The 139,243-nt window shown below is 42.9% G+C and overlaps 3 protein-coding genes across 8 annotated transcripts; 2 read left to right on the top strand and 1 right to left on the bottom strand.

The window, feature by feature from the left end:
- The first annotated feature begins 17,820 nt into the window (after positions 1-17,820).
- LRRC72 (leucine rich repeat containing 72) lies at positions 17,821-53,277 on the top strand. Of its 3 annotated transcripts, none has more exons than XM_053258870.1 (10): positions 17,821-17,898; positions 19,519-19,629; positions 25,586-25,659; positions 27,002-27,071; positions 34,585-34,666; positions 38,892-39,005; positions 44,714-44,803; positions 49,087-49,245; positions 50,354-50,381; positions 52,839-53,277. In XM_053258870.1, exons 1-10 carry the CDS (start codon positions 17,854-17,856, stop codon positions 53,002-53,004), a joined length of 939 nt encoding a protein of 312 aa, XP_053114845.1. In that variant the 5' UTR covers positions 17,821-17,853; the 3' UTR covers positions 53,005-53,277. The 3 variants fall into 3 exon arrangements, with proteins under 3 accessions (XP_053114845.1, XP_053114843.1, XP_053114846.1); XM_053258868.1 differs by having other exon boundaries at positions 17,826-17,898; positions 19,516-19,629; XM_053258871.1 differs by lacking the exon at positions 38,892-39,005 and having other exon boundaries at positions 17,826-17,898; positions 19,516-19,629.
- A 2,672-nt stretch (positions 53,278-55,949) lies between these two features.
- Positions 55,950-82,576, bottom strand: ANKMY2 (ankyrin repeat and MYND domain containing 2). The gene is made up of 10 exons (XM_053258867.1): positions 82,293-82,576; positions 77,430-77,494; positions 71,972-72,110; positions 69,252-69,350; positions 68,095-68,255; positions 67,106-67,320; positions 64,062-64,197; positions 59,230-59,358; positions 58,052-58,193; positions 55,950-56,942 (listed from the first exon to the last, which is right to left on the bottom strand). Exons 1-10 carry the CDS (start codon positions 82,357-82,359, stop codon positions 56,743-56,745), a joined length of 1,353 nt encoding a protein of 450 aa, XP_053114842.1. The 5' UTR covers positions 82,360-82,576; the 3' UTR covers positions 55,950-56,742.
- Positions 82,577-82,818: 242 nt separating this feature from the next.
- Positions 82,819-137,633, top strand: BZW2 (basic leucine zipper and W2 domains 2). Of its 4 annotated transcripts, none has more exons than XM_053258863.1 (12): positions 82,821-82,968; positions 104,226-104,290; positions 106,269-106,445; positions 107,271-107,374; positions 107,997-108,062; positions 115,072-115,207; positions 117,603-117,712; positions 123,254-123,424; positions 125,021-125,167; positions 125,664-125,802; positions 134,174-134,296; positions 137,184-137,633. In XM_053258863.1, the coding sequence occupies exons 1-12, from the start codon at positions 82,868-82,870 to the stop codon at positions 137,219-137,221; spliced, it is 1,377 nt and encodes a 458-aa protein (XP_053114838.1). In that variant the 5' UTR covers positions 82,821-82,867; the 3' UTR covers positions 137,222-137,633. The 4 variants fall into 4 exon arrangements, with proteins under 4 accessions (XP_053114839.1, XP_053114838.1, XP_053114840.1 ...); XM_053258865.1 differs by lacking the exon at positions 82,821-82,968 and adding an exon at positions 83,029-83,163; XM_053258866.1 differs by lacking the exon at positions 82,821-82,968 and adding an exon at positions 90,797-91,054.
- Positions 137,634-139,243: the final 1,610 nt, after the last annotated feature.

Here is a 139,243-nt window from a genome sequence, read left to right as displayed (position 1 = left end):
TATCTGACACTATCCCTTTGGAATGTAGATTGCTACTCTTAGGGACTAACTTACTTACTTCCTGCTTTGCACTTCCTCCTCCTCTCTCCCTTCTCTTCCTTTCCTTCTACCTTGCAACATGCAAGCTCCTCTTCCCTGCACCATGTGTGCAGAAATGCAGAATCCATCTGAATCCAGCTAGCTAGCTAGCTAGATTAGAGATCCTAACTCCTCACTTTCCTATCTAGAATGGAGTTCTCTAATAAATACCATTTATATTGATTTGAAACTATGAACTGGCTCCAAGTTACTTTACTCTCAGCATACACACATGCCTAACTAAATTCCGCTGTGTTGTGCCTCTGTGCACTCTGCTATAATGAAAAAGTGTTTCTCCTACCAGAGAGAATTCCCAACATCTTCTCCCTTGCAACACACACGCTCCTCTCTCCCTGCACCATGTGTGCAGAGATGCAGAAACCATCCCTCTGCACCCAGCTAGCTAGACAGATTAGAGATCCTATCTCTCCACTTTCCTATCTAGAATGGAGTTCACCAATAAAGACTCCTTACTCTCAGCATACATGCATGCCTAGGCAGACTCCACTGTGTTTTGCCTCTGTGAAGGGTATCTCTTACCAGAGAGAATTCCCAACGGTTTGGGGGGATGACAGTGGCCTTGATAGCTGCCCAGCAATCCCTGGCCCAGAGCAAGGCCCAGTGAAGACAAAATCACAGGCTGTTGTCCTGCCCTATATAGAAAGGACAACTTCGCTCCAACCCCCAACTATTGCGCAAGACCACCACCAACAACAACTATTTATATACTGCTTTCCAATAAAAGTTTCCAAAGCAGTTTATATAGAGAAATAAGAGGGGGGAGGGAAGGAAGGAAGGAAGGAAGGACCCCTGTCCCCAAAGGGCTCACAATCTAAAAAGATACAGAAAGTAGACATCAGCAACAGTAATTGAAGTGGGGTACCGTGCTGGGGGTGGATAGGGCCAGCTGCTCTCCCCCTGCTAAATAAAGAGACTTACCACTTCAATGAGACCCACCAGTTAGCAGGGCAAAGAGGCTGCCCAAACCAGCAATAACCAAACTGAGAATGGACTGTACTGTGACATGCTTTAATAGCAGCTCTTCAACATCCCCGTTTTTATATCTGTTTTCTTCTTCTTCACTCACCATATTCCATTACACAGCAGCCTCCCACTAACTGAAAGATAACACTTGAAGAGATGGATACATATTTCTTTTAATCATTCTAATATTTTTTAATAATTAAAACATTATTCATTCCGGCATCCCTGGAATCTTCCGGCACTCCCGTGAGGCAAGGAAAACGGGAATGGAAATGATTTCCCACAGTTTGGCAAGCACAAGAGATATGAACAAGAGTGTATAATAAGCATAACAGTAAGATGCCAAACCCAGAAGAAAAGGTGTGTGCATAGGTGAGCACACTTCCCCCCCCACACACACACATGTCAGCAGATCCTCATAGTAACATTCTTCTGAACATTTTTGACAATTTAGTGTTGAAACATTTAAGGCAGGCAATTGGCATCATAATGGAAAAGACAGAAGAATTATCTGTGGTTTCATTAAGACACTGTATTCCTTTGGTACCTCAGGGTCTGAGCCGGCCCCACTGACGTCAATGCAGGTTTTCTATTGACTTCAAGGGTCTTGGATCACAGATTACTCTGTGAAATAAAAAATGTGAGAGAGCATGCCCTCGGTGGCGGAAACATCCTGCATTCCTTCCTTGTTGTCGCATGCACGTTGCAATATACGTTGGGGCAGGGGGTAGGAGAACCAATCTGAAGGGTAGGATGTAAGATGAAAAAGATTAAAACATACGTGAAGGAGCGGCTTGTGAGCACTGAGAGAAGAAACTATTTTTGCCAGTTGCAACAAGAAGGATGAGATGGGTTTCATTAATTTTTCAGTTCGTAATATTAGCATCAAGAACATTCTGAAATAGCCAGGCATGTTTAGGAATGTATTTATTTTTTTTACTATCAGGAGGTATATCAGGGTTATCAGGGTTCTTGAAAATGCTTTGCACGTGGATGAGCTGCTACTTATCTTTTTGTATATTGCTCCTTAATGTAGATATGCTTTTTATATTCTAAAAACTCATTTTTAGAAACTGCCTTAAAATAAGTCAGACCATGGTTCCATCTAGCTTCATATAGCTCAGTATTGTCTACATCAGGGTTCTTAACCTTGGGCCCCCAGATGTTGTTGGACTACAATTACCATCATCCCCAGACATGATGGGAGTTGTAGTCCAACAACATCTGGGGGCCCAAGGTTAAGAAACCCTGGTCTACACTGAGTGGCAGTGACTCTCCAAGGTTACAAGCAGGAATCTCTCTCAGCACTACCTGGAGATGCCAGGTAGTGAACCTGGGACCTTCTGCATGCAAGCTGATGCTCTAACACTGAGCTACGGACCCATCTCTTAAGAGGAATATCTTACAGTGCTCCCACTAGCCTCCCATCCAAATGCAAACCAAAGCAGACCCTGTTTAGCAAAGGAGACAATTCATGCTCACTGCCACAAGACCAGCTCTCCTCCAGATCTTGAACACATGCTATGTTTTATCCTTTTGCTGCCATATCAAGGGCTAATTTCTGTATGAACCTCAAGCTTCCAGCAAGCATACGTTAAACGTTTGCTCTTATCGAGAGCTATCTATCAACTCTGATGTATATAAAGATATTTGCATATGATCAATCCTATTTATTCCAAGAAGAGGGACAGTATAACTTCCTGGGGGGAGGGCTGAGATCAAGGGGTCGAAAAAGAGGGAGGCGGCCGAGAACAAGGGAAAACTAGAGGCGTATACGCTCTGCACATGGGCCAGCTAGTATCTAATAAAGGCCCACTAATACCAATCTTTTTGTTTCCTCACCTGAATACTAGTTCAAACATCTCCCAAACTGCAGGACATCTCACTCTCATGGACACTTGGCAGAAACAAGAGTATTGCTAGATATATTGCGAGTGACAGAACATTGCTTCACAAATTAATTTAGAAACAAAAAAAGGGCAAACACAACTCATCCAATTTATTATTTTGATTTATTTGCCTACTCTTTTCCTTTCCCACCCTCTTTCTTTTCCAGTCTTCTCCGGGATTCTGTCATTCTTCTGCATGGTAGTGGAGAGAATTTGTTTCGTTGCATGTGTCGTTTGGTGTTGATTTACAGCAACAAAAATATAATTTAATGCAAACCTTCTCCCTTTCTCTAAATTTCCAGTTTGGCTTGAGATAAATCAGTTTAATCCCTTCTGACTATGGATTGGAAACAAAGTTACACTCAATAAATTTCTCTAGAATTTCTTTCCAAACAGACACTATTCGCACAAGCTTTCTCATGGAGGCAGCTGTAATAATAGCATGTGGCATGGATAAAATTGCTTTGTGATATATCTCAAAGAGTTTCTCCAATATTCTTATGAAGAAAGAATACGAAAGAAGCCATTGTATTCCACACAGTATCATCTATGTTTTGTTGTTTAGAAGTTTGTCCCAGTGGGGATCCTGTAGAGAGTGTAGGGGGAGGAGTCAGAAAGGAAAAGTGAGGGAAAGGAGAAGGAGAAAATGGAGTAGTTTCTGAATAAACTCTTAGTTTATATGAGATTACTTTGTTTTTGTAAGGGACGCAGCTATAAAACAAAAGGTTTGTTGTAGCAGAACCGCTGAAGAATTCTGTTTTTTAAACTGAGCCTTGGCTTGTCTCATCAGCAGCAGGAGCTTTGTCAAAAACAGCAAAGAAAGATTGGTCTGCTACGAATGCATATGCCTACCTATTTAGCTTGGAGACCCACACTGTCAGTCAGTGTGGATGATACTGAGTTAGATGGACTAATGGTCAGTATGAGGCAGTTTCTATGTACTTTGATCCATAGCAGGGCTGGCCCGTCCACTAGGCCAGGGCGGCTCAACTTTAGCCCTCTTGCAGATGTTGGCCTACAGCTCCCATAATCTCTGGCTATTGGCCACTGTGGCTGGGAATTATGGGATTTGTAATCCAAAAAACAGCTGGGGGACCTAGGTTGAGCAGGCGTGCACTAGGCAAAGAGTCACCTCGGGCAGAGATTCTCAGTGTTGGGCCCCCAGATGTTATTGGACTTCAACTCCCATAATCCCAAGCCCCAGTGGCCTTTGGTTGGGGATTATGAGAGTTGAAGTCCAATAACACCTGGGAACCCAACATTGAGAATCCCTGACCCAGGGCACCAATTATTGGGGGGCGCCACAGCAATCTGGGCAGAATTTTGAGTGGGCTGAACCTGCTTCCTAGGTGGTCTCTGGATTGCTTTCCTCTTTCTCCTCCCTGCTCAGCACTCTCAGTCCTCGCTCCCTCCCTGCCTCCCTCTGCTCTGTAACTGTTATGGCTACTCAGGCGGGAGCCTCCATCCTGGTTTCTCAAGTGCCCAGACCCAAAAGGAAGTGACATGCATGTTGATGGACTTGGCTAAAGTCAGGCCTGGTTGATCATGGGCAGAAGCGTTCCACAGCACTGTTAAAAGCTGCCTGACAGGGAGACAGAGAGTTTGGTTGGTGCCAGGGATTGCAGGGCCTGCACTCCTGAGGGGAAGGAGGAAGCAGCAACAGAGGAAGGGTGAGTGTTGGCCAGACTGTGATCTCAGCTCTTTCCCTTCTCCCATTGTAACCCCAAACCAGTATGGTCTAGGCGTTCTTCACACAGCAGGCTTTACTGTGAACTCAACGTTGTCCCAATAAACCAATGCAAAAAGTGGATTCTTTTTACCCTGAGTATAAATTAGGCTACACTCTAACCTGAATTGTGTGTGAAGTGTTCCCTAATAGTTCGCAGGGACTTCAGGGTAAATCTGGCTAATATGAGAACGTCCACCCTCCATTCTGGAGGAGATGCGAGCAAAAGAGCTTTAAAAGCCCTGTGTGGAAAATGCCCTAGTCATTTGCTGATCATCTGTGTGGGCTGGTCATTTGACCCAGTGAATGAGCAGCTCCATTGAAAACCAGGGCTCCACACCCCTTGGCTAGGGGGCTCCCAGGTCAAACTTGGCCAAAGATCCTAGGGTCAGCCATGATCCTCAGACTGAAAGGAAAAATACTCGAGGTGAGAAGCTGTGGGAAAGCTGAGGTTGGGCTGTGTGTGAGAAAAGGAACTATACTCTTCATCTGTGCTCCTGTGTGCTAGGAAAATGGAACCTCTTCCCTCTTTTAGTGCGATTGTGGCATTTCCATGTTGAAACAGATGGAGTGATGGCTGGTAAGTCTAGTTTGGCCTCAAGCAACTGCATGAGATCCACTGCATTAAATGCCAAACAAGCCACACATGCTGAATAACTCAAAAGACGATCACATTTTGTAAACAGGAAACTCTGGCTCTGCTGCAAAACACTGTGTGGATATATCAAGTTACTGTGACATTATTTGGAAAGTTAAGATGAATTTTAAAAGGCACAGGGGGACAATGGCCAAAAAAGTAAAAACAACAAGATGGATGTTTTGGCTGAGTCACAGATGCAAAATCTTAATGGGATGGCTCGCCAGCTATTAAGAGGAAAACCCTAAATCACTGCCTGCATGGTCATGCGATATATTCCCCTCCTGGGGAAGTCTCTTAATACTTCAACGTGTCACTTTTGCTGGGTCAGGTGAAACAGCATTCCTCAGAGGTTCTTTGCCCTGTTCTTATGAGAAAACAGTCATTGCTGCTTACACGGGATTGTGCTTAATTAATGCTCCTTCCATTCTTCTATTGCCAACAGTACTGAGTCCCAGCAGACCTTGGAACCCCACCTTCCAAATCCAGAATTCCACTGAAAGACACACACCCCGCCCACCAAAGCCTTTTGGGTCCTTAAAGACAAAGTAGTTTATTGTGGCACAAACATTTACAGGAAAGAACTAACTTATTAAAAACATAGTGTCATATAAGGTTTTGGTTTTCCCCTTTCCTTTTCTCTCTCCCTTTTTTAAAAAAACACCTATTGCACTTCTCATTTTTTCCAAGCTACCGTTCTTGGTCTTAAAATTGTGACCAGAATTAATGGGAAGCTGCTTCTCCTCAAATTCTGCCACAGCTATTTTCCAGTGATCTATCTTGATGAATAAAGAACCTCTAGGGCAGGGCTGCACAATTCCAGCTCTCCTTCAGATGCTGGACTACAGCTCCCATCATCCCTGATTATTAGCCACTGTGGCTGGGGATGATGTGAGTTTTAGTCCAAAAACAGTTGGAGGGCCAAAGTTGCTCTAGGGCAGGCCTGCTCAACTTAGGCCCCCCAGCTGTTTTTGGATTACAACTCCCATAATTCTCAGCCACAGCAGCCAATAGCCAGGGATTATGGGAATTGTAGGCCAACATCTGCAGGAGGGCCAAAGTTGAGCAGGCCTGCTCTAGGGTCTCCTGAGCACACTCGCCTACTTTTAAAAATAGAACTGTAGAACTGGCATCTGTATTCCAGCAGAAACTCCAGAGCATCTGGGTTACAAGTTCCCTCTCTGGCATCTCCAAGATAGGTCTGAGAGAGATCCCTGCCTGCAACCTTGGAGAAGCCACTGCCAGTCTGTGTAGACAATACTGAGCTAGATGGACCAATGGCCTGACTCCGTATATGGCAGCTTCCTATGTTCCTCTTTAACTTGCTTATGTCATAAAGAGACTTCTCTCTACTCAAGTTCTCTAATCAATTACATGATTTGCTTTAGGTTAATATTTTTGCAACATTCCTGCCCAGTTCAACTGCCCCCCCTTCAAATCCCGCCCCCCCTTGTGCAGGATTGATGCTTAAGAAATGATGCACCCAATGTAATGGCTTCAGGGCAATAAAAACAGAGCCATTTATAGCCACCAGAGGGCAGGCTAATCTGAATAATGTGTTACAAATACTTAAGGAGTATCAACCCTTCAAACTAGTGGGGGAGGGGGGAAACACCCTCAAACTCTACCTTAAACAAAAGATGGTGCGCTTGTCTTATGTGATATGTCTGTAAGTATTGGAGAGGGACTGTAGTTCAGTTGTAGAGCTCATGTTTTGCATGCAGAAGAGCCATCCCCTGCTATAGGAACATAGGAAGCTGCTATATACTGAGTCAGACCATAGGTCCATCTAGCTCGGTACTGTCTACACAGACTGGCAGCGGCTTCTCCAAGGTTGCAGGCAGGAATCTCTCTCAGCCCTATCTTGGAGATGCCAGGGAAAGAACCTGGAGCCTAGATGCTCTTCCCAGAGTGGCTCCATCCCCTAAGAGGAATATCTTACAGTGCTCACACTTCTAGTCTCCCTTTCATATGCAACCAGGATGGACCCTGCTTAGCTTAAGGGGACAAGTCATGCTTGCTACCACAAGACCAGCTCTCTTCCCTTTTAGAGGTATCTCCAGATAAGACTTGGAGAGACCCCTGTCTGAAAACAGTTACTGCCAGTCAGTTCAGACAAAACAGACCTAGATTTACCAATGGTCTGATTTAGTATGAGGCAAATTCATATCTTCGTATAGTACTTTCTCAAATGCATTTATAAAATGTGGGTACTATGACACCTGTAAAGTAGCTCAACATAGTTATTAAATATTCACGCACACAAGTCCATAAAATGCTAATCTTATTAACCTCTCTAGTTCTGCTAAATATTGGTATCACCATATCTTGAAAAGATTTGAAACTGTTATCATCTAAAGCAGAGATTTTCAACATTGGGTCTCCAGCAGTTATTGGACTCCAACTCCCATAATCCTCAGCCCTAGTGGACTTTAGTTGAGGATTATGGGAGTTGAAGCCCAATAACAGCTGGAGCCCCAACCTTGAGAATCCATGATCTAAAGCAGTGATTCTCAAACTTGGGTCCTCGGGTGTTATTGGACTTCAACTCCCATAATCCCCAACCAAAGGCCACTGAGGCTGGGGATTATGGGAGTTGAAGTCCAATAACACCTGAGGACCCAAGTTTGAGAATCCCTGATCTAAAGTGATGCATCAATTCTTATCAATTCTAAGAAGACATGCTTGAAGGATGCCATCTAGTGGCTGCAAACAAGTGGGAACAAAAGGATTGGCCTGGAGTAGTCTCCAAAGGTCCATCGCCAGGGATCAAATCTGGAGCCTCTTGTTTGCTGAACCAGCACAATTCCACTGAGATACAGCGTCTCCACATATAGCTCCTATTTATATAACTGGGATTGCCACTTGCATGAGGATGGAAGGGGGAAAGACTATGAAGGCCTGACCTGACTCTGGCTCTGTGTGATTTAAAAATGGCTTTCCTATCAAAACGTGGTTTTTGCCAGTCACATTTCCAAAAGGTAGACTTTGCATTTTGGAAGCCATTTTCTGCCTACCTCGGATAGTAGGTTAAGTTAATGTGGCCATAGGAGTAAAGATAGCGAGGAAAGGTCTTCCTCTTTATTCCCCCTCTTGTTGTTTCTCTCTCTGCTCTGGCCATCTCTGATTGGTAGACTGATGCTCTCAGGGGGTCTCTCGCTTCCTCCTTCTTCCTCCCTGCTCTGCCTGAATTCTGCATTAGCCTTGCAGCTTCTTTCTCCCCCTCTCTGTTCTGCACTATGAGGATAGAAAGCTCAGGGACACAGACCCCAATAACTTCCCCAGTAAACCTTACTTGCTTCGAAACTTTGTGTTGTGAGCTACCTAGATAACAATTTGTTATGGGCCAGCTAACAAATAAAGTTGTTTAGATGATGATGATGATGATTTATTTTTTAATTTTATTATTATACCTTAAATGTCTGTCTCAAGATACTCTTTAAGGGGGCTTGCTCTTCTCATACACACCTACTCTGCTATAATTGGAGTGAACGAAACTTCTCGCCTCCCAACACTTTTCATCCTCAAAGAGTTGGCTGCTCATAAGGTTTCCTCCTGCAAGCTTACTTTTGTGGCTGCCGTGCCTGCTTTAAAAATGTTTGTCCCCAAAAATGTGCCAATGCAAACCTGTTGAGTTCAGCATTATTAGTCCTGCCGGTGTGGAGTGATCAGTCCTGGAACTTTAAGTGGAGCTGTGGAGCTAGAAAAAATGATGTAGGAAAGCTGCCTATGGGGGATAAGGCTGTAGCTCATTGGAAGAGCATCTCCTTTTCATACACAAGGTCCGAGGTCCAATCCCTGACATCTCTGGGTAGGGCTGAAACCTTGGAGAAGCTGCTGCCAGTCAGAATAGACAATACTGAGCTAGATGGACCAAGGGTCTGATTAGGTATAAGGCAACTCCCTATGTTCCTGTGCCATATACTGAGTCAGACCATCTAGCTCAGTTTTGTCTGCACTGTGATTGGTGACTTTTGATGGTGTTGCCAGGATCGCGCGCGTGTGTGTGTGTTCTCCTTGTGCACTTGATATATGTAGTATCAGTCACAAATGTAGAGTTCTTAATTTGTTCATGAACTCAGTTTTGAGTTTGGGAAAACAAGACACAGCAACACAGTTTAATGGTAATCAGACTGACGCACAGTTGCAACATCTAAATGAAACTTTGTCCAGGTTCAGTCAGAATAACATTCCAAATGCAAGGAATGTGTAAGACTCATTTATGCTGAGTTGTTGACAGAAGAGAGATGCTTCATGCCAGTCGGCAGGCTTCTTGAAATTGGGTGGCATTGTTTTTCTGTTGGGAGGAGGATATGAAATTATTACATAGCCTTGGGATATTAGTCATAGAAGTAATATGAAGGTGGCAATGAATCAAGAATCCAATGATACGTGCATGTTTTTCAAGCACTGTTAATTTGGAAAACAAAAGATCACGGTTTGCAACTTCATCTGCCAGCATTAAGTGTAGTTCCTGCTTTTCAAAGAACAATTCAATACTTATACTTTAATTTTTGTATGGGTTCCTTTGTATGGGTTCATGTGGAACCTTTACACAGTGTTTCCCAACATTTTTCATCCAGAAAAAGGAGTGTGTGAGATGAAACTGGGGGGCAGAGTTGTATTAGAATTACAGTTAGAAAATGTTTGTATTTATGTTTGTGGTGATGTATGAAGTTATGTTGGAGGTTATCTACTGAATGTAGAAGATGCATTAAAAGCACTATGGTGATTGGGCCGTGGGGATTCCATATGTAGATTGGGAGGAGTCTAAGACAGCCAAGGTCAGTTGGAATGAAACTGAAAGATGTGCTTGATTATAGCTCTGTGTAAAGGATAGAAGTGTCCATGGGTGTCTGCAGTGTATCAGTGTGTGTAGAACTGAGTAGGAGAGTTGGGGCAGCAGTCAGGAACAATAATACAGCAACACAGGGGGGAGATACAGATAGAGGGAACAACTACTAGGATGTGCTTGTTATTACAGCATGGAGTAGGAGCAGGAGGGACTCAGGTGGATGTTGAAGCTGACTTCTCTAATAAAAGACTTTTGTTATATACTGTTTGATCCTTTAATGAGTGCAAACCCCACTTGAAACTTGCTGATCTCTTGGCTCTCCTACAGCTTAAATCAGCAATCCTGTACTCCCACCTCCCTGGGAGTATGTCCCGTAGGGGTGTATGAGGCTCCCTCCCATGGTCCCCACCAGTGGTCCCTCTATTATTATTTTTTCCATATATGTGCGGAATGAGTTTTGTTCTGGGCGGCAGTATCAAGGCAGTGTGTGCACATCTGCGTTCAGAATGGGGCCTTCCTGATTCAACCTGAGCGGGTTCTAAATTGAACTGAGCGAACATCTAAAAACTTGTGAGCGTGCACATGTGCACACACCTTAGAGGGGACAGTGGTCCCCACCCCACTACAAATAGGTGCACGCGTTGCAGCCTGGCCATGCCCCTGCATCAACATCAGGCACACAGTATGTGACCAGTATCAGAGGAGACACTGTTCAGCCCCACTCTGGATTCTCCGCAGTCAGCATTTCATTCAAGTGTTGGCTGAGAAGCTTTTTTTCATGGCAGAGAAAGAAGCTTCCTAGCCGGTGCTTGAATGAATTGCTGACTGGGAGAATCCGGAGTGGGGCTGAGCGGTCTCACCCCTGATACTGGTCATGCTTTCTGTGACCGACGCTGTGGCCGCTACCAGGAAAAGGGGCTGCTCGGCCCTGCTCCCAATCCTCCTCAGTCAGTGCTTTGTTCAAGCTCTGTCTGTTCAAGGGCTGACTGGCTGGGGGTTTCTTTCTCTGGCTCATTGGGAACAAGGCAGGGAAAGCATCCCCCAGTCAACCAGCACTTGAACAAAGCACCAGCTAGGCAGAGGAGGGGTGTATCTCATGCTGCCAGATGGCAAACGTGTTGCTCACTGGCTGGGCGCGGGCAAGGGGGTGCCCTGGGCAAGGGGCAAAGGGTGACTTGGCAGCCCCTCTTGTGCAGTGGAGGCTGTGCCCCTGATGCCCCATGGAATTATGTGAGAACTGGCTCAATCATGCGGGGCATCTGCCCCCTCTTGCCCTCCCTTGGAAGTGTCATATTCATTTCAAACGAGAATAAATTCTTGCTGGTCGTCTATCCTGGGTGGCATCGTTTGCTGTCAGTTCCTGCATGGGTTGTTGGGCCAAGACACCACAGCTACCCTGAGTTGTTGGAGGGCTAAGGGTGAGGGCTGAAGGTTTCCTCAAGTGGCGACAGCGGCCGATTATCAAACCATAAACATCTCAAAACCTCATGGTGAGGCTTCACATAGCGGGCCTCTATTTAAAAAAGGGAAGGGCAGACTGCCCCCTACACAGATCCTTTCCTTTCCCGCATTCTATCGAAGGGTCTAGCCCAGTGTTTCACAACCACCAGTCCATGAACCAATGCCAGTCCATGAGCTGTTGAGTGCCGGTCCATGCTGGTCCATGAGGCATTAATAACCCCACAGAACAATTTCCAGCTGGTGGGGGCCTCTGTTGCTGAGAACTCTCTGGAGCTCGTTTCTAGGCAGGCAGCCCTTGCTGCTGGGATAACATTCATTTCGAAGAAGCTAAATGAGTGTTATTGAAATTGAAATTGTTTTGGGGGGTGCCTGGGGGTGGGGGCGAGGGAGGGGGTGACCCCTTTACTAACTGCTGGTCTTGGAAACTGCACACAAAGAATGTACCAGTCTATGACTCCAACAATGTTGAGAAACACTGGTCTAGCCAATTCAGTGCTCAGATTATGGGAGAAAGTTAAGAGGCCCTTGTAGATCCACAAGCCCCACCCTCGTGACTCTGTTTCCTAATTTTAGCCAAAGCATGCCTCTCCTTGTAACCTTATAACAATAGTAGGTAAGGGGATTGGGAACCCCTCTGGGCCCCCTGTAATTCCTATACTGACTCATTCTGAATACCTAACAGCAAGTGAGGCTGAACAGAAGTGAATTCACATATTTTACTGAGCGTGATGTTATGGATAAGGACTTCAAAGTTAAAGCCTAAGGCATCTACTCCCCAAAGAGTAAAAGTAGCATCTTCTACATTTAAAAGTCGGTTTAGTGATTAATCCTCCTGTTGGAAAAGGTAGAGGTGACATAATTCTAATGTAAGAAATGAGAAATGTTATTCCTATTCTGTTCTTTTGTCATTTGATCTGTCCTCATAAGAGTTACATGGTGATTGTTTTGGCACATGTGTTATTTCAAACATGGTTGGGGTTTTTTTTTGACACCTATAATAAATATATTGCTTTTATCTGTATTTTTCTTTTAGAACCATATTTTCTCCTCATTGGTTTGTGTTGCCATGTCAATTTACCTAATGGTGTTTTAGCAGTTAAAAAACAAAAATAAAATCCATTCTGTTTAATAATCCAAGAGATCTCGTTGGAGGTTCACTTGTTTAAAGTTGTATAGATAAAACAGAAGACACTGTACAACTTTTTTGTGAAAGCCAAATTAATGCTGTGCTGTTTTTAGCTTCATCCATTCATCTTTCTTTTTATAGCTATGAAAGACAAGGAAAAATATGAATGTAATTAATTCAGTCAATTTCATCTTCCTCATGTTTGCACAATCATCCTATTTTATATGTGGCAAATGCATGTAATTTCTGTTAAACTGGGCACTCTGTAACTGAAATTATAAATGTACATCTTGTTCTTCAGACAATGTATGTACTACTCGATTAAACGTTTGCTTGTATGTCTGCATGGCAATTTTTAAATCCTATTCCTCAGCTTCTCTCCCCACCCCCAACATAATAAAAATGATGGCAAAAATAGCAAAATATGACACACCTATTAAAAACCTATATTGGCTTGGATACTTTTAAAAATTTAAATGTGCATATAATATATGTTTTTTAAAAGCTTTTTAAAATTAGGAGACAAAGGTTATGTTTAATATGAAACCACCAGACTATGTAGAGGAATTGAATTAGAATTAAATTCACCAATATGTGTCATTTCTTGTAGCTGATTATTGCAAGTGGGGAAAACGCTGTTTAATATTGCAAAATTACCAGGGATTTAGGAGACAGACAAGAGTGCAAAGTAAGTATCTCAGTTTGCATGGTTCTCGCTCTTCTAAAATCACTGCCTTATTCTAATACATCCATCCACAACAGTGTTGCCTCATTTGCTGATCTCTTGGCTCTCCTACAGCTTAAATAGCTCAAGCAAAAATGCCTGTTAGCTTAGTTTATATCTTTGAATAAAACCATCCCTTTCATAAAGACGGAAATTTGCTGTTTTCCTTCCTAAAACATCCTCAGCCACTTAAAACCTTTTCCAAATCTGTCTCCAGAAAAAGCTCCCATACAGAGGCTTTTGTCAACGGCCGTGTCTGGCTTCAACTGCTTCTTTCAACCAGCACCTGAGAAAGCGTTTTGTACCACCACTGCATTGCTCCAATAAAAGTGACACTATGTGCACTGGCTATGATAAATTTCACTTTGCTATACTTCAAAAATCTGCATGTCACACCCATATTCCAAAATTCAAGACCAGCCTTTCCATTGGATAGGATGAGGCAGCCTGCCCAGGTGGCAAATTTAGGGATACCATTAAAGGGCCACAAATGGTCAATTGATTATTTTTAACACCAGTGAGGGACTCCACTTGGCTTCCCAGCCTGGGATACAACTCCTGTTTATACAACCCCTGTACATGATGTACAGTGTGTCCAGGAACAGGACTGATATAAGCTTTAAAAAAAAATAAATGTGCAAATAATATATGTTCACAAAAAAGCTTGTAAATTAGGAGACAAGGGATATGTTTAATATGAAGCCACCAGATGATGATGATGATCTCTCGATATATTTCTCCTGGGTGTGCCATGGAATGTGCATCCTGGTGGCCCAGCTGATTGACTGGCTACCTGGTGGCACACTCAGGAGACCAAAGGGGTGGCGGGCATGGCCGGGGAGGCAAGCAGCAGACGGGACCAGCCGGGGAGGCAAGTCGCAGGCAGGCCCGGCCGCAGAGGAAAGCGGCAGCGTCGGCGAGCCTGGCCTCAGAAGCGGCACTCGGCCCGGCGGCAGGCCCGGTGGCAGAGGCAGCACTCAGCCCGGCGGCGGGCCCGGCCACTGAGATGGCATTTGGCGGAGGTGGCGGAGGTGATGGAGGCGGCACTCGGCCCAGTGGCAGGCCCGGCCACGAAGATGGCGGGGCCAGCTGCAGAGGCAAGCCGTAGCGGGCCCGGCCACAGAGGCAGGCAGTGGCAGCGGGCCAGGCCGCAGAAGCAGGCAGCAGCGGCGGGCCCAGCCGCAGAGGCAGGCAGCAGTGGCAGGCCCGGCTGCATAGGCAGCACTGGGGAGGAGAGGTAACTGCTGGCCCTGAAAAACGCACAGATGCTCTGTGCAGGGTCGGCTAGTTATTATTATTATTATATTTCTATACCGCCCTTCCTAAAATGGCTCAGGGCAGTTAAGACAGAGAAATAACAAACAAATAAGATGGAACCCTGTCCCCAAAGGGCTCACAGTCTAAAAAGAAACATAAGACAGAAACCAGCAACATCACTGGAGGTACTGTGCTGGGGGTGGATAGGGCCAGTTACTCTCCCCCTGCTAAATAAAGAGAATCACCACATTAAAAGGTGCCTCTTTGCCAAGTTAGCAGGGGTCCAGGCTAACTCTACTATGTAGAGGAACTGAATTAGAATTACATTCAGCAATATTTGCCATTTCTTGTAGTTGATTATTGCAAGTGGGGGGAAATTCTGTTTTAATATTGTACAATTACCAGGGATTTAGGAGACAGAGTCCAAAGGAAATATCTGCCCTCATCTCTTGCCTATGAGCTTCTCAGAGGCATCTGGTGGATCACTGTGTGAAACAGGATGCTGGACTAGATAGGCCTTGGGCCTGATCCAGCAGGGATGTACTTATGCTGGTTAGCCCCAGCACCTAGCATTTCCTATCACAGGGAGAAACTCCCCGGGAACAGTATTTGCTATTGCATACTAATGCTGCACTCCAAACTCTGGATACAGTGTGTGCCAGCAACAGGAGAAGGGGTGCCAAGCCAAAATGCTCACATTAGCTCTGCATCGAGATATACCACACCTGAAAAGGGCTATAACCTCTGGCAAAATCCATTCTGTAGGTACCTCCACCCACAAAATTCCAGCAGAATCTATTCTGATTATCCTTGACACTTAATCCAAAACTCTCTCATCTGCAATGCCAAGTCATTCATACATTAAAACAATGCTCATAGATAATCTTTCAAGAACTTCTGTCTTGCTGTGCCCTTTCAAAACCATAACCTTGTATTTGGTTCAGGTAGCTGAGATACCCACCATCCCTTTCCAAACATGAGTAACATGGATTGGATTCTTACTCAGGCTGAACCAAGATATGTTTACTTTGAGGAATAAACCCCACTGAGTTCAGTGGAGCTGAGTCCTGGGTCAGAGTGCACAGAATTTCAGCCTTGACTTATACTCTGACTCCAAATTCATGCATACAAGTTCACACTGCCAGGTTCTGTGCAGCAGTGTGCAGAATTCTCTAGGTTCTGATCGCCAGCAAGAACTAATTCTTCAGTTATTCAGCTTTACTGCTTTTACGGTCTCAGTTTATTTTTTAATATTTTATAGATATTGAGGCTATTCACACAAGCGTGCAGAACCGGGCTGAGGAAGCCCAGCCCAGTTTTGCACGCTCATGTGAACCACTGGGATCATGCCCGATCCTGGTCGCTACACGGCGGCAACTCACCTGTGAAGCCTCCTGCTTAAATGAGGTTAAGGGAGAGGGTGCTCCTTGCTAAGCTCCTCTGCTAACTGGGCAAAGAGGCACCTTTTAAACATGTGATTCTCTTCAGCAGGGGGAGAGTAACTGACCCTATCCACCCCCAGCACACTATCTCCAGTGACTCTCGCTGGTATCAGTCTTATGTTTCTTTTTAGATTGTGATCCCTTTGGGGACAGGTAGCCATCTTATTTATTTATTATTTCTCTATGTTAACTGCTTTGGAAAACTTTTGTTGAGAAGTGATATATAAATATTTGTTGTTGTTGTTGAGCTCATTTCTTTAACCATGTGTTTGCTGTGGCTGCTTGCAGCCATGGCAGGCACACTTGCGGGGGGTCCCAGGAATGCACCGTGCGGTGCATTATCATGCTGGGGCTTCCCTGCACCCAAAGCGGCCGGGTGAGGCGCAGGTGGTGTGCAAGAGAGCTGCCACTCATCTGGACGGGCGATCCGCCTGTCCAGTGAAAAGTAAGTGATTGTTTGTGGGGAGCATCGGGCAAACCCACTCTCCCCCCTGCAGAGCTTGAAGGAGCTCTTCTTACCGATTGTGAGAAGAGCTCCATTGTCTTACAGATTTTAGCATTGCAGCAGTTTTATAGCATGCAACTTTTAACAGCATCTTATAGATTTTAGCTCTGCTGTGACTCTATGATCCTCATGCTACTGTTTTAGCAATTTTACAGTTCCTTTACTGCTTTTTACAGTCACTCATAGATTTTAGCCATACTGTAATCTTAAATTTTATGGTAACCTCACAGTCTTTATGCTAATAGGCAAAGACTCTAACATTTTAACTGTTTTTGTTTTAAATATTACCTGTTACATGCTACTTTTACTTTATGCTAGTCTAAGACCGTAATAAAGATTGAATGATTGATTGTTCACACCTTTTTACTGCTGCTGAACATAATGCATTGAGCATGATGTGTGGACAAAGATTTTGAAATTCACACAATTTAAAAAAACAGTGTTCTACCTGAGTTTGGGAGCTGTGTGTCCTCTCAATTTTTGTTTGTGTGGAAGCAAGGTAGGAGGAAAAGCTGGGTAGAAGTGATTATGTGGAAACAAGGTAGGAGGAAAATGGCCATGACTCGGAGCTAGGTTTGGACTTGAACTGAACTGGGCATACCAGTTTTGTGCACACCCCTACCAATCATTAGCGAGTGGGAAGAAAGAGAAGCAGAAAAGTAATCAGTTCTGGTCCCCAATTCTGGTCATTGATAAACTGGAATGAGTTCTGAAGAGACAACAAAGATACGAGGAGATATGTGGAGATACGTGGAGATTACTCCACTCGTAATGTGGAGTCTGGAAACCAAGTCCTATAAATAATGGTTATAGGAGCTTGGTATGTTTAGCCTGGAGAACAGAAGACTCATGGGAGATACCATAATGGTATCTTCAGGGTTGTCACATTGAAGAAGGAGCTATTTGTTTTCTCTGGCTTCTGAGAAGAGGACTAGACCAATTAGTTGAAATTTCAAGGAAGCAGATTCAGGCTAGTAATTAGGAAGAATTTCCAAGCTGTAAGAGCTGTTTGGCAGTGGAACAGTCTTTCTTGTGCAATGGTGGGCTCTCCTTGGTTGGAGGTTTTCCGACAGATGCTGGGCAGTCATCTGTCAAGGATGCTGTAGCAGTTTCCTGCACTGAGCAAAGAGTTGGGAAGTCCCTCCCTCCCAGCTCTAAAATTCTATGATTCCATTGTTCTATGATTGCTCCTTAGCGATAATGGATTGCTCAGGAGACAAGAGTCCAAAATGGCAGCTGCCGCCAAGGGCAAAATGAATCCTGAGGGTAAGCTGGTGAGTGAGAGCACAACAGGGAGGTAGCGCCTTCTTTGTTTTGATTTTTTCTTGAAGCCAGTTCCCTCAGAAAACTGGTAGAGCTGGAAGGGGGAAAGGGAGTCTGCCAACCAACTCATCACTTAACATTCTGAAAAATTATTGAAATAAGCCCGTTAGGAAAAAACCATATACTCTTTCCCTCTTTCCATCCTCTGCTGATTACTTGCTTGGGACAAAGGAATGCCTGGTTTACAGAGAAAAGAGCCCTATTCAGACATTATGTTGTACCTGTGTTCAGATGTCTGTGTACACAGGTACATGTGGTTGTTTGAATGATTGCACTTGCATCCATTTAGAAGTGAACGTGGGTACAGGTCCCTCAGATGAATGGTACAGAAAGGAAGTACCACTGTACCTGCATTCAGTATAACATTAGAATAACTGTAATCGTGACACTCACTGCCTCTCTGCGCGGCCGGTTTGCCTGCAGCCCCCACCTCAGGGGCATGTGGGACCAGGGAGCTAGCTTCCATTGGCCCCAGCTGCTTCCGGGTTGGGGCCGGAACAGGTGAGCCGGCAGCGCGCCTGCACCGGCTCCAGTCCACCTCCCGGCAGCGAGGAGGGAGGACATGCCCGGCAAGTGCTCTTGGCCGGCCACGGAACATGTGGCCTGGCTAACCTAGTGGTGCGCCTGAGGGCTGTGGGGGCAGGTCCTGGGCTCTTAAGCCCATGTGCCTTTTACGCGCCCGGTACAGCGCAGCCCATCAACAGGGCCCTGCCCGGTGAGCACCGGGTTTCCAGCTACTGCCATTTTGGCCTGCGCTCCAGGTTGGCCGCGGAGTATGTGGCCTGGCCTTTGGCCACCTGGGGGGCTACAGCAGTGGTGCTCAGCCTCTTCAACCCACCCGCCTTTTCTCATCTGGCACCGTGCGGCCCACTGGGTCTCGGCGGGTGCAGGTGAGTTGTTGCCGCTGGGGATCCCTGTGGCCGGGCCTACCTGCTTGGGCCTAGTGGCCGGTCCAAGCCAGCCCGAGCCATGTGATCTGAGCCCTGGCCCAGCACCCTCACAGCCAGATGCTCAGCAGGACAACAGAGCAGCAGGCCGAGTTTTAACTCGGCCTAGGTTTGGAGGCTTGACCCCCGGGGGGGCTGGGGTAGGCCGCAGTAAGGCCATCAATCAGGTGCCAGGCCATTGGCCCAGCCCCTAGGAGGCACTCAGCGCTCTGCGTGTGCACGAGGGGGACTTGGGGGCGTGGGATTACTGCAACTCCCCCTTTTTTGCGGTACAGTTGGGGGAACCTACCCTCGGCCATGGGCCCCAAGAAGGCACCAACCGCGAAGGGCAATAAGCTGGCTCGGACCCTAAGAGACCCACAATCCCACCAGACTCTTCTTCCGAGGATGAGCACAATATGGATTTAGTGGCCATCAGGGCGCTCATTGTCCACCTCGAAGCTTTGGAGAAGGAACGCGTGGCACCAAGGGGGGATGGTGGAGGAGGTTGCCCATCTGGGGTTCCAGCTCCGAGGGGGGATGGTGCAGGCAGTGGCCCATCTGGAGTCCTGGCACACCCACACAGGCTATCCAGGGCGGCAAAGTGGGCTAAACTAATGCAGGGTTTTACTGATCGGTTAGCAGCGCTCGAGGCAGCCGCAACACCAGTGCCCAATCCAGGAGGCAGTGGGACACCGCCGGAACCCACACCAGGTGGCGTCATCAAAGAAACTGAAGGACAAGGGTCTGCATCAGGTGAGTCTCCCCAGGGAGTATGGCTGTGGGGTTTGCCGTATAGCCCCCCATTGGGCCTTGCAGGTGGTACCCAGGCCCAATGAATTGGGCATCACCTCATGCCACCTGTAATCAGGTCTGGCAAGGGGGGGCAATCAGGGTGGGGCAGGTGCCGTGCCTGTGCAGGCTGCCCTGGCAAGTTCAAGCAGCAACACTGACAACAGGCCAGTCCCCTTGGGGGACCACCTCTTGCCTCATGTCAAGGAGCGCATTTGGAAAGGTGAGTACATGGATGTCTTTCAAATGCTTTTCAAGGAGCCGGAGCCTGTGGGCAAGGAGGGGGAGCAGGAAAAGGACAAGGAACAGGAGGAAGCCCACAGATCGTAATTGGAACAACTGGGTTTCCGGGTTTACTATATACACGGGAGTGGTCACCCAAAAGTACCCCGAAAAGGGCCCCGCGCTCATTAAGTATTTCAGCACCATTCATAGGGCATTCATGGACTTTGCAGGTAATGTGTGGGGGTGCTATGATAAGGCCTTTAGGGAACGGGCAGCTAACAACCCAGGGTTGTCATGGGAGAAGCAGCATCTGGAGCTGTGGCTCCGGATTATGACACTGGCCAGGCCCTTGACAGGGGAGCATGCAGAAAGCAGCCACTTAATTTCCAAGACCCCAGTAGTGTCAGCGGTCTCACCCGCAAGCACCCAGGGGGTTCAAACTCCCCTGGTTTGCTGGGAATTCAACAGGAGCGGAAAATTTTCCTGCTCCCAGTGCAAGTACAGGCACGAATGTGGCTTCTGCGGAGGCTGGCATGCCGGCATCAACTGCCCCTGTACGAGTTTAAAGTGGGAAGTGGGAACTACCATGCAGGAGGGGCAAGGGGCCTACAGCCACTCATGGAGGCAGTGCGAGAAAAGGGCCCCACCCCAATTAAGTTTCCGGTGCTTCAGCAGCTGCTGCACAACTACCCGGACAGGGAGCACGCACGGTACTTGGAGGCTGGTTTCACCGAGGGCTTTAGGATTCTATGCCAGTTTCCACGTAGGCTTAGTTTCGCACACAATTTGAAATCAGTGCAGGGGGTGGAGCAGGTAGTAGCTAGGAAAATCGACAAGGAGGTGGCTTTAGGCCAGGTGCTCGGTCCTTTTGCCAAGCTTCCCTTATTGACATTGAGGGTATCCCCTCTGGGCGTGGTACCCAAGAAGGCACCTGGGGAATATAGGCTAATATACCATCTGTCTTACCGTAAAGGCACCTCCGTCAATGATGGCATACCGACTGAGTTTTGTTCGGTCCGCTACAGTTCCTTCAATGAGGTGACAGTGATGGTTCGGGCCTGTGGGCCTGGGGCATTGCTGGCCAAATGCGGGTGATGCCTATGGGTTGCTCCGTCTGTTGCATGGCCTTTGAGGCATTCAGCACAATGCTGGAATGGGTGCTGTGCCAAAAGGTGCAGCTCAGCTCCTCAGCCCATTTTCTAGATGACTACCTTTTCGGAGGAAGGGTGGGCTCTAATCAATGCGCCAAACTGCTGCAAACATTCATTGCCCTTTGCCAGGAGCTGGGGGTGCCCCTGGCAAAGGACAAGTCTGCGGGGCCGTCTATAAGGTTGACCTTCCTGGGTATAGAACTAGATACAGAGGGTCAGTTGTCATGCCCGCAGACAAGCTTGAGGCCCTGAGGGACCTCCGGAAGGCCTGTGAACGGGCCAAAAAGGGCACCCTGCATCAACTACAGTCCCTGCTCGGCCATCTCAGCGTTGTGTGCCAGGCGGTGGCCCCAGGGCGGCCCCTTTGTGAGGTGTCTCTGTGATGCCACGGTGGGGTGCAGGCTGCCGCACTTTAGAATTAGGGTAACTACTGCCATGAGGGAGGACATGAGGCTCTGGCTGAGCTTCCTGTATTCCTTCAATGGGTTTCTTTTCTGGCGTTCCCTGCAGCTGCTGGAAGCAGACTTTCAGGTGCAGTCGGATGCGGCAGGGGTCCTTGGCTTCGGTTTGTACCTACGGGGGCAGTGGTGTGCTGAGCGATGGCCACACGACTGGACCGTGAGGGGCATCATGAGGGACCTCACATTCCTCGAAGTATTCCCCACAGTGGTGGCCATGCAAATCTGGGCAGTCCGTTTCAGCAACTCAGTCTTGCGTTTTTGGTGCGATAACCTGGCAATGGTACAGGTTGTCAACAACCAGACGTCCAAATCCCCCAGAGTGATGGGCCTGGTGCGCACTCTGGGGCTAACCTCTCTGCGCAATAACATACTGTTCATGGTGCAGCACGTGCCTGGAGTCTAGAATGATGTGGTGGATGCCCTGTCTCATTTTCAGATGCAGCGTTTCTGGCAGCTGGCCCCCGAAGCAGCCCCCCTGCCCAAACAGATGTCTGAGTGGCTGTGGAGCCTTGGAGTGTAGAGGCTCTCAGAGCGATCAAGGCTTCAATAGCGCCTAGAACCCGGGTACCTTATGACAGGAGAGTTAGGGCCTTCCAACACTTTAGGTTGCAGGTAGGGATAGCACATGAGTGTCCAGCCCCGCCAGAGCACCTAATGCGGTATCTGGTGCACCTCCAGGCAGGCAGGATGGCGGTAAGCACCATGGCTGGCCATTTGGTGGCACTGGCCTTCTACGGGAAGGCCAGGGGGCTGCTGGACCACTTGGAGGACTTTAGAGTCTGGCACATGCTGGAGGGATGGGCCAGGGAGACCCGTGCTCGGCCAGACCAGTGCCAGCCTATTACACCCGAGGCGCTGCAGCATGCTGTACGGCGCCTAGGGGAGGTCTGTTCTTCCCCCTACAAGGAGGCATTATTTCACGCGGTAGCACTGGTGGCCTTCTATGGGGCATTCAGAATCAGGGAGTTGTTTCCCAGAGGAGCGCACAGTTTGGCAGGCAGGGTCCTGCAGAGATGCGCCCTCGCTCTGGGATCTGCCTCCATGACGCTGAAGCTTCATTTTTCCAAGATGGACCAAGGGACAATCAGTCACCCTCCACAGGGCGGACGATCAGCACATGTACCTGGTCCGGGCAATATGGGGGTAAGAGGGGAAGCAGAAGGATGCCTCTTCATCTATGCCAATGGTGGCCACTTGTCCCAGTACCAGTTCTAGGTGGTGATGAAGAAGACTTTCATGCCAGCCGGCATATCCACATGCTATTTGTCATCGCACTCTTTTCAGAATTTGTGCAGCGTCAGTGGCAGCAGGTATGGGCTATGCGGGCAGCGCGATACAGTGCCTGGGCCGATGGTGGTCTACCGCAAATACATACATTGGGGGGCCACACCTCCCCGCCTCTCCTTCCCCTCCCTCACCTCTCCACTGTTCTCAGTCTTGCACAGGGGCGAAGCTTCCGGCGAAGCGGGCCAGAGTCCTCGTCTTGGGCTACTCCTTTATATTTTGGGCCCTCAAGTGGGCGCAAGGCACGGAACCGGGAATGCAGATGGGCCTGGGGTGATAGGCCTCAGTCGAGTGGCCCGGGGCATGCAAAGGGCCTAACTGCTGCCGATGCTGCGGGAGTTTCTGGAGGAGAATCCGGCACCGGATATCCTGCTCGTGCACTTTGCGGGGGAAAGAATTAATTAGTCAGTCAGGTATCTCACTGTCACAGCAGACCGCACAGGATCTGGAGGTGGTTCTAGCCTGGTGTCTAGACTTGGTCCTGCTTTGGTCCAATATCACTCAGCACAGAGTGTGGAAGGGGGCGCTCAAGCAAAACAAGGTAGACAGGGCCAGGCGGGGGGTCAACACGGCAAGAATGAAACATATTGCCACTGATTCTACAGAATTTGAAAGGGAAGCAAACATTATGTTAGCTCAATTTAGGGGTAAAGGTTACCCCCATACAGTTCTATCTAAGGCCATTTCTAGAGCTAGATCTATGGATAGATCTGCTCTACTTAAATCTTTTAGAAAACCCATTACACAGAGGCTGACATGGTCCCTAGAGTTCTCTACTTTAGGCCATCAAATCAAAAAATTGGTGAGACGACATTGGCATTTAATTGATGGCATCCCAGGTTGCGAAAGGTTACCTATTGTGGCCTTTTGTAATGCTAGAAATTTAGGCAATATTTTGGTTAGAGCAGATGTTGACAGAACATCTTGTCACAAAGATGATGTAAGGGGTACGTTTCCATGTGGCCACTGTAAGACTTGTGAGGTGATTTTGACTGATAAATCAGTCTATATTCCAACTATCAACAGAACTGTGCTCCTGGACTGTTTTGGGAATTGTAGTACAAAAAAATATAGTCTATATGATTACCTGTACTTGTCCCATGATATACATTGGAATGAGCACACGCTCTCTTCGAACGGGAATCCCTGAACATATTTCGAGACTTAGACATTGTAATATGGAGGCTCCCTTAACCCCTCATTTCATTGACAAGCAACATTCTGAAAATGACTTTAATGTTTGTATTTTATTTAAATGCAAACCATACATTGGCAGGAGAGAGAATATCCTTATGTATAAAGAAGCTGAACTTATTTATAGATGATCTGCAGACGATCTGGTTCTTTCCTTTTATTTGTCGTCGAAGCTTTCTGTTTGTACCTTGCCATGTTTAAGAGTAAGCTTGGAGCTGCCTCACCTACTCTCACTCACCCATTTATCCTCAGGACTCTTGTTACCCTTGGCAACAGCCACAATTTGGGTCTCCAACTTTCTGAGCAATCTATTATCACTAACCAACTGTTACAGGACCTTAGTACATGCCTGCCCATGTTCCCTTATTTTCCCATTCCCCTGAATAGGAAAATAGGGACATGTTGGCAGGTATGATAGTATAATCACATTTTAGAGTTAGGAGGGCCCTTGGAAGTCTTCTAGTCCAATGCCCTGCTCAGGGCAGGAAATTATCCCTGACAAATACCTGTCCGACCTCATGTTTTTTGGTTCCTTTGCATGTCCAAAGAAAAAAATCAGTAGTGTACCTGCCTGTGCCAAATTGCTGGCATTCTTATGTTAAAACTTGAAGGAACTGTTGCTGTGTGGTCAGGGGCACACGACTGGGTGTCTGTGAGAAGTTACGACTGGGTGTCTGTGAGAAGTTCACGACTTAAACATGACTGGGTGTATGTGAGAAGTGTGTGTGTACAGTGTTCTTCCTAATTATTTTCATCTTTGTGTGGAATGAATTTTATTCTGGGTGGCAATATCAATGCCGTGTGTGCCCACATGCATTCAGAGTGGGGCATTCCTAATTCAACCTGGATGGGATCTAAACTTAACTGAGCGGACATTAAAAAACTTGTGAGAGCGCACATGTGTGCACGCCTTAGAGGGAACACTGTATGTGTGTGCTGCATAAGTCAAGCCAAAAGCAAAAGTGGTAAAGGTTGCAATACATCTCTTCCAGCCCACCCCATTTCAGTTTTCTTAGTCACCAAGCTGCCAGTTCTGCATGCAATTCCTTATCAGAGCCAAGTTGTGAGGGATAATATAGAGAAACTGATTCAGATCAGATTGGATCGCCCCTGTTTGCTTGTTGAAATCTTGGAAATGTAAAGTCGTGTTCAGACAACGGCAGCTGTTTTATTAACAATGGCGTTTTGGTCCGAAGCCATATGATTATAGACAAATCATTTGAATATGTGACTTGTAGGAGTGAAGCTTTTTAAGTCTTACTGCTTTAGGCTGGCCAATCACAGAAAGCAAAACACTAATAGCTGAGAGCTGTATAGAAATTCTCACATCTGTATTTCTCACCCTATCTTCTAGGAGCCCATCCTGCCTTAGGGAATTCAGTGCTGCCTCTTCCACAAATGTGCTGTAATTCATGTACTGAAGCTAAATGAAGTGATGATAAAAACTAGAATGTAATCGCTGTAGGCCTTTTAGAAAACCTTTGCAAAGAAACAGATCCTGTAATTTCACCTTTCACTTTCATGCAAAAGCATATATTTTGTTTAATTATAGATATAATTGCTGACATTCAATCTATTTGTATGAAAATAACAATCTATTTTCAGGTTTTAGAAAATCAGTTGAAGGTCTGTGGCTATAAAAATGTTACCGATGTCACTGATTTGTACCTTGGTGAAAAGTAAGTGCAGTTCATTTAGGCAAAAGATGTTTATGTTTGACAACTCTACATAGCTCTATTGAAACATTAGGGCAGTTCACACTATCAAGAATAGGGTGCGAGAAGACACCTACCCTAGTTTGAAAGCTGTGTGTAATCCTGATATTTGATTGTCAGTTAAAAACAAGGTTGGAGATGCCGACCATGATCGTGTGCTAAGCAGCAGCTGGATTGGAGAGTTCCTGGCTTCTACCCAAAAGCTGTGCCCAGCTGCTGAATGTGGTAGGACAAAAACCCTTCCAACCCAGCTGCCTCTTAGCACACAAGCACTCCAACCTTGTTTTTAACTGACGATCAAATATCAGGAATGCGCACAGCTTTCAAACTAGGGTCGTAGACTTCTCCTACTCTATTCTTGATCATGTGACCTGCCCTATTATATTGTATGTGTGTAAAGATGTCTATACATATGAACATGTTTGTGTGTGAATGACTACATGCATTCGTTTTAATAGTAAACCTGGGTATAGGCTTCTCAAATGAAGGGTAGGAAGTACACCTCTTAAAACTATTGTCCAAGACCTCACCTGTATCTTTTCTATGGTTTGAATAACTACAACTTCAACATCTGCTAATTTGAAACCCTGTACTCAACTCTTTGTCAACTTATTTTTAAAATCTTCTATTCCAAGGAAACTTCATAAACATACTAATTATGGGCAAAATATCTTCAAAAACCGAAACAAATAGAGTAAAAACTCATATCAACCCCCTATCTAAAGATAACTTTTTAACCATGTTGGACACCTTTCTTAAACTATTTAGATAAGTCTAGAATAAAACACAGAATGTTTGAAACCCATCCTCATTTATTAGAAAGCAAGCGAAATAACTCTTAAATGTACATAGATACCACACATCACTTGATGTAATGAATGATGACTGTTTTTGTTCAATGACTTTGTTCTTTTGAATTATGAAAATACTAAAATAAAAAGTAAAAAAACCAAACAAGCAACAAATACCCATTGCAGGGGAGCATTGGTAAGGGGGGGTCTCCTGCTTGTAGGCTTCCCAAAGGCATCAGGTGGGGCACAGTGGGAAATGGGTAACTGAACTAGGTAGGCTGTTGGCCTGATTCATTAGGGCTCTTCTTAGTTTTAACAATAAGAAGCATAAATGCTTTATTTATGTAGCCACCCCATAACAATTGTTTTCTGGGCAGCTCTGTGCTTATCAGCACCTTAGGTCATAAAAGCACTTTTAACGTACTGCTTCGTTATTAAACCACTGCAGTGCTTATATATGAGGTCTAACATTTAAGTGAATATTAAGTACTGAAGTTGCATAACTTTTCTTGCAGAGGATTAAAAGAAGTCCCTGATTTATCACGATTCCGGAAGTTAAATTATTTGTGGCTAAACAATAATAAGGTAATAACCTATGTTAATGTAATGTGTGTATGCAGAGGTTGATACTCCTTGGCTGTATTTTTGGCATGTATTAATGACTATCATTGATAGTATTATTTTGGCAATTAATGCTTTTTTTTAAAAAAACTTAGACTTTGCTAAGTTTATATTCCTGGTTAGGGGTGTGCAAAACTGGTTCACCTTGAACCGGGGCCAGTTCGCAGGTTCATTCAAACCAGGGACAGGGACAGTTTGTCCCATGATTGAACTGAATCAGGCCCAGTTTGGGCAAACTGGTTCTGCATAGTAAGTGGGGGGAAGCTGCTTACCTGGCAGAGCACGGCTGCCTGCAAGGCCCCAAGCGCCCCCCTCTCCATTATTATTATTATTATTATTATTATTATTATTATTATCATCATCATCATCATCATTATCATTATTATTATTATTATTATTATTAAATTTATATCCCGCTCTTCCTCCAAGGAGCCCAGAGCGGTGTACTACATACTTGAGTTTCTCTTTCACAACAACCCTGTGAAGTAGGTTAGGCTGAGAGAGAAGTGACTGGCCCAGAGTCACCCAGCTAGTTTCATGGCTGAATGGGGATTTGAACTTGGGTCTCTCCAGTCCCAGTCCAGCACTCTAACCACTGCACCATGCTGGCTCTTACCAAGCCACTGGAAGTGTGGCTAAAGTATGGGGGAGTGTGCTTGGGGCCACACACATCAGGAGGGCAAGCAGTGGTCCTCGCAGCCATGCCAGGTAAGCAACTTTCCCCCTCTCTCACCACCCCACCACCCTCCCCTTACAGTCCCCCACCCCTGAACTTGTAAAGGGGAATCCTTGCCAGATTCCCTTTTACAAGTACATTCCCCTAACCAGTTCAGCCCTGTTCAGTGGTCAAACTGGACCGGACCTGGTTCAGCCAGACCCAGGTCAGACCTGACTGGGCCGAGTTGTTTTGAATTCGAACTGAACCAGGCATACCGGTTCCATGCACACCCCTACTCCTGGTACAATCCAGACAAAATTAAGTACTTTTAAATTCAGTTAATGCTGAAGGGAAGAATTTAAGTTTCATGATCACATTGGAATCAATTGCTCACATACTGCACAGAAATGTTGATGGGCAGCAGAGGTGGCTCTCCAAAGCATGTCACCACGGCTGCACAGGTGGGTGGCCACATGCCTATTAAATACTGCTGAATTGCAGTTGCAATGCTTCTCCACTTGGAATAATTAAAGCAGCAGTAGAAGTAGTAGAAACTTCATTATGGGCATTGACCCAGCAACACAAAAGAAAGACAGTACAAATCACAGTAAAGATAATACAAATAATTCAGAATATAATGTTGTAGTCTTCATAATATCGATAACTCAAACCAGCTCAGACCTAATTTTAGGAACATAGGAAGCTGCCAAATACTGAGTCAGACCATAGGTCTATCTAGCTCAGTATTGTCTTCACAGACTGGTAGTGGCTTCTCCAAGGTTGCAAGCAGGAATCTCTCTCAGCCCTCCCTTGGAGATGCCAGGGAGGGAAATTAAAACCTTCTGCTCTTCCCAGAGTGGCTCCATCCCCTAAGGGGAATATCTTACAGTGCTCAGACATGTAGTCTCCCATTCAAATGCAACCAGGGCAGACCCTGCTTAGCTAAGGGGGAAAGTCCTGCTTGCTACCACAAAACCATCTCTCCTCATCTTATATGCAGCTGAATAGAATTTGGCCACACACAGCATTATGGGTACACAATGATCAGCTAGTAAAAAGGATGCATATCCGTCATCCGTTCTAACAGATGGAAGGAGATAAGAGGGGGTGAGATAAGATAAGAGGGGGGAGATAATAAGAGGCGGGAGATAAGAGAGATACAATTATCCCTATAAAATGAACAATATAAAAGGACATGTGTCACAATCTCAACACCCTGGCCACAAGGACAGATCTGGTTAGTGATAGGGATTTTGTGATACTTACCAATACAGCAGATGGAAGTGCATTAAAGCATGCAAGGAAGAAGGCCCTTGTCTGGGACAGAGCAGTTAAACTCATTAAGTAATGGGCTGGTTTAAGTAATGGGCTGGTTTAGGGTAGCAAAAAACTACCAAGAAGTTTCTTGCAAAGATTTGTGCCAAGTCGCTCTGCTTTTCATTGTGTCTGCTATACTTTGTTTTGTAAGCCCTTTGGCAGCATCAGGACACAGAGGCATTAAAAATTGAGGAGAAAATCCATGCTTGCCCAGCATATCACAGAGTCATTTACACCAACTAGACTGGAAGCAGTCTTCCAAAATGAAGGGGGCTAGTCCTTTGAGGGAGAAAGTGATTTTGATACAGAAGTTAAATACAGATATCCAAACCTTGGCCTCCACTCTTGTTAGACCAGCCTCCAGCTGTAGAATGACACTGGGCACACATCTAGGAGCTGAGAATAAAGCACACAAAAAATTTGATTGGACCATCTCCATTTGCTTAAAAGTATGCGGGACACAAATAGTGGCCCCATATAGCAATTGTGAAAGCACTTTGGCCTCATAAATCTTAATTGCAGCTAGTATGCAATGGCCACCTCTATGGAAGAAAAACTTTAAAATAGCAGAAGCACTTTTCTGAGCATTAATTACAGCATGCTCATAATGGGCCCTCCAGGAGCCATTTTCACTAAAGACCAATCCCAGGTATTTATTACATTATTATTCTTTATTCACACAGTCAAACAGATGTTATTGACTGGTTTGTTTTATCCAGACATCGAGTCCTTCCCAAGGACCTGGGATGCCTGAATTTTATTGTCAGTATTGTTATTGTTGTTGTTATAAATATCGTCACAAAATGTAAGCTGTTCCCAGTAAAGTTGCTTTTTGTAATTGACTGATGATGGTGGTGGTGGTGGTGCTGATGATTTGAAATATTTATACCCCGCCCCTCCAGGGGTAGCTCGGGGTATATATACTGCTTATACTGCTCGGGGTAGCTCACAACAATAAGATAGACACAAGATACAATAAAAGTAATAAAATTAACTAAAACAAGAAAAGAAAAGAACAAGAAGAAAGTTGTCAGATTAAAAACCACAATCATTATTAGGTTCAAATTAAAACTGAAAATTATAAAAAGCTAAAGGTCCTTATAGGTCCTTACTTGTTCAACTACCTCTCCATTAACCCTCCAGACATGTCTCTTAGGGTTTTTTGGGTTTTTTAAAAGAAAAAACCATGATCTTAGATTTTTGGGCATTCATGGATAAACACTCCTCTTTGCAATATTGAGCTAGCCTACAAATAGCTCTTCTCATTAGGGGTGTGCACAAATAGATTTTTTTGTTTCGATTTGTACCTGAATTGAAACACCCTGATTTGTTTTGGGTCCAAATTGGGTCCCACTCAAATCATCCCGATTCGATTTGGAACCAAATTTTCTGAATCTGACTCTATTCAGATTTTTAAAAAAAGGGTCCAGGGGCAAAAATAGTGGGTGGTGGTGGTGATAGTGCCCAATGGATGGAAGCTACCGTCCAAATTTCAAAGAAATTGGGCAAAGGGCTGGTTTTTACAGAATTTTTGAAGTTTATGTGTCTTTAAGATTTTTCCCATAGGGAATAATGGGGATTCCAGCAGCCTTAGTTAGAATTCCCCGGGGGCGGGGGGTGGCACCAGGGTGGCCCAGGGCGGGTTGTGGTGGGTGGTAGTGCCCAATGGGTGCAGTTTTCAATGAAATTGGGCAAGAGCTGATTTTTAAAGATTTTTTGAAGTTGGCATGTCTTTTGGGCAGATTTGTGGCAGAAAGAGTAGGTCAGGTGGTAGTGCCCCAATGGGTGCCTGCTACCATCCAGATTTGAAAGGAATTGGGCAAAGGGCTGGTTCTTAAAGAATTTGTGAAGTTTGCACATCTTTAAGCTTCCCCCCCATGGGGAATAATGGGGGTTTCAGCAACTGCATAACTCCACTTGGGGGGCACTGGGGTGGCCCAGAGCAAGTGGTAGCATAGTGCACATAGGGTGCCAACCACCCCCATACTCACAAGCCCATGGGGTACTGGGTACTTAGTTTTGTTGTTTCTGAAGTGTTCTGAGTGTAGGTTCTCTGGTAGCAGATGAGAGTGGATTCATTTTCAATGAAAAACAAGGCTGTGGGCAGTAGGGGACAGGCAGATACAATAGGCTAGGGACTATTGTAACTAGGGGAACAGATACAATGTCAATAGCTGGGGACCAGATAGATACCAATTAACAGATATACAGTGTAACTAGGGATTGGGAACAGAATGATACAGTAGGGAACTAGGGAACAAGATACAATGAATATAGGCTGCTGCTGGAATTGTGAAGGGCTTGTTCTTTCATAAAGGCTCAGGCTGCAGTTGGGGGTGGGTGGTGCGGGGAGGAGGGCGGCTAGGCTAGAGTGTGTGCCCACTCAGAGAATGGGCAGTGAATATTAATTCAATAATACGATATAAAATATTATGGGCATTGGAGGACAGGCTGCTTTTTAAAAAAAAATGAAAAAAAATAATAATTCTTGGAATGGGGAAAAAGAGAATTATTTTAAAAAAAACAAAAACCCACAAGGCTATGCTACCCAAGTTCTAACCACCTACTAGCTAGCTAATGGGAATCCCTATTTGAACTTTAAACAGAACCCCTATTTAAACAACTTCTAAATAGCACACAACTTTTTAAATTCAGTTGCAACACAAAACCTCCCTCCAAACAGGAAAAAACCCCAAGAATACAATTCAAGAGTCGTGTGTGTGTGTGTGTGTGTGTGTGTGTGTGTGTGGTTTGTGTGTTAAAATAAATTGGGTTCTACTCACACAGTCTAGGTCTTCGCCCATGTTGGGACTAGTATTCCACTTTTGTGGTCTGGTCTCTGAGAGTCTTTCTTCTTCAGTCTTCTGATGGGGTGAAAGCCTCGAAAATCTGGGCATGGAAGGAGGTGGCTGCTGGCTGGCCCAGTGGTGAGTGGCCACAAGCACTCTGGGACTGGTGGTCCCTGCTTCTGGGCACAGGCAGGCAGTGATTCTCTCAGCAGCAGGAAGAAAGGTGAAAAAAAAAACAGGGGGAAAAATCTCTTTTCTTCCAATATCAGTCTCTCTCTCTCTCTCTCTCTCTCTCTCTCTCTCTCTCTCTCTCTCTCTCTCTCTCTCTCTCTCTCAAAAGAAAAAAGCAGGCGGGGGGGAAGAGAAATTAATGCAGGAGAGAATCCACCACAAGATGGCACAGGGCAGGCAGACTGGGTGGCACAAGGCACACTGCCAGCAAGGCAGAACAATGGCGGCAAGGCAGAACACAATAAGCAGCAATGCAGCAAAGCAAAAAGCAAAGCTCTCTATCTTCTCCCATGAGGCAGAAAGAAAGAAAGGCTGCCAGCTGCCCCTTTAAATACCCTTGAAAAACCCTCCATGAACTGGCCCCCACCATTGCTCCTTCTTTGACCTTCCCCTGGCCAATGTGGGGTCATTTTGCACTTTGAAGATCCAAAAGAGCCAATTGGGAATGAGGAGACAATTCTCAGCAGATCAGCCCATGCCTTGCTACACCAATCTGAAGGCTGCGAGGGCAGGAAATTCAAATCCCTGTAAAACACAAAATGGAGACTGACCCAGAGATCACCACAAAATGGAGGTCCAAAACTACAAAACTTTCAAAGCTGAAACAGGGACAATTTGTTTTGTAGCCAAAATTTTCAGAAGGTGCAAACAGGCTATTTGTTTTGTTTACAAATCGCCCGAAACGGTCTGATTCGGGTACAAATCATTTTGTACTCAAATTGTTTAGCACATCCCTACTTCTCATGCCAACAGATGTTCTCGATAAAATGACCGCGTCATCAGCATAAAGCAAAACCACTATGAATTTACTGGCTAGTTTAGGAGGATGGAAATCCAAGTTTTCCATACACTCAACAAGGGAGTTCATATACAAATTAAAAAGGAGTGGGGCCAGAATACACTCTGTTTTACTCCCCTCACTGTGGGAAAAGACTGGGTCAAATGTCCTTGGGTGCTGCATCTCACCCTCAGTGAGGTATTCTCATGCAGCATTTGAATAAGAAGCAGCAGCCGATGATCAATGGAGGAATTAGCAAGTTTACTCCACAAATGCTCCCTAGAGATGGAGTCAAACACCACCTTAAAGTCAATAAAGGCTGCATACAACTGTGAGTACTTTTCAACCAGATGATGTAGTACTAGGGCCTGATCAAGAGTCGACCGGCCAGGTAATTAAAGCAGTGCTGCAGCTTCAATTGTGCAGTAGTAGTTACAGAGCAGTCCACCACTACAACAGTGCTGATTTGCTTTGGAGAGTCTTGCAGCAGCACAGGTGCCTCCCTTGCCCATTGATGTTTCGTTGCATGGTATGTGGGTGAATTTGCTGGTTGCCTTCTATGCTTTGTATTTCAATGAGTATCAACTTATGGCTAGGGAAGAAGCAACTGGGTGTTTTCTAAGATCTGGATACCATTAAATTTTACCCCCAGTATTTTTCACACTATCAAGCCATTAACATCTCCAGGATTGCTTTCAACAGTCACTTGAAAATTGATACTGATTTCTGGAGACTCCAGGCCAATCCTGGAGATTCCATACCTCCTCCTATGATGATGACAAATATTCATATACCACTCTTCAGCCAAAGTTTTCAAAGCGGTTTATATGGAAAAAATAAATACATAAACAAGATGGTCCCCTCTCCCCAAAGGATTCACAATCTAAACAGAAACTAGGGGTTTGCAATTTGATTTAAGGTCAAATTGATTTGGGTTGAATCGGGGGCTATTTTCAAATTCAACCTCAGATTGAATCAGCCTCAAAATAAAGGGCCCAATTTGGGTTCAGACCGATTTGACCTGAATCTATTTGGGTGATTCAGATGCCATTTTGAGGCCTGTGTTGCTCAAAAAACAGGCCTCAACATGGTGCCTTTTTTCTAGGGAGAGCAGGTCTCCCAATTAGGGTTGGTGGGTAGATGAGCTCTCTGCTCTAGACTTGGCATGTCTATCCACCTTGGAGGACTGGCCTACCTAGGTAGACCAGTCCTCCGAGTTGGCAGACATGCTAAGTCTAGAGCAGAGGGCTGGTCTACCCACTGACTGCAATTGGTAGACTTTTACTCTCTGGAAAAAAGCGCCATTTTGAGGCCCATTTTTCCCAGCAAAACAAGTCTCAAAATGGCATCCGAATCACCCAAATAGATTCAGGTGATTTGAGGGTGATTTGTTGAGACAGCCAGCCAAGCTGGCTGTTCTTGATGAATCAGTTTGATGGTTCTGTGATTCAATTCAACCTCAAATAGAAGCACAGAATTTGATTGTAACACATGGCAAATGTGTTGTAACATATGGCAATCCTGTGAGGTCCAAAATACGTGTCGTATGTAGTTGCTTAATATGTGAAACCTGAATGTTTCTATACTGTACATTGTACAATATACTGCACATATCATATAGATATGGATCCACGAAGTTAGCATATAAGTTACAGCTCTTCATCAATAAAATGGCATAAACCTATTCTGATTCTCACAATTTAGATCCAGAAACTAACTTTCTTGAAGCACAACTGCTGCCTGAGAGAACTGTACCTCAACAACAATGAAATCAGAGATATTGCAGGTATCACATGCATTGGGAGTCACTTTTGCCACTTCAGTTTCATTGGATACACTTGGGAAAATGACCGTAGGAGTGTTCTGAAATAAAAAAATATATGTAGTGTTTTGTGAAAGTATGTAGGTGTGAGAATCCATAGTCATCCTAATGAGAAGAAATCTAGCTAGAAGACTATTGTGGCTTGAGTACTGGTTAGCAGGGCATGATGGCTTGTTATGAAAGGGACAGTCTCCTTCACTTTCAGTATTATAATGTAAGATGTAAATAAGATATATTGTCATAAAGGCAGCTCTGTCTGAATGTAAAGAAGAGAGATATGCTCATTGCAAGGTGTGGACATGATTTGTCAGGCATAGGAATCAGACAGGTAACATGGTGGCTTAGATGAGTTGGAAATTAGAATGGGGAGAGTCAATGGGTATCTTGCTGGCAAGGCAAGGCAAGGCAAGGCAAGGCTGCAGAACCTTGGACAGCTCCAATGTACCCAGACAAAGGCCAGGGCTGGAGTGAGGTTTAAATCCATCCATGCTCAGACTTCTCCTCCCAGGTTCTGCCTCCGTGCCTAGAGAACAAAGAGATTCAAAGGCAGTGTTCCCTCTAATAGGGATTACCAGATGTTGTTGACTACAACTCCCATAATCCCCAAGCAAAAGTTATTGCAGCTGGGGATTCTGGGAGTTGTAGTCAACAACTTCTGGGAATCCCTGTTAGAGGGAACACTTTTCAAAGGGACAGTCCTTTGAGTAGAGTCCAGCATTCTTCCATGCCATCAAGTCCCTCCTGGCCTGTTGCCACTGCTGATGTGAAAGCTTGTAGGAGAAGGCATGATATACTTGGTACGGAAGAGGGTGGTTCATTAGAGGGCTTGGGCTCAAGCTCAATGTGCTCCCATTCCTAGGTCTCTGGTTCCAGGGTTTCTGGCTCTGGGGTCTACCAGCTTGCAGACTCAAAATCCAATCAGGTGTCATGGCTTGGGGCTGGGAATGGTCTGACCCAACTGGGAAATTCTTAGGTTCTTATTATCCCAGGTACTGGATTTATATGAACTGGATTCTGTTTACTATGGCCAAACACCAACAGAAAATGCAAATAATGATCAAGTTAAGCAACAGCAAATCAGTATCTCTCCACTCTTATACTCACTGCATTTGAGATAAAATTGGCAAATGCCTTGATTACATATCTGTCTTGAGCAAAATGAAACATAGTAGCTGACATATTTCACAATGGTACCGCCTGATTTATTATTTTTTTTCTATGTAAACCACTTTGAGAACTTCCATTGAAAATGGTATATCAGTATTTGTAATAGTAGAAAACACTAATCATTCGGGGTAATAACCTTGGTTGCATCTGAATGGGAGACTTGATGTGTGAGCACTGCAAGATATTCCCCTCAGGGGATGAAGCTGCTCTGGGAAGAGCAGAAGGTTCCAAGTTCCCTCCCTGGTGTCTCCAAGATAGGGCTGAGAGAGATTCCTGTCTGCAGTCTTGGAGAAGCTGCTGCCAGTCTGTGAAGACATTACTGAGCTAGATAGACCAATGGTCTGACTCAGTATATGGCAGTTCCTCTTGTTCCTATGAAACAATGTAAACCACTTTGAAAACTTTTGTTGAAAAGCAGCATATAAATATTTATAACTAGCTGGCCCTGCGCAGAACATCTGCACCCTAGTCCTCTGTCTCTCACACCTCCCGGGACAATCTGGCTCCCTGCTCAGCCTTTTCCCCTCCCCCCTCCTTAAGCCACCCCCTGCCATCTGGGATGGCAGCGGAGGTGGCAAAGCTTTCCCCACTCTCCCCCCCATAACTCTCTCTCACACACGCACGCTCTCTCCACCCACAGCTCTCTCACTCTACCCCGCACAACTCTCCCCCCACAACTCTCTCTCTCTTGCTCTCCCCCACAACTCTCTCTTTGTTACTCCCCCCCAACTCTCTCTCTCTTGCTTCCCCCCACAACTCTCCCTCAGTCTCCCCCGTTCCCTTCTGAGGGAGAGTGACATTGCGGCAGCCTAGGTCTGCTCTTATCGCCCGCCTCTGTCACATCACCCTGCCGAGTCGCCTCGCGAGGAGGATGGCCAATTTGGGTGTCTGGGTGCACCAAGGGCTGACCTCCATCGCCCTTTTGAGTCTCCTTGTAAGGAGAACAGCTGAGCCGGGGCTTCCCATCCGGCCTGCATGGATGGCCCTTGGTGCACGCTTCCACCCCGGCCGTCCTCGTGAGGAGACTCGGCAGGGCGATGGATGCTGCTGCTCTTTGCCTTTCTTCCCCTGTTGCCACAGCACTACCTCCTCCTTGGCCCTCCCTCCCCTCCCCTCCCCACCCCTCCTCCTCCTTCTCAGCAGCTTCCCCTCTGTCCGCCCCTCAGCCCTACCCCGTGCCTTCTCTCTTCTCTGGACAACTCGCGTGAGATGTGCCACGTACCACGGGATGTGCGATATACGTCCTAAGACTTTTAAATGTATAGATAGTAGTAGACTGTAATCCTTTGGGGACAATAAACCCATCTCATTCCCATCATTACCAAAGGGCAAACTGAATGCGCATGTTTTACTCACAGATTTCACCTATTGACGGGTTTATTTTATTTTTTTTGTAAATTGCTTTGATATCTTATAACTTATTCTATAAACACTTCATCCGAATAGCAGTGTACGAGTCACTAGATAGCTGGTTGAGATGCAGAAACATCAGCACGGTCACTCATATACTGTGCAGCAAAACAAAGGTGGTTGTGTACCTACCCACACTGCTGTGCGTGTGTATAAACCCCACTGGTGGTGGTGTGGAACAGGGATGCTCTGCTCCATCTTAAAGTTGTGGAAACAAAGTTGCACAACATGATGTCCATTGTTTCCAATCGGTATTGCATTGTGCAATTGTGTGTGCACAACTTTAAGATGGAGTGGGACCACCCTGTTCTGCAATACACTCAGCAGCACAGGTGAGTGGTCAACCGCCTGTATTTTGTTGCACAGTATATGAGCCACTACAATTGGATCCAGACATTCACTACCCAAAGCCTGGCCTTTGATTCAGTAAAGATTTATGCACAGAAGATCCATCCTAGCTGGGGACAGTCAGTGTATCCACATTAGCATTTTAACTGAACCCTTATTTTGACCCAGTGATCTGGTTCTGCCATTGATCAGGTTTCAGATACTTTAAAAGATTGACTCAGATTTTGTTGTTCCCTGCCGCCACGCTAGTGGGATGAAGCGGGGGGCAGGGTTCTGCCCTCAGCACGAGGAACAAGGCATGGATGCCACTATCTTGCCCAGCTGAGCGCGTGGGGCTGCTGGGCTCACCAACTCAGAGCTGTGCAGCTTGAGTCAGTAGCCTTCCCCTTGGCGTGGGAACGCCACATGATGAGAGGATGTCAGGACCTAGTGTCTGACAAAATTAACACCCGGCCGTTCGCCCTGGTGTAAGACTGTTGTGGGTTGTTAATTTTACCCCCAGTAGGTAAACAGCAGAGCACTAAGAAAAAGAGCACACCCTCCAGTTACAGAGTAGGTAGCAGAGGATGGTTTAATTGTTGCAGCTATCTAGAGACAGCACATGGAGATTCTTGTAGAGCTAAATACTAAGTATTTATTGGTTATTTTGGTTAAGTACACTTGGATAGGAAAGTTCTAATCCAAATCTAAAGGACTACATAATGAATAGGTAAGGAGAGAGAGAGAGAGAGGTTTCCATCTGCTCTCTAAGAGGAAAGGAAGGATTGCGACTCAGCACAGGAAGTGCTGCAGAGTCAGTTCAGGTGTCATAGAGTAGGGACAGATAGGGAGACCCTTACTCACTGTCTCTACTCCCAGTGCCCCTAGTGGTCATTAGGATAGTTGGTGCAAAAGGTCCAGATGCGCTGGAACTCCATCTCCAACACAGATAGCCCTCCTTAGGAGGTTGTTTCACATGGGAGGAGCACCCGCACTCTGGTTAGTTAAGTACCTCATCGCAAGTTTATTTGAGTATGTGTGTACATTAACAAAGTGGCCCTGGTTTTACTCCATTTAAACATGTCTTATCTTCTTTGGGGTTTGGGGGTGGAATGTTCCTCTTTGCAGAATATTGAGACCATTCAGGTTACATTTGACTCACTGGTCGCAATGCTTTATTGTTAGGGATCGTGTGATAATTTGCATGTTTCATTTCACAAGACCAAGCTTGTAATACAAGACCAAGGGTATCCACAAATTCATTATCATTGGTCATTTTTTCCAGGTGCTCTAAGACACGTACATGCATTGCAGATCCTGATGCTTCACAACAACCAGTTGAAAAACCTGGACGCAACTGTGAATGAGCTCAAAGCAATGCTAAGTCTACAGACCTTAAGTAATGCAGCAGTTCTTCTTTTCCTATGCAGAACACTGTTCATGCCACATTTCATAGAAACAGACATTTGAGGCAGAAGAAAGAAGTCATATAATTCAAACTTTTTTGAAGGGTCTTTTGCTGAGCAAATAGATTCGCTAATTAAACATACCAGTATAAGTTTTAACTAGCGTTTGCATTTTTTTAATATACCGAGCAAAGCAAGGGGTAAATGAAAATGCCTGAGACTCTAAAATTTCATATTAAGATAAACACGACGGTGCTGGCGCCACTCAGTTGTGCTCTACGAAATTGCCTCCAGGGAAGTAGGATTAGAAGCTCTTAACCTATTGAAAGTGAAAGTGTAAGCAATCTTGCTCCATTTTCCCCCCTACAGGAATGTGCTCATAGATCATACCAGGCTTTCAGAACTTTAAAAAGCAGGAACTCATTTAATGCCTCGGTAAAGTAATTAATGGAGATGTTTGTTATCATCTAAACTTTACATACATTCAGCAGGATGAATGTTTGATGACAAGAAGTATAAAGGTGACTGGAGTCTGAAGCAGAGCCAAGCTGAAAACAAGAGACTCTTGTCATAAGGATACTATGCCAGTCAGATTTTTTTAAAAAAAAACTTGGTTCATTATGGGCAGGATAAATCTATACAAATGAATTTGAAATGTGCAGCTTGAAATTATTATACATGTGATGGGAGGTCTTCTGTTTCTTAGTCATGCAGTCTGTCAGTTGGTCAGATACATGTTATGGATTGGGCTGGACAGAAAATGGATTGTGATGGATCCTGGTGAAGAATTCTGAACCTTGCTCTGATCTACCAAGGTTGGCGTGAGCATAGAAAGCTACCTTATACTCCATCCAGCTCACTGTTGAACAGGGATGGACAGATTTATGGTTTCCGGGAACAAGTATTTGCCCCTGTAGGCTGCCTGTAGGCTGTAGGCTTCCAGCCTGTAGGCTTCCAGTGGCATCTGTTGGGCCACTGTGTGAAACAGGATGCTGGACTTGATGGACCTTGGGCCTGATCCAGCAGGGCTGTTCTTATATTCTTATGAGCTACCCACTACCAAAACATGGCTTAGGGAAACAGAACCAGTCACAAAATGGCAGTGTGTACAAAAACTTATATCAACAGAACTTGAAATTTTAACATCAACATCCCAACATTTCAAGATAATTTTGCTGCAGGATGGAAGAGAAGCAAGAGAATCTTTATCAGGGAAGAAACTGGGGTCAAAGTCAAAGTATCTCTGAGCACCTGAAGAAGAAATTAAAAATAGTGTGAACATGCCCCCATTCAGCCAGCCAATCAAATTTGTAGTGTTGGCTGGAAGTGAAGGGAGGGAGAAGGAAGCCCAAACCCCTAGGGAGATACTTCAGAGACGCCTAGGAATCACCTGTAGACTCCAAGCTATCTGTCCCTGGACTTTCCCAGAGGTCTTTCCCCAGTCCTATCTGGAGAAACCAGGAATTGAACCAGAGTGCTTCTGCATACAAAATCTGTTCTCTACTACCAAGCAGTGCCATCCTTAGAGGTAGCAGATCGGGGCCATAGCCCTGTGTCCTCCCTGGACCTGTGCCAGAGGTGGCATGTAGAGATTCCTGTCTGGGAACTCCCTTTCCCCACCACAGCCAGCCTGGAGTGCAGCTCCCAATCACCATAGCAGCTGCCCTCCGACTTAGCTTGCTGGGACCCATGGAGTGCTCTGCTCAGCTGCACACAATGGTGGCTCCAACTGGGATGCAGGCCTCTCTGGGCAAATCAGAGAGGAGCGCAGCCCAGCCAAAGCCAGAACCACCATGATGCAAAACCATGATGGAGTTGTTTGCTCCAGCACATGCTGCAAGATCCAACTGAGTCAGAGGGCAGCTGCTGTAGAGGGCAGGAACCCTGCTCCTGGCCAGCAACGATAGTAAAAAGGAGATTCCAGGCCCAGAATCTCCATGCTGCCAGGGCCCCACATCTCCTTGCCATGGTTTCTCGCCTGGCTGTGCACCCCTCTCCCATTGCCCTTTGCCCTACAGCCCCCTGGGGATGGCCCTGCCCCCAAGCTATGACTCCATCCCCAGGATAACTTAACAAAGGGTGGATATGCCTTAGCTATTAAGAGAGCCGTAATATGCACTTTTGCTTAAAAAGCTTAAAATACATCACGCATCTTCAAGGATTCGACTGAAGGGGAAGTCAGAAGTCAGCCTACCTCTGCTTATAGATGCCTCGAACTGGCACATCACAGAGTGAATAACTAGTACAGATATATCCAAAGGGAAAAGCGAGTACCCCCTCTGTTAACTGAGAAATAGTTCAGCAAAACTGGGATTTGTTGCGCATAAAATATGCCTCTTGTTGAATAGTTTATAGTATTTATGAGTCATGTCTCTGTCTGAAGGCACCTCATGTGGCTTCAGACAGAGAAATCCAAAACAAGTCATTAAAATGACTAAAATCCAAATAAAAACCTAAAAAACTTAATTTTAAAAATCTTTCTATCAGAGAAGCCCCCCAAAAGTCATTAAAATGACTAAAACCCCTGCTAACTGGCAAAGAGGCACCTTTTACTGTGGTGATTCTCTTTATTTAGCAGGGGGAGAGTAACTGGCCCTATCCACCCCCAGCACAGTACTTCCAGTGACTGTTGCTGGTGTCTATCTTGTGTTTCTTTTTAGAATGTGAGCCCTTTGGGGACAGGGATCCATCTTATTTATTTATTTATTATTTCTCTGTGTAAACCACCCTGAGCCATTTTTGGAAGGGCAGTATAGAAATCAAATTAATAATAATAATAATAATAATAATAATAATAATAATATCCAAATAAAAACCTAAAAAAACCCTAATTTTAAAAATCCTTCTATTTAAACATAAATGGGCAGGAAAGTAAAGCGGGTAAAGCAGTGGAAGTCTAGCGTGGGAAAAGCTAATTTCCCTTATAAAATTTTACGAACTATTTTACAAACAACCCGTAATATACGTTTTCTTTTCTTGCATGCAGTTATGAGCTGTGTACACTTTTCAAAGTTAACAGTAGTTCTTGAAAAGATAAGAAATATCTGTACTTTTTAGCAGTAAAAGGGATGTTCTTTCTGCTGCTGCCATCTTGTGGCTCCCTGAATGCAATTAATTGTAATAATTTCTCCTTTTTTGTGAAAAGAAAGAGTTCACAGAAGTAAATGCTTTGTAAAAGACTGATAATAATGCAGATGTGTCACACTGATAATTAATGTCCAGGGTCATCAGAAAGAAAACAGATTATAGTTTATGTACAGATACTGCCCTTATTAAACCCACTATTAATTAAAACATTGGCCTACATCCTGACTAATGAAGCATGGGTGCTACATGAGAAAACAAGTGCTGCTGATGGATTCAACTAACACAGCACTGGCACAGGGGGGATTTCGATGACTTCCGTTTCCTATTTTCAGGTGGCATGAAGGCTTTTCAGGGAGGGGCAAGTCATTGAAACCCCTCCCCACCCCCCATGTAAACACTGGCGCTGCATTAATCTGGAACTCAGTGTAGAATCCAGAGGAAAGAGCTGTGGCATGCAAGGACAAGGCAGTGGAGTACAATCAGAATAGTAATGGTTTAATGAAATAGATATTATTTACAGAGAGGCAAGTGCAGACTGCTTTCAATGCTCTTGCTGCTGGTTGTTTGTTAGGCCTGCCTCTATTCCAGGACTGGAATAAAAGTAAATAAAGTACCATTCAAAAGCTGGCATGGATCAAAGAATGGCTTAACCAAAAACCACATCCAGCAGCAACAACACTGCTTCTTATATAGTACTTGCACTTCAATAGTCAATATGTCAGCCTTTGAATACATTGAAAACGCCTTCCCAAGAAAAAGGCGAGATGTGCCAATGCACATGCAAAGATGCTTGCACACCTAAAAGGGCCCTTTGTGTGTCAGACCCTGAAATCCTATATATACTTATTGAGGAGTAAGCTCCATTGAACTCGGTGGGACTTGTTACCGAATAAACATTCATAGGATTTGACTATACAGCTTTTACTCATTGATTCATTCCATCATCTTTTACTGAATTGTAAGACTGATTGATTGGTTGGTTGGTTGATTATAGTCATTGACCAGAAAAAAATACATAATATACAGAATGGTAGTGTATTACTTCAGTGTTCTGTCTCTTCCCATCACTCTGTCTCTTCAATGGTTAATTTATGTTCAGATAACCAAAAACTGGGTAGGGCAAGTGTCCTACCCAGTTTTGGAAGCTGTGTGTACTCCCAATTTTAGATTGTGTTGGTGCAAACGACTAGGTTGGAGGGGAGATAAGTGATTGTGTGGGAGACAAGATCTGGGTAGGAGAGCTTATCCTCTACCTTGGACAGCATCATCCTACCCAGCTTTCATGTCCAGCATTTGACCAAGGAAGGAGGAAAAGCTCTCCTACCCAGATCCTGTCTCCTGCACAGTCACTTCTCCCTCCTCCTCCTACCTGGTTGTTTGCTCCTGTCCAACCAAAAATTGCAAGTATGCAGCACTCCCAGTTTTTGGTTGTGTGAACAGCCTCACTGTGTGTTTAAAGGGACAGAATTTTTTTTATTTCCAAATAAAATTATAACTACAAGTGTACTTAATCCATGGTGTTTTGCTGGTATTACACCAGGCCAGCAGGGGTCTACATTGAAGAAAGCATTTGTATAATGTGTTATAGTTGCATAACACAGAACTGAGCAAAGATTGGACTGTGGATGCTCTGTTGACATTGAATCCAGAGAGAGAGAGAGCCTTTGCAGTGATACCTTAGCAAAGAAAGTGGCCCTCACATAAAACTGAATTGTAATGTTGTGTATTTAGAGCAAATGTTTTAAACCCCTTTTGGTTTTGCCAGTATCTGATTAGTGCTCTTTTATTGCATTATTAAGAAAATGAGATGCCCATGCATAGTTCCATGTAGAGAATTATTCCAAATCCACTGTTTGTGTCTTGTATAGTTCACAATAGTTGTGCCGGAACAGCAGAATGGATTCCCAGTGTATAAGAAAAATGAAGTTCTTTGCTGATTGGGGCCCAGTCCAGAAATTGGTTATACTGTATGATGTTGACCATCCTTCCCCTCACCCCTGACCTTAGCACAAAGTCTTACCTAAGATCAGAGACTACACAGTCCGGCTCCCAGACCTGTGTAGTCTCTGATCTTAAGTATGACTCAGTGCTAAGGTCAGGGGGCACGGAGGAGCACTTTTCACAGCTTCCACAAAGAGATTCAGGCATAAGCTACAGTTCCCAGCTCCCTAGAAGAAGGATATTGTGACTGGTCTGAATAGTTGCAGAATATTCAAGCCAGGAGTAAGTGATCATTTGGTGTTGTTTATATAGCTGTAGAATCTAGTAGCAATCAGCTATGCCCTTGAAATTTGCTGGGTCTCAGCTCTTGCAGTAGCATTGCTGAGGAACGCATCTGTGTCACACAATGGGAATGCTGAGGTTCATATCCTTGATCAGATTTTTTTTTAATCACAACAAATAAACAAGAACTTCAAAGAATCAGCATACAAAGTATCACCTGCAGTTATTTCAGAATGTCTTCTTACTATGGGCCAATAGTGTTTGGGAAGTAGATATTTTATGAATAGAAACATTTTGTTTATACAATACCTATTGAAATATCAGTTTTTGCTCAGTAATTTTTGCTCAGTAATTTTTGCCATTGTGTTTTTATTTGTTTTGTCTCCCACAGACCTATTTAACAACCCTCTGTCACAAGACTGCAGATACCATCTATATGTAATATATCACCTTCCTTCGGTAACATTGCTTGACAGAAAAGGTAGAAGTTCCATGTCTTTTACCTAATCAAAACAGAGGACAGTTTGTTAGCTGCTTGTGATTATTAAGAGCAAAAATTCTTCTTGTGCCCATTCTCATTCAGCAAAGCAAAATATCTTATGTAAATCAGTTTTGTCAGGTTTAGTATTCAGGGAATTCTGCACCTGTATGATTCCCACCCCCACTTCTTTTAGGCCCTTCAAATGTGCATGTGTCCATTGCAAGTTTTCATTTCTTATTTGCAATTATTTTGATCTACCTTAAGAAATTTAATTGGAGAGGATGCACAGTTGTAATAGATAATTTCACTTTCTCTCATTCAATGAGTATGAGTTACTTATTACTTATTATTATTAATTACATTTATAGACTGCCCCATCCAAAAGCTCTGCATGGTGCACAACAAATTTTAAAGGACATAAAAACAAACACAATTTAAAACACACTGTTTAAAAATATATATAAAAACAATTCAAAAACAATTCAAAACCATTTAAAGCCAATTAAAATGCTTAAAAACAATTTTTAAAAACCTTGGAAGGCCAGGCCAAACAAGTACGTCTTTAGGGCTCTTTTAAAGGCCAACAGTGAGCCTAAACTGTGGATATCTGCCAGGAGTGCATTCCATAGGCCAGGAGCAGCTACAGAGAAGGCCCGGTTCTGAGACACCACCAGATGTACTGGTGGAAACTGGAGATGGACCTATCCAGATGACCTCAATGCGCGATGGAAATCCTACAGAAAAAGGTGCTCTCTAAGGTAGCCATTCAGGACTTTAAAGGTAATAACCAGCACTTTGTATTTTTCCCGTAAACATATCGGCAGCCAGTGCAAATGTTTAAAACAGGCATAATATGGTCTCTCCGAGTTACCCCATGTAGAACGCATTGCAATAGTCAAGCCGGGAGGTTACCAGCTGATGCACCACTGTTTTGAGATCGTTCTCTCCAAGGAATGGATGCAGCTGCTGAATCAGCCAAAGTTGATGGAAAGTGATCCTGGCCATAGCCTCCACCTGAGATACCAGGGTGAGGCTGGAGTCCACTCCCAAGTTGCTTACATGTTCCTTCTGGGGGAGTGTAACCCCATCCAGCACAGGAAGATCAAACTCATCCTTCACAATGAGCACCTCCGCCTTGCTTGGATTCAGCTTTAATTTGTTATCCCTCATCCTGCCCATTACTGCCCTTAGGCAGGCATTTAGAGAGTGAATGCCATTTCCTGATGATTTATTGTTAAGTTTTCATTAAGACCTGCACAGCTGTGCAGAGTTTAAAGTAAATACTTTTCTTGTATGTGTTTTGCAGACTCATCTATTTTTTAAATTTGGAAACTAATTTAAAAAGACGTTAAAAAACAAAAGTACCCAACCTTAGTCTATAATACAGATACTTTCTGGCTGTTGCCCATTTAATTTCCCTGTCTTGCCAAAACCTGCAAAACAGTGAGTGTTTTCATGCAACCGATTGCTGCTTAACGAAATGCCAGATAATATTGAAAGCTTAACTAACTCTTTTATTGCAGGTATTATCAAATATATTTTGATTGTATGTGTTATATCACAAATGAACTATGGATGTTCTCATAAATGATCAAATCCCCTCATCGACATTTTTTTTGGGGGGGGGGGTAGGGAGCCTCTTCCAGATAGGAGTATAGAGTGGTGGGCTAGTAGCTCAAGCACAACCCCTTAATATGATTGGCCTGTAATTGCAGATCTCATTTTCTGCATATTTTCCCTCTGTTTTTCCTTTGTTGGTGTTTCCCTTTGTCTTACTCCCCCCCCCCAGTTGCTCACCCCTACTCTAGGTCCGAGCGAAGAAAAAGATAATCTACTTGTTCAACTGTTCCTAATCCATAACCCAATATGTCAAAGATCTCTCTCATAATCTCTTCCCAGGAGAAGCCAGGTTAATTAGTAACTTAACTCAATGCTATTATGCTTTTATTGCTGGGGAAAATCAACATTATTCAGATATCCAGAGTCAAGGTAGAAACAATGAAAGTTAGGCATGTTTAAGTCCCATTAACTTGAATGAAAATGCATAAACTCCCCATAGAAATCAAAACACCAAACAGGTTGGATTGTGTTTGTCTTTTAGAATGAGATAAACAGTGTTTAGATCACTGAACGTCATTGGTGTTTATAGAATAGACTATCGTCTATCTCACCATCTTTTCAGAGTGGATTTTGGAACCTGTTAAACAAAAAGGTCATTCAGACAACCATAACAGGGGTGGGGAGGGCAGGGTTGAACCAACCTGCCCTCCCCCCCAGACAAGCAAGCAGCTCCTTTTCGGTACGCCGCTGTGCACCCACACGATCCACCCACATCGTCCAGGCAGTGTGGATTGCTGGAGGCTGGGGCAAATGAATCCAGGCCTCCAGGAATCCCATAATGCACAGCGCGATGGGTGCAGTGCATTGGTGGATTCCCCCGTGTCCCACTCTGTGTGCAATCCCAAACCTGGGTGGAGGATGCGTGCATGCCCTCCAACCCTGGTTAAGGGTCAGGGTTAAAAGTTGGGCTAGGGGGGCAGAGCTTCTGGGAGTGGGAGCAATCCCAGCACCCCACATGAGCAGACCAACCCATGCTGGACTGCGCCAGCCTGGGTTGGGCTGCTTGTGTCTTTCACACAATAGTTCCAGGAAAGCTCCTTACTTCTCCATAACCAAATCAGCAGAATCACAATTATAGGCAACTTAGGGGAGAGTCAAAATTAATTTGAAATGCAGCAAGTGTAGGCTCCCACTCACGGAAAGATGCAAGAACTCCCACTGGAGCATATAAAGCCACTGGGTAGATCTAAAAGAGCTTTCTGGATTGTGGTCACAAGCTTATTAAAGAATTGCTAGTTCATTGATCATATGAGCAATTGATTTCATCTGTATAAATTTGCAAACAAAAAAAATTATTCTAAGGAACAAGTTGAGAGAGAGAGAGAGAGAGAGAGAATAATATAATAACACACTGTGTTTCCATGCATATACCCCATGGGTCATAAACATTTTTGTTACATGTGAGAGCTGGTGTGGGGCATACTTTCAGTTAATCAATTAGTCTAACAATGTGAAAAAAATACCATCCTTAAATTTAACTAGGGACTGCCTTTGAATGCTCATATAAGTTTAGACTGGATTAATAATTGCGCAGCAGGGACATCACTTGCCTAGGGAGCAAGAGGTTGCTGGTTCGAATCCTCACTGGTATGTTCCCAGACTATGGGAAATACCTATTTCAGGCAGCAGCGATATAGGAAGATGCTGAAAGGCATCATCTAACACTGCACGGGAGTTGGCAATGGTAAACCCCTCCTGTATTCTACCAAAAAACCCCACATGGCTCTGTGGTCACCAGGAGTCGACACTGACTCGACGGCACAACTTTACCTTTTAATAGATGCCTAAGCACGAGTGGAAAAGCAGTTCCACTTGTGCAAGGTGGCTTCCTGATTCCCACTAATTCCTTTCACCCATTGCAGCCCTGATGCCCTATTCCATGTCTTTCTGGAGAGTTCCAGTCATCAGGTGTTCCGGTGTTCCGGTCCTTTTCAGATGTGCACAGGGTCTGCAATGGGAATAAGCAGGCAGGAAAGCCCCTTTGCATGAGCAGAACTCCACTTGTGCTTTCCTAGATTCAACTTCTTGTCTTTTAAAATTCTAAAGTCTTATCTGTATCGTCTGCAGCATGGCCAAAATATATTCTTATGTGCACTTAAGATACTTGCCCACACATTTTTTATCTCTAGGCATGATGTTTGCGACTGCATTCTAATTGGTTCCCTAGACACTGTCATTAAAAAGATTACACTGCATTTAAAATAATGACCAGAGCTGCTTGTTCTAAACCTGCAGCTCACATTTATCCCAGCACTGTAGTGTTGAGATTACTATGCATGCTATCATCTTAATATGAAAAGCCTTAAATTGATTTACAATCTGTTTCTCTGTTTAAAAAATGCAGACTACATACTGAGACTATATTTCTCAGTAAATATCTGAAACCACACTGACCTCCTATAGGTCTGTCTATAATTGATAGTACTGTACTGTTATAATCTGTTCCACTAGTTATGGAATATTTCAAAATTGAAGTTTTTATTCATGCCCAGTGTCTATCATTTTCAGTCTTCTGTAAAAACCCACTTGGTCCATGCCAGATCATATTTCAATTGATTAAGATGAATGACCTCAGCTTTGTGTCAAGCTATGCTTTTTCTCCCATAAATGATCAGGAAGTTAAACTCAGGCTTCAGATAACTCCATCTATTTATATTTTACAGAAATAACCACAAAAGAGAGGGAATCAGCTCTGCATATTTACAACCACAAAAAGACCCTTGTTCTCCAGTCTATAGGATTTGGAAAGAGAATAGACACACCACTATTGCTGAAGCCATTATTTAGCCTGTCACCCACTAAAGTGTTACGTTTGCCTGCAGGTATTTGCTGTAATTCGGGGAAATAACACAGCTGAATAATAGTCACTCCTCCTAGTTGTGCTAAATGGCTTTAATAATTTATAGCCAGCATGGTGTAGTGGTTAGAGTGTTGGACTAGGACCAGGAAGACCTGAGTTCAAATCCCCATTTAGCCATGAAACTCACTGGGTGACTCTGGACCAGTCATGTATCTCTCAGCCTAACCTACCTCACAGGGTTGTTGTGAGGATAAACATAACCATGTACACTGCTCTGGGCTCCTTGGAGGAAGAGCGGGATAGAAATGTAATAATAATATGAAAAAAAAACTTTTTAAAAAACCAGCCTGCTTTCATTCACAAATAGTCACTGCCAGCCGATTTCCCGGTTTATTTTGTGGTTCTCTAGTGTTACATCATTTCCTCTTAGATTCTCTAGTGTTACCACACTTCCTCTGGTGTGATATAACTTTTCTACTGTGATTACAGTGAGTATCTGCGGTTACTTTATTTTTATTTTTTAAAGCTTTATCCTATTCCAACCCCAACTCTGACTTTTGAAAGGGTCCAGTGGATCCCGAACTGACATGGGCAGGGTCAGAGCAGATCAGGTCAGACCTGATCGAAATTTCTGTTGGTCACAGACCTAATAATGAATAATTAGTAGACATTAGAAAGGAAGTAATCAATGTAGTCCAGGAGAGGAGAGCTGGTCTTGTGGTAGCAAGCATGACTTGTCCCCATAGCTAAGCAGGGTCTGCCCTGGTTGCATCTGAATGGGAGACTTGACATGTGAGCACTGCAAGATGTTCCCCTCAGGGGATGAAGCTGCTCTGGGAAGAGCAGAAGGTTTCAAGTTCCTTCCCTGGCTTCTCCAAGATAGAGCTGAGAGAGATTCCTGCCTGCAACCTTGGAGAAGCCACTGCCAGTCTATGAAGGCAATACTGAACTAGATAGACCAATGGTTTGACTCAGTATATGGCAGTTTCCTATTTCCTATGCTAATTTTCAACATTTGTCATTTCAGACTAATAGCATTTAGAATTTACTGTACTTGTTTAATGCTATGAATCAGTTGATTAATGTTGTATACAGTACATACTTTAATATCTTGTTCTAAACATTTCTAGGTTGTGAGTTTGGAAATCATCTTGTTAAGTAAGTAGTTTGATCAGTTTATCCTTCATTCCCATGTATTAATATTTAAATAGAAGACCTATATGTATTTTAAAATATTGAGTAGGAAGCATTTTTACAAGTAAAAGCAACAATGAATCTTGTGGAACTTTAAAAACCAACAGATTTATTGTGGCAAAAGCTTTTGAGCCTAAATATTAGAATAAATATTGGATAAAAGCAATAGGCAGCATCCAGATTAGTTAGTCATGACTAAGCAACGTTGGCTAACATACCACGTAGCCAGTGGCCCATCCAAGAGGGAAGCAGGCTCATTGGCTCTGCAGCACTCACCATGGATGCGCCTACTGATAGGAGAAGCTCTACAAATTCTAAGTGCTGCTGAGACCTACTCCCATAATTCCCAGTGGAAGGAGGCCACAGTTGTTCTGACACAGCTCTTAGGATGCATGGAGCTTCCCCCATCATCAGTAGGAATGTCCACCTGATGGTGAGTCCTGTTGAGCCAGTGAGCCTGCATCCCTCTTAGATGAGCCACTAGCTGCATGGTCGGTGAGCCACTGAAATGAGTAATTTCAATGGTACTTAGTCTGGAAGCTGCACAATGGAGGGTTCTTCTCCCATTTCAGGTGTAAGGAGAGAAGAGAAGCCACATGATCAGTTATTACTACTGTTGCAAATAGTCGCTGCGAATAGCCTCTGTTCTTACCTTGTATATACAAAGGCTTTTGAATAAATAAGCCTATGAATGAATGGAAAAATCAATCAATCAATCATTGAATAAAATAAATAAATAATCAATAAGCCCTATTGAGATGTTAGTTAAAGAAGATTGTGCAACCCAGACTCCGGATCACATAAATGCTGGCCATCATGGTTACAGTGCTCACGTCTTCAAATGAGCATGGCTGGAACCCTGAACAACACTTGTGAAGGAGTGATACACTTGATAGGACTTCCAGCATGCTTCTAGATGGCTGTACAGGAAGACGACAATATTCACGGGGGTTCGATCCCCGGCTGCAACCGTGGACATGGAAACCGTGAATATTGAATCAGTGGGGCTATGGGATTGTAGGGGTTAGGTTCCCGGTTGTCAGGAAAATGATAAACATTGATAGAAACGTGGTCAAAATTGGGCGGGGGGAGAGATGCAGGAGGAAGCTCCCTACTATGTTTTGCTGGTCCTGAGTTGTGCTGTGCCCCCCAAATCTTGGAAAATCTTCCCCAAATCGGTCAAAAATCAGGGCGAAATCACCCCTCCATGTTAAAAAAAACCCCACAGCCATTTTGAGGCCCTATAATACAAAAATGGCAGCCAGAAATGACCTCCACGGTCATTTCCGGCCACCCAGACCCACGGAAATACAAGGTTGGAGTGTATTCCCCCCTTCCCCCCCACGTATGCTGAGGACAGGTGTCTTTTACCCAACTGTGGATACACAAATCCACGTATATTGAATGCATGGATATCAAGGTCCTCCTGTACTCACGTTCCACCTTAACTAACATCTGAATAGATCTATAGAGTTATCACCAACTGGCCATTCTGGCAAGTCCCCCACAACACACGATACCCAAGTGCATGTGGGTGTGCATATTTGCCAAATGAGGAAAAAGCATCATATACCTCATGAAATGGAGTTTAGTCTACAAAAGGTTATGCCACTATAAAATTGTTAGCCTTGAATGTGTTGGAAGACTTTGTTGCTGTATTCTGCAACAGATTGATGACCACTCCTCCAGAAGTTGTTACTTTTGCAGATGGCAACTGTTCAGCTCTGTACATAAGCTAAAGATTGATTACGGCTTTCAACCAGTTACACCTGTGATACATGGTTGGGTTTCAGATTTTGTGTTCATTAAAGCAGATCAGCCCTGCTTGGGCACAGCACTGTGGTAATTTCTGGCTGCCATTTTTTGTTTCAGAGCCCCAAAATAGCTACCTTTGGGGGGGGGATGGGGAAAAAGCAATTTTGGGCTGATTTGAAGGTAATTTTATGTGATTTGGGGGGCACAGCACAACTCAGAGGATCATCAAATTATTATTACAATCAGAGTGTGTTGGCAAAAATAGTAGTTTGTATCCAACAACTAGTTTTCTACAAAACTGAATGGGTTCAGAGAAAAATGTCAACACATCCAGTAATTTTTCACCATGCAAAAGTTCATCAGTTAAGTACTTTAAAGTCACACAGATTTCTATGGAAGAAATAAAGTCATACTCAGATAGCCAAACCTAGAAGTATCAGTCCATAGGCAGACAGAATCCTTGGAGTTATGTACCATCCTTCCTCTGCTTTTACTGACTGCTTTGTTTCATCATGGTATTATCGTATAACTTCTCAAAATATTTACAATGCACTGGGTACTACCTATGAATCAGTGTCAGTAATCTGCTACTTTTAAGTGTAAGTTTGTTCATTCACTGCACAATATGGCAGTTGTCATTTACAATTAATTTTGTTTCTTATGAAGAATTCCATTTGAAAATCCAGAAGATGCTGTCTTTGTGAGGGCAATGAAGCGTTCTCTAGTGGAGTTCTCAATTGTTGATTGGAAGAAAATGCCCACCTCTGAAGAGAGACGCCTTGGCATCAAGCCAGAAAATAAGCCAGAGAGACTGACAATCAGAATCAGATAGCCCCACATTTTCTTTGGGGCTGTTAAGAAGATCTCTTTTCCTGTTAATTCATGTTAACATGTTTCTGTTGTAACTCTCAATTAAGAATCATTTCAAGCAGAAAATCTCTTGTGTTATTTTAGTACTTGCTATAATAGGTAGGCAAGGAGTACATTTCAAGCTATAAAACCACCATCTGAAAGGTTTAATACCTTCCTCATTGTTCAGTTCACAGAATTGTTGTATTTATTATTTTTCCAAGTAAATACAATTCAAACAGTGCCAAAAGTGAAATGTTTCCCCTCCCTTCCTATCAATTTTTTTTCAAGATTTTAAGAGACAAGGCAAAAACTAGTGACAATTATTGCAGATCAGAATTAAGCCAGCATTTTCACTACTGTTGCAAAGCAGGCCATGCCATATGTGTTCATGATACAGGCTGTCAAGCTGGGGCCAGTATACCGGTCCTCGGACTGGTAGGGTGAATTTTCTCTTGCCTCCCTTTATTATAGTTGCTTTTATCTTTTTCTAGCAAATTTGAGGGCATGTTATTTTAGTACGCCATTATTTTAAAACAGGGCTGCACAACTACAGCCCTCAGGCTGCTGCTGGACTACAGCTCCTATCATCCCCAAATATTGACTGCTGAGACTTGGGTAGATAGGAGTTGTAGTTCAATAGCTGGAGGGCCAAAGCTGTGAAACCTTGTTCTAAAATATGAGGGTCAATCAGAATGCAGCCCAGATGCAACACCAAGGGTGTGTGCTCACTTGATTGTATGGGGAGGAGAGCTGGCCTTGTGGTAGCAAGCATGACTTGACCCCTTAACCCTGGAAGTGTGAGCACTGTAAGATATTCCCTTTAGGGGATGGAGCCATTCAGGGAAGAGCAGAAGGTTTCAAGTTCCCTCCCTGGCATCTCCAAGATAGAGTCGAGAGAGATTCCTGCCTGCAACCTTGGAGAAGCCACTACCAGTCTGTGAAGACAATACTGAGCTAGATAGACCAATGGTCTGACTCAGTTTTTGGCAGCTGCCTATGTTGTCCATAAAAACAAACAAACCCACACATAGCAAACTAGCATGACCAGAAAGACAAGACTAAAATCCTTCCTAAAATCTAGTGTACCATTTGTAAGGTATTTTTTAATATGGAACAGCACAATGAGGTTTTTCTCCAAATGCACACTGAAGTCATGTAAGTCCAGACATGTTTACCACCGGACTGATAACTAGGCCTATCTCTCATTTAGATCAGAGCCACTGGAGTGAATAGGTAAAACCCCACAGAGTTCAGATTAACCATCCGGGGACAGAATCCATGAATTAACAAAAATATGGATCTTCTACCTTCACAAACCTTATCCTATACAAACTCATATGTGCTGTGTTGGTCCATTAGAAGCAAGTCTACAATCCAAAGTATGTAATACTTCTTGGCTGGTCCTTAAAAAAGTAACACAGCATCAAAGCAGCAATCTTTCAAGTCCTACAGAATTCTTCAGCAGCTACATGGTAAGCAAAAGGATGTGAGGGAGGAGGAACATGTTAGAGGTTTCCCAGCAGTCCACAGTTTGTAAAATGGGAATTTAGAGCTGGAAGGGATATATATAAGGCTCTGAAAGGTGCAAGACAGTTTAGATGTGTGTGCGCGCATGTTCACATGCACACACGGCAAGCTGTTGGGATAAAGCATGAATGTACCCCCATATTTTTGAAAGTTGGAAGTTTACTTAGTTCAGGATCCTGAACGGATTAAAAGCTGCATATTGCCATTAAGCACCACCTTTCCATTTCACACTCGCTTCTTCCCACCTCCATTCTTTTCTATTACTATCTATCCTGGTAAGTGTTGTGTAGCACTTGAAAACTTGCTGTTTGATGCTGTTACTCTTTGATTAGTCCTAATAAAAGCATCACCTACCTTGAATAGATCATCCTGCTTATAGTTCTATTTCTATTGCTATTGAAAAATGAAATGTATCTGTCCCATTGCCCTGCTTTAAAAATAATATTTGTTGCAACACTTCCAGGTGATAGAGATTTTTGTTACTCTCCCAAAGCTCAATACTGCAAATATTTGGTTGATAGAGGCTCCAGCTCTCACCCATCATGACCTGTGTGCTGCTGTGGCAGCTGTTGCAATCATGCTAGGAAGTAACACAAACTAGTCATAATTGGGTGTAAGAGCAACTTGCCAATGATGTACTGAAGTGCAGGCACTGTAGCTGGCAGTGAATTCTGGGTCAGTGGTTCCTTTTTTGGGTCATTTTTGGATTATCTTTGAAAAGTGTGTTGTGTGTGGGAAGGGACAGATTCCCTCTTATTGTGAACTTCTGCAGTGTTTTTCAAGGCAGGGTTGCAAAATTGTGCACACTGCTTGTTCTGCTATAGGGAACAATGGGAACTCAAAACACTCCATTGTTCCCCATGGGTAGCTCCTAGGGACACCAAAGTAGTTTGGGTTCTACAGCATGATGGGTGCTACCTACCACCCAAAGCACAAAAGAAATGGGCAAGTGGGCAAAACATTTTTTAACCTTTCCCCATAGGATCCTATCTTTTTTTTTGGGGGGGGGACTTTTTAAAAGAAAAAACTTTAATCGCCTGCTTGCCCATTTCTTTTGTGGGTTGTGCAGTAGGTAGCACCCATCATGCCCAACCCACTTTGGTGTCCGTAGGAGCTACCCATGGAGAACAATGGGGTGTTAGAAGTTTGCTATTGTTCCCTATGGCAGAAACACTTGAAGCATTTCAAGTCTGTTTTGTCGAAACAGCCGGCTTGATTGTTTTGATGAAATGTTTCAAGTATTCTGTGTTTCATTTTGAGCTCAATACAGAATGCAAAAGCCATTCTGTGCACACTCCTACTGGGTACAGCTTTAAAAAATAATAAGCCAGCATCAAACTGATTTCACTCAAGAACTGACCTCTTTGCTTCCTCCATTTAGCACAAAATATATACGTATTGTTTTAAGGACCAGTTTATTAATAATGATCCACGGAACAGAATCACTGTTGAGTCCTAAGCTATAGCAAAATTACACTGTGCTGCAAACAGGTTTTCCTACAAAACATGATTCCTAAGTATTTTTAAAGTGTGATGGTCTGTTTACTGACAGATAGTTTAATCACATTAAGCCAAGATGGTTTAGTAGGATTTGTTTAATGAAAACAAACATAAGAAAAAATAGCAAAGCTTGTCTTCACATTCTAGCTGAATATCCAGAAAAGCTTAACGTTTGCCTTTAATATGTCCATCTCATAAAATTTAACAGAATTAAATTATGGTAGTCTCTGTATTGCACTTAAACCTACGTTTAAGGGAATTTAGGATTTAGATAAAGGTGACTTCAATTTAATAAGGCTTTTTCATTTTGCTGCCAAGTGGTTCTATTTTCCCACAGATATTTGTAAGTTTACAATGTTGACTGTAGGTAGAGACAGATGGTTATGCTATCATGATTTTGACCAGATGGTTAAGCTCTTGTCCTCACAATCTAGGGTAGTGGTTCTTAATGTGGGGCCTGCCAGATGTTGCTGAGCTACAACTCCCAATCACAACTGTAGTTCAGTAACATCTGGCAGACCCCACATTAAGAACCACTGATCTAGGTGATGCGACGCAGTCACACAGGGCATATACTAGATCACAAAATAGGTCAGAGAGGATTGTAACCACCACCACTGGACTTCATATTTTGTGACAATGATCTAAAGGGCATCTTTCAAACAGATTTGGCTCCCCAAGTAGGCCTTGCTTACTCTTCAGATTTCTGAGCTTTTTCAATAGCAATGTCATCTAAATTAGTCTGAGGAAATGAAACAGGCATCTCCTTGTTAGAAATGGCATCCTCCGTTCTGTCATCTGCACTTTTCAGTTCAATTCCTTTAATATCTTCAGATTCAGAGACTAACTGTTCTTGACTTGTTGAATTAGATTCCGCTGCTTGTGCCTCCTCTAGAACAAGAAGGGGGAAAAAACACAGAGCTTCATAGATTACAATGCATAACCAATTAAAACAGTATCTTGGCACCAATATCTTAAAAGCCAACACTACTAATGGAAAATATTTTCTAGTATTTGTAATAAGCTCATGTAATAACTGCAAGTTAAAAAAAAATAGCAAGCTGGCTCAACTATGGCCTCATAGGCAACTTAAGAAAGTGGTTGTGTGTTAATACAAGTTTTTAAAGGGGCACAGGTGAGACTTGTCTCTACCCTCAGCAGCATTAGGAACTTAGGAATTAATAGTTGCTATAAGAAGAAAACAGAGTGGGAGCACAGGTGATGTGTGTGGACAGATAATGGAACTGAATCCAGCCCAGTGAACAGATGATAGCTGCCTTTGCTTATTTACTGATTGGGGCTGTGTGCTCACCGCTGGGTGAGGCTTTAGAAGTGGAACTTCACACTTGTTTAACCCTTAACACCTGTTTGCAAAGGTATGGATACATATGCAAAATACAAGAAAGTATGCCTGTTGAATGTGTGCAGGGAGGAGGAGGAACAAGGAGGAACTAATGGATTTTAGACAATCCGCCAACACTAGGGATGCACACTGAGATTTTTAATTGTTCCTCTTGAACAAACCCACATATCACAGACTGGTTTTTAAAATTCCCTTGGTTTCAAAAAGGAATTTGCCATGTGGCGAACATCGGAACAGCCCTGCAGGATCAGTCCAGCACCCTGTTTCACACAGTGGCCCACCAGATGCCTCTGGGAAGCCCACAGGCAAGAGATGAAGCCAGCAAGACTAGTAGCCAGATAGACTTGTCCTGCATGACTTTGTCTAAGCCCCTTTTAAAGCCGTCCGAACTGGTGGCTATCACACATCCTGTGGCAGAGAATTCCATAGATTAATTGTGTGCTGTGGAAAAAAGTACATCCTTTTGTTGGTCCTAAATTTCCTGGCAATCAGTTTCATGGGATGATCCTTCCCTGGTATGTGTGGGGTAGGGCTGCAGTTTGAGAAATTATTGTTTTCAAGGTTTATCTCCACCCCATGCCCCCCATGAAAGGCATGGCCATGGATGTAGTTTTAATCAAAGCAAATTAATTTTGACCTCTCTTTTGCTCTTGGTCCTGTTGCTTTTTCTCTTTCGCAGCTTCCAATTCCTGCTTCTCATGGGCCTCCTTTAGTGTCTTGCATGTTTTCTTGTGTGTAAACCAATGCATTTTCTGGCAGCTCTGATCACAGTAGATCACCTGAAAAAACATATTTTATATCTCACAATAACAGCATTATGCATATATTTGAGTCTTCCAGGATATGATGCATTCTTTTACTTCAGTTTAAGAAAAGGTTAAATCTTGTAATTGGTTTTAAAAAGCAACTACTTTATTTCCCCACATTAAGTGGCGCAGCAGGGAAATGCTTGACTAACAACGAGAAGGTTGCTGGTTTGAATCCCTGCTTGTACTATATCGGGCAGCAGTGATATAGGAAGATGTTGAAAGGCATCATCTCATACTTCGTGGGAGGTGGCAATGGTAAATATCTCCTGTATTCTACCAATGAAAACCACAGGGCTCTGTGAGCGCCAGGAGTCGAAATCGATTTGATGGCACACTTTACCTTACTTTATTTCCCATTTGTTTTGCAAAATCAATAGCTAATAACTTTTTGCTTATTCTGATTTGACTTTGTGGAATACACATGGTCTCTCAGATTAAAAGGAAGGACACAGCATCAGTAACACATTTTGGGAAGATTCCAAATTATCACCATCATAAATATACCATACAGTGGTTAGAGTGCTGGACTAGGACCGGGGAGACCAGAGTTCAAATCCCCATTCAGCCATGATACCTGCTGGATGATTCTGGGCCATTCACTTCTCTCTCAGCCTAACCTACTTCACAGGGTTGTTGTGAGAAAAAACCTAAGTATGTAGTACACCACTCTGGGCTCCTTGGAGGAAGAGCAGGATATAAAATGTAGATAATAAAAAGTTTTCAAAGCAGTTTATGCTGAAAAAGGAACAGTAAGAGAGTTCTTTGTCCCCAAAAGGGTGCACAGTCTCTCTTGGGCACGCACACATGTGGTAGACACCAGCAACAACCACAGGAGGTATACTGTTGTGGGGCTGAATAGGGAAGGTTGCTCTTCCTGATAAACATAAGAGAATCACCATTTTGAAAGGTGCCTCTGACTAGTTAGTGGAGTATATAGTAAACAAGGGTTGCCTAAAAGTAACATCACTGCCTGGACTATCAGTGGTATTTACCTGCAGATTCTTACCATTTTGCATACTGAACATCTTTTGGCTGCACCCTTTTCCCCACATGTTGTACAAAATTCAGCCTCCACAAAGCCCACTTGACCAGTGATGGCTTGTGTAAGTACAGAAAAAGCTGTAGGATCAGAGCCCTAGAGGGAAAATAAAGGTGGAATAAGTCACTATAAAAGCACACCCCAAAAAACCATGTCAGAAGCATACCTACAGTACTCATATCACATACAGAAACAATTCATCACATTGTCAATACATATTTTAAAACACAATTAGCACTTTCTGCTGCACTTATATCTAACATTCAATTTCTTTGCCTACATAACTAAGAGAGGAAGCAGGGAAATTATTTTCCCACTTTCTCAGATTAGCTTCGCTGTGCGATGGTATTACTGTATTGTTAGAATTTCCAATAGCTTGCTTATATCCACACAATTTACAATGAAGATTTAAGCAATTTCTGTTTTGAGTAGGAGCAGCAGGAGGAGGAAGGTGGATGCTTCCTATCTTTAAACAAAATAGGATTTCCTATATAGCAACAGCAGCACAAACATAATTATACAAATGCCATGCAAGAATGTCATGTGCTGCTAATGTTTATTACAGGTAAGCAAAAATAGCAAGAGTTATTTTTAACAGCCTGTCTAAATGTTTATATTTTGAATAAAAGATATCAAAATAGTTTTGTTTCAGCTTGATCTCGAATCACAATATTGCTTGTGGTTAACAGTAGTAGTAGTAGTAGTAGTAGTAGTAGTAGCAGCAGCAGCAAGGAGGATTTCAAAAACAAAGTTGGGGGGGGGGGAGACCTCAGTGACAGCCTACACCACTGCTCGGCAACCAGGATCTCCATAGTCTTCACTAACTGCAGGAACTTCAGAAAGCAATGTTACAACCAGATTTTCCATATCAGCCAACACTCTTGATCGGTTTCTGTAAACACAGTCAGGCAGCACAGCTCACCTTGAGTTGCCTGCCCAATTCTACTTGCATGGTCCACATCCCAGACATGCAATTCATCCTAGCCCGCTAGGGGGAAAAGACTTACCTAGGAGGCAGCAGTTCCTGCAGACTGTTTAATGCTGGCCAGGTTGGCTGAGACCGAGAGGTCCCTTCAGGCTCTGCCAGTATTAAGACACAGGTGCTCCCTAGTACTAAGTAAGCTTTCCTCCTCTTGGGACGAGGATGGAGTGCAAGCCCCTTTGGGTATTCTTTTGAATCCTGCAATCTCTTCTTGCGGGGTTTCCGGGGACTGAGCAGAGGCGTATCTAGGGAAAATAGCACCTAGGGCGAACACTGAAATTGCGGCCCCTGTCCAAGCATCTGACACCCATCTTTCAGATAACTTTACCATAATATCAGCTGAAAAATACAAGTCAAGCTCGTTAATCTTTTAATATTTCAAAAACTATTTAGCAGTGGACTTAGCCAGACCAAAAAATGCTGGAAAACTACAAATTTCAGTATGTGGGGGCTCATGAAATACCCAAATACTATGTGGAGATGTACTTGGAAAACTAAACAGAAGTGCCTGTCTAATTCTCTACTATGCATTGTAGCATCACCATTATATAAGTTTTAAAAATCAATGGAGAATTTGACTTTTCCCAGATACTCTGTAAATAATTAAAGGATATGCAGAGTAAACTGTGTCACTGCTTGGAATATATTCTAGTATTTCAGAAAGACAGTTAAAATGAGAGAAAGAGAGCAAGAAACTCCCAGTGGGCCTTAATATTAAGGGTTTCACACTGATTCAAAGACAAACTCACCATTAATAGCCATATTAGCAAGACATCACATTTAACTCACTTATCACAAGAAGCAAAGTAAGAGCAAATGAATACAATCCTAGCTCTTAAGCGTCAGCTCAGTATTCACAAGCCCTGATTCTCTGTACATAGTGCCAATCTGAATATGTGTACAGTGTCTTATATTATATTATTATTATTATTATTTTTACCCATAGCCCCTTTGGGGGGCTTCCTAAAGGCTGGGTTGTTGGTTTTTTTGCAAAGATTCCCCCTCACCCCTCTGGCCTCTAGGGCCTCGCAGGGACCATTTGAGCATGTGCAGTGGCTGTTTTTTAAAATAATCTTTTTTTTTTTTTTAAAAAGGCCAATGAAAACAAAATGGCCACCGCGCATGCTCAAATGGCCTCTGCAAAGCCTGGCATGACCTAGAGCCTCACAGAGGGCATTTGAGCATGCACGGTGGCCATTTTGTTTTTGGCAGCCATTTTTTTAAAAATTAATTTTATGAAATGGCGCCCCCCTTAAAGTGGCGCCCGGGGCACGTGCCCTGCCTGCCCTACCCCTAGATACGCCCCTGGGACTGAGTTAAGCAGTCCTGCTAATTAAGCAGCCGGACACCCATCATTTTCTGAAGAATGTTTTCATTTTGTATATTTTTCACAAAAGCACATCTTGTCGTGGGAAAATGAGTAAAGAACAAATATGGACGTCAGAAAATCCAAAGACTAAGGGAGGGAGATGGGGCGGGGGGAAATAGAAAAAGAAAAACAAGCCCCGGGGAAAGGAATCAAAACAATATTGGTCTTGGAGGGTGTGGAGGATTATAGCCCTACAATCCTCTTCAGCTAACACTTGCCATATCTGGAGAATCCTTATTTTATTACTTTGATCATCCTTCCAAGGTGGTTAAAGGCTTTGGGCTTGGTAGAATCACAATGCAGGGACTTAATGATATAAAGAATAATAATTACTATCAAAATATAGGATGTTATGATTACAGGAGACTCCTGTTTTTCATGGGTTCTCCCATCGTGGTTTCAGCTATTCGCAGTTGGGCAATATACACCCAGTTTCTGTTATCAAAGGGGTAAATTTTGCCTATTCGCCGTACCTGTGTGTTGATTTCAGACTTCTGTTGGCATTTGTGGCAGCAGCACGGAGACATGTTGGGGCTTTTTTCTGATTTTTTGGTGGGTTTGAGGGGGCAGAATTCAGAGGATTTGGAGATTTTGGGGGGCATTACTAGAGGAGATGGAGGGTCCAAAGTACTGTACTGTACTACTCTTATTTCTTTTGGTGACTTTTAGCACTTTTCTTTGCACTGAGGAACCTAACCCCAAGATTCCCATAGGCACAAGGTTTCTCTTACTGCAGTTTCCACTTACACAACAGTAGCTAGGAATGTTACCCCCATGAAAAATAAGCCACCATGAACGTATGAAATTAATAAAAGATTTTAAACACAAATAAGACTACTATAGAATAGTATTACTTATTAAGTAAGTGGTGTGGATTAGCTGAGTTAGTTCAAGTCCCTAACCCAACCTAAGGCCAGATTACCCCCTAGCTCCTCCCCAGTGGAGTTTGCACCTGCCATTGTAAAAGGTGTCCTGTCCTTTAAATGCCCTAGTCCTCTCTGCTTCTCTAAGCCCAGCCTGGTACTTGGGACTGAACCATCCTGTCTTAAAAGGTTCTACACAGCTATAGTTATACCAACTGAAAGTCTCCAGATCTCCAGTCTTCCTTCTGATCCTTTTCCAGGCTTTGGGCTCCAGTCACACCACCACTTATTATTTCAGGTGAATCTTCTTGGAAGTTCAGGTCCTTTGCTCCAAGGAGAGTCTCTGAGTTCTGCCAATCCACAACTACCATCTCCTAAATGACCAGCACTCTTGCCTGCCCTGCCTCCTCCAGCTCTGTATGTTATTCAGCTCTGTTCTTCAAGCCACTGTTCCCTTGCTGTGTGCTTTCACCTGATCCACTCTGCAGTCTTCTTGCAGCCTTTAATATAGTCCTCCCTTGATAACTTTTGGGGCCTTACCCAATCCCTGGGTGGGCTGTGTCCAGTCACTTTAGATGGCAATGTCCAGTGCACAACTGACCAATCTCCCCTATACCCTATCAATTTCAATGGGCTTCTGCTTGAAACAAAACCTATCCTCCATTCCCTTAGCAACCAAGATGGCCACCTAGCAACCTTAGTACAGTAAATATTTACATTTCCAGGAGGTCTCTTTAGAAGTTCCCAGGCCTATGCATAAACATTTCATCCACAAGGCCTATTGCCAGGCAACCTTAGTTACTATGTAAACATACACAATAGAAATTTTAAGACAAAGGTGGTCAGTTCTTCACAGAGAAAGAGGAATAGACTGTGGAGTCTTCCCAAAAGTGGGTTTTTTGCCCAATTCTGGAGGGACTTAAAGCTAACAAGCCTGAGGAAAGCCACAAAAGTTGATAAAAATTAGTGAGTTTCTCTCATTAGTAAGTACATTTAGGACCACAGTATAAGCTGGTGGTATGGGGGCAGGAATGAACAGAGGTCCACAAGTTTTGGCTTGGTTGACTATCCAGTCATAATTTGCTATTTTTACCAACTCCTTCTCCCCTTAAGTGCCAGAGAACTCCGAGATGATATCTTGTTCTAGTCTTTGGAACACAAGCATTTCTATTGTGCTATTTCTGCCTCTTCCAACACTACAATGTAAGACTGTTCATCTCTGGAAAGAGGAGGAGGGGTAGCCTATCATATTTCTGCCTGCAAGCTCAATGGGATATGACCTCTCCTCAAGGGGGAGATGGGGTCTCCTGTGAGGGAGAGAAAGGTTCCTTGTTCTGGTGAGCAGACTCATGGACTGTCCATTCAGGACACATCAGAATACAACTCCAACCCCAATTTTAAAAATAAAATAAAATGCACTACCCACTTTTTCTATCCTCTGTACAAACACTAAACCATGTTAAAAGCTCATGAGAAAATTTCAAAGTGTTTTTTCAAGTAAATCAATTCAGGTACATCTTGTGATCTCAAATGTTTGCAAAACATAGAGAGACAGACAGGTGCTGGTTCAAACAGACACACTCACAATTTCAACTGGAGCAATGCTTCTCACAAGCTGCTGGAGCAAGGTAGCTTCACAGTAAGGAAATTTTCGAATGCACTCTCGGATAAGCTTCTCTTGATAAACTGGAAAACCATCTGTATCTCTCCCTTTTAGAAGGCTGAAATTATTAAGAAATGCATAAACATTGATATGCCAATTATATTATACATATTTATTCTATTCTGTAATCTCCATGTCTTCCTTCTCCTACTTTAAAACAGCTCAGCTTGTACCAAAGTCAATTGGTCCAACATTCCATTTCCCACAATAGCTAACCATATTCCTCCATGAAGACAAGAAGAAGGACATGAACCCAATAGTCTTTCCCCCTTGTATTCAGAGGTATTTGGTCTCTGGCCATGCAAGTTCCACATAGCCGTCATTGACTAAGAGGCTGTAAGAGAGATTTCCTTCATTAGTTTTTCTAGTAGTTTTGGAGTCACTAGGCTACAACCTTCACCAAATCTACTGCCTCACATTCCGTAAATCAATTATTCATTGTGCAAGTATGAATTGTCCTTCGCCTCTTTTGAATTTCTTGCCAGTTTAATTGGTTGGCCGCAAATTCTAGTATTAAGATATGTTAGGATATAGTATGTAGATAAAAGCTTGACAAACCCACTAAACATCTATTGAAGAGAAGAGAGCTGCATAGATGCAATTTTTTAACCAGTAATATTTATAATGTTTAAAAGCGCTTTTCAGTTTTGTGCTGGAGTAGTGAATGAAATATACGTTAACTAAATATATTTGTTCCTTCCTCACTATAAAAGCCATATGCAACTGTAACATAGTGGTAGACAAGGAACCCCAACATTCTGAGGAAAGGAAGTAGTAGTTCCAGGGTAAAGAAAAAGTATTCTGATCTCAGTATTGGTAGAGTTTCGGTGTGAATTGCAAGAAACAAGTTAGCCGACCCCCCCCACCCACACACACACCTATCACCAAAGAGAATTATTTCCAGCAATGCAACAAGCTCCACCACTGCCTTAGTAAACAAAGGGATGAGAAAGTCAAGCATGCAGAATTATCATGGGAAACAAACAGGGCAGCTCTGAGCTGAATGTTTTCCCAAAAACAGTCTTTACCGAGTATAAAAATTCTCTTTCGATAAAGAAATATTTTCAGAACATGATGGTTTAACCCGACATCATCACAGAAGAAAGTGACTCCTGGCCAGGACTCTCTTGAAAGAGTTCAAATAAGACAGGAAGGAGGTTGACTGTTGGTAAAACGTGGGCTTGATGAGGTTATTGTTAAGTGGATTCGCAGCTGGATGAACCACTGTACCCACTGAGTACTCATTAATGGCTCCACATCATCTTGGAGGAAGGTATCCAGTAGAGTGCCACAGGACTCTGTCTTGGGCCCAGCAGCATTCAGCATGGTCATGAATGACTCAAGAGCGGATCACATTTGCAGATGACACAAAGCTTGGGGGACAGAAGCCAGAATCAAGATTCAACCCAGTCTGGAGAAGTTCAGATATTGGGCCTAAACCAACAAGATGTAGTCCAGCAGAACCAAATGTAACTTTCTGCATTTGGGTAATAAAACTCAAAATCTACAAGCAGAGGATGGAGGAGACCTGGCTTGGCAGCAGGGCATGTGAAAGGTCTCTAGGGGTCTTAGTGGACAATTAGTTGAATATGAGCCATCCAAGTGATCCAGCTGCTTAAAAGCCCACAAAAGTCTGCAGCATTTACCTTGCCTTTTAACTGGCCAGGATGACACTTGGGCAGCTCTCCGGTGACCAAGGGGAAACTGTAGCTCTGGATCCATAAGGAATTCAAAGAGACAGTGATTATTTGGGGCTAGTGATAAGGATGCTCAAGTGCTTCTCTCGGGGTTTCATCCAATCTCAGGTGCTGCCTTTAAAGTCCCTTCTCATCGTGAGGAACATTGAGAGTTTGTGTAGCTCTCCCATGTCTATTACAATATATTCATACCTTCTAGGTAGGGTGTTTCCAACACTACTATTGTGTTAGAAAGGAACCGTCTAATTCAAGGTGCTGGTTTTGACCTTTAAAGCCCTTAACGGTTTGGGCCCGGGATACCTGAGGGACTGCCTGCTCCCAAGGGTTGCTGCCCGCTTGACGAGATCATCTGAGGGGGCTCTGCTCCGAGTGCTGACAATGAGGGAGGCTCGGTTGTCGTGCATGCGAGACAGGGCCTTCTCTGTTGCTGCCCCCGGACTTTGGAATGCTCTCCCGGTGGCCATTCGCTCCTCGGACTCCATCACAGTTTTTAGAAAGCTTGTTAAATCTTGGCTTTTTTCCAGGCCTTTACATGATTGTTTTATTGTTGCTTCTGTGTGTATTTATCAGTGTACAGTTTTTGTGTCTGTATATTATATATTTTAAATCACATTTGTTTTTATGTTTATAGCTTAATACTTTTAACTGTCATTTTTATTATGTTTTTTAACTTTTGTAAACTGCTTTGGGATTGTTTTTAATGAAAGGCGGTATATAAATTTAACAATAAAATAAAATAAAAAACTGAGCAGAAAGATTCTTCCCTCACCCCCACCCCTTTCCATGGGAGTGAGAAATACGAGTGGCAGCTTCCTGACTAGACCTCCAGAATATTCTAGAACTAATTCTGCACAGGGCCTGATCATTACATCAGATGCAGACTGTAGGGATGACCACCTGAACAGGAGTTATAGGTAAGGAACACATCTTGCCTTTACTTGTGTAGATCCTCCTCCCTTTGAATGGCTTCAGGCTGCAATCCTATATATGTATGTGTGTGTGTGTGTGTGTGTGTGTGTGTGTGTGTGTGTGTGTATATATATATATATATATATATATATATACACACACACACACACATATACATACACACACACACACACACACATACATATATATATATACACATACACATATACACACACACACACACACACACACACACACACACACACACTTTCAGCAAGTCCCAGTCAACTCAACAGGATTTGCTTCTCAGTAGACACGCATACGATGGTAATGTCAATGATATTTTAAACTTAAAAATACCTTTTTATTAATCCATCCAGTTTATCCTCTCGCTCTTTAAGGAAGAGGATACATTTTTGGAAAATACAACTGATGTAGTGCATTTTCACTGCCAGGACTTCATTCATATCTCTCTGCTTCATGCACTTCTCACAGATCAGATCCAACACTCTGTAGCATTTCTGCAGTGCTTCAGTTTCTGCCAGCAGAGGATTCTCTTTCACTAGCAACACAATCTGTAGAAAAGATTAACAAGAAATTTATCTAATAAGTAGGTCTCTTTTTACCATTCGATATATGATGAATTCATTTTGTGCAATCCTCATTTTCCCATTCAGTGTGCATATACTGTGATGGGCAGCTATATTCACAATAGGGGTGTGAATATAGTCAGACCAAACCAGCAACCGGTTAGAATGCCTGTAAGAGGGAATCCAGTGAGGATTCCCTTTGCTTCCAAAGATAATAAAAGGCAGTGGAGGAGCAGCGCCTTTAAAACTGAAAGAGGTGATGCTTACCAACAGGCCTGCATGGTGCTCCCTCCACCCTTCAGCAGTGGCACCCAAATGGCCTCCGTGCATGCTGAGAATCCTCACTGGATTCCCCTTTACAGGCGGCTGAACCAGCAGACCAGTCCACATATGAACCAGGTTTGGTCTGGTTCGATCACGGACCCAACCCCTTTTGCCAGGGCCAGTATGGTCTGTGACTGAACCGGCCCGGTTCACAGTGATCCACAAGGAAGTTTATTTAGGCAAAAGAACAATCTTTATTAGCAGTCCATGAAGGGCAAAACTTCAGAAATCCTATTTACTATGAGACATTAACAGTTACCTATCACTTCTGCGTTATTTTAATCATGGCTCAGCTGTAGCCCAAGTTTTGCTGTCAAGCCCCAAGCTGTCTTTTAGGAAAGGTTAAGCACTTTCTTAAAAGACAAATCTCATTCAGCAAGGTTCAAGTTACGTGGCACTGGGCTGAAAAGAAAAAATCAAGTATGAATACTATACCTTAACAGGATGCAAATTGGTAGTGGTAATGATTTTATGCAGAGGTCCAGCTAATTTAACTGGCAGTTTTGGTTCTTTGTCTAGTCCTTGCGTTTTTGTATAGTAGTCTAGCCTCTCTCGAGGAAAAAAGTTGTTGATAACAGTCACACAGTCATGTTGACCTAAAAGAGAATACCATATCTTGAGGAAGGTGCTGAATGGAAACCAATAAATGATTAACATGTGAAACAATCAAACATTAAGTCATAGAAGTTGTTTTACTGGAGATGAGAAAATATAGTTCTCAAAACTACTGAGAAACAAACAACACCCCCCCCCCGCTTCAATCAGTTTTCCCATCCACAGTAGCTTAAGTTCAAGGATAGTTTTGCAAGCAATGCTAAACAGCAATGGCCAAATGCCTCTTGACTCATCTCAAAGCATATCTAGTTTCTTTCTCCCAAGCTTTTCTGAAGAATGCCCAAATAATCCTCGAGGGTTTTTCCCTGCCTGAGAACCCCTGCCCCACAATTAATGGTAAAGCATGCTCCCCTTCCCAGATAATCACCTCCTCCGCTTGCCAGCTCCAGTCACCAACAAGTCTTTTGCCACTGCTAGTTACCTCCTCCCTCTCTCACTATAATTAACCCCTTTGAGACAGGGCTCCCTCTTTTTTAATTTCTCTGTTATGCAAACTGTGATGTGAATTTATTGTTTAAACTGATTTTTTTTTAAACTTTGGAAGAGATGGCAATGATAAACCCCTCCTGTATTCTACCAAAGACAACCACAGGGCTCTGTGGTCGCCAGGAGTAGACACCAACTCGACGGCACTGGCACACATTACTTTAGGGGAACTGGAAGGGAGGGCTAGGTGGCAGTCAAACGCTATTTAAATGGACCCAGGTCTGAATGAACTGGGGCCCACAACTCAAAATAAGATGAGACTTTTCAAATTGGGAGAGTTCATAGTTCAATCCCATCACTAAATGTTAAAGTAATATCAAAGCAAGCTAGCAGCCACTATGTGGCTGCTTTATGACCCAATCAGGCACCACCCACCACATCACTGAAGTAGAACTTCAGTTTCTTCCTGCAAAAAAAAAAAAAAAAAAGGAAATCCACCAAGCTCCATAAACTCATAGCTTTAATAAGGTCAGGACAGTCTTTCCATTTACCCACAAAGGCAGCCATCTGAGCTGCTGTCCTTCCCACCGAGTTGACAACATCTGTATCTGCTCCAGCCTCTAGCATCAGCCAGGTAATTTCTTTGTTACCTACATACAGAAGAGAACAGGAGTTTTTTAAGTATCTGAAGAAAATCTTCAGCCCAAGTAAAGGCTGTTCAAGAGGTTCCACACCCACCCTGTCATAAAACTGTATTAAAACTTTACAGCCCTTCATAAACCTAGTGTTGTGCATCATCAATATCCAGCAGTAAAACATATTCATAACTATGCTAGTTTTCCCCTAGGGCAGCATTTAAATGTGCAATGACACACTAGTGTGCCTCAGGATCAGTGTCCCCTCTAATTTATTTATTTTTAAATCAGTGAGCAGAATGAGTTTTGTTCTGGGTGGCAGTATCAAGGCAGTGTGCACACATGTGCATTACAATATGCCACTAGATATCGTACACGCACACCCCCTCACACACACACACACACACACACACACACACAGACAGAAGGAAAAAGAAGTGTATTTTATAATTCTACTCTATTTTATTACATAAAGTATAGTAAAAACAAGGCAGTACTTCAACAAACAGTTATTGGAAGTGATAATACTTCAATATTTAAATAAGTATGGTAGAAATAGTACTATCATACTGCAGTCTGTACCATGCATGCCTGTAGCCCTGGGCTTACCCAAGAATCAGTTCAACAAAGTGTTTTTGTTCCAGACAGGTTGTTAAGAGAGGCTGCTTGTCAAAGCCTTTTCCTTGGACCACAGGCTGCTTCCTGGCAGCAAAATCAGAGGGACAACACTGTGGGCTGCAAATGGCCACATCTCAGGATCTGCTAACTTTCCCCAAGGCAACAAGCAGATGTGTTTGACTGTTCAGGCATTGCTACTTTTCAAAACCTTTTGCATGGTCCAGTCTCTGCTTCCAATTCTAGGGGAAGCCACATCTAATGAGCAGCAGTTGTGGATAAGCTGTCTGAATGAAATTGTTACCTGTCAGGAACTGCTCCCTGCATTTAATGGGTGGTGCTGTTAATGGCTGCCAGGTCCCATCAAAACATCCAGCATGCCCCAATATCCTGCCCACATCAGCTCTACAGGCTGCTGCAGAGAATTCTGGTATTGAACCAGCTTTCCCAACAGTAAACACATTGTCACACACAGGTGCATGTGTAGCTTTATTATTTATGTATAGATTTGTTCTGTCCCTTACAATAAAAAATTGTTTATGGAGGTTCAATACAAAAGCAATAAAAGTACAAGACCAGATCCAGAAAACATCAGCAATTAAGATCAATAAAGCACCCTGATCACAGACACAGGAAGCTGCACAAATAGCTCCCATGTATGTAGGAAACAAGTTTTTAAGCTAGCAGCGGGGTGAAATTTGTTGTCAACACCTGAATTGTTTCAGGAAATTCATTGCTGGCTGAACTCCTAGCAAAATTTCTCAGGATTTCCCACATCTGTGATAAATAAAACCATGGAGGTTAGAAATATGCTGTAGAAAAATGGGAAGAATTTTCAGAATGACAGATGCTGCTCTGGGTGCCAAATGCCACACTTGCTTGGCAGTTTTGTGGGCCTGAGTCACATCCACACACCTGCAGAGCCATGCCCATGTAAGAGCTGCTTATATGGCAACTCTGCTGATGCTCCCTGCCAGTGCTCGCTCCTTTATGTGAAGCAAAGAACAATCCAGAGAGCCAGTGTGCATATTAAGGTGATTTTATTTCACTGTGCACTGATGAGAAAGCCAGTCCATATTCACAAATCGGCATTCTTGTTAATAATGCTTTGATTTCTGAAACCAAAGGAAATAGTGTGGATCCCAAATGAATTGTTTCCACTTAATTCATACCAGTTTTGACTGGGACCAGTGGTCAAGTGAGAGATACGAGAAGTTAAAAAGCCACACTTTCGACTACTGGAAATGGCTGGGATGCAAGTGCTCCTGATTCTTCTGAGGGTGAGAAAGACTTAAGAAAGGAAATGAGAAGGTTCACCACTGGGAGTGACTCAGAGTTGGAGCTGCGCAAGAGCTCAAGCAGTGGGCAGGGAGTGGCGGGGGCATCAATTTTGCCCTGGCAAAAGCCCATGTGGTGGTGGCAGCAAACAGGACTTTTGGTGGAAGTCAAGAGACAGACGATTCCCCACACAAGAGCTCAAACGGTGGAAAGTTTATTAAGACTTTTTTTAAAGTTTATTTTAATGCAAATACTTAAATTATTTGCAAAAAACAACATCTACATCCGCTGACTGAAAAAAAGGCTGGGGTCTTTCATATCTAGTAATGAATTTGCAGCTAATTAGCAATTCGGTCGCTGAGATAGCTGACCGTAGAGTTATCCTGTAATCCATGGTTATTATGTCATGTGGAAGGAGTATTGCATGGGGTTGTGGTTTATGAGGTTATGTAAGATATTTTTATGGAATTGTGTTGCTGTGTATGTTATTGCTTATAAGCTGCCCTGAGTCCTATGGGAGTAGGGCGACATATAATTCTAACTAACAAACTAACTAACTAACCGCCAAATCACACTGAGCATGAACAATTTTGCCTATGAAGACAAGTTCTTCACAACAGCCAGAACTTACCTATAGCACAGTCACCTTAGAAAGAAATAAACCCTGCCTATACACAGAAAAAAACAGTAGGTTCTTCTCTCTGCATTTGAAGGCAGTTGTTAAAAAGCGGGGAAGTGCATACCCGAGAGCCCAGCAAACATCAGGGCAGTATAGCCGTGTTCATGTTCATTGCAGTTTACATCAGCCCCATGTCGCAGAAGCAGTCTGCACACATCAATTTTCCCTTTGTATGCTGCGTGCATCAGAGGGGTCATGCCATGCTAATGAGAAAAGAAATAAATGCAAGAATATTACATCTGTTCTACTTCAGTACCAATGCATACTACATGGGCAGATGTGCACAAAAAAAGCAAACTATAAAGAGTCTGAAATGAGAAGGTGGTACACCCAACATCGTAATTTCTTATGAACGTGCACAAACTGAGGTTCATGCACAGGTTCGGCTGTGCCAGGGGGAGGCAGCGGTGAGCAGGATCCTTAAAAAGGAGGAGAGCAGACCCATATCTGCTCTCCACTGCCCGATGCAGTTTCCTTCTGCTGCTGCAGTGCCACTCCCAATAACTCGCATGTGGTGCCAGCATGCACATGGCGTCCTCACATGTGTGTGGTCAGCATGGTGTTGCTGCCCATGCAAATGGCACCTGTGCATGCATGGCTGTCATGTGCATGCTGGTGCCATGCATGGGTTCTTGGGAGGACCGCCACAGCAGCAGGAAGCTGCATGGGGCAGTGGCGAGCAGGTAAGGACTTCCTCTCATCCTTTTTAAGGATCCAGCTCACCGCTTCCTTGCCCCCAGTGGTGCCAAACCTGTGCATGAACTTTGGTTTGTGCACATCCCTAGCACATATCACTCACCCTGTTAGCTATCCCACATGTGGGCCTGATGGCAGCATGCCGCTATGAGACTTCAGTTCTTCAAGTCGAGAGGCAGGCTGAAGGCATTCCAATGGCTTGGGGCATAGAAGGGGAAGGGGGAGTTGTGCCTGAGTGTGCACCTCTTCAAAGCTCAACTGCTTTCCTCCTCAGGATCCTTTGAGCTGAGAGAAGGAATACTCCCTTGCAGGGCAGTATTCCAGGACAGGGCAGTAAGTCAGATGCAGACACAGGCTATACACAGAGCTTTGCTTTCAATAGAATGCACATTCTGTGCTTTCTGGGTTGTGTTTGTTTTGGGAAGGAGCCATGTTGGAGATGAACATTTTGCCTTACAAGTGCATCACTTCAGCACTATGGCATTTTTGAATTTGTCTCTTCATCATACAAAAGCCACTGAAAATCCTACGTGGTAAGTCACTTTAAAAAATCCAAACTGGAGGGGGCGGGGACTGCTGGGGTGTTCAAGGAGGACATATTGTCCTGAAGAGCAGTCTTCAGAGGCTTTTCTACCCTTGCACAATACTTGGACTGTATGAGAGAAGTCTCCCAAATAATTTTGCATAATTCCAAAAAGATACACGATAAACATCTGTCAAATGTGCATTTCCAAAAATTCATAGTGACATTAAATATAAAGAAAAAATAAAAGCTAGAAAGACGGGAGGGATGTCCAATTTTAATCAGGACATTCACTTTTAAGATTATGCTGAATTTAAACGTACTATGCCAGGATTCAACAAATCCCAGGGGGCCAGAGAAGCATTGGTGCATAGAAATTAAACCATGGCACCTAGACTAGGATATTCTGAGGTAATGTTAATTAAAAAAAAAAAAAATCACTTGCTAGTTGTAAAGGGCATAAAGAGAAGTCCATTTGCCCTCTCCCTTCAATGTCCACCACTAAGTCAGATAATACTGTCAAGTGTCTATTGTCTGGCTCCTAAATCCAAAGAACAACACTATGCTATCATTATGGTTTGTGCTTTATAGTTGTGCAGGACTCTGTTTTTTGCTACAACACACACTACTATCCCTCTTAAAGACAGATCTAAATACTACTAAATAACTGGAGGAGTATGTCACAATCCATCTTTAGACCTCCAGAGTTTTTACACAATTGATTGATACTATGTTTATTGGTTCATAGTTTTGATTAAAAGCTTCCAAGAGTTAATGTATCCATTCTTTTCCAGTCTTAACTGGCTTTCCCAATTCTTTGCCAAATGTGTCATAGTGTAGGACATAATTTGTTCATTCTGAGTTGAGTGTTACTTTGAAACAATTAAGCAAGCATAATTCAAGTTTTAGAGCTGGTTGGTTACGAAAACAATTTACTGATGCTATCTTCCAACAATCAAGTGCCCTGTTATATTGCCAAACCCTTCTGGTAGCTTTTTGTGCCGACAGTTTCAGCAGATTCCATATGCATACAAGTTCTCCCTGCAATAAATTGCAGATTGCTGGAAGAGAAGTATTTGGCCCCAGATGTATGGAATGACTAGGGATAGACAGGTGTACAACAAAACTTTGTCCTGTCAGCTCTCTCTATGTAGTTAGGGTCTGTTTAAAATATGGACTTGTCATATTGAAGTTAGCAGTGTCCAATATCAGTAACTAATTTTTATCACTGATTCTGACCCTTATCTTTAGGAGACATACAGTAGACTAGGAATAGGCAACTTTTGACATTCCAGCTGCTATTTAACTACCAGCCTCCCACCAGCCTCCTCAGCCACAATAAACTGTGTCTGGGGATGATACGAGCTGTAGTTCAACAACAGCTGGAGTGCCCAAGGTTGCCTACCCCTGCTGTAGACACTATAACAAATATACAATGCTTAAAATAGGGTGGACAGGTTGTGGGGGGGGGGGAGAAGATCCCCCAAAGGCCAAGAACATAAGAACAGCCCTGCTGGAACAGGCACAAGGCCAATCTAGTCCAACATCCTGTTTCACACAGTGGCCCACCAGATGCCTCTGGGGAGCTCACAGGGAAGAAGTATGTGCATGCCCTCTCTCCAAGAAGAGAAGATCCCCCAAAGGCCTCTTTATATTTATTTCATTTAAATATCACACATCTAAAAATAGCTCAGAGTGGTTCACAATAAAAAAAATAAAACTCTTTAAAATATTATGATAAAACTCATTTTTTAAAAACCACTTAAATATTATTAGGAGCCAAGCTGAAGACGTGGGTCTTTATGGCTCTCCTGAAGGCCTCCAAGGATGATAAACCTCTTATTCTCATAGGCTGTGCTCCACAAACCATTTGACATTTCAGTATGGCAATTTATATAACCGACACATTTTACAACCAGGGAAGCTACGTATTTAGGGGAAGATGGAGCATTGTGATGGTTTTCTTGCTTTTTTCTCTCAACTGTGGCCTTTGGTGAAGACCTGACCTTTTGAACAGCAGTTCACATATACAGTACTGTATATTATGAGTCATGCAATTATTAAGCCAGCAGCAGGTCTCTGCAAGGCACCATTGTATGCAGAACCTCCACTTCAATTGTTCCTCATTCCCAACAGCTTTCTTTGTACAGTGTTCTTTCTAAAGCATTTTAGAACCATAAAATTAAAGAAAATTCATTCAATATGTGCACTTATTGTTTCTCCTGCTGAAAATATAACTCAAGCTTTGAAATGGCAGGAGGGAATTTTCCAGGACGTCCATTAGAGAATAGCTCATAGATCCAAAGAATATTTGCCAAAGCCTGGTCTAATCTCTAATAATTAATCAAACAAAGCTGCTTCCCTGACTGAAAAGTATCATTTTTTAGTATTCACTTGAACAGCTTTGAATAGATTACAAAAGTTCATGTTAGTGATAACTTCTTGTTCACGGCTCCTCAACACTTTGTATTAATGGGGAAAATGACTATATTAAAAATGGTTTTTCCTTTGCAATTCCTTTCCTTCCTTCTCACTCCTGCTTGGTTTCAAGGAAAGAGGTGTTGAGTTTAGGCAGGGTTTGTTCCAGAACATGGTCACTCACACATACATTCCCAAAGCTATAGGGACCAGAGGCATCCAATTATCCTAATCCTTGAATCCAAGCTACATAGTCCACAATTGTCCTTCTAATCTACCATGGTCAGGCATGTGAGATGATAGCAATATTGTCCATTACATATCTAAAAAGCACAGCACCTTTGCTGCATGCTTCCTTCTATACTGCAGATGGATTCACTAAATGCCCTGTTAAGCCACAAAGATGAAGAATTTTTAGATACTGCAGTACTGTTGTACATCACAATTCCAAATGCCTGGAAGTCACACAAATATGAGAAGGGTTTCTTGATAGAAACATGGGAAGCAATTTACCAGGGAAGTTTCTTTAAAGCTGAACAATTATTATGGCTGAACAAGCCACGACAATTTCATTTTGTTTAAGACTAAAAGGACAACACAACATCATTATCACCACCACCACGGGCATGCCTAAGTCCATTGATTCTGAATTGTGGCCAGTGTTTGCAAGATGTTAGTTTAAAGGCACAAAAAGTGCATAACATGTGTTTCCATGAGTTTATCCATAAATATGCTACAGTTTTCTCCCACAGTAATCCACTTGGCAGACCCAAGAAGAGGTCAAACAGCCAATTATAACTACTTTTAAAATATCCTGTTACATAATATGCAGCTTTCCATATTCAATCTATCTAAAGATTCATGGAAACTTGAGATTTTAAGAAGTGTGATCTCCAAAGATGATCAAAAAATATTAACAAAAGCTCAGGTCACTTTGAATTTTTTAAAAAAAGATTTCCATATAGCACTAGCTTACTGTAAAAATCAAAATGTCGTTAATCAATCTCCAACAAAACTTGATTATACTTCTTTTCAGGTAATCTCACATATATAACATTATTTTATCTCCGAAAGGATAACCAATTTGAAGTTATTGACTTGAATATTAGCTTAACTATGATCCTCCTCAGAAGTACTCAGGATAAAGTACGGCTCAAAACTTTCGTTCTGGTGTACTGAACAACTGTTCAGATTTCCTTGTTAAGTATTATTTTACTTAAAGAAACACATCAACTTTTGAATGTGAATATATTATTTGATCTTGCCAGATCCAGAATTATTATAATATATATATATAGCGCTATTCGACAGGGATTCTTAAAGCAATTTACACCAGCCCTCGACAATTTTTCTTTGGAACCAGACCAAAAATTTAGGAGCCAGGCCACAGGCACTTGACAAAATTACCAAACTTAGTGATATGCACTGTGGAGGGGAATGTTAAATGGGCATCTGTGTATCCCAGAAGTGGCCAGTGAGGGCAACATGCTGACCATGCAAGTGCCTGTCACACATGTACAGAGGTCAGATAAGTGCCCTAGGCAGGGCAGCCTTCACACGGGATGTCGGGCAGAGGATGCTGCTTGTGGGGGCTGCCAGGTGCAATCGGTATTGCAGATAATGACTTCTGAAAGTACCTCCCACCTCCCCTTGCTGTCCACCCTGGTGTTGCCCTCACCAACCGCATCTGCTGTATCCCCTTTACAGGTAACATACTTAGAACAGAAACAAGGAGGGGGGGGGGGCAGGCAAGATTTTATTAAATAACTCTGGCTCTGAATATCCTAGTTTAGGTGCCATGGCTCCCTGGCATCTGGGATTTCCCAACCCCTGATTTACACAGCCAAAAAGGAAGAAGAAGCATATTTTTAGTCAAGCCCTTTACCTCATCCAAACAATTCACATGGACATTTTTGCTGCCTAGTAATCTTGTAGCTTCTTCTGTGTTTCCTAAAAAAATAAAATAAAATAAAAATAAGAAGCAGACACATCTATGTCTATGGAGTCTTTAAAGAAGAATCAAAACAATGAAAATGCTGTTCATTTGAAACTTCAACAGAAGATTAAGAGCACATTAGAGCAAATCAAGGTCATTTGTTTCTCAGAAACAATGCACAGAAGATAAAGTCATTCAGAATTCTGCTGCAAATTCTAAGAACTGGAAAGTCTCATAGGACCACTGTGTTTGTATTGACTCCAATTGCTTAACTATGATCACGAAACTAAAGTCAGCAGCTGATATTCCGTACAATGTAATGTGGTTAGTCCTGAACCTTGGGCTGGAGTTTGCCTATCCTGTTTGAGTAAAATTGGAGCTTCAAATGGTGGCAGGAGCCCCCCACACACACCTGACAACTGTGGCTGGGAGGAGAGCACCTTCTGCCCTCTATATCTCCCTGCCAGCCTTCCCATACATTTATCTCTGCCTTTTAAAAACTTTTTAGCCCATTTTTAAACTCACATTTTGAAAATAAAGTGCGTGATTTCCGGGGTTCCCTTATGATTCTCTGGTGTTACATCACTTCCCCTGTGATTCTCGGATGTTAGGTCACGTTCCCTGTGATTCTCTGGTGTTAGGCAAATTTTCTTCCAGGTTTCACAGTGAGTAACCCATTACTTTTTAAAGTGACTTTAAAGCTTAGCGGGAAACTACTTGATCCCAATCCTGACCTTCTGAAGGGTCCACAGGATCCCAAACCAACATTTGCAGGATCTGGTCGGAGCTGATCCCGACATTTACAAACATGCACACCCCTAACTTAAACCCATGCAATTATACTTCTGCAATGCTGTGGCCATTATTGCCAATGGCTGTAGCACCGCAGAAGTGCGATGGCATGATTTTATGTAGCAGCACAACAGCTCTGTTCCACAACACTGTGAGCTTTGTTTTGGACACCTGCAGCAGGGTAGGCAGTTCTGAGCCACCCACATCACACTGCACAGAATGTCAGACAGTACATCTAGCTGTCAGCATATTTGTACCCTCAGAACAAGTTGCCCCTCCGTCACGGTTAGAGACCATGCTGGCAACAGGTTCTTTGCAGGCTCCTTAGCAGTGGCATGAGGCAGCTATGCCTGTGGCCACAGTCTTGCTTACCTGTAATGCAATGCTCCTGTTATTGCAGAGCTCCACAACTTGGACCTTCCAGGTGTTGTTGGATCACAGCTCCCATCATCCCTAGCCACAGTGGCCAACAGTGAGAGATGATCAGAGTCAACAGTAAGAGATGACAGTCCAACAAAAGCTGGTGGGCAGAAGTTGTGCAGCCCTTGACTATTGCCTCGCTGGATGCAACAGTGGAGGCATATGTTATAGGAAAATGCTGCCACTTTAGAAAGATGGGAGCTTCCAGCATGGTTGCTGAAGAGCACTCTGAGCCTCCCAAATACTTGTGTATGCTAGGTTAATACTTAACTTCAGTGGTGGCAGGCCTAGAATGCTCTTCAGCAGCTTCACTGGAAGCCACTTTCTTTTTTTCCTCCAGAGCCTCAAATAATGGGCCCTTGGTTAGTATCCAAATCGGCTGCCCCCTGGTTAAAGCATAGATCAGTACCAATCTTAGGTAACAGAAACCAGGTTTCCTAGTAATCAGAACCAGCTCACCCAGGAGAAGTGGGGAAACTGGCTACTGTTAAAGTGTACTCTCATCATTTTTATACATATATCTCATACACACACACACACACACACACACACACACACACACACACACGTTACAGGTATGAGACAGGCTACTCCACTTACTAGCTTACATCTAGACTGTTACTCATGAGTACTCCTATTGAAATACCACAAATTTATTTGCTTTCAATAAGACTGCTTATGAGTAACTCAGTTTGGATGTAAGCCAATGACTGGAGTAGCCTGTCTCATAATTGGTGTGTGTGTAGGGGGGTGCGCGTGTGTGCAAAGAGGCAACTTTTAAATATGGTGATTCTCTTTATTTAGCAGGGAGAGAGTAACTGACCCTATCCACCCCCAGTACAGTACCTCCAGTGGCTGGTGTCTATCTTATGTTTCTTTTTAGATTGTGAGCCCTTTGGGGACAGGCATCCAACTTGTTTATTTATTTGTTATTTCTCTATGTAAATCACTTTGGAAAATTTTGTTGAAAAGTGGTATATAAATATTTGTTCTTGTTGTTGTTGCTGTGTGTGCACACACTTATTTACATAAAAATATGATTTTTTACAAATTTACATAAAAATACAATACACTGTTCCTGAGTGTATTTGACGTGAGAGAACTAGCACTGAATTAACCCCTATTCAGACATTATGTTGTACGAGTGTGTAGATGTCTGTACACTCATACATGTGTTTGTGTGAATGACTGTACCCGCATTCATTTTAAAAATGAATCTGCATATAGGCCCCTCAGATGCATGTGCCCAACGTGTCATGTGTGTACCTGTGTTCAGATCTGTACCTAGCCTCATTCAGGTATTCTAAAAAGGGTGCCGGAAAATGCAACACAAGTCCCACCTGGTGTGTAAATCACTCACCCCTTCCAGCTGTGTCAGTCACGCTCACAGCCTTTATCTGAAGTGGCAAAGGCAGTAAGCATGATGGCAGGTGCTTCCATGACTGAAAGACAAGGGGGCATGCAAGTTGTCAGTCAGGGAAGTGCCTGCCATCCCAGCATTTTCCTGAAGCAAGGAAGGCTGTAAGCATGACTGACACACCTGGAAGGGATGAGTATCTGACACACCAGGTGGGACTTCTGCTGTATTTCTGGAGGCTGTGCACAAGTATACCCTCCTTTTCAGAACATCTATGTGTGGGCTCATGCATATACTGTATACTTGTACAAGTGTTCAACACAATGTGCAAATAGGGCTCTCGTGACATCTTTTTCTTCACATGTCTGAGACTCAGGGTCCATTTTTTACTACTATAAGCAGAGGCAGTCACTGTTATCCTTATTCCCGACCCCTGGGACCTCAATACATGACATCAGGGGCCGATTCCATGTTCACAAGGATGGTAACTGCTGCCCATCCCCAAACAGCAAATTGCTGGCCCTGTCAAAGGAGAAAACTGCATCGGCAACAGTGCATGCAGAATTGCATGCACTGAGTTTAGCATATAGTACTGGTTTATTAAAAAAGGTTTGTGCAGTTTTCTGCACACTACTGTCAGTCCTATCATTCATAATGCCATGGCTATTATACTGAAGCTGGTTATGAAAACATTGTTAGGCCCTAGAGTCATGTTTTATTCTTATCCTGGTGTGTTTCCTGCCAGCAACACACCAGGATTGAAAAATGCAAGATCAAATGCACAGGTATAATTAACACACTAAGAATACCCTTGTGTATCAGAAGCATGTGTACCAGTAAAACAACGGGGAGATAGAGCCCTTCCTACATGCTGCAACATTTAAAAGTGTAGCCTGCTGACAAGGCCTTTTGCACCTCTGCATAACAATGAGTAAACCATCACCCTTCACAGAGATCATGATTCTCAGATCACATCTCTTCTCTGACTTACAATGAGCCTTTCCATAAAAGAGACAGGTGAGAACCCACATTGTTCAGTGTCTAGAATAGGGGTGGGCAAACATCGCCCTCCAGCTGTTGTTGAACTACAACTTCCATCATCCACTGCCACAACAAACAGGGGTTGGGAATGATGGGCACTGTAGTTCAACAACTTGGAGGACCAAGTTTGCCCACCCTTTGTCTAGAGCAGGTATTCTCAACATTGGGTCCCCAGGTGCTATTGGACTTCAACTCTCAAAATCCCCAACCCCAGTGGCCTTTGGTTGGGGATTATGGGAGTTGACATCCAATAACATCTGGGGACCCAACATTGAGAATCTCTGGTCTAGACTTAGATTGGGGAGACCCAAGTTCAAATCTCTAATCAACAATGAAGCTCATTAGGTTACCCTGGGCCAGTCACTCCGCTTCAACTTACCTACCTCACACAGTTGTTGTGAAAATAATAATATGGGGCTGAGAACCTTGTACACTCCCCTGAGCTCCTTGGAGAATGAGTAGGCCAGAAACAGATATTTCCTTGGGCCCTTTACTGTTTGTTTGGAGATTTCTATACAAGTATACAATGCATGGCTAATAAGAAGATCAGCAGCAGATACTACTCCACACTGGATTGTGCCCAGCCATTGCAGAAACTCTTTGGATTTTATTTATTTATTTATTTATTTATTTATTTTTACATTTTATATCCCGCTCTTCCTCCAAGGAGCCCAGAGCGGTGTACTATAGACTTAGGTTTCTCCTCACAACAACAATCCTGTGAAGTAGGTTAGGCTGAGAGAGAAGTGACTGGCCCAGAGTCACCCAACTAGTATCATGGCTGAATGGGGATTTGAACTCAGGTCTCCCAGGTCCTAGTCCGGCACTCTAGCCACTACACCACGCTGGCTCTGGAAGTGTAGGAAAGGCCTGCACTTTCTGCACCCCAGTCCCAAATACACACACCCCACACCAATAATATGCCCTTGTTTTGCAAGCTCAAGGGTTGCTTCCCACCATAATATGGCAATACGGAACTAAATCCCAGGAGCCTCTCCGTTACACAACCGCGTTGCACATATAGTGGGCCCAAGGCCCGTTCTGGTTACAGAGACATGCAAGAGATGCGATACTTTCTTTCCCACACCCCAGTTGACCTCCCAGCTAAGCAGCAACAGAGCTTGGCCTAGACTTGAGCAATTCTCCTTCCGCTTGCCCAACAACTGACCGGATTCCAGAAGACAAGGCTGCCAATGCCTTACCTTTCCCAATCACCTCCAGCAACTCCTTTTCCTCCTCGCTTAAGTCCCCCTTCCTTGGGGGAGCCATCGCCTTTTGCTTCTTAAATCCGCTCCTTCCTGCAGCCCTGTATTCACAGGATCAATAATGGAGATTTCCTCTCGCTCAGGAAGAGACCACCACCACCACGCGCAGCTGGAGTAGAGCAACCATAACAGACTCCCCCCCGCGCTCGCGACCGTATCTACATCTCTTGCAACTCCGCAACTGACTGGCTTCACTGTAGTAGCTTCCTCCAGCTAATCGCCGCCTCGAAAAGACAGAAGTGAGGTTTCAACCATTTGTTCTGAAAAAAGGGAGATGGGCAGGGGGAAAAAAGAACAAAGAGGTGTTGGCTTCCTGCCCCCACGGCCTCACGATCACGAACTGCTCCACTTACCTTGTTTTTAAAAGCAAAATGTATACAATGGACGAACGCTGCGGGAATATGGACCGTTTCTTTTTATTTTGTGGGATTTCTCTCCCCCCCCCCTTTTCGTGGGATACAGTGGTACGGCCGGGTGGCGAAGGAGGCGGGGTCCGAGCCTCCGCTGTGTGTATGTCAATGTATTTATCCTTCACCACTTCTCTATTGTCTTGTAGTACTGCTGCCGTTGTCCTGCTTCTTCTCCGTAGGCAAGAGCAACTACCCCGAGAGAGGTAAACGTTTGCCGGGCATGGAGTGGTGGTTAGGGTGAAAGGAAGTGAGGTTGGGAACAATACCTGGGTAGGGGCTGCAAAGCCACCACAGAGGCAGCAGCAGCAGCATGATGTATGCACACAGTCCTGTCTTTAAAGGGCGTAAAGAGCGCGGGAGAGACTCTGCTTCAGCTTGTGGGCTGCCGTCCTAAGCAGGTAACTTAGCAAAGCTTCGTATGCGCGGAAGCTCCATTTTTCCGTCGCTGGACCCCGGGAGTGCGGGTGGCTTCTTGGCTTGGTTAAATGTGAGGTGACAGCGCGGGGAGCGAATTTTCCTGTAGCAAGGTGACAGGAGAGAATTGGGAGCAGGTTAGGGTGGGGAGCTTATGAAGTGCCTGTTTCTTTTCGGGATGAGGGCTGGAAGTGAGAAGCCTGGGTTTGCGCCTCTCTGGTGGTGCCTGGAAGGCAAAAACCCGTCGGTTCTGGGGAGAAGACTTTCTGCAGCTTGGCACTGATTCGGACGGTCCTCCACGGTGTTCAGCAGAGTTGCGCTTAGAGGGACGCGTTCTGCAGCGGGGGCGCCAATGAGACCGATTCAGACGTTCCATCTCTCGCTCCCCCCGCCCGCCCCATTTTGGCCTCGACACAGTAGGCACGCTCCTGCAATTCTTTTAGAGCTCATTTTGGAAGGGCGGGCTGGGGCTGCGGGGTGGCCTTCTTCTCTCCAGCTTGCTTGCCTCTTGGTTGCCGTAGTTAGGATAAGACTCCCTTCTGGAGCGGCTCAACAAATCTGTGTGAGGAGGGGGCGGCGGCTGCTGCTGCTGTTGTGTACGCAGCTTTATTACAGAGGCGCCATTGAAGTTCAGAAGACCTCCTCAACCTTTGCCCTGAATGCGGGGGGTATTGTAGGCTAAGAATGTCGAAACGTTTCTCTCTGTTTATACAATTATTTTTTTAAAAAGGTAGTAGTAGCGTGTTTAGAATCTGGAAAGCAATGTGGCTTAAAACATGTGTTTTTTAAAGTTGGTAGTGACTAATGATTTAGCTTGCGTAGGGGTTACAGGTGTAAGCCTCTTGGTTTTTTTAAAAAAAGAACTTTTTAAACAAAAGAACATTTTAAAAAGTATTTAATGTCATCCAGCTTCTGTGCAAGTTCATTTTTACTCTGTTCAATCAATCATCTTTATTATGGTACAAGGCCAGCATACTTTTTACTCTGTTGTCCCTTGCTAACTGAGCAAAGAGGCACCTTTTAAAAGTGGTGACTCTCTTTATTTAGGAGGGGGATAACAACTGGTCCTATCCAGCCCCAGCAGAGCATCCCTCTAGTGGCTGTTGCTGGTGTCTGTCTTTGATTGATTAAGTGCCGTCAAGTCAGTGTCGACTCTTAGCAACCACATAGATAGATTCTCACCAGGGCATTTTCCAGATTGCGAACCTCACACTGCTAAAGGTGGTGTAAATGGCAACGTTTTGTGGCACTGAGGGGAAAATATAGCTTTCTTATTTCTTTTTTTGCAATGGACTTGTAACATTGTAGCATTATAATGCAAAGATAAAATCCAAAAGAAAGCATCAGAAATATGAATGGTACCTTCCTTGCAGAGTAGGGGGCTGCGATGTCAAAACACAGGCAATACAGAAGCACACTTAAGGGATCTGTTGCAACACTGATCGCATGCAATCTGGAAAGTGTCCAGGATGATGTGCCTTCAACTTGGCCTTTGCAGTCTTTCTTTTTTTAGATTGTGAGCCCTTTGGAGACAGGGAGCCATCTTCTTTATATCTATGTAAACCACTCTGGGGACCTCTGTTGAAAAGTGGTATATAAATATTTGTTGTATTTGTTGTAACTGGAGATTTGAGTTCTTTAAGGGAAGAGAGCTGGTCTTGTGGTAGCAAGCATGACTTGTCCCCTTAGCTAAGCAGCGTCCGCCCTGGTTGCATATGAAAGGGAGATTAGAAGTGTGAGCACTGTAAGATGTTCCCATGAGGGGATGGAGCTGCTCTGGGAAGAGCATCTAGGCTCCAGGTTCTTTCCTTGGCATCTCCAAGATAAGAAAAGATTTTTTTTAATAGGACAAGATTTTTTTATTGAACCAACAAACTACCAAAGCATACAGTACGTTGCCAAAGCACAATTATATACAAAGTGGCTGTTTGTACATGATATATCTACAAAGATTTACACACAAGGATTTGGAAACACACAAGTTATGAAGTATATGCAGGTAGTACTGTAACTCGGGGCTGGGGGATTACAAGGCACATCATGTCCCATTGCTGTTTAGAAGAGATACTCTTGTCTTTTTGCACATAACCATACAAACTTTTCCAGAAGAGATTTACTGTCTCATCTGCATGAACCTCTTGGTCACGTCTTCCCTCCCTATTCCTATGCAGGAGCATTGCATAAATGACATACAAGTTTACTAACCTGATTACGAGAAGGGGAACGTTCCAGTTCCCTAGTATGGGGGCACCCGTTCTGTCCCGTTTCCTTGAAGGTTTCTTTCTGGGACCTCGAAAGGAGGTTCTATTGCTCAAACCCGAGGTTAGTTCTTCCCAAGTCTGTTTTTCCAAATCAGGCCACTCTAACAGCTTGCTTACTCCCTGCCACACTCTTTTGGCTACCACACACTCTTTTAAGAAATGTGAGTGGGTTTCCCTGAATGTTTTGCCTAGCTCACTAGCTTTCTGTTTGCCGGTGATTTTAGGGCACTCTTGCTGGTCCTCTGGGAGCCATGGCTTAGCCACATTAAGTGGTAGTACTTGATGGTATAAGCACCACCTTGTTTCCCATAAATGGAAAGGGACTTTTTTCTCTTTAAAGAGAGTGATAGGGTGATCGGGTTGCAACAAGTACTGTGAAGTGCGGTGTTTGTAGCGTTTACGTTCTAAATCAGGTTTTAAGAAACCCACTTCTAGAATCTCTCCATAAATTGTTTTCCTTAGCTGCTTAATTGAGGAGGATCCTTTAAATAGATCCGGTTCAACCTTCCATTTTTTAAGTGTGAATAACAAATCTCTCAAGTAGTCTGGGTGTTCTCTTTTTAATACTTGTGTGATATTGCCATTGAAAGATCCTTTCCCCCACCATGCTATGCCCCATGCTGACTTGCGCCAACGCAGAGTGAAAAGCGAGACCCAGGTTTTTTGCAGGAGGTTGGACATATCATGGACATTCACGAAAATCCAGTTTCCAAAATTGTAGGACATGAATTCAGTTACAAAATAGGGTTGCAGGGCAGGTAGGGCTAGGCCTCCCCGCTCAACCTCCTTAAATGCTACCGCACGGGCCAAAGGGAAGAACGCTGTGTGCCATACTAGACGGAAGATCTGGCTTTCAACTCTCTGAAGGAGATTGAGTGGGGGAGGATAGACTACCACCAGGTTATGCACTGGGGGTATCAGGTAAGTCCGGATGTAAACCGCTTTCTGGTACATGGCAAGGCTCCATTTTTTCCACATGGTGATTTTAAGCATTACCTTTTCTTCCCAATCTGTCCAATTCCCCCCCCCCCGGCTTTTTCCTTAATCCCATATTCAATCCCCAAAATGTTTACTGTATCTACCCACTTCAGTTTGGACTCTGGGGCCCCTTCGCTTTTACATTCAGAGATGGGTAGGCACAAGAGTTGCTGGCGTCCGGGGTCCATTTTAACATATATGCTTTTGTCAGGCTGAGAGAGATTCCTGCCTGCAGCCTTGGAGAAGCTGCTGCCAGTCTGTGTAGACAATACTGAGGAAGATGGACCTATGGTCTGACTCAGTATATGGCAGCTCCCTGTGTTCCTATGTATATCAAGTTAGTTCTCCATCACAATAACAACAAACTCTGGAGAGAAATCAGCTGCTTAACAAAAGCAAAGATTATTTTTAAAGCAATCCTGCCCAGTCGCATGGGTTTAAAAAACAAACAAACAACCTGGTAGAAGATCTGGCCACAGTCAACCAGCAAAATAGTCCAATAGATTTCAATATGGTGTCATTTTTTCTTTTGTGTTTTGTGGGTGGCTTGCAGGCTTCAGCCTGAATGAATTTCAGTTGACCTATAAAACAAGTTGAGAGCCACTTGCTGCTCTTATTTCAGCTGAGGATTAATGAAATTTCCACTTGGCATTTGAGGGTTGTAAAGCAGTATGCTTTCTGAATGCTACTTTCTGTAGCTGGACTACCTAAAATGATTTGAATTACATTCTGCTCTTAAATGGTAGAAAGTTTCCTATTAAATGCAGCTCAGTCCTAACCACATTTAGAAGTAAAGTAAGACTATGGGAAACATGTATATTGGGCAGCAGCGATATAGGAAGATGCTGAAAGGCATCATCTCATACTGTGTGGGAGATGGCAATGGTAAACCCTCCTGTATTCTACCAAAGACAATCACAGGGCTTCGTGGTCTCCAGGAGTTGACACCCACTCGATGGCACAACTTTACCATCTCTACAAGAAATGGGTGCCTATTCTTGGTTGTGAGTGATGTCTGCTGTGGTTTAAGACAGCTTAATCCATATATATATTACTGCACATATAAGCCACTTTATATCAAAGTAAAGGTAAAGTGTGCCGTCAAGTCAATTTTGACTCTACCATGGCACTTTTCACAGTTTTGTCATTCATAAAAAAGCAATTACAGGTGTATTGAGGGAGATGGTTTACTTCTTTAGGCTATGTGTTTCATTTAGAGCAAATGGAGAAGCTATGGTTTTAACAATAGCTTTTCACTGTTATAGTATGCTAAGATTTTCCCTTTTCCCATATATGTTATAAAATGAACACAATGTACTCCCCAGTGCAGACACTTGCAGTTTCTGCTCTTGTCACAGCCTTTAGCTGTAGTGTATACAACAATATTGGGTGTACAAAATGGTGCCAGTATTTCTTCTTTTCCTTCTGGGCTCTGTGATCTTTTCTGGAAAAGCACATAAACATGGGAGTATTGCTGAATACTGAAAAATAAAAATTGTACAGAGTATTCTGGGTTTCTGTTTACTGTAAGCAATATTTTAGTTGGCAAACATAAGCTTGACCAGCTGAGGGAATTAATTCTGTCTACAAGAAGACAAATAGACATTATTCTTGTTCTGCCAATTTAAATGTGTGTAGATTAAGTGCCTGTCTAATTTTTCTTCTGTGATAGACTTGTAAAGAGAAATAGAAAACATTCGTAACTTTAAAAAAAAAACTGTTTGCAGTGCTTGAAAGAATAAAAAGTGTACTTATGGATGGTCACAGAAAGTTCACTGGCCACTGAAGAAATATGCTGGTCAGAACTCAGTTAGGAACATAGGAAGCTGCCATATACTGAGTCAGACCATTGGTGTATCCAGCTCAGTATTGTCTTCACAGCTTGGCAGTGGCTTTTCCAAGGTTGCAGGCAAGAATCTCTCACAGACAAGCGTATCTCTTCTAAACAGCAATGGGACAAATTATGGAAATGGACGTTGGGACATAACCCCCCTCCCCCATTACCTGATGTGCCTTGAAATCCCCCACCCCCGAGTTACAGTACTACCTGCATATACTTCATAACCTTGTGGGTTTCCAAATCCTTGTGTGTAAATCTTTGTAGATATATCATGTACAAACAACCATTTTGTATATAATTGTGCTTTGGCAACGTACTATATGCTTTGGTAGTTTGTTGGTTCAATAAAAAAATCTTGTCCTATAAAAAAAATCTTGTCCTATCTTGGAGAAGTCAGGGAAGGAACTTGAAACCTTCTGCTCTTCCCAGAGCTGCTCCATCCCCTGAGGGAATATCTTACAGTGCTCACACTTCTAGTCTTCCATTCATATGCAATCAGGGCAGATCCTGTTTAGCTAAGGGGACAGGTCATGCTTGCTACCACAAGACCTCTCCTCTTCCAAATGACATTCTTCAGAGCAAAAGCGCTAAAAAGTGAGGTGTGTTACTATAAGTCCTCTTCATTGTTTTCTAATACGCTCCCAAAAATGCTTCAAGGGAATATCCAGACCAAGGTCACTGAAATCTTATTTCTAATAGCAGCTACTGTGGGAAAAAATAGCCCACAAAGCTCTGGAGTGCACACAAGCCTAATTTTAAACAGTGTATTTCAATGTTGTGCACAAGCTCACATTTTAACACGCAGTTATAAAATCTTTATTTCCCCATTTCATAATTAGAAAATATCATTTGCCATGTTGAATAATCCCATGCTGACAATTGAAGATCTTGAAATACTTTCAAAAGATTTTTTTAAAAAGTTGACTTAGGTGACCCACAAGGGCTCAAGATTAATGTCCAGCCTTAAGTTCTGCTGAATGATTTAGGCTCGGGTGCTAAGGCCATGTTCTAGATTCACTAGAGGCATAAACTCTATTTGGACATGATATTGTCTGAGTGTACAGATCTCTGTACACATGTACCTGTCTGTGTATGTACCTTGATTTTAAAAATGAACTTGAGCTTGGGCCATTCAAATGTATGGTGCAGATAAGAAATGTCCTGCTGTATCTGTGTTCAACATAACGTGTGAATAACTGTATTTGTGTATAGATCTGTACATCGTAAACTCATACACATATTGGAGCATGTGAATAAGGCCATAGTGTCACTGTGGTATGTTAGCATCTCCAAGTGTGTGCCAGCATATTCATGCAGAAAGGAGGTCAAACAGTGTAGATAACTGAAGAAGTGGAGGAGAAGAAAGGAAGGAAAGATTGGCACCAAACTCTGGTGGTTGTAGCAAAGTCTGTGCTTGAGCCAAAGTAGTTAAAGTAAGAAGATGCACTTGGGTTGAAAGGGTTTTATCCTGCATGATCAGACTTTGCACAAAGCATATTTAGAACCATTTTTGGTGAAGTAAACCAGTAGGCGAGAACAATCAAATTAACCTAACCTAACCTTTTACAATAAAGTACCTTAAGGATTGCCTGCTCCACCTAATGGCACAGCAGGGAAAGGACTTGATGAGCAAGTCAGAAGTTGCCGGTTCAGATCCCTGCTGGTATGTTTCCGAGACTATGGGAAACACCTATATCGGGCAGCAGTGATATAGGAAGATGCTGAAAGGCATCATCTCATACTGCATGGGAGGAGGCAATGGTAAACCCTTCCTGTATTCTAACAAAGAAAACCACAGGGCTCTGTGGGCGCCAGGAGTTGACACTGACTCAACGGCACACTTTACCTTTACAGGTTTCCACTCATCTTTTAAGAGCCTTGGGGATCAGATCAACATCTTGTAGCTCTGCATGCCGTCACCTATGGAAACTCATGTTTCTGGCACAAGGGACTTGGGTCATCTTAGAGGTGATACCAGGCAATAGACTTCCAGGCACAGACTTGCCCAGGAAGTCTGTGCAGTGCCCTGAAGTGCCTGTTGGAAACTTGCCTGTTCGGCCAGTCCTTAAGGAATATGAACAATTGAATGGGCCAGTCTTTGTAGAAAATGGTTTCAGACAATCTCTGGGTCTTATGGTTGAACTTTATTGTTAGCTGCTTTAGTTACAAGGCAGGATAGAAATTAATAAAATATAGCATTGGTAGGAGTGTTGTTAAGAATGTAATGGTAAATAATTGTAGTGCTGCATAGTTACTATTAAGGGGCTTACCTATAGCCTGATCCAGAATGCATTACTTGGGGAGGGAAAAACCCTTTAATTTCAGGGTAATGTACATTCTGGTAGTAATGCTGTGGCGAGTATGTTTATCACTGCCTGTGGCATTTATGTGTGAATTTGGGAGCAAGCCGGAAAAGCTCTTCCACCAATGTGGTGTTTACGTGAGATTCCGGTCAGGATTTTTGGTGCCAATTCAAGGGGGGAAATGGCACCTACACAGCATAAGAGCTACTCTGCTTGTTTCAAGCTGACAGTTGTGCTAAGAGCAGAACAGATTGGAAATAGAGCTGCAGACTGTGAATTTGAAGTGGGTGAATGCTGCAATTTTTGGTGGAAATGGGAAGAAGATGACCTGGCAAGTATACCAAAATCAAAACGTGCAAGGAGAAGTGGTGTTGCAGCCTGGCCTGATCTGGAGAATAACCCCGAGGAGTGGATTAGAGAGCAGAGAGAAAAAGAACTGCCAGTTTCTACTGTGAAAAACCGTCTACAAGCAAAATTAATGGCACAACAAATGGTAATAACTTACTTTAAAGGTGGCCTGTGTTGGTGCTATAAATTTATGAGGTAAAATAACTTATCTGTGTGCACTAAAACAACAATGGGACAGCAGCTGCTGACGGACTGGCGGGAGAAAAATTGGTGTGTTTAAAGTTTGTTGCAGATGCTATTGAGCAGGGGAAATATGTGCAATCACAAATAATAGTTTTGGACAAAGTTCCACTGGTGTTTGACTTTCCCCCGAATAGGACTGTGAATGAAAAAGGAGAAAAAAGTTTCCATAGTGACAACCGGAAATGGGAAGACATCTTTCACATGCATATTAGCCTGTGCTGCAAATGGAAACAAACTAAAATCAATTTTTAAACGGGAAAACTATCCCAAAAGGCAATTTTCCTTCAGATGTTGTTCATGAGAATCATCCATCCTAATGAGAAAGGATGGATGTGCGAAGCCATAATGTTTGAATGGCTTAATGAAATCTGGTGGAAAAGAAAAGGAGCTTTTTTCCAACTACTGGGTATTTTAATAACAATGCATGTGCATTTACTGGATTCAGTTAAAAATGAATGCAAAAAGGTATTGGCTACGCTAGCTGTGATTCCTGGTGGTTTGACCCAAATCTTGCAGCCCTTAGACTTATCTGTGATTAAGGCATTTAAATGTGAAATAACAAAGCATTGGGGAAAACCGGATGAGGAAAGGCCTGTGTACATTCACAAAAATGGCGGGAAAATGCTCTAGGCAACCTATGGTGAGGTCACAAAACTGGTTTTGGAAGCACGGAAAGTTGTTAAAACTACTTCAGTGATTTATACAATCTGAAAATGTTGAAAGCGATGAAACTAACATTTCACAGGGGGATGAAAATGATGAGGATGCAGATGATCCTGAAAAACTAGATGAGACCTTGTTAAACCTTTTTATTTCAGAGAGCGATAATTTGGACTTTGAAGGTTTCCTTTGAGTACAATTTAAAGTTTATAATTTTCTCAATGTGATATGCTAAATAAATAAAAGGTTTCCTATGAAGTAAAATGGGAAGTTACTTCTGCAATGTGATGTGTTAAAATTTAAAAAATTCAGTATTTATGTCTTAATTTTCTTTCTTTGCATTCATTTACTTTCATTGCATTAAGACTGACAAGGATATGGGTGTCCAGTGATTTATGCTGCAATGGATGGCTGTGATACAACTTTCAGCTTAACTGTAGTAAAATTTTAAGTGTTCCTCAGCACAACCAAAAAAAATAATGCATGATGATAATCCCCGCTCACTGAAGTGTTTACACCGATGCGGTGTTTCTACCAGAAAATACGTTACTTCCAAATTTGGGTGGTGGTTAGATTATTTATTTGTAGTGAATTTTTATCTTGCGTTTGCCCCCGAATATTGCCATTGTGTATATTTGTATTGTATTGGAGACAAGTATCTGAAAAGGCAGATTTTTGGTCATTGCAGAAATAACTCCTCTTCCCCCATTTTTCCAAGGGTGGAAAAATGCATAGAGGCTATGCACAGTACAGAAATAAAGCTCCAATTGCCAGGGAATATCAGAACTCAGGAAGACAGATTGTAAACATAGATGACTATTGATATCTGTCCGATGAAGGTAAAATAATCTGTCTGCCAAGGTGGATGAAGGTTATTTTAGATTTAAAAAGAAATTACAATTTTAATGTATTTATCTTTATTTTTCTTTAAAAAAGAAAAAAGAAAAACCTGATCTGAATCCATCAGGCTATATATAAAATGAGCCACTGAATATATTTTCTCTATAAATACCAAATTATTTACAGGATGCTTAGTAAAGAGAGTTCTAGGGTACTTTAAAGGCTAACATCTTTATTTGTAATTCTGATGCATTTGAGAATGACTAGAAACTTCCTAGAACAAAAATTTCCAAAGCAAGCAGCTGATTTAACTTGTGGAGAGAGAGGTGGAGCTATATGACGACAACGACGACAGAATATAGGAAGCTGCCTTAAACTGAGTCAGACCATTGGTCCATCTAGCTCAGTATTGTTTACACAGACTCACAGCAACTTCTCCAAGGTTGCAGACAGGAGTCTTTCTCAGCCCTTAGAGATGCCAGGGAGGGAATTTGGAACTTTGGCATGCAAGCATGTAGATACTCTTCCTAGAGCAGCCCCATTCCCTAAGGGGAATATCGTACAGTGTTCACACATGTAGTCTCCCATTCAACTGCCCTGAGCCATTTTTGGAAGGGCAGTATAGAAATCAAAAATAAATAAATAAAAACAAAATAAATATTAAATAAATGAGAACCAGGGTGGACCCTGCTTAGCAAATGAGACAGTTTATGCCTGCTACCTACCACAAGAGCAGCTCTCCATACTATTTTCCAACCAAGGTTCTCAAAGTGGTTTACACAGTGAGGGGGGGGGGAAGATAGTTCCCTGTCCCTTAAGGACTCACAATTTAAAAGGAAATATAAGATAGACACCAGCAACAGCCACTGGAAGAATGCTGTTCTGGGATTGGATGGGACAGTTGCCCTGCCTCTGCTTAATATAAGAGAACCACCACTTGAAAAGGTGGCTCTTAGCTTCCCAGGTATATGTAATATTAAATGGTGACTCGCTTATTCTTAGTGGTCGGAGGGCACTACATTGTCCCAGTTGGACCCCAGCATCCTTTCCTTGTGCTTCTTTTTTAAATGTGAGTCTCTTCAGGATAGAGAAACATAATCTTATTCCCAAGACTTTTAGAGTACGGTATGAATTTCCAGAAAGACAGAATACTGCGGTTGCCAAGACCACTACATCTCTACAGATTCTGTGGTTGATAAAGCGCACACAGAGAAGCATCTGACCACAGCAGCTTACTACACCATCATTTCTGTCACTTTTTCACTAGATAGTTTTAGGAGAGAATTGGAGAAGTCCTGTTTCAGTTCTCTCTTCATTCCAACTTGTGGGCCCAGGCACAGAGCATCCGCACCCCTAGTTGGGCCCAGCTGTTTTCTCCTGCTTGCCCGCAAGCAAAAACTCAAGGCTATTCCCTCACTTTGTTGCTTTGGGCATTCTGCACCACCGCCTCCCCAGAATAGGTCTCTTTTGCCCTTTTATGTCTAATTTTGGGCGGCGGTGATACAGTATGCCCAAAGCAACAAGGTGAGGGAATTGCCTTGATTAGCAGGCAATTCCTGCCAGTAGCAGAGTGGGGAAGGAAGCTGCAGCAGCCAGAGGAGGAAGCAGGAAGTTCCTTGCCCCCGCACCCTCAGCAGATTGGTTGCCTCTTTTTCTCCCCTGACTGGCTGGACACTGTAGGTTACCTTTTTACCAGCCATGGGCTGTTTTCTTTTCATTTTGGGAAGTGGTGCTGGCTGCTGCTATATTTGAGTGGCTGTATGGTTGCCATATTCTGGCTTTTCAAATCAAAAATTTGCATATTATGTAAATTGGTTTGAAAATATTTTTGAGCAGAATAGTGACTGCATGTTTTGCTCCATAACTCAGCTTCTACAAAGGCTAGAGTTTAGCTTAAAAAAAATAAAATTAAATGAAAGCTGAAATCCAGGTGAATCTGGCTGGCCTAAGCAATCTGGGCAAGATGCTTAAAATCTGAGTGAAACCCTGAATTTCGGGGGGCATGGCAACTCTAAGTGGCTCAAATCACTTGGTGTCTGTTACCTGTGAGAAGACTCATTGGCAATGACATCAACGGCATGGTTTTTGCAACTAGCATCCTTGCCCTGCCACCCCCACCCCTACCCCCCACCCCCAGCTCAGATGGTGGCAGTAGCAGCAGCTGCCACTGGCTAAGAGCAAGATGGGTTCAAGGAAGCCTAGGCCTGGGACATGACGCTGGAAAGCAAAACCTGAGAAGCCTGTTGCATCAGCTGCAGCTGAGTTTAAGTAGGATCCAGGAAGGCCTTCACCCTCCTCCTGTTCCTGTACAGCCTTATCCTCCCCAGCTGTGCATGTTTGTGTGTCCTCCTCCCAGATCTAAGCTCATTACTATTTATATACACCATGCTGGTTGTCAAATGTATGCACAGATAATGTTTTCTTTAAAATGTAAAATACATTTGCACACAACTAATATTTGCTTATCTGACTGTAAATATCAGGTTGTCAAATTCTTGAGTAAACTGAATTCCTCACTCATCCCGCCTCCCCCTTTCCCCCTGCCTAATGAGTTGCCATATAATTTGATAGGAAATGTTAGTCTGCTTACATTTTGAAAGTAGCTTATCAGTCAGTTCCCTGAGGTCATAAAATGTGTTCATGTATTTCCTGGAAAAGTAAACCTCACTTTGTCAGTAGGACTCATAGAGGCTATTCTCACAAGCAGCAGAAACTGAGCTAAGGGAGCCCAACCTGGTTCCTGCTGCTCCCAGTAGCAAACCACCTTAAATCCCCACCCACTTGTGAAACGAGGTTAGCAGAGTGCGTGCTGCGCTAACCTCATTTTCCTGATCATTTGTCCGTGTTGTGGCGACTCACCAGTAGTTGCTTGACTGGGAGGCTACAACAAGCCTCCCCCATCGGGGGGCTCCCCAGCACTTGCATGGGGCATGCTGGGACATTCGAGGGCTGAGAGACCCCCAATTCCCACCTCCCCAACCGGTTCTGTGATGGAGCCGATACTCGTGTGGGTGGCCAATCCAACCTCGCAAGGCGAGCTGCCCGCTTTTGTGCAGGGAGAGCAGGTTAAGCTCGTTCTTCCAGCAAACACCCTGTAGGCTCTCCACACTGCTTGTGTGGAGAACCTGACAGAATAGCTTGTTTATTAGGAAAGAGTATTGAGTTAGGATTGCATCAATAACTGCCTAGGGAACAGTAGGCTGACATCTCTGTAAAAATGGTTTCTCCAGGCCTTTAATTATCCTCTTTCTCTTCCTCCACTATGTATTTTAGGGAAAACCAACCATGTTGATGAAATTACTGGATCCTCTGAACACACATCACTTAACAGATACATTTCATTCATGGCATGTCAAGCTTTTCTAGCAAATCATGAAAAAAAGAAGAGAGATAGCTCTGTGGAGCAAGACATTTCAGTAATGAGCGAGAGCTTGTTGATGCACCCCAGGCACAACCTACTATGAGCCTCTCTTGAACAACCCCCCCTAATATAAGTTGACATAAATAAGTTGTACTTGCAAAGAAATTGTGATGGTAGTGCAAATGAGATCCAAATCTAAGAAACTGTGATGAGCTTTATATATGATGTGGTCAAACAGAGGAAAGCAATGGCATGAAATGGCAATGGCATGAAACTAGGGGAGATTAAGTGCTGCTCTAACACGCAGGAAAAAATATGATGCACAGACCACTATTGCAGGATAGGGGTTCGGAATTGTATTATCGTCAACAGGGCTGGTTTCAGGTTTGAAGGAGTCCTTGGCAAAGTGTCTTCTGTGGACTGTCTCCTGTCTGGGTGGTTCTCTCCCTGAAAGGTTTATGTCACAGGAGACTCTTGCAGAAGGTGTCCATTGTATGGGAGAGAGGGTGATGACAGCTCAACTATTTTGGTTGAGAAAGTCATAAAGGCCATGGGAAGAGGTGCTCTGGGATTAGCAGTGGCTTCTCCTAAGAGTCAGGAGCCCTTGGCAGCTGCCCCAGGATGCCAACCCTTGATGGTTGGAGAAGTACCTTGTCACTACCTGGCATGCTAGTTTTCCATAGGTATATAATCATAAAATCGTCCTACATTATAGGAGGATTTGGGGTACATTTTAGGTGCAGTCATGGAGGACTAGCAATATTTTATGTACTGTTTCTTGATAACTGTTTACAAAAGTGATGTACATACCAAAAGTAATGAGAAAAGTTCCTGTTCCTGTTCCCAAAGGGGCTCGCAGTCTAAAAAGAAACACAAGGGAGCAACAGCCACTGGAGAGACACTATGCTGGAATGAACAGGGACAGTTGCTCCCCCCCATCTGCTAAATATGAGAGATTCATCGCTCCAAAAAGGTGCCCCTTCGCCCAGTTAGGAGGGTAGCACATAGCTTTTCTAAAGGTATAGTTTGACTCTAAGTGCTTGTGTCAGCCATGAGTGTAAGTGCTTGTGCATGGCCCTGTGATACATCCTCCCATATGTTGTCACACAGTAACTTCCTTGATCTTAAATATTTGTGCTGCATAATTTTAATAATAAATTTCAGGTTTCAAATGAGCAAGTCATAAAACTTAAATTAATAATCCTAATAGCAAGGATTATAATAATAATCCAAATAACTCTTTGCCAGGTTAGCAGTTAACCCCTGCTAACTTGGCAAAGAGGCACCTTTTAACGTGCTGTTCTCTTTTATTGAGCAGGGGAAGAGTAACTGGCCCTATCCACTCCCAGCACAGTACCTCCAGTAACTGTTGTTGGTGTCTGTCTTATGTTTCTGTTTAGATTGTAAGCCTTTTGGGGCAGGGATCCATCTTATTTATTTATTATTTCTCTATGTAAATCGCCCTAAGCCATTTTTGGAAGCGCTGTATAGAAATCAATCAAATAAAAATAAATAAATAATATGTGATGTGTGTCGGTGATCAGAAGTGAGATTCAGAATAGGTTGTTGAGGAATCATTTTCTTTCCCCTGCTTTACTTTTAGGGGTGCTAACTGGTAGTTGTTTGAAAGTATGTAATAAAATTAAATTTCAGACAAGTGGTCAAGTTTGGAAAGTTCTTTTCAGGCAAATGTATAAGTCAAGAAGGTAAAGTGTGCTGGCAAGTCGATTCCAACTCCAAGCGACCACAGAGCCCTGTGGTTTCCTTTTGTAGAATACAGGAGGTGTTTACCATTGCCATCTCCCACGCGGTATGAGATGATGCCTTTCAGCATCTTCCTCTATCGCTGCTGCCCGATATAGGTGTTTCCCATAGTCTGGGAAGTGTACCAGTGGGGATTCAAACCAGCAGCCTTCTGCTCGTTAGTCAAGCATTTCCCTGCTGCACCACTTAAAGTGTACTGAATATGAAATTCTTTGAAAGCAGTAACCATGGCAGTAGTAAAGGGTAGGGATGTGCACGATATTTATCGGCGCCGGCGGGGGTAGGGCTTTAAGGGCGGGGGAGAGTGTACTCACCCCCCCCCGCCGCGTTTCCCCCGCCGGCGCTCTCCGAATTTGAAGCCCCTCGGGGCGGCAGCGTTCCTCCTTGCCGCCCCGTTTGCCCCCTCGGCCGGAAGTGGCCGGAAGTTCCAAGCGCGCGTGCGCCCGTCGTGCGCGCGCACGCGCGCTCGGAACTTCCGGCCACTTCCGGCCGAGGGGGCAAACGGGGCGGCAAGGAGGAACGCTGCCGCCCCGAGGGGCTTCAAATTCGGAGAGCGCCGGCGGGGGAAACGCGGCGGGGGGGGTGAGTACACTCTCCCCCGCCCTTAAAGCCCTACCCCCGCCGGCGCCGAATCACCGAATCTGCCCCGACACCCGAAACGTTTCGGCGGCCTTTTCAATGGCTGCCGAAACGTTTCGGGCACAAGCCTAGTAAAGGGGTGAGTGATTAAAGAAAGTTATTGGACTCTTAAAGGGCTCAGGAATGTCTGTGTTGGTTTTGTTGTCATATGGAACCTTCTTCCTGCATGCAATGAGGATGAGAGTATCCAAATATCGACTTACAGTGTCTTGATGAGAACTGGCAAGAAACTAAAGCTCCATCTTACCAGATGCATCCTTTCATCCTGTCATCACCTTATTTCTCCCAAATCTGAGTGATACATCATTCACTTGTTTTTCCACTTACAAATTTAGTTAGGGGATAATTTTGGATATTGTCTACCCTAATTTTGGGCAGAAACACCGCATCGGCATAAATGCCGCGCAAGGAGAACAGGCTGGAAAATGTCGGAAACCTCACATCAGTGTAAACGCATGCAGTTAGTGGGGGGGGGGACACATCGTGTATTATTTTTTTCGATTGTGTTGAACACTTAAAATTTCACTACAGCTTGATCCGGAATTCTAGCATAAACTGCATTGGCGTATACGCCGCAGGCAGCAATAAACAACTTTTCATAATGTACCCGCTGCGGCCTTCCTACCCAAAATTATGGTACTTTGCTGCACAACATAAGCACAATGTTATGTACCTGACTGTTCTGACTCTTTCACTTTGCAAGGAGGTGTAAACTCCCTCCTGGAGGACTGAATGCCATAATGTCTAAAAAGTATGCACAGAACTACTGGTAGACCTCTAGTAGTAGTTGTAGTAGATGAGCAGCAAGGGTTTCTAACTCCCAATAGTTTATTTGCTAAGAATAGCAAGTAAATACATCCACTATGCCCAGAACTGTGGGGAGCAAAACTTTTCCATACTTTATTTTTCCATGGAAAAATATCAATTTCTAAAATTTTACACATAAAGCTTTGAATTTGTTTCAGTATAACTTTTAAACTACATTAGTTGTTGTCATTGAACCCCCCCCCCTGCCATGAAATATTTCAGTTCAGTGACTTGGCTACTTGAAAAACTTTGACATAAGCATGGAAAATTAATATGATGGGGTTTCCCTACGAAGAATATAAGTCAAAGAACATGCAAAATCACATCAGTCTGTTGAGGGCATCTGCAAAATTTGCACATTTTTTCTGAAATAAGCAAATTTTATTGAAAAGAGGGGAAAATTGAATGGATTTTTTCCTGAAATTTCCAACAAATAATTCCAATTAAAAAATTTCCAGAAAACCCACACTTTTGTCTATGTGAAAAATCACTTCTCTCTCATTCTTGGTGTTCCTCACCTATGAATTTCAAGTATCAAATTGGTTGCTTTTTCCAGGTTTTTTGTAGTTTTTCTGACCAGTTCTAGATTTTTGTGTTATAATTCCTTTTCTGTCATAAATCACAGTAGATTCTTCCCTATATATATACACAGATAATCCCAATGGATTATGACTCATGGCATGCAGTAGATAATTGGTTTCACCTCTGTACCAATATTTGCCCTTCACTCTGTCCTTGCCAGTATCTTGCACCTCGTTTCAGTTGCTAGATTTCCAGTAAGCATAGGGGTACCATTACCATACAGGCTTACACACACACACACACACACACACACACCCCAGGCAATTTGAAATCTGCGATCTCTGTGCTTTGGTATAAGTGTTAAGGTATTAGAACCCAGTTTTTGTGATACTTTGTTGAATTCTAGAGTGAGCTAGCTATTGAAATGCAGAAGGAAACAGTTAAGACATTTGTTTGCTGTATTGCATGTAAGACCTCCCTCCTCCCCACCCCCACCCCCCAAAGAGTAAGCTTGATTGTTAGTGTCAAATCCAAGCTCTCTTGCCTTCATCTGGAAATGCTGCTCTCGGGCTTTCTGTCTCCTAATTGCTCATGCATCTGGCATCTAGCCATGAGTTCCTCAGTCAAAACCATGAAGCTATAACACCGCATGACATCTAATCAATTTGCATAGTGATCAACAAAGCACTTTTTGACATAATGCTGCACACACTGCAGCATCCAGTGTGTCGTGGCAGAATCAGAAGAATGAACATTGATCTGCCATTGTGGGCCCAGGCTGAGAGTTTCTTCACCCTGTGCACTTGTACAAATCTGTTATTTCCTGTTGCTATTTCTGCCTTCACTACTGCAGTGCTCATGGGATTTGATAGAGCAGCTCCCTTACGTGGTACCCTATACTAATTGGATGGGTGACATGAAGTCTCTGTAGTTACAAATACAGCTGACTTCAAACTTGCATAAAAATTAACATTAATGGGATACTACCAGAGGTTAACTCTGCTGTTACAATGTTTTCTTGGAGCAGTACTCTGAGGAGCTATTGTGAATATGCCAATGTCACCTGCAATATTTTAAATATTATTATTTTTTAATCTTGTTGACATGGCTGCATAGTAGCTCTTTACTGTTTTATTGGTTTGTTTTAACTGTAAACCGCCCTGAGCCATTTTGGATGGGCGGTATATGAATCGAATCAAATCAAATCAATCAATAAATTTTAATAGTACAGGATAAGGTTGTTGGTCATATATATATGTATGTGTGTATATATGTGTGTGTGTATATGTATGTATACACCCCCCCCCAAGAAATATATATTTCTAAATCTGGGGTGGGGGTGGGGTAAAAATATTTTCTGATACTAGTCTCTGCAAAGTTGTAGATTTCTGGCCTTAGTTGCTTTGCTCTTTCTCTAGGGTGCAGATTCTTGCACAGTGTTCGCTCTTCCTTGACCGGTGATTTTGCAACTACCTTATAAAGCCTGCCCAAAGCAGATTAGAATGCAATGCATTTAAAGCTAAATATAGAAGATGCCAGATCCTATTCTGGTACTAATAACCTCTGGAGTGACACTCCTACTGAAATTCCACTTGTTAAATCCTCTCCTAGTGGTGAGTTTTGTTTCTCCTCTAGGGTTTTGGGGAGTTTTTGGTAGCCCCTCCCCCCCCACTATTGCCACAGGGTGTGGGTGTGTGTGTGGGTGTGTTTAGGAAAATGTGTTTATGCATGATGAAAAAAGCTGCTTTTCCAGATGCCCTATGCCCACCTACTCCTAAAGAGCAATGTGCATAAATAGAAATGTTGAGCAGATGTCTAGGCATGTATTAAAGACTTAGTCTCCCTGTGGGAGGGCAAGCAAACTTCACTGGTGCAGTTGCCTCAATTTGACATGGACTCTTCTTGGATTCGGAGGTTACGGAAGATCACCTTCTGTATTTTTAGATCCCTGTCACTGAAGTGTCAAAGCAGCTGGTGTGTCTACATCAGGGATTTGCAAGTGTTGATGCCAGTTGCTTGTATGTTTATGTTGGGGGGGGGGAGGGTCCAGAGTTACTGCACTGAGGACTGTTCATCTCTTTATTGGCTTGCTTTGTACTATTTCAGCCCTTAGGTGGTGTTGCCTAAACAAAGTGCCAAAAGATGATATGGTTTCAATGGGCAAGCAACATTTTTTTAAAACCTTTGCTCACAATGGTGTTATGGGAATGGGTGTGTGTTTCACTTTGTTCGAACCAAACATTTCACCTTGTATAGACTGGCTCTTGCCAACTGATAACCTCAGTCATTCTCAAGGTTGAATTTTTGTTGTTGTTTATAAAATGTAGATGCCAGTATAGACGGAAGGAGAGGTTCTGTTCTTTTTAGCGTGTATCGGTCTGTTCTGTCTCCTCCCCCACCCACCCCCACTGATTCCTTGTTCTCCGGTGATGCATGTTGAACTGAAATATGTCAAGGCTAAAGCCTGTCAGATGATGCTAGTCTGACTTAGTATTCCTTCTTCTGAGTGGCTATTTTGTTTATAATTACAGAGTGGTGAGTGAAAAGTGTTTGCATGTCTTCACAACCAAATGATTCCTACTAGAATTAAACTCTACCAACTTTAGAGAGGTTCTGGAGAACTGCCCTATGACCTCTGACTCAAATTAAAGCTCTGCTACTGGACAAAAGGGAGGTCATTTGAAAATTGGAAGTGCAGACTTGAAATGCAAGGCAGTAATGCACTTAGTCTCCCCCATGTTCGTTCAGAGGCTTATATCTGCGTATAAACACTTTATACATTTTGTCCCTCTTTCAAACATTGTTGGTGTGCATCTTTCCCTTGCAACCTTTTGGTCTCTCTGACTGGCTGTCATGCCCTATGCTCATTTCCAAATTCTACCCTATCCCTTTTTGAGTGATCTTAATCAATCCCACCTACATCCTTGAGAGATTATTTGGCCCAGTGCAGATGTTGCCTAGCTCCTTCCCACTTTCCCCAGATGAGGAACAAGGCAGAATATCATATCTTAAATTGACACATCACTATTATGAAGGAGATAATAGTTTGCTTTGCTCTTGAACCACAGTTCTCAGTTCTTGATCTGGTCCTTTACTGTAACTTTCCTTAGAAAGCAGATATACAGTACATATCGGTCAGGTGCTCAGACACTCCAAAAAGCAAACAACTGTTTTTTAAACCCAACTAACTAGACTGTTTAGTAGCATAAGAATATTTATTTAAATACGGTATACTTACTGCATTTCATTCAAAGTGCTTTACATTATTTCCATAATCTTTACAATAACTTTGCAAAGTAGACCATATTATCCCCATCTTGAAGATAAGGAAACAGGAGGCTCAGGATAGTGATTAATGACTTGCTTAATGTTGGCTAGTTTCAGAAAACCTGTTCTTTAAGCACTCTCTGCTAATATGTGCTAGCATCCATAGTGGCTGCCAGTGCAAGCTATTTCCCCTGTCCTTTCTTCCTGCAGCTCCCAGGAATGCCTGAAAGCCATTCCCATTCCCTTAGCAACAGTGTGGGATGTGGCACTGGTGGCTGCAAGGGGAGGGGGAATTCCCAGAAACTGAGTGGAGATATTTTGAGTAGTTAAGAGTTCCCCATTCTCCTATAGCCAACCATGCTGTGTCTTATGCTTTTGCCAAGTGTTCTTTGACCCCCGGAAATGGCTTCTTGGGTCGCATTAGGGGCTGTAGGGAGAAGAAGGCAAGGAACACTGCTTTCACAAGCACAGTTAGTCGGGATGTTACCCCAGATCACATGTATTTGGCCATACAATGAGTATGAAAACACTTCTCAAAAAGTAGCTTGGGGAAGAAAAGCCCCATTACATTTGCTAAGGGATGTTTGGTTCATGTTTGGTTGCAAGGCTACAGATTAAGGTAGGGCTGTGATAAGCTTCAGGGTATACAAGAGAGGAGGAGACTGATCAGGGCTGCCCAACTTGGGCTCTCCAGTGGCTTCATCATCTCTAGCTACAGTGGCCAGTAAGGGATAGTGGGAGTTGCAGGCCAGCAGCTGCAGGAGGGCCAAAGTTATGCAGCTCAGTCATAGATGGAACGATTGGAAAGAGTAAATAGAAGGCAAACCCGTGTGGCAGGGGGAAGGAGGTAGGAGAAGCTTTGAATGCTAAATATACAAGTGTCACAACAGATGACATAGGACTGAAGCATTCAGGAGAGACTGGGAAGCTGGAGTTGACCTGGATTTGAGGCGGTACCACAGTGCCTGGGTTGGAAGTTGTAGAGGTGATGCAGCCATTCATAAGATGGGATAGCAACTAATACATGAGAGCTCTTTGAATACTTGTTGAAACAACTGTGACTTTCATGGATGGTTTTCCTGAATAAAGATCCAGAGATGTAATAACACTTGCTGTACACTAATGCGACATAGTTCATATTTTTGTAGGTTAATGCTTATGCTCCCTTGATTTTGATGTGTGTCACTTAAAACTTGTACTTTTTCCTCTCCAGAAATTTTATGAATAAGCATCAGAAGCCGGTGCTAACAGGCCAGCGGTTCAAAACTAGGAAGAGGGGTAAGCTTGTTAAATATATTTAATTCCCGTTTGCAAACGTTATTGTAACTTATTTAGTTACTCTGACTTTACATGGTAGTGCATGTTGACTTTTTTTGACAAAAACAAACAAATATTTGACTGAAAAGACTTGAACAGAGTTAAGGTGTTAGCGTCCATGCACTATGCCAGTCTTCTTGAGAACATAAATGTAGCATTATAGCAACCATCCTAGTTACTGGCCCAGGCACCATTCACACGATTGAGTTGTCACTCTGGTATCGCTGAGGGTCAAGCAACATATCTGCTCTCTGACCTTCTGGAGAACGGGTGAGCTCTGAAAAGTATTTGCACTCTTGCACAAGGGTGGAAGACTGCCCACACTTTGGGGAGAGTGCAGAACAGCACAGGGGCTAGTGCTGGTGGTGGATGTTACAAATGTCCACAGTAGACTGCTCTGGAGGTTAGCCAGTAATCTAGAAAGTAGCATATGATGACATCATCACCATTATTATTATTATTTCTTGTTTACACAGTCAGACAGGTGTTATTGACTGGTTTGTTTTATCCAGACATCGAGTCCTTCCCAAGGACCTGGGATGGCTGAATTTTATTGTCAATTGTTATAGATATCGTCGCAGAATATAGGCTGTTCCCAGTAAAGCTGCTTTTTGTAATTGGCTGATGGTGATTTCTGTGGCCCCTATGGTGTTGAGGTGCTCTTCAAGGTCTTTTGGAACTGCACCCAGGGTGCCAATTACCACTGGGATTATTTTGGTATTATTAATATTATTTTACACAGTCAGACAGGTGTTATTGACTGGTTTGTTTTATCCAGACATCGAGTCCTTCCCAACGACCTGGGATGCCAGAATTTTATTGTCAATGTTTATTGTCAATGTTGCTGTTGTTATAGATATCGTTGCAGAATATAGGCTGTTCCCAGTAAAGCTGCTTTTTGTAATTGGCTGATGGTGATTTCTGTGGCCCCTATGGTGTTGAGGTGCTCTTCAAGGTCTTTTGGAACTGCACCCAGGGTGCCAATTACCACTGGGATTATTTTGGTATTATTAATATTATTTTACACAGTCAGACAGGTGTTATTGACTGGTTTGTTTTATCCAGACATCGAGTCCTTCCCAACGACCTGGGATGCCAGAATTTTATTGTCAATGTTTATTGTCAATGTTGTTGTTGTTATAGATATCGTCGCAGAATATAGGCTGTTCCCAGTAAAGCTGCTTTTTGTAATTGGCTGATGGTGATTTCTGTGGCACCTATGGTGTTATTATTTATTTATTTATTTATTTATTTCGATTTCTATACCGCCCTTCCAAAAATGGCTCAGGGCGGTTTACACAGATAAATAACAAATAAATAAGATGGCTCCCTGTCCCCAAAGGGCTCACAATCTAAAAAGAAACACGAGATATACACCAGCAACAGTCACTGGAGGTACTGTGCTGGGGGTGGATAGGGCCATGTTAAATAAATGTCCTGAATAGGAAAATAACCAGCTGCGACCCTTCCATTACGTGTGGTAAAACAGTCACCTCAAGAGGTGAATTTTTGGCATGACAACATGGCAGAAAGATGCCGCCTCACTTGCTTCCCTCTATTTCCCCATGCACAGCTCTTTGCTGAGCAATGGCACAACCACCATTGTTGTGGTTGTGCCACTCCTGATCTCTCAGTTTTGCTGCCGTTGCCTCTTCCCTTGATGGCTGCTGGCCTGAGCATGAGAAGGGGCATTTTATTTATTTATTTATTTATTAAAAATTTTATACCGCCCTTCCAAAAGGCTCAGGCTTCATGCTAGTGGCCACCAGTTGTGAAAGCAGAGGAGGGAGCATATGCTTAATTGGCACTCTGCAAAAGGCAAGGGGAGGCATTTGGTGTCCTGTCTCAGGTAGAAGATGAACTTGGGCCGTCACTGAAAGCAGCTACTTAAAGGAAATCTGACTGTGATAAAGACACTAGTACTAGTTTTCTTTTCTAGATGAAAAAGAGAAATTTGAACCCACGGTCTTCAGAGATACAATTGTCCAAGGCCTCAATGAAGCTGGTGATGACCTGGAAGCTGTAGCCAAGTTTCTGGATACAACAGGCTCAAGGCTAGATTATCGTCGCTATGCTGACACTCTCTTTGACATCTTGATAGCTGGCAGCATGCTAGGTATGTATGTCACACTGAAAACGTTAACACTTTCAGAGCTAATCTTGATAAGATGATGCACATACACGTTTGATTTCGGCTAACCAGAACTAATGGTCAACAACAACCATTTTTGCTCCTTCCTTGATCTTTTTAAAAAAATCTTCACTTGTCGTAAAGTTTCTCATACCTTTTTGACAACTTGTGCTTTGATGTTCATGGCTACTACAACAGCTTAGTGTAGAAGCTAAAGTTAGTTGTAGGGAATGTTGTATATCACTGAAACAAAAATGCCAACATGCTGTGACCCCAACATATATCCATGCTGGGCCCCAGTAATCTAAAATTATTCACCTATGTGTTGCGTATTGGACAAAGTACAAAGCTGGAAATGCATTTGTGTGCCCAAGCCAAATTGGCAAGAAGACTGAGTTGGAAGTTAGCATTGCCCATTTTTAATGCAATTTTCTCTTTGGGCTTTTTAAATATAGCATTTATGTCTCCCCTTGCAACTGTTTTGTTGCTTTTTATTGGGAAGTATTCAGCTTGTGGGTTGTACTATTATCCTTTTGAGTTGTTTCACAGTGCCCTGTATCTGTGGGTGGGGCTGAAGGGGACTGGTGAAAGGATGGGCTGCTCCAGGCTTCGTGATGCTTAAGCCGTGCTGTAGTCACATGCGAGATTGAGACATATTTGTACTGATTCTTATTGTATTTGCAGGTGTCACCATGACTCATGACAAATAATATATGCATTTTAAAAATATTGAAGCTTCCAAGTTATTTCTAGCTTGGAAGATATAAGATTCACATTAGCTGTGTGATTATTTTGCTTTCTCTTACCCAGCCCCAGGAGGGACAAGAATAGATGACAATGATAAGACTAAGATGACCAAGCACTGTGTATTTTCCGCAGATGAAAATCATGATGCCCTCCGAAATTATGCTCAGGTAAGGCAGAAATAAAAATAATTGATGAATGAAACACAGTAGCTTATATATTGATCACCCCCACCTCCCACTAATACATCCATTGTTTTTCATGCTTGCTACCAAAACTAAGATAAAATGGCTGCAGGGTTAGCAACTTGCTTCTGGTCACTGGTGCATTATATATATATTTAAAAATGAGCTTCACCACAGATTAATTGGTTTTTATTAAGAGTGGCAAATTCCTGGAGGCAGTAGGACTGCACATTTGTGCAAGTATTTATCTAAAAGTATTGATTTGTGTGATGTAATCACTAAATGGATGACCTCTTACACTCCAATACAGGCAAACGCTTAATATAACACAAGGAAATATAACACAAGGAAGTCCAGGACAACGCTCCTAATTGGGTGTGATTATTTTAGGTGATTGTAAATTTTTAAACATGTCAGCAGTTTAGCTGTACATCTGACAACATGCATATTTGAAGCTGAAGGAAAAAACTTTAGCTGTTTTACTAAATGTAGGAAGTGTGTGTGAGATTATTAGAAATGCATTATGAACATTGTTTACAAGCATCTATGGAAACAGCTAAGCTCTACGTCTCCTGAACCAAATAACGGGCTACTTGTCTACATTTAGGTCTTCAACAAACTTATCAGGAGGTATAAATACTTGGAAAAGGCATTTGAAGATGAAATTAAAAAGGTAACTTCATATTCTGGAGCTTAATGTCTGCTATGCAATTGTCTGGCTTGTACTGTGCACAGAATCACTGCTTTGAGGCACTAGTTACCTTTTTCTTCATGTTTAATGTAATTTATATACGTTTGCTAGATAAAGCAAGATGGGAAGCCTGTTTTTTGTCTCGTTTTAAATCTCTAACCTCTATTGAAATAAAGGAATAATAACCTTTTGTCTGGAGCTATTTGACAGGATGGGATGATGGCTTATACAGAGCCTTGTGTCTTCCACAATTCTGTAACTGTGTGTGTGAGAGAGAGATACATACACACTACCCAAACTTTGGCCATTTTGCATGTGTTGGCCTACAACTCCCATTATCGCTGACTATTGACCACTGTGGCTGGGGATGTTGGGACCTGTAGTCCAAAAAGAGCTGGAGGGCTGAAGTTGAGTAGTCCTGTTCTAGCCATTAAGGTCAAAAATAGGCTTTAAAGCATCTGAGCCATGTATGGTAAAATCACAGAAGCCAGAGGAATGCAGTAGAACTTCCAGTAGTCAAGGAACAAGTCTTTACTGCTATATCTCTTCTTACATCTGATTAGCAAATGCAGAATGAATAAATTATACAGAAAAAGGAGATATCTGTAACCATACTCAATTTGCATAGTTTATTAAAGCTTGCAGGATTCAGTATTTTTGACTGCAGAATTCTGTTTTTTGTGTGCACACAGGCCTGAGCTTATGGGTAGCAGCCCATTCTATGTAAACACTAGTAACATTTTTATTAGCCAGGAATCATACTACTTAGGCCTAGTACTCAAACCCTAACAGTTTTTGATAGGATCCTATATCTAGAGGCAATATGATAGGCTGAAGTGTTAGGAAACATTTGGACATAGTTTAGGAATCATAGGGATTCTGTATAGAGGACAGATACAGGTATAGAATCTCTCCTGTTGCCTGCACCTGGGTGCTGCCACTTCTCAGTCTTGCTCAATCAGAGAAGGTGGGAAAGCAGAGTAAGGACACTTGGAAAGTTAATTTTTCACTGTTAATGGACTTGAGTAGCCATTGGACAGAGACTACTGCAGGCAAACTTCAAAGAACAGGAGTGCATGATGGGAATCAAACTTTGCGAGTTTATTCAGAGCCAGATGGGCAATTTAAGTACTAAAGGAAACTTAGGGTATCTCAAGCCACTGCTGCTATAACCCTCTTATAATGAACGGAATAAGTTTGCACAAGTTGTTATGAGGTGTATGCTGTGCTGCTTGGATACTGGTATAGCAATAGCAATAGCACTTACATTTATATACCGCTCTATAGCCGAAGCTCTCTAAGCGGTTTACAATGATTTAGCATATTGCCCCCAACATTCTGGGTACTCATTTTACCAACCTCAGAAGGATGGAAGGCTGAGTCAACCTTGAGCCCCTGGTTAGGATCGAACTTGTAACCTTCTGGTTACAGGGCGGCAGTTTTACCACTGCGCCACCAGGGGCTTGATTTTCATATGCCTAGGAAATGTTCCTTTCTTAACTGCTGCTGAGTGGTTGATACACTTTGTAAATCTAAATTTGCAGTTCTCCCCACTCCATAAGCTTGACTTTACTGTTAATTATAATAATCAATTGTTATGAGTAATACTGACTCATTCTGTTTTAAGTACAGAATGCACTTTATGCTTGTTCAAGCGACACTTTTTCTTTTCCACCTCCATCCTGCCAGCGGACTTTGTCTAGGGACCCTTCATTGTTAATGTTTAAAACAGTTGTGGCAAACTGTGCTCGGTATACATAAATGCAAGTTTATTGTAACACTCTGGGCTTGGAGTTTATTGAAGACTTTATAATAAAAGCACTTGAGGTACACATAATGTACTTTCTTGCATGCAAGCCTGTGTAAGACATGGTTTTTGTAATAATGGCTACTGAGAGCTACAGGAGCATTTGAGCAGGGCTGATCTTAGGAGTGGGTTTGCTATGCACCCAGGGCATCCACTGAAGCAGCTATGCTGAGCTGAGCTTGGTGCTTACTGGTTGTTGAATGTACTGTCTGCAGTGAGCTAGGGTGGGGGGAAAGAATTGTTCCCAAACTTTGATTTAAAATTCTACATGTTCTTTGGGTAAAGGTAAAGTGTGCCATCAAGTTGATTTCGACTCCTGGAGCCCACAAAGCTCTGTGGTTTTTCTTGGTAGAATACAGGAGGGGTTTACCATTGCCTCCAGTATGAGACAATCTGTGTAAGCATTGATGCTTCATACTGGCTTTTATGGTTGGAGTTAGGTGATGTTTAATTGCTTCATAAATGTGTGTGTCTTCATGAATTGCTTCATAAACATGTTTGTATCACATTTTAAAGGCCTTGGCAATTTTTTCTTTGTATCTAGGAAAAGGAAAAGTTTGCCATCGAGTCGATTTCGACTCCTGGCGCCCACAGAGCCCTGTGTTTTTCTTTTGGTAGAATACAGGAGGGGGGGGCTACCATTTCCTCTTCCTGTGCAGTATGAGATGATGCCTTTCAGCATCTTCCTATATTGCTGTAGCCTGATATAGTACCAGCGGGGATTTGAAACGGCAATATTCTGCTTGTTAGTCAAACATTTCCCTGCTGCACCACTTATGAATTTCAATAAATTACCATGGGTACTCCTTGCCCAGAAAAGAAATTTATTTTTCGGCTGGCCCTGGCTTCACCTGAAACAGTGGGTTTTTTTCACTCCCTCTTGAGCTTGGATTAAACCATTCCTAAAACCATGAGCAAAACTGCATATAATTGGGCTCATCCTTGGGAACCAAAGCCACTTCTTCTAGAGTAGAAAACTCTACTTTTCTTCACCTTGGTCTTATAAGTTGCTACCTGAATTTTATGCAACAAGGAGATGGGGCTGAGTTGTAGTGAGGCCACCTGGTTTTCTTCTCCTTAAGTTATGCTCCTTGTGAAAGTGCCCATGACACAGGCTTTTAAATCCAAAACATGTTGAGCCTATTAAAAGCTGCAGTGAGACTTCTGAATGTCTTCTCTCATTTTAGGTCTCCTTGTCTCTTTTCCCTGCTGCTAACACAAATAACCAGTAGCACTATCACTCAAATCTTAGTATATTTATTATATCAGTTTTGATTACATCTGTACAGTTTTCCATATGATTAATGCCAAATGTTCTAAAGAAAGAAAACCATTATCTATTATTTTACATTTTCATATTATTGTTTCTTAGCACAGGACTAAGCATTGCAACCCTACAAACATGGCTATTGATGTCTCCAAAAGTCCACACACTGAGTGACCTTGAAGTATCCTGTAAGAGATAGAGGCAGATTTCAGGTTTTGGCTCTTTGTTTAAGAGTCTAGCAACATCTAATGGTAGAAACAGTTAACTGCAGGAAAACTTTTAGGGCTCCAGTGCAGTGCAATCTGGTCCCTTAAGCACTAGCTGGTTGTGTGCTTACCTTACCTGACTCCATATAGTTGGTCGACTGGCTAGGTCAGTTTTTGGAGGAGGAAAACTGTGCATGCAGGGCACTTCTGGTCATAGAAACAACGAGGCAGCAAAGAAGTTTCCCCTGCCGAACGATTTGTACTCAGAGCACTGGAGGGGGAAGCACGGCCGGGGTGGTGGTGTAAAGTGCACTCTCCCACGTCCTTAAAGCCACCCCTGCCCAACCATTGGCTCGAAGGAAGCAGAATTGGTATATTTTCACTAGTATATTTCAATTCAGAACTGGTATACTTTCACTGGTATATTATATTTGTGGATGGGACTGTAGCTTGGCGCTAGTGCATCTGTGTTGCATGCAGAAGGTCCCTGGCATCTCCAAGTCTTGCTGTCCCAAGAGCAACAGCCACCCAGATGCTGGAGCCAATCTTCTTCCTGCCCCTACAAATATGCTGGAAGCTGCCAGACCCATCCCAGCTGCCTGTATGCCTTCCCAGCTCCAGCGCCTCAATCCCTGGTATCCATTCACTCTCTTGACTCCCACTCTGCTAGCCACTCTGGAGCCTGATTGGTTCCCTTCCAGGAAGGCAGGGAGGAAGGCCCTAGTACATAAGAACAGCCCTACTGGATCAGGCCCAATCTTGTCCAGCATCCTTTTGCACAGTGGCCCACCATTCATTCATTCATTCATTCATTCATTCGATTTCTAAACTGCCCTTCCAAAAATGGCTCAGGGCGGTTTACATAGATAAATAATAAATAAATAAGATGGATCCCTGTCCCCAAAGGGCTCACAATCTAAAAAGAAACAGACAGCAGCAACAGTCACTGGAGGTATGTGCTGGGGGTCGATAGGGCAAGTTACTCTCCCCCTGCTAAATAAAGAGAATCACTGCGTTAAAAGGTGCCTCTTTGCCTAGTTAGCAGGGCCACCAGATGCTGCTGGAAGCCTACAGGCAGGAGTTGAGGGCATGCCCTCCCTCCTGCTGTTACTCCCCTGCAGCTGGTACTCAGAGGCATGCTGCCTTTGAGGCTGGAGGTGGCCTATAGCACTCCCACCAGTAGCCGTTGTTAGATCTCTCCTCCATGAAGTAATCCAAACTAGTAAGATGGTAATGCCATATTTCTCCATATATACCTGTGGGTAATACACGTGTGGGCAATATGGGGTGGTGCTTGCTCTTTTTTTAAAAGGCTGATGATCAGTTGCAGGTTATATTATTTTGTTTGTTTATTTGATTTCTATATAAGATGTCTGTGTATGAAGGCAAAAATAATGAAGGCCCTAGACCCTGAAGTAGCAATTGTACTGCATGATGTATGAATTTGATGGAGATCTATCTTCCCTTAAACACACACACCACCACCACCACACCACCACCACCACCTTCTGGAGGACTTGCTACCACCATCTGCTAGGATAGAAAAACCTAATATTGAATGTAAGCCTGTTAACATTTACCCTTATATCACTACATATGGAGAAAGATGTTCACTTAACATATGTCTTACATATATTTGAAGACTTATAATACTAGTATAGACGTATGGGTTTTGATTTCTTCTAGAGAATCCAAACCCATTTCCTAAGACTGGTTCTTCACATAGTGTTTCACATCATCCTCCCCACAGCATGCCTCTTTTGTAGGCTAAATATGTCTGGTAATTAAATTCAGCTTGTGCAATGTCTATTTCAAGCCTGTCCTTGCAGAAACAAAAACTTTCTCTCTACAATTATCCTATTTTTCTAATCCATTCTGTTCTGAGTCATAGTTGGCTTGGACAAAGATTAAGCTGACACTTTGAAATTTTGTTCTTTCAAATTTTATTTTTAAATGTTATCTTTTTTGAATTCAGGTTCCAGGCATTTGGCAGATGTCAGCTAAAATGATAGATTAATTTCCTTTCAGCCAAATCATTTATGCCAGCTATAATTTTAAAGCTTGTTATAGAATCGCTGCAGATCAAGTAGAAACATTTAATATTTAGACTTTAGGTTTTCCCAATAGTGAATTGGACAATATAAAATGGATATTTTACATGTAATATTGTGGTGTTGTTTTTTTTTAAACTAACTACTAAGTTCATGCAATTCTACTTTTATTTAAAAAAAAAATAAAATCAGGGCCCATTATGGTGACAATAGACCAGGAAAATTCTGTAGAAACTGCCTGCCATATCTTCACACATCTGCACTTTTCCACTTTTGCAACTTGGGTGACTCCAGAATAGGGTCAAAGGTGGGCATGTGCCCCCTGTTTGCTCCCCATTTGTATTTCAGAAATTGAATACATGGGACACAGCTGTACATTCCCACTGCACAATGCTGTACTTTGCCCCGCACCAGTGAGGCTTCTTTAAGGGAAATGGGAGCCTCCTAGAACCCTAACACCATCTTGGACGGTGTGCATGGAGTGTGAGGCTGTCTAGACCTCCCCGCACTTTTCCCATAGAGCCATATGAAGCCTTAAAAAAAAAAAAAAAAAAACCCAGTCTCTTATATTATTGCCTCTACTGCTGCTTCTTTGTATTTTGTACAGTTCTTATGCTTGTATTTTAAATATTTTAAATCAGATTTGTTTTATATTTTAGCTTAATATTTTAATTGTGTCATTTTTATAGTCTTATTTTTAATTTTTGTGTAAGCCGCCTTGGGATTGTTTTAATGAAAGGCACTACACAAATTTAACAATAAATAAATAGAGAAAACTCTAAGGAGGACCATACTTCCCAACAGCCTGTTCATGCCTTCTAAGATGGCACTGGGATTTAACTGGGCCCACCATCTCCAGCAGTGGGAGAAGTGCAGCACTGTCAGTGCAATGGGTAATGGCTCTCACCTTGAAGGGGTTTTTTTTGCCAAAGTGGCCCCCATTTGAAGATCACTGCCCTAACGCCTCTATGGATAGAAATGCTTGTATTTTTCTTTGCTTCTCTGTGTAATAGAAATGATGAATAATAACTTGGATTCTTACATTTCTTCATTTAGTTTTGCTAAGAACAGTAGCATGGTCATTAAAATATGGAAATAATAATTGGCAAAATATGAAAATAATACTTGGTAGAAATCTACCATGAGATGTAAGGGCTTCTGAATCATGGGAGGAGACAGATATATCAGTGTTTACATATGGCACATGTGGTTGTTACCAGTGTAGAAAAATATCATGTGGACAGTGATCATAAGGCACAGAAACATTTAATCTTGGTTGGATAAAAGAATGTTTTAAGGTATTGCTTAAAAAGAAAAGCAAATGTAGGAAGTACTACATGGAACCCTAATATCGTAGATATTCAGAGGCTGCTTTTGATTACTTGAAGAAAAGGCACAATATATACCTCCGAAAAGAATTGTTTTTATTACTCACATGAGCTATAAGCAAGCTCTGCTGTCAGGCCCCTGGCTACAAACTGAGTGCTGACTGCTTTAAGACTCTTGGGTTGGTTTTTGATAACCTTGGGCTGATATTTATAGGACTGTCAGTCATATATGAAGATCTGTGTGAGTATTTCTGCTTCATACTGGCTTTTATGGGTGGAGTTAGGTGCTGTTTAATTGCTTCATAAATATGTGTGTTTTTCCTGTCTCATAGCTCCTGTTATTCCTTAAAGCCTTTTCTGAAATGGAGCAGACAAAGTTGGCAATGCTCACTGGAATCTTGTTAGCCAATGGGACACTTCCTGCTATCATTTTGACAAGCCTTTTCACTGACAACATTGTCAAAGAAGGTAATTTCCCCCCCTAATGGTACATTGCCTGTAGGAGTATTTTTACCTTTTTTTGTAGGGTAGGATTGTCATTTCCCAGGAACAGATCCTTCTCTGTTGTTGCTCCTGAGGCATGGAATAGGCTCCCCTGAGTAGCTGTTTTGCACACACACCCCACCCCACATCCCTGGCCTCCTTTCAGGTGAAGATGTATTTGACACACTAATTTGGATTTTTATTTTTTTAACTTTTTTATTTTACTGGCTAATATGTTGCACAGCCTTATGTTGGGAGTGCGAGAGCTCTATCTTTGGAAGGAGCCAAAAAAACTAGCTGTGTACAGGGCGCTTTCCAGATTATACCCTGCAACAGGGTCACAGCGGATCTCTGAAGTCTGCTTCCACACTTCCTGTGTTGTGACACCGCAGTCCTTACACTGACAGCAGGGTGCTGTTCACATTTCAGATGCTTTGTTTCAAATTTAATTGCTGCAATGTAGTGCTATGACATTGCGTATCCAGTGTAAAAAGGTTTCTTTTTTCAAGTTGTTAGTTTCTGCGAGACTGTTCCCCCTGCTGTTTACATTTCAAATGCAATTTGCCTGAGCGGAAGCATTTTGCTTCTTTTGAGGAGCTAGTCGGGAAAGCACCCTGGGTTTGACTTGCAGAACAATGGAGAGAAGTGGGGACATGATTTTCATTTTTCCTCCCCTCCACAAAAGTCACTTTTGTTGCCAGGAATACGTCCCTGAGGACTGTGTAGCTAGTGGTGGGGCTAGTGGTTGGAGCTCTTACTCCACTTTTGTAAGACTGCATAACATGACAGATGAAGGCTTGTTTAGTCTAGTATTTGGTTCTATTGGATTTTTGTTCTGTGATGAATGTTTTCCCCCCATTTTATGTTCACAGGTCAGAGTACATATGTTGAATGGGGACTGGTTTTGGATAGCACCTAGGGTAAAAGTTGTGCAAACTGAACACTTCTGCTTGCACAACAGGGGAGGGACAATTTATCCTTGCGCACATACACACCTTCAAACCTGCTCCTGTGGAGCAGGAAATTAGGAACATATTTTTAGGAGGCACAAGGGGATGCAGAAGGAAGTTGGAATCACTGAAAGTATTCCCTCCCCCAGTTGATTGCATTTGAGTGTTCTCTTTGTGTAATTCTAGCCTGGAAGCTACCACTACTGATGATTTTGTATCTTTTGGGTATGTGTGAACAGAAAGAGCTATCCCATCAGTAGTGGAAAAACAAGGATATCTCAAAGAAATATTTTTCTTTCTCTGAATGTTTTAGGTTGAAGGGAACATTCTGGGGGACAAATCATGGCTACATAATGGATGGATTTATTTGACTTTAAAAAATCAGTTAAATCAGTTAAAAATATCCTATGCTGTTTACTTGGAGTAAGTCTCACTGCATTCAGAGGGGCTTACTCCCAGTTAAATGTTAATTTTGCAGATTTAGTTTTGCAAATTGGTCCTAAGCAGGCTTATTTGTAAATAAGTCCCACTTCAGTCTATATGTGTGCTTAGCACCTCAAGCTTAATACATTCTGCATCCCAAATTGTACTGAGTGGTATCCAGGTAAATGAAGCCTGTTATGCTTAAAAATCAGATAAATCCTCTGACCTTAGTATAGCTTTTTGTTAACTTGATGCCACTGTTGCACAGACAATACTGAGAGTACAGCACAGTAAGGTACATTTTAGTCATTAACTGCAGATATCACCATGGCAACTGAGCTGCCTCATTCCTGCCTTTGCCCAAATAAGATATGCTGGTTTGGGGGTTTTGCTTTTTAAAAATTGAGTTATAGTGGAATAAAATATGCTTGGCCACCAAAATACTTACACTAGTTTATAAAAATCCAAAATTCTAGTTTTCCCCTATCTCTGTAATCTGTGTTATTGTCTCCCTGTCTTTCTTTTATGAAAGTTTGAAACGGTTATGCTACAGAACATAGCATACTTTACTAAAAGCATAGCATTTAAGGCACTTACTTAAAACCTGCCCATCTCATGGAAATGTACTGTGTATAGACACAGTTTGCCTTTCCACCTTTTCCTGGCATGCATTTCTGTGTTGTGTACACTTAAAACATAGCTTTAGTAGGTACATGGCATAGCTCTGTAGTAATCATTATATGTGAAATCAGCCTGTCGTCGGTAAAACTTTTACTAATTTACAATTATTTATATACCACTTTTCAACAAAAGATCTCAAAGTGGTTTATACAGAAGTAAGTACGTACTTTAAGTCAGTCTCTGTCCTGTAAGGCGTGCGCGCCCTCCCCATATCAGTCAGCCCCATGATTAATTTTATTGCTTCCTACTCAATAATTCTCACAAAAGTCCTAAATAAGAAGGTACACATTTGTATTCTTGCTCACTTTGTTTTTGTTTTTCTTTAGGTATTGCAGCATCTTTTGCTGTGAAGCTTTTTAAAGCATGGATGCTAGAAAAAGATGCCAATTCAGTTACATCCTCTTTAAGAAAAGCTAACTTAGACAAGAGGTTGCTAGTAAGTATTTCCTTTGTAGGATGTTCATATTTTACTATAGTTATTGGACTTGTCAAAAGCATTCAATTCATCAGAGGCTATATGAACATTTCATATCTGTATAGTGAATATTGCACTTTGTCATTCCAGTATTGAACAATAATATCAATCTAGAAACAAATTTATCTCTTGTATCCTCGGAAGGTTTGTAATAAGTATATTTGATCAAAAATATCGTGTTTATGAAATATTTTCTAAAGATGTTAATGTTTGTATTGGAAACACTGTTAAATGGGAGCTTCCTTCCAGTGTATTCAACCTGGCCTCTGGAAAACCTGAAACAATATTTTTGATTCCTTCAGTACTTCTTGAATCATTCTGTATCGTGTTCTTGTCTTTTATGGTTCAGTTTTTTTAGAGAGAGAGTGGCAGGCACCATTTAAGAGGTGTAGGTACAAGGAATCCACCCTCCTTCCTGACTCCAGTCCTGCTTTGAATCTAGGTTGGGTCAAGAGAACAGTCAGAGAGCACTTCTGAGGTATCCTAGGGAAAGCTTTTAAAAGTCAAATACTTCTCTACAGATATACATTATCCTGCACACATAGAAGAGCTCAAGCTCCATTTGGATCATTGGAGTAATTATGCCTAAGGTTAGCACCAGAGCGTTGGGGTTTGCTTTGGTCTGGGTGGTGTGTTGTTGTTTTTGTCTGAAGATATTAACGATTAAATTCATTAATTAGTTTTAATAAATGCTTAAACTAATTCCTGCCATTGCCTGAAAATGTTGATACTTCCAAATACATTGAGATGTTGGACCTTGAATAAATACTTCACCATCCAAGGAAAGGAGGCTGTATCCAAATAAAATGTGTCCTCCTGACTACCTTGTCTCTGTTGATTTTATTGATTGCTTGGTCAGGATTCACTTTGGATATAACCCAGAATGATGAACCAATGATAGCAGGTCAGTGCAAACAGAACTAACTCTGGCTTAAGAAACTCAGAGGTCGGGCAATTCATACTGCTTCTCACTTAAATTTTATGATCTACATAGATCACAACAGTGTTGCAGAAACAATTTTAAAGAGTAAGCTCACCTCTTACTTGCCTGAGCTCTGTTCTTCCAGCCCTGCCTTTTGCCTCTACCTCCTTGGTTTTGCTTTCACAGGCATAGAGCAAACCAGGCTGCTGCTTCAGTACTGTGCCCAATCTAGAACCCTTCCATCTCTCTCAATATTCCATACCTCCAGAAGGCATAACAGAGCAAGTTTAGTGTCCTATGATCTATTGCCATGGCAGGCTAGTCAGGCAGCAGCTGTACCTGGTTTGTTCTCTCACTGCTTTCTGTTTTCAGAAGAGCACTGAGGCAACTGCAGGAAATGCCACCTGGGCTCTTTTCCAATTAATTACATGCCATTAAGTCGCTGTTGACTCTTAGTGACCACATAGATAGATTCTCTCCCGGATGACCTGTCTTCAACTTGGCCGTTAAGGTCTCTCAGTGGTACATTAATTGCTGTCATGATCTAGTCCATCCGCTTTGCTACTGGTTGTCGTCGTCTTCTCTTTCCTTCATCTTTTCCTTGGAGGAAGGGCAGGATATAAAATGTAAAATAATAATAATAATAATAATTTAAAAAATAAAACTTTTTCAGCATTGTGAATTTCTCAAGGGACCTGGGTTTATGCATAATGTGTCTGAAGTATGATTGTTTGAGCCTGGTCATTTGTGCCTTGAGTGAAAATTCTGGATGGATTGATTGATATGATCCATTTGTTTTCCTGGCTGTCCATGGTATCCTCAAAAGTCTTCTCCAGCACCAAAGTTCAATACTTCAATACTTTTTCTATCTTGCTTCTTTGAAGTCCAGCTTTTGCATCCATAGAGAGTCACAGGGAAAACAGTTGTCCAAAAGCTTCTAATCTTTGTAGGTATAGACACATCACGGCATCTAAATATCCTTTCCAAAACCTTCAGTGCAACCCTACCAAGTGCTAGTCTGCAGCATATTTCTTGACTGCTGGATCCTTTACTGTTGATGGTCAGTCCTAAAAGGCAGAAGCTATCCACCACTTCAGTCACATTTTTTTCACTGTGCTCCTTGACTTTCATTGCTAGAGCTTGCAGATCATCCACTTTCTCAGCTATCAGAGTAGTGCAGGTTATTGATGTTTCTTTCTCTGACTTTAAAGCCATGCCCATCTTCTTCCAATCCAGCTTCTCTCAGTATATGATCACCATACAAGTTGAATAAATACGGGAAAAGTATACAGCCTTGTCTTACTGCTTTGCCCATCTGGAACCGGTCTGTTTCACCATGTTCCATCAGGACTGTGGCTTCCTGTCCTGTGTAGAGGTTTCTCATAAGAACAATGAGATGTTCTGGGACACCAATTTTCCTAAGGATATTCCACAACTTGGCATGGTCGATGCAATTGAAGGCTTTTCTGTATTCAAAGCACATATTGACTTTTTGGGGGGTATTGTTTGGCTTTTTCAATTATCAAGCGTGCATCAGCAATAATGTCTCTTGTTCCTCGTCCTTTTCTGAAACCAGCTTGAACATCTGGCATTTCCCTTTCCATGTAGGGGTCCAGGGGTGCACCTAGGTGATTTTGGTGCCCAGACCAGCCTTTCCGCAAGGCCGCCCCCCCATGAGGCACTCCCCTCCTGTCGTGAGGCTCCCGAAACCTACTTTTGGGGGCCTCCTGCAGCGAACCTATGTGAGTTTTTTAATAAAATCAAAGCCACCGAGGGGTGGCTGGTGGGGAAGGGGGGTTTGCTCAGCAGTCCATTTCCTCCTCACCCGGCAGCGGTGGGAACAACTGCTGGGCATGTCCTCTCAGCCCAGTGGCTGTAGTGAACTGTGAGGTGTGCCTGTGCAGTTCACTACAGCTTCTGGGCTGAGAGGAGTTGCCCAGCGGTCGCCACCGCCTGGGGGAGGAAGTGGACTGCTCGGCTAACGCCCCGCAGCCATAACTCAGCCACACTGTGGCTTTGACTAAAAAAACAAAACAAAACCATGTAGGCTTGCTGCAGCGGGCAGGCATGGGGTGGCTGTAGGAGGCCCCATGGACATTTGGAGGCCACAAACCAGGGCCCCAAGGTCTGGGGGTTAGAGCAGCACTGTAGGGCTCCAATCTGCATTGGATGATTCTGAGCATTATTTAGCTAGCATGTGAAATTAAGAATATTATTTGATTGGTTTATGCAGTCTGTTAAGTCATCTTTGTATGTAGGTCTCAGTATGTAGACTGACCTCTTCCAATCTGTTGGCCACTGTGTCATTCTCCAAATTTGCTGGCATAGTTTGGTTAGAACCTTGACTGATTCTTCTTCTTCTATTCCATTAATTCATGTAGCCTTCCGACTTGGTAATGACCGGAGTGCTGATATAACTTCATCTTACCATACTAGAGGTTCTTGCAAGTAGGGAATATTTTTTAGAGTATCTTGGATGTTGGTGTCCCTGCTGTACAGATTTTCAGTATACTCCTTGCATTTCTGTTTGATCTTCTCTGAATCCGTTACTATGATATGTTAAGGGATCCTTTGGCATCCCTTAACATACCAATTCGAGGTTGGAACCTCCTCCTGAGTTCAGAGATATTTTGGAAAGCTTTGATTGTTTTTCCCTGTCTTTTTCCATCATCAAGGTCTTTACAGATGTCATTGTAATACTGCTCCTTGTCTCTTCTAAGAGCTTTCTGAAATTCCCTATTAAGTTCCTTCACGAGGTCTTTATCCTTCTTGACTTCAGCTTCTCTCCTCTCCATGGCAATTTCTACCATCTGTTCTGACATCCATTTTGCTTTCTTCTGTTTCTTGGTCTTTGGCAGTCTCTTTTCACATTTGTCCTTAACAACTTCTTTGATTTCATTCCACAGTTCTTCTGGTTACGTATCACTGAGGTTCAGAACTTCAAAGCGGTTCCTGATGTTCTCCTTGAAAATGGTGGGTACATTCTCAAGATCATATTGTGGAAATTGAATAGCTTTCTTTTTCTGCTTTAGCTTGACTTAGAACTTGCACATGAGCAGTTTGTGATATCTTCCACAATCTGTCGCACTTCGTTGCTGTTTTAACTGAGCTCTTCCACCGTCTTGCACCAATATTATAATCAATTTGATTTCTGTGTACTCCATCTGGTGATGTCCATATGTGGGCATCCTCTTTGGTTGTTTGAAGAATATGTTAGCAATGAAGAAATCATTGGATTGAAGAAACTAATAAGCCGTTCTCCTGCTCCATTTCTGTTTCCTAGGCCATACAGTCTGACCGTGTTTTTGTCCTTACCATTTCCAGCTTTGGCATTCCAGTCTCCAAGCACCAGCAGCACATTTTGCTTGCATGTTCTGTCAGTTTCAGACTGAACTTGAGCACAGAACTCATCAACTTCCTCTTCTTCTGCATCAGTCATTGGGGTATAGACTTGAAAGACTGTCATTTTAAAGGGTTGTTCATGGAATCTAATTGATATTAGTCAGTCACTGACCATATTGTACCCAAATACTGTCATTGCTGTATCCTTCCTGACTATGAAAGCAACACCGTTCCTTCTTTGTTTTTCGTGTCCTGAGTAGTAAACAGTGTGATTTTCTGACTGAAAGTGTCCCATTCTGGTCCATTTTAATTCACTGATGCCCAAGATATCAATCTCTAGTCAATGCATTTCACCTTTCACTGTGTTGCGCTTTCCCATATCCATGCTTCTTATGTTCTACGTTCCCATTGTAATTCTGTCTTTGCATCTTTGGATTTTCTTTTCCCGCATGGCAACATCAGCCACTAGATGTCCAAAAGACTTTAGCCTAACTGCATCATAACACCATCAGTACTTTGAGAGATCCTCAGCTCTTCCTTAGCATGTTGCACAACATCCGACCTGAGGCGTCCATCATCCAGCACTACATCAACAATAATTCTATCTTCTCTATCCATGTGGTTTTCTTGGTAAAAAAATACAGGAGTGATTTTACCATTGCCTTCCCCCACGCAGTATGAAATAATGTCTTTGTCATTGTCACTAAAGTGACTGCTGCCCAATATAGGTGCCTGCTTGCTTTAGCTGGGCAGCTTTGGGTGACCTTACTGGGAGTATACCTCCAGGAGTACTTTGCTCTTTCATCCCAGGAACGATGAGGCAGTATAGCAGGACTTGTTGTGGGGGTCTTTTCTACTAGCTTCCTCATTATCTCTTCTTGTAGCTTTGCTGCAAGGCTAGTTCTGCTAGCCAGAACTGGGTCCTCCCATTTCATTCTTTGCCCATGACTGAGGTTTTTTTTACCTCAAGGAACTTGCACTCCTTAAGGTAAAAATAAAAGCAGTGGGAACCAACAAGCAGTCTTTTAATGCTGATTCAGTCACTATCCAATTGCTTTCCTAGAGTAATGGCTTCTTGCCTTAAGTAGACAAAAACTACAAGTTTATACTGCTGCCACCTCCTTGTGAATTTGGAAGTCTGGGTTCTTTGTTCGTGTTTTGTGAAGTCTCCCTCCCTTTTCCAAGTCCCATAGGCATATTTTAAATTAATCTACAAAAACTAAATTTCTTTCTTCTAGGAACTGTTTCCAGCCAACCGGCAGAATGTGGAGCATTTTGCCAAGTATTTCACTGATGCTGGCCTGAAAGAGCTTTCAGATTTCCTCAGAGTCCAGCAGTCACTGGGGACACGAAAAGAACTACAAAAAGAACTCCAGGAGCGTCTTTCTCAGGAATGCCCAATTAAAGAGGTGGAGAAAGAGATGGTTTTTCCCCCCTAGGTTGAATAAGAGTATAAAGAAGAAAAGTGACAGGTTTGAATGAATACTGTCTGTAAAAAAGATGCAAAATGTAGCTCTTGAAAAAGGGATAGCTACATGGTGTACAGAAAAGAAATCCTTATGTAAGTGATCTGTTTTATAATGGTTTGTGGGTGCCTGCAAGTTGACACAAACTGTGGATGCACTATACAACCAATGTTTACAATGTCTGTTCAGTTTTAACAAAGAAATTTTTCTAGCAACCATAGCTGCAGGGGCCTGGAATATGAATCCTTGTGAATAGTCTTAGCAGCAGTTTGTGAAACCTCAGAAGCCCAGGTAGGCATGGCTTCCAGTAGAGACAGGGCTACTGATCCCAAGGCTTTGTACCTTCTTTCTTTGCCCAGTGCCATCCCAGTTTTCATACAGAAACGGGAAAGGCAAACAAATGTCCTTAGTGACACTAAGAAATGATGCACTCAGTGACTGTGCTGCAAAAGCAACACACAAACACATAGGTTATTAAAATAAATGAAATGAGTGTAACATCCAGCTTTAGTCAGTAGACTGTTGCCCCTTATTATAGCCTTGATGCAACCAATGACCCCAAGGTTTTAATAGAGGCTTGGAGAGCAGCAGTTTAAAGTGTAAAAGCTGTGGTGTCTGGGGCACTATAGTTTTTTTAGGCACCTACCAGATGCCTGGGAAGCCACACAACCAGGAGACAAAGGCATTCTCCCTCTCCTGCTGCTGCTCCTGTGCATCAGAGGCATCCTGCCGCTGAACATGGAGGTAGCCTAAAACCATCAGGATGAGTAGCCCTTGACAGACTTGTTCTCCATGAATTTGTCTTAAGCCTCACTTAAAGCGATCCAAGTTGGTGGCCATCACCACAACCTGTGGCAGATAATTCCTTAATTTAATTATGCACCCCGTGAAAAAGCAATTCCTTTTGTCGGTCATTAACACACTGTTAAGTGTTTGTAACTGGTCGTATCTTTCAGTAAGTGAGTTGTGAGTTGACCAGCTGAACATTTTTTAAAGCCCTAGATAGAGCATTATTGGATCAGAGTGGCATAAGAATAAAAGTTATGTTTCATATGATGTGAAGGACCTGGTTTTCCACCAGTTGCAGGAAAACTATCTAGCCCTGCAGGGTTAGTCCTTGACGGGATACCACATATGGAAAACGTGCGTTTTATATGAACGTTGCCTCTCTCTAAAGCTACCAAGAGAACAACTTCTAGGCTCCGTAAGGTGTACTATACTGCAGTATAAATGCTCATTTACTGTATGATTGAAGAGCAGTGCACTCTTTTTTTTATTAAATACTGTAACATCTCTCTTCTAGTCTGAGTGCCTGCAATGAACATATGCATTCAAACTTTTCTGGGGAAAGTGTTTTTCTAACCAAATTAACAAGCTAGTTAATATGACATGCTTTCTTTTATATTCCTCTTCATTTTCTTTGTACCCTGGTGACAAGTAGCAAAGTGCTGAAACATATTGTTGGGAAAGTTTGAAGCCAACAGGAGGAGGTGTTTTTAAGATAATAGTTTAAGTTAATGACTTTTCTCTCCCATGCAGATGGTGCTTTATGTAAAAGAAGAAATGAAGAGAAATGATCTGCCAGAGCCAGCAGTAATTGGGCTCTTGTGGACTTGTATAATGAATCTTGTTGAGTGGAACAAGAAAGAAGAACTGGTTGCAGAACAAGCACTTAAGCATCTGAAGGTGTGCAAGAGTGCGAATAGAGAATGCTTGTACAGTAAGGCACACGGCTGGTTGCTGTCCATGTACATATTTGTCAATTACTGGAGAGAAGTTCATTCTGAGTATTGCCCCCACCCCCATCCCTACCCACCAAAGCCAACATTATGTGCCTCTCATAGACACATGTAACATTTGGTTAAGTGTGTAGGTCTGTTCCAACTTTCAGCATCAACAGCGCCAGGATCCATTTACTCTAGGCTTCAAAGATAATACAAAACAAATAATTTAATATTTTAATTGGTTTACAAGTACAGGTATGGACCCCACAAATCACCCATAGTGATTTGTTACATTCTGATTTCTGCAAATTACACTGGAAGGCAACAATATTTTGTGTGTCCACAATATATAGGACCTTGGTGGTTTTGTTTTTACAGTCAAATATTTAGATAATGCTGTCTCCAGCATTACTCTGTGAATAACTGGATGTATATTTCCCCCCCTCTAATTATTGTAGCAATACGCACCTTTACTGGCTGTGTTCAGCACCCAAGGCCAATCAGAACTGATCCTTCTGCAAAAGGTTCAAGAGTACTGTTATGACAACATCCACTTCATGAAAGCCTTTCAGAAGATAGTGGTGCTCTTTTATAAAGGTATATTTCCATACCCAGTCCATTATTTTAAGGATACATATACTGCATTTTCATTGAACTAAAGTGGTTTATGTGACACTGTCAAAACCAGTATAACATCAAAATGTAACACCAACAATCCAGTATTGTTTGATGAGTTTAGAATGGCATATACCAAAGGATGTGTGTTGTATCTGCTTGTGTTATGTACTAGGGGTGTGCACAAAACTGGTTTGTCCAGTTTGGTTTCAGTCCAAACTGCATTTGAATGGGACCAGGCATGTTTGGTTCTGTCACCCTGAATGAGAGACCCAGTTTGGCTCAAATTCGAGCTGGGTCAGGGGTTCTACAGTGGGGAATTTTTTTTAACTCACCACCGATACCAGTGGCCTTGGGGAGGTCTTGAGAAAGGAGTTTTTGGCCGTAGATGGGTCTCCAGCAGCCTTCCCCTCCCCCCAGTCTCCGAAGGGCCGTTCTAGCCCATTTTTCCGGCTGTTCTGGCCCTTTCTGAGATATCGGTGGCCATTTTGGAGGCTGCCACGAATGCACCCTGGCCATTTGCATGGCTGTATCAGCCATACAAATGGCCAGGCACATGTGCAGTGGCCTCTAAAACGGCCACTGCGACTTCAGAGAGGGCCAGAACTGCCTGAAAACAGGCCAAAATGGCCCTTTGGAGAACAGGGGGAGGCTAGTGGGGGGAGGGGGAACTGCTGGACGATCCTCCCCCCCCCACACACACACCCCAAGCCATTGAACTGGCTTGAGGTTGTATTCTGTACTGTGATGATTTGTCAGAGTTGCTAAACTGCAGGTTGGTCTGCACCTTGGAGTGTTCAATAATGCCAGTCCTCCAAAAGACCCCGTGGACAAGATGCAGCTGGGAGTTTGTGTAGGTCCTGAGAAGTTTTGCTTTAACATTTTCCAAAAGAGGAGTCTATTTTTACTGTTCCAGTCCACAGCACAACAAAATGTTGGTGGACTGATACCTTGCTTTTAGCCTTGGCATTTGTCCATTGTAATTGTCACATTGTGTGTGGGAAGAACCTGCTGTCATTGTTTCCGTTCTTCTCAGTAATGCAGGGAATCTGTGTACCCAAGTTAGCATATTTTGTATCTTCACTCTGGCTTTATTTCTTTTTGTTATCGCCACTGCTCTGTTTTTCTGTGATAATATAACTGAGCAATTCTTGCAAGAGATTTATTTACTTTTTTTAAAAAATAAGGGGCTTTCAAACTCTGCTGTGTATTCCATCACTAAGGGGCAATGGGTGGCTGGAGGGAGGTGGAATTATCATTAGAAATAGAAGCATGGCAAGTAGTGAAAGATACAAGGCAAATGCAATGGAAACCAACAATATGCCAAAACTCCACCTGGTACATTCTGAGACGTGCTGTAATGCTATTCAGAGTTCCAAGAGATGCAATAGAGAATGTGTTTTGTAAGAATTCACTAGAGGCAAATTGGGATGACTAACCCCTGCTAACTTGGCAAAGAAGCACCTTTTAACTTGGTGATTCTCTTTATTTAGCAGGGGGAGAGTAACTGGCCCTATCCACCCCCAGCACAGTACCTCCAGTGACTGTTGCTGGTGTCTATCTTATATTTCTTTTTAAATTGTGAGCCCTTTGGGGACAGGCATCCATCTTATCTTATTTATTTATTATTTCTCTATGTAAACCGCCCTGAGCCATTTTTGGATAGGCGGAATAGAAATCAAATGAATGAATGAAGTAGCACCCTCTGGTCTTATGCAGACTACTTTCTAAAGCATGGTAAGGTGGTAGCAAGTCAGGAGTAGTCTGGGAAGATAGGAAGGCTTGGCATTCTCAAGTTATAACATATCTTCTCTGCTGGTATAAGGATTTTGATCCTATGGGTGAAGCTCATTATGTAGATGGTTAATTGCCCAGAATCGGCAACACTTCATGGATTGCTCTTTGCTCCATTTGTAGAATAGGTTTGTATGTACCTTTTCTCAGGAGAGCAAGAAAGTCTTTCTACAGGTAGCTTTTTTGGCTGCAAATAGATAGTATAGGACTCCAGGGAATTGTAGTCCATACCTTGGGATGGCTGTCTGGCTGCTGAGCATAACTTGAATGGGTATCTTGAATATCTTTAAGATATCTTGAATATCTTAAGCATTGGCTTAAAGGGCTTGAAAGCTAAATATGAATTCTAGATAACTTAATATTATTACATGTAGTGTTGACTTCAAAGAGATAGGTGTTGATGTTTCCATTAGCGATTTGAATAAATGGTACATATCTTGTTTTTAAAAAAAGAAAGAAAGAAACAAGAAGGCACTGTCAATAAATTGCAAGGGTTTGTTAGTTGTTTTTTAAAAACCTTCCAATCTTTCCTTTTTTTATATAAGGGTTGAGTTTGTAGTTAGTTTAGATCAGGTTGTCATGGAGACTAATGGTCCTCCACTGGGTGCTATAGAGTGTAGTATGACATTCTTGCCATAAATAGGTGAAGGAAAAACCCACTTAAACAGAAATATTTCATAATAGGCTTTGTTTATATTGAATGTAGTTTCATAACAGCAGCAGGAGACTGAGGGGTCGGTTTTGTCTTCTGCAAGTCAGCCAGTGAAGTGCCTGTTCTCATCCCCCAGAGCCATCTAAAAATAAATATTTAAGAACCTTTAATGAAATGAAAAGTTGAAAGATTCGAGCTGAATTAAAGACACTGCTCTTAACCATTTTGAGTAGAATACTATGTTGTATTGGATATTCTGAATGATATTTTTTAGTGTGAGTATTCTTCGCTCAGTAGTTTTTAAATTGAATCCTAAAGTCAGTCACTGACACCCTGATTAAGTTAGCACCAGTGTAGTGAGAGGTTCAGGATACCACCACTTTCAAAATAATTGCAATGGAAAAGGAATGATTTTTGACAACTTCCCCTTTCCCAGGAAATGGTGCAGCTGAGAATGTGTCCTTGAGGACTGTGCAGCCCACAGGGACATATTTTCAGATGGTACAGGGAGCTTTCTGGAAAAGTGCAGGTAATCAATAATTGCCCCTTTCCCAGTGCACCATCTGGAAACACTGTTCTAATCCTCTCATTGCACTGGCACTTCTTTAGTCATGATGATGTCAACCAGTCATTCCTAGAAATGTACAATTCGATTCACGCTGAATGGGAGGTGATTAGCTAATTCAACCATGAATCGAATCATCCTTGAAGTGGAAGGGGCTGATTCTACATGAATCAATTTGCATGATTGGTGTCACAGGTGCTATTTTGTCTCCTTGTATTTCCCTTGCTGATTATTTCTCACGCACTAGCTCCAGATAGATAGAAAGATCTCCTTGCTTCTTGGTTGGCTTGTTATTCAAATCAACTGTTGGCGTGGGCAACTGTTTTAATGTTTTGTTTTAATCTTTTATTGGCTGTTTTTATTGTTCTGTAAACCACCCAGAGAATTTGCGTTTTGGGAGGTATAGAAATATATTAAATAAATAATAAAATAATAAATAAACTGTGCCCCCATTGGCTGGGGGGGGGAGTCAAAGGAGGGATTTTCAAAGCATTTAAGGGGCTGCTTGGTGGCAGAGAGCATTATTGCTTTTGTGCTTTGGGAGAGAAGGATCAGAGAGAGACTGCAGCAGCACTGAGAGCACAGTGGTGGTGATGGTGGTCTGGGCCTGCCTGCCCTGCCCCCAGTGAGTGGAGGGGAAGTGCCTGCTAGGATCATCTATCTCTTTCTATTCCCCTCCCCCTTTTAATTTTCAGTGCCAACAACCGCTTTATTTCTCTCTCATCTTTTTCTAAAAATTGTACCAGTAGCCCCAGTGGCTTAACTGGGTGCTGCTTGGAATTTATTTCCTTGTGTGGTTGTTGCCCGCCCCCTCCCAAGCTTATTGTGCTTAGATCCCCCCCCCAGGCTTATTGCTCGTAGCTAGCCCATCCCCAGTGGCTTTAATAACTGGGGTACAGTGCTGGTACCCTCCCCTGTAGCCCCGAGATGCACCTCTTTGCTGCTGCCAGTGTGGCTGGATTGGACTGAGTTTGTTTGTAGGCTTGTGTGCTGTGACTTCTGTCTGGTGCCCAGCCTACCCAGGCTTTCTCATTGTTTAAATAGGGCCTGATTTGCCGGGAGTGGGGAGGGATTAGGTGGCAAGACTGTAGGACAGGAGTGGTGGGTTCGAGAGAGAGGCCACAGTAATCCCCTGCCTTTGTTTGCCTTCCCTTCTCTTATATATGCCCCATTGTTGCCTGGTGTCCTCCAAAAACAGGCCCCCCCTCCCTTTAATTCTCCTATCCTATGTGTGTGTGTGCCATAGTGCTATAGATAGTGCTGTGTGTGGCACGCAGAGCATTAACAGATCACCCCAACTGCACACCACCTTAAAGGCACTTCTTTGCCCTGCCACCTAAATGTTAGGGTTTAAATTTTTAAAAACCCCAAGCTGCCCAGGAGGGTGTGATGCAGAGCTTGGAGCAGATTGCCAGGCAGAGAGAGGGGTAATGCTGCCGGTCTTCATGGGCAATGGTGAGAGGAGCCTATTCCCCAAGTCATCACCATGCAGGCTCCCCTATCCGGAGGAGTCTGGTCCCACAGTGTAGCAGCCTATGGCAGCTAAGGCAGAGGTAAGGGGGTCTCCCTGTCAGGGCACTCTCTATGCTTGCTGGCAGCAGCAGTTCCTCTCACACCCGCATCCAGAGTACCAGCATCCAGAGTAAAACAGTGTTCTGTGTGACCAGGGACGTGGTGACACTCCATAGCTCATGCTTCGATGTTGACAAGGTGGAACAGCTGGTCTTCCTGCAGGCCAACCTCCCCCTGCTGGGCTATCCCGAGCTGGCCATAGTGGGTAAGTGATTCATCCACAGCAAGACCACTGGCAGCTTGCCCCATCCTGATCAACCTCCAAACCCAGATGTGTCACAGTCTGCCCGTTGATGCTGCTGACACATGCAGAAATGCACGCACACCACTGCCAGGTCAATGATAAGATATGGACTGATGCCCAGCACTCATTTGAGGCCATGGTGTTATCCAGACATAGGCTTCTTCACATGGTAGGAGTCTAGAAGCTTTGTTACTTTCTTGTCAGACTATTGGTCCATCAGCCCATGGCTGCTCTGTGTTCCTGTGTCTCTGTGGCAGGAGGCAGGATGGAAGGAAGGTTGGATTGATGTTATGGTTTTCTCAGTGAGGAGAAAGTATAATGTTCTTGTTATGCTTTTGCTTGCTGCTATAACTATCTGGTTTTGCTGAATCTCAGATAGACAAAGGCAGAACTTGGGTGCCTTCCCTCCTTCTTTGAATTGTGGTTTGGTCTGTTTGTGAGATGATGGTGTTGTGGTGAGAGATGGACAGTGGCAGCGCTCTCCTCTCCTCTCTTCCCTCTCCTCTGTAATATTTTATTGGTGACTGCTGTGAGATGAGTTCCATATCTGGCCTTGAAAGTAACTTGTGTGAGTGGCAAAATATGTTCTGTGTTGGGGTGGATTGTGTGTGTTTTTCAAGACAGGGTTGCAAAATATGTGCACTGCGTACTGCTTGTTCTGCCCACAGGGAACAATAGGGAACTTGAATTACCCCATTGTTCTCCATGGGTAGGTCCTAGGGACACCAAAGTGTGTTGGGTGGTATGGCATGATGGGTGCTACCTACTACCCAGTCGTCAAAAGAAATGGGCAAGTGTGTGATCTTAAAAAAAGTTTTAATCTGAACCCTATAGGATCCTATGGCGTTTGGGGGGGAAGGTTTAAGGATTTGTTAAAAATTGCCCGCTTGTCTGTTTCTTTTGTGGATTGGGAGGTAGGTAGCACCCATCTTGCCCTACCACCCAACCCACTTCGGTGTCCCTATGACCTACCCATGGGGAACAATGTGGTGATTCAAGTTCCCCATTGTTCCCTATGGATGAACCATGAAGCTTTCCCCTCAAAGATCCCATTAATCAAAAACCAAATCACAAAAAACTATTTATGCACATCTCTTTTCTTTTCTAATGGGGGGATGGGGACATGACTGGGTTCAATTGACTGGGGTATGAACTAGGGCATCGCAATCCTAATTGATCTCAACGTTTCCAAGCTTGAATCAGTATTTATTTAAATAAATAATAATTTTTTAAAAAATGAAAACAAGTCACTAATTTTTCCAGTCCCCTTATCCACATTTTACATTTCTAGCTGTAAAAAAGAAACCATTACGCTTATGTCTATTCATTGATTTAAAGTGGAGCATTTTGGTTTGACTTCACACAGTAAGGTCAGCTTTTCCATGATAGGACTGCTTAATTCATTTATTCACAACAAACTATGCCAAACCCCAAGCTATAATCCACTTCTGTCGAGGGATAACCTTGGGGATTTTAGCATTGCCCTGCACTTTCAGCCACCATGTGATTCCTTTTTAAACTAATCCAGCATACTTGCTTCTTCCCAGCTCGACATATTGATGTAAACTTCTTTAGGCCAATTCTGAATCAATTATGTGACATTCATCATAAATGGGGAACTGTCTACCAGCTTGTACAGATTCCCTACCTGTGTATAGCTTTTCTCTGCATGTCTATAATAATTCCTTGGGGCTGATGTAGTGGGTGGTTGGAGTCAGCAGCAGCCACCAGGAATTCCTCCATGTGTTGCTTAATGTGCTTTGCTCAGACTGGCATCACTTGGGGCTGCCATAAGAACTACACTTCCCACAAAAGTTCAGCTAAAATTGCAGCAGCATTTAAAATGTCATCTTAATCATCTTTAATCAGAAATAGCTAAGCATGAATTACCCCCAGTGTTCCCTGTGTTCCCGAAAGCAACCTAGGGATATGATTAACTGCACCCTGTCCTGCCTGATTGCTTAATTGAGCATCTCTCTGTTGACAAGAGAATATTCTCTTTTTTGGAAGTACAAAAGGCATGAATAAATTGCACATAATCTCACTCAAAATCAAAGGAAAATTCTGTTGACCTTTACACAGAAGGATTCATTTTGTTTCTTTCTTGGCCTCACTCCTGCTTTATTTAAGATCCCTTTTATTCTTAAGCGGATTGTATATAGTAACGGGCAGTTCTTCCATACTGTCGTATTGAGTCTGTTTCTTCAGTGGTGGTGATGTTGTGGTTTCCTCCTAAGTAGCAAATAGGCTCCAATCCCAGACAGCACCAAGACCAGGGATTCAAGTCTGTAACATGTACTTGCATGTCTGTACAGTCAATAGGATTTCAAGCATTATCTGCATTTTTAAGCGTTAAGTGATCTTAACAGAATAGCTGTCAACCTTTCTCTTGCAATTAATTACAATGAGCCTGTGGCAAGACAGGAAAATGAGTACAAAATGTTGGTTATGTGAAGGTGGATCTTTTCTCCAGATTATAGACTTGGGCCATTAATTGATTCATACCCCACACAATGTTCAGATATTTACAAGATTCCAAGTCTTTCTGGGGTGATGGAGAACCATTTTGCATCACCATTTCTGGTCAGAACCATTACTAAAATGACTGTTGTTGCCAGTTAAAAATTAATTCCCACCAAGAGTAAATTGTACAACATAAATGAGTGAACCCTACTTGCAATTTTATAATTACAGCTAACATTAAAAGGCCCATAAATCAAGAAATGTCAGTGTTTAAACTGAGATGATTTGTTAATTATGAAATTTGACATGGTTAATTGACTTAGGGCCAAGTTACAAGAGACAGGCCTACATTACAGTTGCTTCCGTATAGAAGTTTATAAATCCTACATAGAGATCACCACATATGATTATCCCATCTGCTGCTTATGTATGGAAAATAATGATTGGCCTCCAATTCTTAAAACCAGTCTTGACACCTGGAGATCTACGATTGGATCTCCTTTTTAAAAGAATAAATATAGCTCCTAAGGTCAAGTGGAATTAACCCTTCCCCCAACTTCACACTGATACTTGGCAACTGCCTCTCCCTCAGAGCTCCTATGTATCCTGGGGTGGCGGGGTGGAATACAACTATCATATGGGTATTTGTATGTTTTGTTCCATGAGGCAAATAGCAGTGTGGAAGCCAGAAACAAAATCTTAGTATTCAGAGATTGTGCCTGTGATGCCAAGGACAGGTATTGCCATTTTCTACATTTGGGCATTAGAAATCTGTCAGACACCAGATGCAGAACTGTTTAGAATGTTCTGAGCAGTTATGTTTTTTTAATTATCAATAAGAGAAGTAAATTATATAAAGCATGAAGTGAAATTATTTTAGAACTGCCTTTCTTAGTTCCTAGTTGCAGTTTAGTATCCACTCCTTGCTAACAGTGATCAAAGTGTGTAGTTATAGGTTTCTTAGAACAACAACAAAACCCATGCAGAAGTTCTGATTGGTTTTTTTTTTAAAAAAAGACTCAGAAGCATATATACACCAATATTCCCTGGTTTTGGATTTCAGCTGATGTCCTAAGTGAAGAAGCCATCCTGAAATGGTACAAAGAGGCACATGTCGCTAAAGGCAAAAGTGTGTTCCTTGACCAGATGAAAAAATTTGTTGAATGGCTACAGAACGCTGAAGAAGGTACCGTTTTATTTGACTATTTGGTAAATCTGTGCTTAGTTGTCTGGGATGCCAAGGCTTTTCTCCTCCCCCACATGGCAGTCTGCTTGGTTTCCCCAGTTCTGGATGGCTTCCCATCAACCAAGCTCCAAGATGGGGCAAGATTTAAATTGACCAGATATGGCTGATGGGCTATACATTACCTACCCCCGTATTACAGACTGGTGACATAACTGACCTCCCCCCACCCCATTTTATTGGATTAAATGCCCTTTGGTCTTTTTGTGGGGCTTTGGGAATTTTGGTTTTGACTTCATGTTTGTCAGTGGAAAATTCTGGATGATTTAATCATTGGCTGGCTGCAACACTCTCTGGAAATAACTGAAAAGTAAAAGGTTCTGAACAAGACTGTGTTGCATTTTGTCCACTACAACACAGCAATAAAATAAACTGTATCTGAAACAGGATACCATCTTGAGCTGTGATTCTAAAGTAGTTATAAGGCATTCATCCCAGCAGCTCATAACTTGGCAATGCAAAACACACTTCTTAACAACTATTGACATATTTGCTCATTTTTGTTTGGTACTTCAGACCAATATCTTGAAGCACAGGCTAATGGGGCTCTGGCATGCAAACAGAGGTCTATACCAGGGATTCTCAATGCTGGGTCCCCAGATGTTATTGGACTTCAGTTCCCATAATCCCCAGCCCCAGTGGCCTTTGGTTGGGAATTATGGGAGTTGAAGTCCAATAACTTCGGGGGACACAATGTTGAGAATCCCTGGTCTATACATACATGCTCTGCTCTACATATGGGGCCGTAGTTCAGTAGTAGAGCATCTGCTTGGTGCGTAGAAGGTTCCAAGTTCAGTCCCTGGCATTTCCAGATAGGGTTGGGAAAGATTCCTGCCTGAAACCTTGGAGAAGCTGCTGCCAGTCAGCGTAACCATACTGAGCTAGATGGACCAAAGCAGCTTCCTATGTTTCTATTTAAGTTGGTGCTGGAGACAACTTGGTGTGCAGATCTGTAACACATATACAGAGACTGATCTTGATTTTGTAGTGAGTGGAAGAACCTTGTTCACATGAGGGCCCATGGCCAGAAGCTAAAGAACTGCAAGACTGCTAGTGCGTGCGCAACTTCGGGCCAGTTCAGACAAGCGCCAGACCTAACAAGCAATAAGGGTGGTCATATGCCAAGAGCATGCCTGTCCTGAGTCAGTGGAAGACATCCCAATACACCAGTGCTCGTCTGAGCCTCCTCCTTTTCTTAGCATCTCTTTGTGTCACATGACAAACCACTCAATAAACTGAATAGTTTGTCTCATGCCATAGAGGCCTGTGGTTCAAACAAACAACCTATTGTAAATATCCATGGGCATGCCTAAAGTAGCTTCTTAAATTGGACATCAAATGGCAAACTGGTGGGCAAAATTCCTCCTACCTTACCGTATAATTTCTGTTGAGCAAAGCCATTTGAGTAAGGGGAAAAAATCTTCCTGAATATGAGAGAGATGTTAAAGTCTCAGGAGAAATGTGAGTTCACAAAGAGTTAGAAAATAAGGGATTATTTTTCTAGTCCTAGGGTTTCCCCCCTGCATCTGATGATTTCCAATGGAGAAAGTCTTTAACATGTGAAAGTCTTTCACATTTAAAAGTCTTTAAACAGTGCCCCTTGAAGACTAATCCTATATTAGCTACAAATGTGATTGGCAGGTTATAATTATTAGTGCTTACTTGCTTCTCCTGCAAGATCTAACCTGCTTATTTGCTTTGCTCTGTTTCCATCAGCCTTCTGGAGTTACTGATCCTTTTTTATGGCTGCTCAACAGAATGTAAAGCTTTCTAAAGCTGTAGAGGGTTTTTTCCTGAATCTCTGTGAAGAATAGAACCTGTATAGTGATGCTGCTAGAAAAGTTATTAAAATATAACCTAACTGAAAATAATATATCAGGGGTATTTTGTATTTCAGCAAACTGCAAGGGCCTTCTTTTTTCTTTTGTCTGTATGGATTTCAATCTTTTAATTTTCATCAGCTGTGCTTGCCTGTAGCAGGTAGAATCAGCATGGCTAAAATATGAGTAACGAAAGAGCACTGCAGAATCAAATGAATATCTTTCTCTCTGTGTGTGTGTGTCTGTCAGGTAACTGTTGTAATATGCATTTTTCAAATTACTTGACCTTATGCATCTAGTTCATATAACTGCTGCATATGCTCACCGGCAGATTAATACATGGGAGGCATCTTCCTACAGCGGCAAAATTTGAAGAGCGGTGGTTCCTCAGATTTTGTGCCTCAGCCTGTGTTGGAAGCAGCAGGGGGCAAGAGAAAAGTTCCTCTCTTGCCTCCTTTACTTCATTTTTATTTATTTATTTTTTGAAAAAGCCATGGCAGCAGCAATAGCTGCAGGGAATGGGGGCGAGAGGAAAGTCCCCCTCATTTTTTTTTTTTTTAAAGGCTGCCGCCAGCAGTGGGATGGGGCGTGGTGGTGGCCACTGGCTCCAGGGAGGGTGGGGGGTGAGGACACAGTTCACCCACATATAAATGCACTTTGCTCCTTCTGTCCCCCCTGCCCCAGGTTTTATTTTTATTCCTCTCCTGCCTCCTTTTGGTGGCAAGAGAGAGCATCTTGTTTCAAAAACGAGATTGTCTCTAAGTTTGAAACTCTGTAAAGTGCATTTCTTATTTGTTTTCCCCAATATGATTGGTGACAAACAAGGTTATGTTTACACTGATGTTCAATTGTAAGTTGAATGCTTTTTTCAGTAATTGTTTAATAAAAATGAATAGTGAATGAAGCTAATTAAAGGAGCAATTATACCAATACTACTATAAGATTTTTTTAAAAATAGTTGGAAAAACAGCTTCACCTCCCCCCCCCCCTTTTCTTCCTTTACTTCTTAGAATCTGAATCTGAAGGAGAAGAAAACCAGGATGGTTGAACAAAGCACAAATGTATAAGCTATGGCTGACCTGCTTCATGAGGAATTTTTTACTATTCAAGCAAAAGACTCTTGCTTCTGTGTCATACCGAAAATCCTAGGCTAGGCTGTCCTTTTATTTAGAAGAATAAAATATTGGAGCCCTGAGATTTTAGATGCCATACTTGAGACTCTTCCTCTGGCTTGCTGTACGCTAATGTAGGCAGAGACATTCAGCAAGGAGACATATATAGAGAGAGAAATAAAATACTTATGGACTCCTTTTTATTAGCAGTCTTTTCAGGTACTATATGTGAACACTTTGGTGTCTATTCATAGGGTTACTTGGTCTGTGCGTGTAGCTCAATATTTGCTTGTGTACGTGATTTGACATCACCACATTTTTTTTAATTAAATGGCTTTTGTATCTTAACTCAATGTTTCAGTGCGTTTTTGTCTCAAGCAGTGTGTCACCAAAGCAGCACACACACTAAAGCTTGTGTGGGTGTTGAAAAGTCCATTTTACACTTTGATCTGTGCACTGAGTGACTTCCTCAGGATAACTACATGTACCCCGATGGCATGGAGAATTTTTGCACATGAGGGATACCTCCATGAAGCTCTAGTGGTGGTGTAGAAACACTTTGGGTCACTTAGAGCAGGGATTCTCAGTGTTGGGTCCCCAGATGTTACTGGACTTCAACTCCCATAATCCCTAGCCCCAGTGGCCTTTGGTTGCGGATTATGGAAGCTGAAGTCCAATAACATCTGGGGACCCAATGTTGAGAATCTGTGATTTAGAGTTTCCATATGATAGGCAGCATTATGCCTTACCACAAAGGCAGCTTGCTATGTGGATTGGGCATATGTAGACTGACCCTAAGACTTGTGTGTGTGTGTGTGTGTGTGTGTGTGTGAGTGAGAGAGAGAGAGAGAGAGAGGAAACAGTTTAAAGTTTCATTAAATAGTTTCCCACACAAGAGTACATAGATGTATTTCAGGCTAAATGATATAGCTTGAAACCTGGAGTCAAAATTATGATTTATTATTATTTTGATTTATTATTGTTGTAAATTGCTTACTCGCCTCAGCCTTTGTCTCCATACCATACCATCTTCCTTACTTACCTATCCCTCTTTCCAACAACACTGCCCTTCTCCATGAGGCTCCACCCCTCCATTTCTCATTGGCCTCTTTGCTGCCTTTCCCACTTCTCTCATTGACTTCTATCTTATCTACCTACCCTTTCCTTAAGTCTTCCTCCTCAGGCACGGCATCTCTTTGGCCTTGCAATCTCTCTATATCTTAAAACACCATAATAAGGGATGACTTTTCAAAACAAGTACTTAATTTCAAACAGAACATTGTTTCTGAATGGATAGGTTTGTCATCTAAAACTAAATAGCACACCACTCTTTAACCTAAGCCACAGCACAACAGTCAAGAAACGTAAACTGCCAACTTTCAGCAAAGTAATAATTTAAGGGATTGCACACTAAAAGCAAAAGATAAAGGGCTTTTTTAATACAGTAACTATGACAACCAAAATAAAAGTATTACAGACTTGTGACCAAACTCTGTTAAGCATGCGCTGAAATACTATGAAACTATAGGGTGCCTTCATACAGTGTTGCTACTGCAGAGAAATGCTACTTGTTTCCCAGCTGTCCAAGGTACTGTGTTAGACTTCTGCCAAATACTTGTAAGTTGCTTCAGGGTTGTGTTTTTAAGCTGAACTATTGCTTTCTTGCAATGTGCCTCTGCCGACTAATTTAAATGGCATGTGGTGGGTTGCTATTTAGAAGAATAATTTGGGAATGGTATTGCATGGATCACCTGGCATATTTGAACTATCATTCTGCAATTCACATCTCTGAGAGATCAAAACATCTCTTCCCTCGGTTTCTAAGCCATAGAACTCCATCGCTGAAATGTGTAATCAAACAAAAAAATAGTTTAAACATTTTTAATCCATCATAAATCCCAAGTAGAAATAAGATTAATACAGTTTTGCTTATCACTTTTCATGTTTGCAAATCACTT

The sequence above is a fragment of the Hemicordylus capensis genome, chromosome 6 (genome assembly GCF_027244095.1).
Source record: "Hemicordylus capensis ecotype Gifberg chromosome 6, rHemCap1.1.pri, whole genome shotgun sequence".
NCBI classification, from domain to species: Eukaryota; Metazoa; Chordata; class Lepidosauria; order Squamata; family Cordylidae; genus Hemicordylus; species Hemicordylus capensis.
This window is presented reverse-complemented; position numbering and strand designations above follow the sequence as displayed.

Coding starts and splice junctions, on each gene's coding strand:
- ANKMY2 (XM_053258867.1), bottom strand. CDS start 82,359: ATGGCTCCCCCAAGGAAGGGGGACTTAAGCGAGGAGGAAAAGGAGTTG. Junction 69,351..71,971: donor GATGTTTGCTGGGCTCTCGG/GTATGCACTTCC, acceptor TTCTGTATGTAG/GTAACAAAGAAATTACCTGG. Junction 58,194..59,229: donor GATGTTCAGTATGCAAAATG/GTAAGAATCTGC, acceptor ATGTTTTTTCAG/GTGATCTACTGTGATCAGAG.
- BZW2 (XM_053258863.1), top strand. CDS start 82,868: ATGTCAATGTATTTATCCTTCACCACTTCTCTATTGTCTTGTAGTACT. Junction 108,063..115,071: donor TTGAAGATGAAATTAAAAAG/GTAACTTCATAT, acceptor CCTGTCTCATAG/CTCCTGTTATTCCTTAAAGC. Junction 123,425..125,020: donor AGGAATGCCCAATTAAAGAG/GTGGAGAAAGAG, acceptor TCTCCCATGCAG/ATGGTGCTTTATGTAAAAGA.
- LRRC72 (XM_053258868.1), top strand. CDS start 17,854: ATGGCAGCTGCCGCCAAGGGCAAAATGAATCCTGAGGGTAAGCTG. Junction 17,899..19,515: donor TGAATCCTGAGGGTAAGCTG/GTGAGTGAGAGC, acceptor CTGATCGGTTAG/CAGCGCTCGAGGCAGCCGCA. Junction 19,630..25,585: donor AGGACAAGGGTCTGCATCAG/GTGAGTCTCCCC, acceptor ATCTATTTTCAG/GTTTTAGAAAATCAGTTGAA.